Genomic DNA, 124,102 nt, shown 5'->3' with positions numbered 1-124,102 from the left:
GAAACCACTAGGTACAATTCTACACATAATTTAATCATTGCTAACACTTGTTTAAGAATCATGAAAGAAAATTGCGTTTGTGCAAGGTACCTGAGGGCACTGGATGGTATCAGACTGATTGCATAACAGCAAGACAAAGATTTGGGATTGGTTGGTTGGATTAAAAGGGAGAGAAAGGGACCAAACGATGAGGTCATCAGTTCCTTGTTACGAATAAAACAATGCCACAAGTGTGAGAATAAAATAAACGAGACTGACAACTCAAAATGGAATGAAAGGAAAAATCACAAGAACAATGAAGGGAAACAAACATGTAAATGGGCAAAAGGGGACAAGAAAACCACAGAAACGGGATGAAGAGATTAAAACAACAAAGCAGATTACCATGGCTGGCTGACCATGAGAATAATAAAAAAATAAATAAAAAAAAAAGAGAAGCCAGCCACTCTGCAACACATTAAAACCTCCACCCTAAAAGCACTAGGGTGGAGGACACAGATGGACAAACGACATGTGCTAAAACCCACTCTCATGAGTAAAACGTAAAACTAAATAAGCCGATGAGGCATTGAAAGATCAAAATGTGGCCAACGCGGAGCCAGCAGAGGACAACTGATTCCCTGCGCGAGGCCCGCATGGCAGACTTCCACACATTCGTCGTCTCCTTAATGATATGCAGTTTGTTGTGGGTACTGTTATGCCATTCCATATCCCAAAGTCACAAAACCCTAAGGCGTAAGTCAGAACGCAGGTCAGATTAAGAAATGTCCATCTGCAGAAGCGGTTTCTGTGTAGCCTGTTTGGCCAGCCTGTCAGCAATTTCATTGCCTGGGATGCCAACATGTCCTGGAGTCCACACAAACACCATTGAATGATGGGACCGGTCCAGGGCATAGATGGACTCCTGGATGGAAGCTACCAAAGGATGGCGCGGGTAGCACAGGTCAATAGCTTGTAGGCTGTTCAAGGAGTCAGTACACAGAAGAAATGATTCCCCGGGACTTGGACGGATATACTGAAGTGCACGAGAGATGGTCACCCACTCTGCTGTGAATACACTGTAACCAACGGGCAAGGAATGCTGTTCAAAATGGCCTCTGTGGACGTAGGGGAAGCCAACACAACCATCAGCCATCAAGCTGTTAGTGTAAACTACTTCAGAGCCCCAGAAAACGTCAAGAATCCTGAGGAAGTGACAGTGGAGAGTGGCAGGAGTAACTGAGTCCTTAGAGTCATGCGAAAGTTCCAGATGAATCTGCGGCCTAGAGGTACACCATGGAGGTGTATGTGGACGGATCTGGATGGGAGGTGGTAAACATGCCCGAGTTCAGACAGAAGGGATCACACACAAACTGCAATTGTTAGCCCTGACCTGTGCTACCGATGTCAAAGATGAACTGCCGCAGATGGAAAAAGGAGACGGTAATTCGGATGCTCAGGAGAACTATGAACGTGGCCAACATAACTGGCGAGCAGTTGTGCATGCCTAACCTTCAATGGAGGGATTCCGGCCTCCACCAGGACACTGGTCACCGGACTCGTTCTAAAAGCTCCCGTTGCTAGGCGAACGCCACAGTGGCGCACTGGGTCGAGTAAACGGAATGCTGAGGGCGCCGCAGAACCATAAACCAGACTCCCATAGTCAAGGCAGAATTGAACAAAGGCTTTGTAGAGCTGCAGCAGAGTAGAGTGATCTGCAACCCAGTTGGTGTTGCTCAGGCAGCAGAGGGCACTGAGGTGTTGCCAGCACTTACGTTTAAGCTGATGAATGTGAGGTAGCCAAGTCAAAAACCAGTCATAAGAATCGATATGTCTCCACTACAGTGAGTGGATCATCATAAAGGTAAAGTTCTGGTTCTGGATGAACAGTATTATGCCGATAGAAGTGCATGACACACGACTTAGCGGCTGAAAACTGGAAACCATGGGCAAGAGCCCATGCCTGCACCTTGTGGACACTTCCCTGTAGGTGCCGCTCAGCAACACCAGTACTGGTGGAGGAGTACAAAATGCAGAGGTCGTCTGCATACAGAGAGGGTGAGACAGATGACCCTACAGCTGCTGCTAGACCGTTAATGGCCACTAAAAATAGTGCTACATTCAATACAGAGCCCTGCAGGACCCCATTCTCTTGGATATGGGGGGGAACTATGAGAGGTACCAACTTGGACACTTTTAAGTATGGAGCGACAGGAAATTCTGGATAAAAATCGGGAGCGGGCCTCAGAGACCCCACCCGTATAATGTGGCAAGGATATGATGTTGCCAGGTGGTGTCACACACTTTTCATAGATCAAAAAAGATGTCAAAAAGGTGTTGGTGTCTGGAAAAGGCTGTTCGGATGGCAGACTCTAGGGACACAAGATTATCAGTGGTAGAGCGCCCTTGGTGGAAGCCGCCCTGACATGGAGCCAGAAGGCCATGTGACTCCAGGACTCAATCCAACCGCTGACACACCATACGTTCCAGCAGCTTACAAACAACATTGGTGAGGCTGATGGGCCGATAGCTATCCACATCAAATGGGTTTTTACCGGGTTTGTGCACCAGAATGATGGTGCTCTCCCGCCACTGAGAGGGAAAGACGCCATCGCACCAGATCCAGTTGAAGATGACGAGGAGAGGGTGCTTGTAGTCAGGTGAGAGACGTTTAATCATCTGATTGTGGATACAATCTGGCCCAGGAGCTGTGTTGGGGCAATGTGCAAGTGCACTGAGGAGCTCCCACTATGTAAACTCCATCTGACACTCGATTATAGTTGCTACGGCTCCTGTAATATCCCTTGTAGCTGCGGAGGGCAGGGGTCTGCATTGCCGGGAACCAGATTTCCTGGAGGGCAATGCAGAAAGCAGGTGTAAAGCTTAACAGTTGCCATAGCTCAGCCAGGCGATGGAAAACACCTGAAATTCCACTGGAGGATGACATCATTGTGAGACTGGGAAGGCAGGGAACATTCAATGAGGCAATTTACACCTCAGGGTCACCTGCTGCCACCAACTTTTTGCCAAAGCAGCCTATATCCATTGTGTGTGAGGGTCCAGCGAGATACAGGTCCTGAGCTGACCCCAGAATGTTCACCAGATCCTCAGACGCAGAGCTTGTAGGTAGTGGCGGTGTGGGTGCCACCGCAAGTTCCTTGTTCTTAGGGGTCTTCTTTTTCGATTTCTCATGCTGTTCCTTGGGTTTCCCTGGCTGGGAGGACTTCACTGAATCAGTCTCTGGGACTGAGGATGAGAATGAAGGCCTACGACCAACTGCTTTTTGTGAAGGGAGTGACTCAAGGGACCCGTCCTAGTGAAGGAGCCAAAGAAGCCTTACACTTCTCTGACTCAGAAGTGGGGACTGAAATACCCGACGGTTGGGGGGGTGTTGCTCCCGAAGTAGGTAGCGGGGGAGCAACAGGAAGGGAAGTGCCCCCCCCCCAGTGCCCCCCCCCCCCCCACCATCAAGGGGGCAGGTGTAGTCTCCCAGTTCTGAGAGGCAACAGGTATTTGAGGAACTGATGGGTGACAACTGTTCTTGTAGCAGCGGCATATGAGGGTCATAGCCACAGGATGTAGGTGCTCAAATTTCCTCTTAGCCTCAGTGTAGATCAGTCAGTCCAGGGACTTATAATCCATGATTTTCCTCTCTTTCTGCAAAATCCTGCAGTCTGGTGAGCAAGGCGAATGATGCTCTCCACAGTTGACACAGATGGGAGGCAGGGCACATGGAGTATTGGGATGCGATGGACGTCCACAATCTCGACAGGTGGGGCCTGGAAGTACAGCAGGAAGACATATGGCCAAACTTCTAGCATTTAAAGCACCGCATCAGCAGAGGGATATATGGCTTGATATCACAGCGGTAGACCGTCACCTTGACCTTCTCCGACAATGTGTCACCCTCGAAGGCCAAGATGAAGGCACCAGAGGCAACCTGGTTATCCCTTGGACTCCGATGGACGTGCCGGGCAAAACAAACACCTCTCCACTCTAAATTGGTGCGCAGCTCGTCGTCAGATTGCAAAAGAAGGTCCCTGTGGAATATAATACTCTGGACCATATTTAAGCTCTTATGAGATATGATGGTAACAGAAACATCCCCCAACTTGCCACAAGCGAGTAATGCCCATGACTGTGCAGAGGATGCTGTTTTTATCAAAACTGACCCAGTGCGCATTTTGGACAAGCCCTCCGCATCCCCAAACTTGTCCTCCAAATGCTCCACAAAAAACTGAGGCATCATGGACATGAAAGATTCCCCATCGAATCTCATACATACAAGGTAGTGGGGTGAATAAGCTTCACTGCCATCCTCAGCCTGGCGTTCCTCCCGTGGAGTGGCCAGGGAGGGGAATGACTTGCGGTCATATTTCTTAGCATTGAAGTTAAGACTTTGCCTTCTTAGAGACTGCTGGTGGCAGACCACCAGCAAGAGATGACATACTACGCTTCATGGCGTGTCATCCGCCCTGATGCCACCCACTCCGACCAGTGACTCTCCCCATGGGCGCCACGCAGCCGCAGCAAAGGCCACCTGGCAGGATGGCCATTGCCGGGAGTCCTGATGCCCCAGGGTGACGGGAATCTACTCCTTGGCATAAATGGGGAGTTAACGGCACAGGCATCAGCAGAACGATACCTGTGTTGTAAGGGGGCTACAACCAACAGGGTACATGGCGGCCTCATCACAACGGGCTGGCTAGTGTGCTGGATATGAGGTGAAAAATAGTCCATGGTCATTCGTCGGCACAGGAAGTGACACTGCATAGTGCACGGTGGAAAACGCACCCAGGAAAGTATCTTTGCCCAAGAGATGGAGAATGTGCGGGACTGCAATGTAACAACGAGAAAGTGGGCTAAAGATCTCAATGCATGATGGACATGATGCACCATGTAAGGCGCCCTTCCCCAATTGGCTAGCTCTTTGGGAAAACTTTGAAAAGTGGAGGTCAAACCCTACAGGGGACCATCACATAATGGCCAAAACTTGAGAGATTCCTTTTCGTTACCTCTTACGACAGGCAGGAATACCTCGGGCCTATTCTAACCCCCGGACGTGCAGGGGGTTGAGAGATTTTGGAACTGGATCTTAAACTGTAAGACATTTCCAGGGACTCTGACATAAATTATTGGTTCTGAATTTCAGGTTGAACCTGAAGAAATTGCAGAAGGAAATTATGAAGGTGGGACCTGGATAAAATGAAGGAACTAGAGGTTGCTGAGTGTTTCAGAGAGGGCACAGGCGATGGTGGACTGAAACAGGGGAAATAAATACAATAGAAGATAAATGGGTGGCTTCGAGAGGTGAACTAGGGAAGGCAGTAGAGGAGGACCCCCCCCCCCCCCCCCCCAAAAAAAAAAAGTAGTTAAAAGGCCTATTATAAATTCCTGGATAACACAGGAGACATCAAATTTAATTGAAAAAAAGAATAAAATATAAAAATGCAGCAGATGGAGCTGGCAAAAAGAAATGAAGACTTCTAAAAACGAAATTGTTAGAAAGTGCAAAATGGCTAAGCAGGAATGGTTAGAGGATGGATGGTAGGATGTAAAAGTATGTGTAATTAAGGGAAAGACTGATAGTGCCTACAGGAAAATTAAAGAGGCTGTAACAAAGCAGGTGGATTCCATCCAGCTGTTATGTTTTCTGCCCACCTCTCTTTTTTCAGATGTCTTCAACAGCGTTATTTTCATGACATGAGCACAGTATCTAAAAATCTCAAATACTGAGACACAGGATTTTTCTAACTTAACTTCACTACTTTTTACATTCCTTTGGCTATCAGGAGTTGGTGAGTTGGTAAGTTTGCCTGAAAACTGTGCTTATTACCAACACCAGTAATTTCAGAACTTTGTTATCATTGCTCAAATGTAATCATATACCAAATTACTAACTTTCGGATAAAGATGATAAAAGAGATATACAAGTTAAGTATCTATACAGCTGATGACGAAAGTATGTTAGGAAGATTTGTACTCATCTAATTTCAGAGTAATTAGCATACTTAGCTAAAACTCTGTTACTGAAAGAGAATACCATATTTTGGCAAACTAGACAGCATGATTCAATAACAATTACTGTTACATAAAAAGTTCACACTCAGAAGCAACTTCATTTAGTACTCAGTTATTATGAAATGTAAATTTTTAATTGTAACTTGTAAAACTCCAGCAAACAAATAGATAAATGAGTTCTGATTATTGTAATCTTTTAAATTATTGTAATCTTATCTTTAGTCAATCTGCAGAAGGTTATGATATGAGAAAGATCTGTGCCCAAAATTACTAGACAACGTAAATCGACAAGCTAGCACAAGTTACAAGTCAGGAACCGTAAGTCCTTTTAGCTAAACTGTGTCTGAGAGTTTATTCAGTGACTGTTTCTTCAATTATTGACTGTGAACTTGTAATTAGTTTCAAAATGTGTGTGTATCTTCAACATTGGTTTCTGTAAACTGCTACAATCATATTGGACTATGATTTGCTGTTATCTGAAAATAATACTTACTGTGCACATTATTTTTGTATAGATATAATTGTTATACTTCCATGGACAGTGCAATTGGCAATGTATTAATGTTTCACTTGCCACATATCAACTTTTGTGTCACTTCATTGTTAGGTTACTGCACATGAACAATCACGTTCCAGGATTTAAACAGAGTGTAGTATTTGGCTAACCATTTATCTGGCCATAAACCATTAGTTATACAACATCAAATTGTAATTAAAAATTTCTGAACTGCAAACCTCGTGTAGACCATATCATTTGATATAGCCTACTTTTGATGATCACTTTTCAGCCAGATTCGACAGAGGTGCAGCTACTGGAGGCATATTAGCACAGATACATATGGAGAAAAGAGAAACAGCAGTATAAATATCCAGAAGGAGAAGAGAAAGTTGAAAGGTGGAAAGGATATATAGAAGGGCTACTTAGGGAATGAAACTGAGGGCAACGTTATAGAATTGGACTAGACACATTCCCTCAGAATTTCTGAGATTGCTGGGAAAGCCAGCCGTGACAAAATTATTCCACATGGTGTGCAAGGTTTATAATACAGGCAAAGTACCCTCAGACATCAATAACAATGTAACAGTTCCAGTTCTAAAGAAGGCAGATGCTGACAGGTTTGAATATTTACTACTGAACTATCAGATTAATAAGCCACAGTTGCAAAATGCTGACACAAATTCTTTACAAAAGAAGCATGGAAAAACTGGTAGAAGCCAGCCTTGGTGAAAATCAGTTTTGGGACAACCTTAGTGAAGATCAGTTTTGGGTCCAGAGAAATGAATTTAGGGACATGCAAGGCAGTACTGACCACGTGAATTACGCTAGAAGATATGTTGAAGAAAGACAAGTGGATTTAGAGAAAGCTTCTGACAATGTCAACTGGACTACACTCTTTGAAATTCAGAAAACTGAAGGGATAAAATGCAGAAAGTGAAAGGTTATTTACAACTTGGACAGAAACCAGACTGCAGTTATAAGAGTCAAAGGACATAAAAGGGAAGCAGTGGTTGAGAAGGGAGTGAAGCAGGATGGTAGCCTCTCCCTAATACTATTTAGTCTGCGCACTGGGTAGGCTGTAAAGGAAATAAAGCAGAAATGTGGAAAGAGAATTGAATGGACAGTGTCTTGAAAAGAAATTATAAGATGAACATCAACAAAAGGAAACAAGAGCTTTGGAGTCCAATCGAATTAAACCAGGTGACGCTGAGGGAAGTAGATTAAAAATGAGAAACCAAAAGCAGTAGATGAAATTTGCTGTATGGGTAGCAAAATAATTGATGAGGACTAAAGTAGAGAGAATTGAAAAGCAGCCTGACAATTTCAAGAAAAGCATTTTTGAGAAAGAGAAATATGTTAACATCTGATGTCAACTGGATTGTTAAGAAGCCTTTTCTGCAGGTATTTGTCTGAAGTGTGTAGCCTTGTATGGAAGTGAAACGTGAGTGCTACGCAGTTCAGACTAGAAGAGAATTGAAGTTTTTGACATACGGTGCTACAGAAGAATACTGAAGATTAGATGGGTAGATCAAGTAACAGGTGAGGAGGTACTGAACCAAATAGGTGGAAAACGGAAATTTGTGGCATAACTTGATTTAAGGAAGGCAGCAATTGATAGGACACATGTTGAAGTATCAAAGAGCTGTCAGTTTCATAATGGAAGGAAGAGCATGCGAGTGTGTGTGTGTGTGTGTGTGTGTGTGTGTGTGTGTGTGTGTTGGGTATAAAAATTTTTAGAGGGAGACCAAGGCTTGAATACAATAAGCAAGTTCAAATGGATGTAGGTATGAAAAGTAGCTTGTATACCCTTAAACTGAAAGAGAAATAATAAATACAGTCTAAGAGAATACCAAAGTTTAATTAGTATCTATATTACAAACTGCGGGTACATCACTTATAAATGTTTTCCTTTACATTTGGGGAAAAAGGTAACTACAAAATGTACAGTTAAAACAGTTGAAAACTTTTGACTAATTTCATACTTAACTGGACGTAATAACTAAGTCAATTAGAAAATGCCTTTCTATTGACTCTGAAGTCATGATACGCTATTTTTAATCTTTAATCTTCTAAGCAGAGAGAGAGAGAATGTAAAGTGCACTTGCTGCCTCCCGCCACAGATACACAGAACATTAAATAATGTGAACTACACAAAATAATTAGTGTTTGGCATTTTTTTGCCTTTTTTCTCACTTTCACTTCCTCTCATCACTTGATATATTAAACTACATAAACATTAGAAATAATTATTCATTCTGTCTCTCCGAGTTCTAATCAGTTACTGGTTCTCTTGAATAGTAAATATTAGAAACAAACAGTTTACACCACCAACTGCAAAAGTACAACCAACAAAAATTGAAAACTCACAGCATACAAAAATGTTAATTTTATTTGAATACAGTCTGAGTACAGTCTTTAGAAAATGATAAATGCTGAAAATAATACACATATGTAACTCATAGTAGGAAAGACCTATTTGTGCTATTACAAACGATCTGATATTTACACAGTCACCAGGTACATAACAGCTTTAAATATTCAGGATGAACTGCGAGGTTTCAGTTCCTCATAACACGAGCGGAGAAATATGTAATTCTTTTTCATTGGGTTGTAGAACTCGTAGCCCTGTGGACCAATACAGAAACAATGACTTACTAAGTGGGTTTATGATGCACTGTGTGTTCACAAATCACAAAATATTTAGTTCCACATACAGATATGTTTAATCAATTTTGCTGAAGTCTTATTAAATTTTATACTTCACAAGAAACTGCCACCACCATCTGCCAGTATATTAGTACTTCTTATACCTAATATATAGTACACAACACTAGCAACTGTTCAGTGAATTTATCACTACTTATCCACAATCCACATTCCTTACAAAAGAATACCGCCTGTAATTCCCCTCTATGTTCTGGCTTGCACAGGCTTGCTCATATAAATGATCATATCCACTGTCGTGTATGCATATACTAGAATTATTGTTTCTTTAAACTTGGCCACAATGACAATGCAAGAAATTTCAGCAATTATCATAATATGTAACTGCAAGCGGAATATGATGGTTTACTATTAATGTTATATATTGAGGACAGAATAACATGCCTCGAACCATCAGTATACAACAGCAAGGACAAAATTTCTCCGACACGTATAAAAGACAGTGGCTTGTAGGTGTAAAATGAATTTATTTGTCAATCCAGTCCTCTTTAATGCCTAAGCAACTTGTCAAACATTTTTGCCATTTGTGAATTACATCCTCTGAAGTGCAGTTCTGGAGAGTTGACAAAATACATATCTGACTAAAATATTTTCCTCCAGCAAATTCTTTACGAATGGGAAAATGTGAAAATTATTGTTGGTGGTGGTCGTGAGGGGGAGGGGTGTGAAAAATTAGCTGAATAGGGTGGATATTCTAGCAATTCACATTTCAACTCCCTCAATTTTTTCCTTACCAACACATTTTTGTGGGCAGGTGCTTTATCATGATGAATGATAGTTTTGTCCCTTTTGCAATTTAGGCTGTCTCTCACAATTTTTCATCTAGTTGGTCCTAAAGATGTGCAGTATTCACACATGGTTTTATTACTGACTGAAAAGTATTAATTGTTCTGCGTTACACTGGCTATAATGTTTCCAGCTTTTTTTTCGACTCACTAATAAAATTTGTGTTTAATTTATAAGGTGCTTCACCCATAGCAACAGAAGGCTACACAAAGTCAGTTGGATTTTTAAAATAGAATTTTTTATACTGATTTTTCTGTGGCACCAGCTATTTCATATTAACTGTTTGTTGTTGAGTATCATATTGTGCTCTTTCTTCAAGTTTTCAACTTAAGTTCAAGATTTGGGACATCCTTGAGGCATATCATCTTCAAGAAATGTAGGCCCCACTTGAATTTTACCACCTGTTTCTTAATTATCCAAAGTGAAGGTTCAAGCTACTTATAAACCTTTACCAACATTACACGTATGTCAGTTCTCAGTTCTCAATGAACTACTCAGAACAATGAATTTCATATTAACTACTTATTCCATTATCACTTTAAATAAGAACTTGTCATTATATTCTGCCACCTAAATCTGATTTCACACATATTACTTTCTAAATTACCTTTGACCAATCATAGCTGACAGCGTATGCAAATATATGGCCACTGCTATTGAAGCAGCAGCGTGTAATTGATTGTTCCATAGTCTCTGAAGGTTTCAGTTTTGTGCGTGCATCCTTATCCCAGAAACTGAAACTACCATCAGAACCAACAGTTGCCAGTGTCCCATGCACAGGGTGGAAAGCAATATCATTCACCTATAAAGAAAAGAACATTGTTTTAGTTGTTCCTCACAGTTTATCAGTGACTAAAATTATACCACTGATACATCCAATGGTAATGAAAATTTTGATTTTAAGTGTAAGTGCAGTCTCTCATAAAAACCACAACTCTTTCTTTCTAACCTACACAAATGCATATCCTTTTGTAAGATAAGTCTGCATTACAGTTCTGAACACTGTAAGCATTGAAAAAGCTCACAACTATGTTTGGTGTGACAACTATTAAATAGAGCACTGTTCCTGTAGATGGATTCACTCTTACACCTTGCAGCATAAGAACATAAAGGATGTCCTCAACATTTAGCGTGAAAAAATTTGAAACAATTTGACATGGAATTGATCTTCAAACTCCAAAACCCTCTTCTTAAGAACATTACATTTGAATGCTATGTCGAGTGAAATGGAAGGAATACAGTTGCCCGAGTAAAGACATATAATCAATCACCATGCACAGGCACATTACTATAAAGTTGAGTGTGTGTGAGAGAGAGATATTCACAAGTTGGCAACACGCTTTTCTTAGTGGCTTCCTTCTATATTTTCCTCTTTTCTCAACCCTGTAACAATATGTGCAACATGAAGATCTCAAGTTTGGAAGGTGAATTACAATGTTTGACTTATTAGTCATGTGAGTTACTGCTCAATATTCCCTTAAATGGCTGTGTTTAAACCCAAAATTTTCCACAAATGTGCCACATGGAAGAGAAGATAAACATGGCAGTTGATGGATAGTGACATCGTCATAACACTGTATGAGGTAAGGTGTCCACCAGGACACACAAATGATGGAAGGCTTATACCACAGATGACAGGATACAAGGACAATTGTGAACTATGTCAAGTTTGACAAGACTGGGAGTCCAATCTTATATCTTTAAAAGTGGGTTTCTTCTCTGTCAACTAAGTGGACAGTATGTAATATACGCAAGTACTTTGTAGGAGAAATAAATTGATGCCAATGGTGTACATGCTCTGTAAAATTCATAAAAACATTATTTTCTGAATGAGCAGGGTTAACAACAATATGTTTCATATTTCAAAAATAGAAATAAATAAACTAGCACTTTTAGAAGCCACTAAAACATCTGAAGAACAAAACTGTGATAGCTAGGTTTATAGGGAGCCATTCTGTAGAGTGCAAGAACTTTGCTGATGATCACTGAATTGAAGTATCATGACTTTTCTCCATTATAAAGTCTAAAAAATGAAAAGAATGTTACCTCCGTGGGCAATGAATTGGTCACAACAAGTAAATACTAACTGTGAAACATCTTATTCATTTATGTTAAACCAACAAAGGAATGGTACTGTTCAAAAGAGCTATAAATTGTGGTCCAGTCTGATTATTCACAGAAAGTTTGCCTGAAGGACAGTGCAAAAGATCTACTGGCTAAGCATTATACATGAAAAATATAATTTATTCTCAAAGTTTTCCTACATTATGCTGAACACAGCTGATTAAAATGGGCACCGTTTGTGACATAGCAAATATCATTAATTGCATGCAGTTCAATGAAGATGCTGGTGTGGGAAGGCACAATGGAGTCAGCTTTATAAATCTGTTAACTGTATTGCCTATCTGCAGACATGAACGAATCCAATGCAAAAATGATTTGTCTTGATGTCCTGAACACTGGCCCACTAGTGGTGTGCTCTGCAACTACGTCACAATGCAATGTGAATCTAAACTTTGAGAGAATCTCTATTCACTGATATGTGTTACTGTTCTGTATGTCTTGTAATTTTCACACAGTCCTCTTATGAAACCCCATAGGTCTTATGAATATCTCTGTATTCTTTAAACAGAAAAGAGAATATTATTTAATACGAGAACTGAAACTGCATTACCAACTACTTAAAAGCTGTTCATTGTGTTGTCACAAAAGCAAACAGTATATACATGAAGAAAAAATAAAGAATAAAGCAAAATCCCTATGGATTGTTATTAAAGAAAAAACAAAAACTGTCACATAAACTATATTCATTTCCTTTGGAATGACATAGATATTAAAAAATTAAATCTGCAGCCATTGAATTCAATGACTTTTTCTTAAAACTGGTAAAAACATAGAGACTGGAAATAAACAATCGCATATAAATGCAATGGTTTTGCTGAGGCAGACATTGCAGGCAACAGTTTAGACTCAAACAGGATAGTGATTATAATAGTAATTCAACTGCTGAGAATAAAAGTCCTCCCTTGGTTACCAGGTATTTCCAGCAAATTACATACACTCTGTGATGACTCAGTTTTATCTGGCTAGAAGCTATTTCATCAAACCGTCAATGGAGCAGGGGTTAGTTTCTAAGTGATGGAAATATACAGTATAACTATTTAAAGAAGTGCAAATAAGTGATTAACTTCTCATTCTATCTCACTCCTCATTCAGTTTCTACATAATTTTTACAAAACAGCCTATCCCAGAATACATACTCACTTTTCTGGAAATTCTGTTAGAGATCTTTCAGTTTGGCTTCCGTACTAAAGACAGTCAAGTCAATGTCTGAACAGGCTCAGGACTGTTACCTAAGCCAGCCCACAATCCTGATTAGTGGTTTTCCCAAAGTTCCTAAAAACAGGCCATGGCCATTATCTTCCCATTCCTAGCCTATCATTAGTCACTCAAGAATGAGAATATCTATCATGAATATAACAGAGGGAAACATTCCACGTGGGAAAAATATATCTAAAAACAAAGGTGATGAGACTTACCAAACAAAAGCACTGGCAGGTCGATAGACACACAAACATACACACAAAATTCAAGCTTTCACAACAAACGGTTGCTTCATCAGGAAAGAGGGAAGGAGAGGGACAGACGAAAGGATGTGGGTTTTAAGGGAGAGGGTAAGGAGTCATTCCAATCCCGGGAGCAGAAAGACTTACCTTAGGGGGAAAAAGGGACAGGTATACACTCGCGCGCACACACACACACACACACACACACACACACACACACACACATCCATCCGCACATACACAGACACAAGCAGACATTTGTAAAGGCAAAGAGTTTGGCTAGAGATGTCAGTCGAGGTGGAAGTAAAGAGGCAATGATGTTGTTGAAAGACAGGTGAGGTATGAGTGGCGGCAACTTGAAATTAGCGGAGGTTGAGGCCTGGCGGATAACGAGAAGAGAGGATATACTGAAGGGCAAGTTCCCATCTCCAGAGTTCTGACAGGTTGGTGTTAGTGGGAAGTAACCAAATAACCCGGACGGTGTAACACTGTGCCAAGATGTGCTGGCCATGCACCAAGGCATGTTTAGCCACAGGGTGATCCTCATTACCAACAAACACTGTCTGCCTGTATCCATTCATGCGAATGGACAGTTTGTTGCTGGTCATTCCCACATAGAAAGCTTCACAGTGTAGGCAGGTCAGTTGGTAAATCACGTGGGTGCTTTCACACGTGGCTCTGCCTTTGATCGTGTACACCTTCCGGGTTACAGGACTGGAGTAGGTGGTGGTGGGAGGGTGCATGGGACAGGTTTTACACTGGGGGCGGTTACAAGGGTAGGAGCCAGATGGTAGGGAAGGTGGTTTGGAGACTTCATAGGGATGAACTAAGAGGTTACGAAGGTTAGGTGGACGGCGGAAAGACACTCTTGGTGAAGTGGGGAGGATTTAATGAAGGATGGATCTCATTTCAGGGCAGGATTTGAGGAAGTCGTATCCCTGCTGGAGAGCCACATTCAGAGTCTGATCCAGTCCCGGAAAGTATCCTGTCACAAGTGGGGCACTTCTGGGGTTCTTCTGTGGGAGGTTCTGGGTTTGAAGGGATGAGGAAGTGGCTCTGGTTATTTGCTTCTGTACCAGGTCGGGAAGGTAGTTGCGGGATGCGAAAGCTGTTTTCAGGTTGTTGGTGTAATGGTTCAGGGGTTCCGGACTGGAGCAGATTCGTTTGCCACGAAGATCCAGGCTGTAGGGAAGGGAACGTTTGATGTGGAATGGGTGGCAGCTGTCATAATGGAGGTACTGTTGTTTGTTGGTGGGTTTGATGTGGACGGACGTGTGAAGCTGGCCGTTGGACAGATGGAGGTCGACGTCAAGGAAAGTGGCATGGGATTTGGAGTAGGACCAGGTGAATCTGATGGAACCAAAGGAGTTGAGGTTGGAGAGGAAATTCTGGAGTTCTTCTTCACTGTGAGTCCAGATCATGAAGATGTCATCAATAAATCTGTACCAAACTTTGGGTTTGCAGGCCTGGGTAACCAAGGCGGCTTCCTCTAAGTGACCCATGAATAGGTTGGCGTACGAGGGGGCCATCCTGGTACCCATGGCTGTTCCCTTTAATTGTTGCTATGTCTGGCCTTCAAAAGTGAAGACGTTGTGGGTCAGGATGAAGCTGGCTAAGGTAATGAGGAAAGAGGTTTTAGGTAGGGTGGCAGGTGATGGGAGTGAAAGGAAGCGCTCCATCGCAGCGAGGCCCTGGACGTGCGGAATATTTGTGTATAAGGAAGTGGCATCAATGGTTACAAGGATGGTTTCCGGGGGTAACAGACTGGGTAAGGATTCCAGGCGTTCAAGAAAGTGGTTGGTGTCTTTGATGAAGGATGGGAGACTGCATGTAATGGGTTGAAGGTGTTGATCTACGTAGGCAGAGATACGTTCTGTGGGGGCTTGGTAACCAGCTACAATGGGGTGGCTGGGATGATTTTGTTTGTGAATTTTAGGAAGAAGGCAGAAGGTAGGGGTGCGGGGTGTCGGTGGGGTCAGCAGGTTGATGGAGTCAGGTGAAAGGTTTTGTAAGGGGCCTAAGGTTCTGAGGATTCCTTGAAGCTCCGCCTGGACATCAGGAATGGGATTACCTTGGCAAACTTTGTATGTGGTGTTGTCTGAAAGCTGACGCAGTCCCTCAGCCACATACTCCCGACGATCAAGTACCACTGTCGTGGAACCCTTGTCCGCCGGAAGAATGACGATGGAACGGTCAGCCTTTAGATCACGGATAGCTTGGGCTTCAGCAGTGGTGATGTTGAGAGTAGGAATAAGGTTTTTTATGAAGGATTGAGAGGCAAGGCTGGAAGTCAGAAATTCCTGGAAGGTTTGGAGGGGGTGATTTTGAGGAAGAGGAGGTGGGTCCCGCTGTGACGGAGGACGGAACTGTTCCAGGCAGGATTCAATTTGGATAGTGTCTTGGGGAGTTGGATCATTAGGAATAGGATTAGGATCATTTTTCTTTGTGGCACAGTGATATTTCCAGCAGAGAGTACGAGTGTAGGACAGTAAATCTTTGACGAGGGCTGTTTGGTTGAATCTGGGAGTGGGGCTGAAGGTGAGGCCTTTGGATAGGACAGAGGTTTCGGATTGGGAGAGAGGTTTGGAGGAAAGGTTAACTACTGAATTAGGGTGTTGTGGTTCCAGATTGTGTTGATTGGAATTTTGAGGTTTTGGGAGGAGTGGAGCTGGAAGTGGGCGATTGAGTAGATGGGAGAGACTGGGTTTGTGTGCAATGAGAGGAGGTTGAGGTTTGCTGGAAAGGTTGTGAAGGGTGAGTGAGTTGCCTTTCTGGAGGTGGGAAACCAGGAGATTGGATAGATTTTTAAGGTGGGGGGTGGCGTGCTGTTCTAATTTGCGGTTGGCCTGTTGGAGGATGCTCTGAACAGCCGGTGTGGATGTGGGAGAGGAAAGATTGAGGACTTTTATTAAGGATAGGAGTTGACGGGTGTGTTCATTGGCTGAGTTGATGTGTAGGTGAAGGATTAGGTGGGTGAGGGCAATGGATTATTCAGTTTGGAACTGGTATCGGGACTGATGGAAAGAAGGGTTGCAGCCAGAGATGGGAACTTCAAGTGTGAGGCCTTTGGGGGTAATGCCAAATGTCACACAAGCCGGAGAAAATAAAATATGGGAGTGTAATCTGGCTAGGGCGAAGGCATGTTTGCGGAGGGAATGTAAATAAACCTTAATGGGGTCGTTGTGGGGGTGTTGTGAGGGTGACATGGTATTAGAAGGTGGAAAGTGTAACATGAGGCTGAAATGAAAATGAAAATAAAAATATATGGGGAGAGATAGAGGTGAACTAGAAAGCAACTTTTTTCGCCTTTTTTCACACCAGATCTCTCATCACACTTGAAGTTCCCATCTCTGGCTGCAACCCTTCTTTCTATCAGTCCCTATACCAGTTCCAAACTGAACAATCCATTGCCCTCACCCACCTAATCCTTCGCCTACACATCAACTCAGCCAATGAACACACCCGTCAACTCCTATCCTTAATAAAAGTCCTCAATCTTTCCTCTCCCACATCCATACCGGCTGTTCAGAGCATCCTCCTACAGGCCAACTGCAAATTAGAACAGCATGACACCCTCCACCTTAAAAAACTATCCAATTTCCTGGTTTCCCACCTCCAGAAAGGCAACTCACTCACCCTTCACAACCTTTCCAGCAAACCTCAACCTCCTCTCATTGCACACAAACCCAGTCTCTCCCATCTACTCAATCTCCCACTTCCAGCTCCACTCCCTCCAAAACCTCAAAATTCCAATCAACACAATCTGGAACCACAACACCCTAATTCAGTAGTTAACCTTTCCTCCAAACCTCTCTCCCAATCCGAAACCTCAGTCCTATCCAAAGGCCTCACCTTCAGCCCCACTCCCAGATTCAACCAAACAGCCTTCGTCAAAGATTTACTGTCCTACACTCGTACTCTCTGCTGGAAATATCACTGTGCCACAAAGAAAAATGATCCTAATCCTACTCCTAATGATCCAACTCCCCAAGACACTATCCAAATTGAACCCTGCCTGGAACAGTTCCGTCCTCCGTCACAGCGGGACCCACCTCCTCTTCCTCAAAATCACCCCCTCCAAACCTTCCAGGAATCCTCAGAACCTTAGGCCCCCTACAAAACCTTTCACCTGACTCCATCAACCTGCTGACCCCACCAACACCCCGCACCCCTACCTTCTACCTTCTTCCTAAAATTCACAAACCCAATCATCCCAGCCGCCCCATTGTAGCTGGTTACCAAGCCCTCACAGAACGTATCTCTGCCTAGATCAACACCTTCAACCCATTACATGCAGTCTCCCATCCTTCATCAAAGACACCAACCACTTTCTTGAACGCCTGGAATCCTTACCCAGTCTGTTACCCCCGGAAACCATCCTTGTAACCACTGATGCCACTTCCTTATACACAAATATTCCGCACGTCCAGGGCCTCGCTGCGATGGAGCGCTTCCTTTCACACCCATCACCCTACCTAAAACCTCTTTCCTCATTACCTTAGCCAGCTTCATCCTGACCCACAACGTCTTCACTTTTGAAGGCCAGACATAGCAACAATTAAAGGGAACAGCCATGGGTACCAGGATGGCCCCCTCGTACGCCAACCTATTCATGGGTCGCTTAGAGGAAGCCTTCTTGGTTACCCAGGCCTGCCAACCCAAAGTTTGGTACAGATTTATTGATGACATCTTCATGATCTGGACTCACAGTGAAGAAGAACTCCAGAATTTCCTCTCCAACCTCAACTCCTTTGGTTCCATCAGATTCACCTGGTCCTACTCCAAATCCCATGCCACTTTCCTTGACGTCGACCTCCATCTGTCCAATGCCCAGCTTCACACGTCCGTCCACATCAAACCCACCAACAAGCAACAGTACCTCCATTATGACAGCTGCCACCCATTCCACATCAAACGTTCCCTTCCCTACAGCCTGGATCTTCGTGGGAAACGAATCTGCTCCAGTCCGGAATCCCTGAACCATTACACCAACAACCTGAAAACAGCTTTCGCATCCCGCAACTACCCTCCCGACCTGGTACAGAAGCAAATAACCAGAGCCACTTCCTCATCCCTTCAAACCCAGAACCTCCCACAGAAGAACCCCAGAAGTGCCCCACTTGTGACAGGATACTTTCCGGGACTGGATCAGACTCTGAATGTGGCTCTCCAGCAGGGATACGACTTCCTCAAATCCTGCCCTGAAATGAGATCCATCCTTCATTAAATCCTCCCCACTCCACCAAGAGTGTCTTTCCGCCGTCCACCTAACCTTCGTAACCTCTTAGTTCATCCCTATGAAATCTCCAAACCACCTTCCCTACCCTCTGGCTCCTACCCTTGTAACCGCCCCCAGTGTAAAACCTGTCCCATGCACCCTCCCACCACCACCTACTCCAGTCCTGTAACCCGGAAGGTGTACACGATCAAAGGCAGAGCCACGTGTGAAAGCACCCACGTGATTTACCAACTGACCTGCCTACACTGTGAAGCTTTCTATGTGGGAATGACCAGCAACAAACTGTCCATTCGCATGAATGGACACAGGCAGACAGTGTTTGTTGGTAATGAGGATCACCCTGTGGCTAAACATGCCTTGGTGCATGGCCAGCACATCTTGGCACAGTGTTACACCGTCCGGGTTATTTGGATACTTCCCACTAACACCAACCTGTCAGAACTCTGGAGATGAGAACTTGCCCTTCAGTATATCCTCTCTTCTCGTTATCCGCCAGGCCTCAACCTCCGCTAATTTCAAGTTGCCGCCACTCATACCTCACCTGTCTTTCAACAACATCTTTGCCTCTTTACTTCCGCCTCTACTGACATCTCTGCCCAAACTCTTTGCCTTTACAAATGTCTGCTTGTGTCTGTGTATGTGCGGATGGATGCGTGTGTGTGTGTGTGTGTGTGTGTGTGTGTGTGTGTGTGTGTGTGTGTGTGTGGGCGCGCGCACGCGAGTGTATACCCGTCCTTTTTTCCCCCTAAGGTAAGTCTTTCCGCTCCCGGGATTGGAATGACTCCTTACCCTCTCCCTTAAAACCCACATCCTTTCGTCTGTCCCTCTCCTTCCCTCTTTCCTGATGAAGCAACCGTTTGTTGCGAAATCTTGAATTTTGTGTGTATGTTTGTGTGTCTATCGACCTGCCAGTGCTTTTGTTTGGTAAGTCTCATCATCTTTGTTTTTAGATATAGAATATCTATTATTATTGATTAATAATTGAATATAGTGAATGACACACACATTTCATTTAGAGTCAATTTCCATGTGGCAATGCTACAATAATCTTCCGAAGTAATAATAATAATTATTTTACAGGAAAATAGCACATTTTAAATCTTAGAAAAGCTAAATTACACAATTTCAAACTATTAATGATTATTTACCAAACAGATAGATATGGTTGTTCATTCACTTTATGAATGTGCATATCTGCATTTGTAGAATTATACATACTACAATTATAGAAAGAGCAGTGCTCTCTCTCTCTCTCTCTCTCTCTCTCTGTCTGTCTGTCTGTCTGTCTGTCTGTGTGTGTGTGTGTGTGTGTGTGTGTGTGTGTGTGGGGTGGGGGGGGGGGGGGGGGGGCAGGCACACGGCACACACTGAATGCACTGAGCAACCCACCTTCTTGCCTGGAAAATATTCTGATACATTTTGCGAGACAATTTTGAGCTCAGAAAAATCTAATAAAAATTTATTTAGCATATACAAGAAATAAGAATATTGTATAGAATTTGTAACTAAGCCTCTTGCAGAAGTCTTTTCAAAGTCCTTAGGGTTCTTGTACAAACATGAGAAATATGAGTAAATTTTATGGATTCTGCGTCCATGTCTATGGTAGCAAGCATAATTCTTGATTGTCTGAGAATTTTCTTCTCTTTCTACAAAAATAAGAACATCTGGAATAATATACAGAATCAAAACTAATTTAAAAGTCATTATTACGTGCCACTTTTCTGCTAGTTAACTGAATATTTTGATTCTGTGTTTGCAAAATACTTCGACACTGTAAAAATCTGATTCATTTTAACAAGTATCTACCCCTACAATAAATAAAAACCTATTATTCTTCTACAGTATTCATTACTCGAATATAGCTATTACATGTGTCCAAGAATCTGAATGGTAGATGGATAATTTAATTTACCCTTAATTTGTGATGTGCATTTTTCCATACCAATCAATAATTCTGAAGTTTCCTGCTGGCACCTTATTTTGCATCTGCTTGCCCCACTTCTATCTACCTTATGCACTATGTCCTTGATCAATTCTGTGGTTACAGTTTACCTCCAATTGTTAATTGCATGAAAACTGTAGTGTTATTATTAACATGTACGGTCTGTGTGACACACCTCAAAAGCTACATTATGTTGAGTGGAGGTAAACCCATGTGTAGCAGTGTTCACTCATATGATCCAGACTTCAATTCTGTAATACAATCATGGCTAGATGATGCAAGTGATGTTGATGAGTGTGAGGTAAACTTCTGCATAGAGGTATGATGATAATTCAGATTCTGAAATTTCTGGCAATGAAAGGTAAGATATTGGAGTAAGTTATGTTCATAATAAGGTTTATTATGGAAAAAATGGGTTGAAGTGGTCTTGTCGACCTTTTATCCCAAGGAGAATGATGTAAAAATACAATATTGTTCTTCAATTGTCATGTATAAAGGGTCAAATGTGTACACTAGGAAATTCAGCCGAACCTGAGGTGGTTTGGAATCTGAATACCCCCACAAGAAAAGCAACAAGAAATAGTAGCTCGGACCAATGCGAAAATCGCAACTGAATGGCAACAATATAAAGTTCCACACTGCACTGAAATGCCTGACAGACATTACAGAGCTCCACGCTTTGTTAGGACTTTTACTGTATTCTGCAACATTTATTCAACTCAGACGACTAATAGCGCAATGTTTGCAACAGATGGTTCTGACAGTGACATTTTTCAGTGTGTCATGAGGGAACGTCGATTCAATATACTTCTTTCAATGCTACATTCTAACAATACTGCTACAAGAGAAGACAGCTGCAATTTCAGAATTATTTTTGAAATTCATGCATAATATTGCCAAGCTGTGTATACCATTGGCACCTCATAATGCATTGATGCAATATGGCATAAAAGTGATGTGTCTTTCAGATGCTAGAAATGAATATTCCCTGAATTGATATTTATATGCTGGCAAAGATTCTGATGGAGATAGGCTTACAGAAGAAGAATGAAAGCTCTCAAAACGAACAATCTTTAATATGCCTGTTGAAGCTTATACAAGTTACAAACAGCAATGTCACATGGGACAATTGGTTTTCCTCAGTAGAGCTTGTGGATATCATGAAGACCAATGGACTGGCTTACATTGGAACTGTGAGGCAAAACGAGAGAGAGTATAAGTGAATTCCTTCCCAGCAAATCCAAAGAAATAGGTTCCTGTCCATTTGGATTTACAAAAGACAAGACTGTAGCCTTGTATGTGGCATAAAAGAACAAGGCAGTAATTATGTAACATACACCCATCATGTGGTATTTATTGACACCATCACTCAGATGGCTAGAGGACAAATGTAAGGATGTAAAGGCTTATCTCACTTGGGGTAAGATACATACTGCCTACAGGAAAATTAAAGAGACCTTTAGAGAAAAGAGAACCACTTGTATGAATATCAAGAGCTCAAATGGAAACCCAGTTCTAAGCAAAGAAGGGAAGGCAGATAGGTGGAAGGAGTATATAGAGGGTCTATACAAGGGCGACGTACTTGAGGACAATATTCTGGAAATGGAAGAGAATGTAGATGAAGACGAAATGGGAGATAAAATCCTGCTTGAAGAGTTTGACAGAGCACTGAAAGACCTGAGTCGAAACAAGGCCCCGGGAGTAGACAACATTCCTTTAGAACTACTGATCGCCTTGAGAGAACCAGTCCTGACAAAACTCTACCATCTGGTGAGCAAGATGTATGAGACAGGCGAAATACCCTCAGACTTCAAGAAGAATATAATAATTCCAATCCCAAAGAAAGCAGGTGTTGACAGATGTGAAAATTACCAAACTATCAGTTTAATAAGCCACAGCTGCAAAATACTAATGCAAATTCTTTACAGACGAATGGAAAAACTAGTAGAAGCCAACCTTGGGGAAGATCAGTTTGGATTCCGTAGAAATATTGGAACATGTGAAGCAATACTGACATTATGACTTTTCTTAGAAGAAAGATGAAGCAAAGGCAAACCTATGTTTCTAGCATTTGTAGACTTAGAGAAAGCTTTTGACAATGTTGACTGGAATACTCTCTTTCAAATTCTGAAGGTGGCAGGGGTAAAATACAGGGAGCGAAAGGCAATTTACAATTTGTACAGAAACCAGATGGCTGTTATAAGAGTCGAGGGACATGAAAGGGAAGCAGTGGTTGGGAAGGGAGTGAGACAGGGTTGTCGCCTCTCCCCGATGTTATTCAATTTGTATATTGAGCAAGCAGTAAAGGAAACAAAAGAAAAATTCAGAGTAGGTATTAAAATTCATGGAGAAAAAGTAAAAACTTTGAGGTTCGTCGATGACATTGTAATTCTGTCAGAGACAGCAAAGGACTTGGAAGAGCAGTTGAACGGAATGGACAGTGTCTTGAAAGGAGGATATAAGTTGAACATCAACAAAAGCAAAACGAGGATAATGGAATGTAGTCAAATTAAGTCGGGTGATGCTGAGGGAATTAGATTAGGAAATGAGACACTTAAAGTAGTAAAGGAGTTTTGCTATTTGGGGAGCAAAATAACTGATGATGGTCGAAGAAGAGAGCATATAAAATGTTGACTGGCAATGGCAAGGAAAGCGTTTCTGAAGAAGAGAAATTTGTTAACATCGAGTATAGATTTAAGTGTCAGGAAGTCGTTTCTGAAAGTATTTGTATGGAGTGTAGCCATATATGGAAGTGAAACATAGATGATAAATAGTTTGGACAAGAAGAGAATAGAAGCTTTCGAAATGTGGTGCTACAGAAGAATGCTGAAGATTAGATGGTTAGATCACATAACTAATGAGGAGGTATTGTATAGGATTGGGGAGAAGAGGAGTTTGTGGCACAACTTGACAAGAAGAAGGGACTGGTTGGTAGGACATGTTCTGAGGCATCAAGGGATCACAAATTTAACACTGGAGGTCAGCGTGGAGGGTAAAAATCATAGAGGGAGACCAAGAAATGAATACACTAAGCAGATTCAGAAGGATGTAGGTTGCAGTAAGTACTGGGAGATGAAGAAACTTGCACAGGATAGGGTAGCATGGAGAGCTGCATCAAACCAGTCTCAGGACTGAAGACAACAACAACAACAACCACTCAGAAACTGAAGATACAGAATTTTATAACGTAACCAAGGGTATTTTACCAGATTCTGGACGTTAGTGCTGTCAATTCAGGTACAGTGCACAGAGATGACAAAAGCCATGGGATACTTCCTAATATCGTGTTGGACCTCCTTTTTCCTGGCACCATGCATTAACTAGACATGAGATGGACTCAACAATTCATTGCAGCTAGCAAGTCCCCTGCTGAAGTACCAAGCCATGCTGCCTCTATAGCCCTCCATAATAGCTACAGTGCTGCCAGTGCAGGATTTTGCACACGAAATGACCTCTCAAATACATCCCATAAATATTTAATAGGATTCACATTGGGTAATCTGGCTGGTCAGGTCATTTGCTAAAATTATCCATAAAGTTCTTCAAACCAATTGCGAATGACTGCAGCCCGGTGACATGGCGCATTGTCAACCAAAAATTCCATTGTTGTTTAGGAACATGAAGTCCATGAATGGGTACAAATGGTCTCCAAGTAGCCTAATATTACCATTTCCAGTCAATGGTCAGTTCAGCTGGAGCAGCAGACCCAGTCCAGTCCACACCATTGTGGAGCCACCACCTGTTTGCCCACTGCCTTGTTGACAACTTGGGTCCACGACTTAGTGGGGTCTGTACCACACACTAACCCTGCCAGCAGCTCCTACTAACTTAAACTGGGACTCATCTCACCAGGCCATGGTTTTCCAACCATCTAGGGTCCAACCGATATAGTCACAAACCACCAATAGGTGCTGCAGGCAATGTTGTGCTGTTAGCAAAGGCACGTGTGTCAATCATCTGCTGCCATAAAAGAACTTTCATGTCTTCTTTATAACAGAATGATAGCTGTGAATATTATGCGTGTATTTTCATTTTCTTCTTATTTATGAAACACTGCTGTTGAGCATCACTGGAAACAAATACTTGTAAAAAAAAAAAAAAAAAAAAAAAAAAAAACAGAATATATTATCATATATCCAGCTTTTAATGGTTCAACTGCACTCTTTCATCTACAAAAGTGCAGTAAATATGCAGTCAATTACTCAATATTTTCACTAATCCATTTAGCAAAAAAAGTTCGAATCAATATGGGTAGGGTTTTTATTCTTTTGTCTTTAAAAAAAGCTGTGTTAAAGCTGGTTGTATAAAGCATACATACATAGAGTTTTGTCAACACATAGTATTTTATTATTTGCTGTTAGTCACTAAATATTATTCTGTACAGTCATGATATCTGATTTGAGCTATCTAAAATCTGATGAAAAAATTAAGCAATGTGTCTGGATATTTATCCCAATGTGCCTTCTTTGGTAATGCTTTTTCTGGAAATCTGATGGTCCCTATTTTCACACATCTTCAGCACCAATTCAAATTACCTATGTAGTTCCTATATCTCCCACTAATTTCAGTGACCTTGAATGTCTACTTTCAACTCCAGCTGATTTGTTTGTTTTCAGATCATTTAGTGCTCTGTCACAAAGCACGACAGCATTACTTGATCACTAATTTCTTTCAAATCAACTTCCTCTTCCTTTCCTAACACTTTGGGACAGCTCCTCTTCATCTTACAAGTCCCAGACAGACTTGTGATCTGTCTGCTCTTCTATGTTGAATGAGGGTTTTCCATCTGCACTTCACAGATTTATATTTTGCTACTCCAAAGTTTCATTTAATCTTCTTGTTCCCAATAACAACATATTTAACCAATTCCCCCATTTCCCCACAGTTTCTTGATTTTCTCAGCATCAGCTTAAAAGATTCTAGCAGATGAATATGACACAGTGCAAAAAATTGTCATTGTTTATTCCAAAATCTGAAGGTAGTATCCCACTTTCTTCTGATAATTTATAGACTAATTAAGTGTAACTGTTGCTTTCCTAAGATATGAACATTTCTATATTTTATACTATGAAGACTGCAGAAATTCTCAGGTTGAAGGTTTCAAATGCCACATTGGTGAGAAGAATACTCAAAACAACCATCCAATGTTTTCAAATTCAATAATTTGTTTACTTTTACTTTAGCTGCAATCTTTTCAGTACTTATTGTAGCAGGTAACTTCATGAACCATAATCCATTGAGAAAGATATAAACCCCTTCCAAAAATGGCAATTATTGTACTGATGCTGCATCCAGGACAACATAGACTGTTCACCTCTTCCATTTCAGCCTTCAAAACGGAATAAGAAACTACATGATCTGAGCAAAGAAAAAAAAAAAAAATCCAACTACAGGTTGCTCAGTGAACAGTACAAAAGCATTACAGCAGGAATTTGTTTGGATGTCAGTGTGATGTGATACTTACAGCATAGATATCTTGGTAGCCATTAGGTGCCCCATTTGAACGGTGGCACTTGAATGTGAAATTATCTTTCGTAGTAGTTGAATTTACATACTGGATTGCTACGCGGCCTTCCACACTGCCCAAAGCATATCCTGCAATTTAAAAGCCAGTATAAAGAAAAAAAATATCCAAATCAAACAATGGCAAAATAAAACTTCTTACTATGGAGCAGCAGGCTTAATCATGAAAAAATAATTAACAAGCACACTACCCTCAGAAACTAGGAACAAGGAGCAAGAGTTAATGAAAGTTACTAAGGACTGCAGGAAAACAGAGAGACTGTAAGACAGGCTGAGAAACATAGTACATTTACTTAACACAATTGAAGCAGTGTTGTATAGCATTTATTCCAATATTTCCTAGCTTTTATCCTGTCTTCAAAAGGTGACACCCTAATCAGAAGTTGCAGAAATTAAGATAAATGCTCACAGTGAACCGCAATTATTATCTGATTGCTTTGAAGAGCCAGGTAGTAGAACCAGGCAGAAATTATGTAACAGTCATTGGAAAAGGGTAATTCAAAGCTCACAACAATTTGCAACAACACAATCACATTACGTAGATAACATCCCGCAATAACAATCAATAACCAAGATAAACATACACATATCAATTTACACAAAAAAGTGAAGCTGATAGCAAGAATGCCTGGACATGTATGAGGAATACACAGAGGCAAATAGAGCACCCAGTCGCAGAGCATGCTCAACAGCACAGAATTCACAGTGCTTGCTTCAGCATACAGGTAATTGGAATTTTTCTACCTAGCACCCACATCTCACGACTTTGCAGACAGGAACTTGTTCTGCACAGTGGAGCATAGCAGCATATCCTGCCACAAGTGATATAAACCAAATGAAATGAATGGAGGCAATAATGATTCACATTTCAGCATTTCCAAAGATATTTAATTTATTTCATGTAACTGATCTTTATTCATTTCATCCCCACTGGTACATTAATTTCATTTCAGCAAAAGTGTCTTCATGACTGTGAAGTCACATGCTTCCATGAAATCCATCAACCACCTTCATGGGGGTGCTACTCCTAAATAACCCACGGGACAATCTCTCGTTGCAGTATGCGGACATCGTACCAAAAAACATCAGTGACAATGGCAGTTTGAGTCAGACTTGAAGGTGTGCTCAGATAGCTGAATAGCTGAAGTTACTGGTAGTGAAAAGCAACGTATCCAGGTGTGTGTTCCAATCAAACGCAAATTTTCATTTGTCAGGACATATTCATTAAACACAAAATATGGCTATTGATAACAACAATAAGTATAATTTAACTCTGACAACAACATGAATGAAATTCCTGAATTGTAAATAGGTAAAGCAGCTGTATACAACTTGATATTGTAATGCCAAACAAATTGTTCATGTTTACATTCATGCTCCTGCTGCTAGCATGATCACAGGTAATGTGTGGCATTAATATTCTGTTAATTAAGATTTTAACTGTATTCCAAAGAATATGATTCTGGTTGTTCCTAAAAAATCACGTGGAGTGAACGAGCATAGCACCCAACTGGAGTTCATCCGCCACACAGTATTAACTGGCTGCTGTTGTACCTGCTACACTTGCCAAAGAGATTGATAGGACGAACTCCACGATGCCTCAGACATATAGTTTCTCTGTTACATTAAGGATCTGCAAATCATTCCTGGCACTCTTGAGAGGTGTTAGAGAAAGTTCAACTAGTGCCACTGAGCAATCTGTAGCTTTTATGAGAAAATATTTTCATATTAATAAACAAAACAATGTAATGGACTGTATTCTTTACATGTCAGTGATAAAAAAGATCAAAATTGAGATCAAAGTTATATTGATTCACAAATTAGCTGCCTTAATTCCAAACTGAATGAACCTGCTTTGAGAAGAAGTCCAAGAGGAAGTAACATTATATGTGGCAACTGTGACACTAAACAGAAGAAACAAGAAAGAAAGAAAAGTAATGTTTCATTAACAATAGCCTCCAAATCATGACAGCCGAAAGAATGATTGGAGCTGATGTAATTCGGGGACAACTGATAATTATAACAACATTGGGTGCTGAGAATTTAACATATGCTCCAGCATTATTTGTTGAAGTTTCAAGAACAAGAACACTACAGGTGTCATCAACTGGTGCTTGCACAGACGCTGTAATTGTTGAGTCTCGCCCCTATGGAAGCAGACACTGCCCCCGCTACAAATGTCGTCGGAAGAGTGAAAACTGCTTTTAAATGGTGAAAATTGATGCAGCCAACATCACTGCTACGGAAGCAGACCAAACACCAATGCTGATGACAAGCAGACACCAGATGATTGTAAAAATGAATAAAGTCAGACAGAATTACCGGTGAAACAAATACTAACAAAGAGATAGAGGGGCTGGCCAGTACTTACCTCAGCTCAGTACAGCCGATAGATACGCACAAAACAGAACCAAAAATTTACGTTCCTAGCTTTCGGAACAAATGTTCCTTCATCAGGGAGGAGAGAGGGGAAAGAAAGGGAAGAAGGGAAAGTAGAATCAGTAACTCACAACCGAGGTTATGTAGCAACAGGGAGGGTAGCAAGGATGGAGGCATGGTTGTCAGAGGGAAGCCAAGGGATCTTTGGCTTCCCTCTGACAACCATGCCTCCATCCTTGCTACCCTCCCTGTTTTCCTTTCCCTGTTGCTTTATAACTTGGGTTGTGAGTAACTGAATCTACTTTCCCTTCTTCCCTTTCTTTCCCCTCTCTTCTCCCTGATGAAGGAACATTTGTTCCAAAAGCTAGGAACGTAAATTTTTGGTTCTGTTTTGTGTGTATCTATCGGCTGTACTGAGCCTAGGTAAGTAATGGCCAGCCCCTCTATCTCTTTGTTAGTATTTGTTTCACATCTTTATATGAGATTTTCCATTAATCATTTAGAATTACCAGTGAGCATGTTTGTGAATTTTTATTAGTGAAAAAAGTAAAAAGACAGGACAAAAATTAACTATTTCTTTGTTAAAAAGTTTAATATCTTTTGTAAGATTAAAAATGACCAGTACCGTATTTACTCGAATCTAAGCCGCACTTTTTTTCCAGTTTTGTAATCCAAAAAACCGCCTGCGGCTTAGAATCGAGTGCAAAGCAAGCGGAAGTCATGAAAAATGTTGGTACGTGCCGCCACAACTAACTTCTGCCGTCAAATATATATAGCGCTACGCAGGCATGCTTTGTAGACACAAAGATAAATACTGGCGCCAAAACCTCTGCGTCAGTAAATAAATTAAAAAAAAAAAAGTAGAAGATGAGCTTTTTTTCTCTGCTGCGAGTTTTGACCACTGCATTTTCACAAATTATCCAACGAAGTAAATACAAATTCTGTATTGTTCATCTTCGAATGTAGCACAATTTCAGTGTACAACGAAAATCTGACTGGCAAGACTGTTTGGGATGTTTGTCAATATGGCCAACTCTACGTTCTGAATTTTTTCCTATCTGTGAGAAGAGATGGTTGCTAATAGGAACCTGATGAAATTTGAATCACATACAGTATTCTCTTCACCATAAGAATAATACGAATATAAACATTTTGCCATGTATTCTTTTGTGTTTGCTGCTATCTCATTTAAATCCTGTCTCCCTAATAAACTACGAAACTAGAGTGAGACAACAGCAAACTCGGAAAGATATACGTATCGTGTCATGTTTATATTCGTATTATTTCTATGCCTAATAGTGATACAGTCAGAAATGAAGCACGGCAAGTGACTAGATTTTTAAATCTAAGATGACTAATTTCTGTGCACAATTTGATGTAATAAAGAAGCGGCCGCAAAGATTTTCAAACAGAGAAAAATTTTCGCCTAACTCTCGTTCAGAACATGTTCTATCATACGCAGTCTATTATTTGATTCTTGTTGATCATTATCAAAGAAAGCAGCAGTGTGAGTAACAACAAATAGCAGTCTCTTGCCTTTTTTTTTTTTTTTTTTAATTGTACGCGGCGGTAGCGCGCACAAAAGCAAGCCATGCCACGAGCCGCGACAGGCCGTAAGCACGCACTATCAGAATGCGACAAACAATGCATGACACGGTGCAGTAATGCATTTTCAGCTTAAGAGTGACGCAAACACCTATAACAAATAAAACGGCACTTATCAGATCAAAGCAAAATAAGCAATCGATTCAAACTAGACGAAGCACGTGAAAAAGGAAGGGTACCCTTATAAATACGGACGGAGTGCCTGACGCCTAGCAATGGCTACGTGGTAAAGCTTAACTGCTAAGCTTATGACTCGAACCAAACTACTGTAGCTGTATCGTCATTCATTCGACCTAAATTGTGTCTCATATTACAATGGACCAACTTTGTTTCGATTTGGAGATGTGGCCTAAAACTTTTCTCTCCCCTTGAATTTAGAGTCTCAAATTTCAGGTGCGGCTTAGATTCGGGAAATTTTTTTTTCCTTTATTTCGAGTCTCATTTTTCAGGTGCGGCTTACATTCGAGTAAATACGGTAATGATTTTGACAAAATAAAAAAGATAAGTCATTTAAACAATTTCAACACATGATTATGGCTGTAGATATCAAGATCAAAATAGAGAGTTTAATCTTAGAATGGACAATTAAAATAAATAGTTAAATAATCAAAATAAAAAAAAATAGAGAAACTGTCAACTGCCTTTGAGGCTTCTAACCAACATAATATAGACAGATTGGCTGAATTAAATGGTTGTGTGACAAAACTTGACAAGCCTGAAAGATCTACATCTACATGATTACTCTGCAATTCACATTTAAGTGCTTGGCAGAGGGTTCATCGAACCACAATCATACTGTCTCTCTACCATTCCACTCCCAAACAGCGCGCGGGAAAAACCAACACCTAAACCTTTCTGTTCGAGCTCTGATTTCTCTTATTTTATTTTGATGATCATTCCTACCTATGTAGGTTGGGCTCAACAATATATTTTCGCTTTCGGAAGAGAAAGTTAGTGACTGAAATTTCGTAAATAGATCTTGCCGCGACGAAAAACGTCTTTGCTTTAATGACTTCCATCCCAACTCGCGTATGATATCTGCCACACTCTCTCCCCTATTATGTGATAATACAAAATGAGCTGCCCTTTTTTGCACCCTTTCGATGTCCTCCATCAATCCCACCTGGTAAGGATCCCACACCGCGCAGCAATATTCTAACAGAGGACGAACGAGTTTAGTGTAAGCTGTCTCTTTAGTGGACTTGTTGCATCTTCTAAGTGTCTTGTCAATGAAACGCAACCTTTGGCTCGCCTTCCCCACAACATTATCTATGTCGTCTTTCCAACTGAAGTTGTTAGCAATTTTAACACCCAGGTACTTAGTTTAATTGGCAGCCTTGAGAATTGTACTATTTATCGAGTAATCGAATTCCAACGGATTTCTTTTGGAACTCATGTGGATCACCTCACACGTTTCGTTACTTAGCATCAACTGCCACCTGCCACACCATACAGCAATCTTTTCTAAATCGCTTTGCAACTGATACTGGTCTTCGGATGACCTTACTAGCTTCATCTGCGAATAACCTAAGAGAACTGCTCAGATTGTCACCCAGGTCATTTATATAGATCAGGAACCGCAGAAGTCCCAGGACGCTTCCCTGGGGAACACCTGATATCACTTCAGTTTTACTCGATGATTTGCCATCTATTACTACGAACTGCGACCTTCCTGGCAGGAAATCACAAATCCAGTCGCACAACTGAGACGATACCCCATAGGCCCGCAGCCTGATTAGAAGTCGCTTGTGAGGAACGGTGTCAAAAGCTTTCCGGAAAACTAGAAATACGGAATCAACTTGAGATCCCCTGTCGATAGAGGCCATTACTTCGTGCGAATAAAGAGCTAGCTGTGCTGCACAAGAACGATGTTTTCTGAAACCATGCTGACTACATATCAATAGATCGTTCCCTTCGAGGTTATTCATAATGTTTGAATACAGTATATGCTCCAAAACCCTACTGCAAACCTACATCAATGATATAGGTCTGTAGTTCGATGGATTACTCCTACTACCCTTCTTAAACACTGGTGCAACCTGCGCAATTTTCCAATCTGTAGGTACAGATCTATCGGTGAGCGAGCAGTTGTATATGATTGCTAAGTAGGGAGCTATTGTATCAGCGTAATCTGAAAGGAACCTAATTGGTATACAATTTGGACCTGAAGACATGCCCGTATCAAGTGATTTGAGTTGCTTCGCAACCCCTAAGGTATCTACTTCTAAGAAACTCATGCTAGCAGCTGTTCGTGTTTCAAATTCTGGAATATTCCATTCATCTTCCCTGGTGAAGGAATTTCGGAAAACTGTGTTCAATAACTCCGCTTTAGCGGCACAGTCATCGGTAACAGTACCATCAGCACTGCGCAGCGAAGGTATTGACTGCCTCTTGCCACTTGTGTACTTTACATACGACCAGAATTTCTTCGGATTTTCTACTAAATTTCAAGACAATGTTTCGTTGTGGAACCTATTAAAGGCATCTCGCATTGAAGTCCGTGCCAAATTTCACGCATCTGTAAATTTTAGACAATCTCCAGGATTTCGTGTGCTTCTGAACTTCGCATGCTTTTTCCGTTGCCTCTGCAACAGCATTCGGACCTGTTTTGTGTACCATGGGGGATCAGTTCCATCTCTTACCAATTTATGAGGTATGAATCTCTTTGAATTTGAGCCCCATCTCGTCCACATTTGCATAGTCAGTTCGGAAGGAATGGAGATTGTCTCTTAGGAAGGCTTCTAGTGACACTTTATCCGCTTTTTTAAATAAAATTATTTTGCATTGGTTTCTGGTGGATTTGGAAGAAACGGTATTGAGCCTAGCTACAACGACCTTGTGATCACTAATCCCTGTATCAGTCATGATGCTCTCTATTAGCTCTGGATTGTTTGTGGCTAAGAGGTCAAGTGTGTTTTCGCAACCATTTACAATTCGCGTGGGTTCGTGGACTAACTGCTCGAAATAATTTTCGGAGAAATTATTTAGGACAATCTCGAAAGATGTTTTCTGCCTACCACCAGTTTTGAACAAGTATTTTTGCCAACATATTGAGGGAAGGTTGAAGTCCCCACCAACTATAACCGTATGAGTGGGGTATTTATTTGTTACGAGATTCAAATTTTCTCTGAACTGTTCAGCAACTATATCATCAGAGTCTGGGGGTCGGTAGAAGGAGCCAATTATTAACTTAGTTCGGCTGTTAAGTATAACCTCCACCCATACCAATTCGCACGGAGTATCTACTTCGACTTCACTACAAGATAAATCACTACTGACAGACACAAACACTCCACCACCAATTCTGCCTAATCTATCTTTCCTGAACACCGTCTGAGACTTCGTAAAAATTCCTGCAGAACTTATTTCAGGCTTTAGCCAGCTTTCTGTACCTATAACGATTTCAGCTTCTGTGCTTTCTATTAGCGCTTGAAGCTCAGGGACTTTCCCAGCAAAACTACAACAATTTACAACTACAATTCCGACTGTTCCTTGATCCAAGCATGTCCTGTATTTGCCACGCACCCTTTGAGATTGCAGCCCACCCCGTACTTTCCCGAGGCCTTCTAACCTAAAAAACTGCCCACTCCACGCCACACACCATTGGTGCAAGTCAAGGAATCTGCAGCCAACACGGTCGCAAAACCCTCTGAGCCTCTGATTCAGACCCTCCACCCAGCTCTGCACCAAAGGTCCGCAGTCGGTTCTGTCAATGATGCTGCAGGTGGTGAGCTCTGCCTTCATCTCGTAAGCAAGACCGGCAGCCTTCACCAAATCAGATAGCCGCTGGAATCCAGAGAGAATTTCCTCAGATCCAAAGCGACACACGTCATTAGTGCCGGCATGTGCCACCACCTGCAGCTGGCTCCACCCTGTGCTTTTCATGGCATCCGGAAGGACCCATTCCACATCAAGAATGACTCCACCCGGAATGCAGACGGAGTGCACACTGGATCTTCCCCTCCTTAGCCGCTATATCCCTAAGGGGCCCCATTATGCGCTTAACATTGGAGCTCCCAACTACCAATAAGCCACCCTCTGTGATTGCACGGACCTTGAAGACTGAGAATCATCCTCTGAAACAGGGCAGGCAGCTGCATCTGGCTCAGCCAGAGACAGTACCTGAAACCTGCTTGTCAGACGCACCGGGGAGGCTTTCTGATCAGCCTCCGGGGATGTCTTTCGCTGCCTGCCACGCCTTGGAACGACCTCCCAATCAACCACAGGGGAGGGCTCAGCCCCACTACGGGCAGCAACTGGGGCAACCACAGCAGCAGACTGATCTGGGGACAGATGGGATGAGGTTGACATCCCCGTGATACCCAAATCCGGCTCCCCACAGTGGTGCCCATTGGCAACAGCCTCAAGCTGCGCGATCTAAGTCAGCGCTGCCTGCAGCTGTGAGCGAAGGGATGCCAACTCAGCCCTCATCCGAACACAGCAATCACAGTCCCTGCCCATTCTAATCAATGTTGAACAACAGTCACTGAAACACGAGTCCGTGCCTAGATAACGCAAGGGAAACACGAAAAGAATGTATGAACTAAGCTGTACAAATGCCTAACGACTGCGCTACAATCTGCCTGAATTTACGATTACAGTAGCTAAAACTCAAAATTACACCTCCTATACGAAACTCACAAGCAATTTAAGTAAGAATCTACGAAGTAAACACAGAAAAGAAGCTATATACATATCTTTCTGCACTGTCGATGTGCACCAACTGGGAGCTCAGTAAAAGTAAAGTTTACAGCAGAAACCACAAAGTAAAAATCTGATGTCACCGTAATCAGTGATCAATTAAACAATTTAAAACTTATGTTATGAGAAGAACTGGTTAAAAAGAAAATGTTTGAAAGAGGAGTTTAATAATAATTTAGAAGTTCTCCGAACTGAAGTCGTGGCAACTGTGCAGGAAGTATCAACTGATGTAAATCTCCAAACTAAATTACAGAAAGAGGGTTTCTTGGATGTAGCAACTGACTTAAGGAAAAACAAACACGAATTCAAATCTTTCAAGAAGAAGGTGAACTGTAACAATCATTTGATTACCGAACTGAAAGAAACATTTCAACAAAATTAGATTTAAGAAGGGGAAACAGAATCAGTGCCAGCAGATTTTGTACCCAGAATAGAACTTTTTGAGAGTAGGTTACAGGAAATTACTAAGCAGATGGTGGAGATTGATAACCAAACATGTATCAAAAGTATTTTGATTTGAGAGCGAAATCAGAGGAACATGGAAACAGGGGAGAATTAAAAGAAAGTAATGTACGCTGACCACAAATGTCAGGAAATGCAAATGAGTGGTGGAAGGAATTTCGTCTAGAAGGCAGAAGAAATCTATCCAATACATCTCCATGTTTCCAGAATTGGAAAGATTTTGAGACACAATTGAAAGAGAAATAATGGACAGAGGGAGAACAGCAAAAACTAATCCTAGAACTGACGGACCCAAAACCATTCACCCTTTAAGGGGGTGGATTCTGGAAGTATTTTGAATGGCACCTTACAAGGGTAAAGTTCTTACATGAATCAATAAGTGACAGTCATCTAATGAAGGTAATAATCAGTAAGATGCCCACCTACATACATGAGAAAATGATTGGGAAGGATTCGTCAAGAGTCAGTTGAATATTAAGTTACTTGGAACTATTGGATAACCTTAATAAAGGTCACAAAGAGAGGTGGGGAAGGAATGGCAGATTTCATCAGGGAAAACTAAATCCCACCACGGGAAAATTAAACCCCACCATGGACTGACAATAGGTAAAATTAGTTGTTACTGTACAGTAAAGGAAGAAAGAACTAATGAGCCATACATGAGGTTCAGATATAAAGGGAGAAAAATACTGGGCACAGATCGAATGAAGAAGGAAACGGGATTGCTGAAACTGAAGATATCAAAAAGGAAGGAATGTTTTAAGAGTCCATGTAACCTAAAATAGATTGACAGGTATAATGGAGAAATGAGAATTGCAACAAGCGTCACAAAGTACCGCCAGCTGTAGATCGTAATGATTAAATTGATATTTTTTAGTTTTCTACACTGCACTGATTATAGTTTTGAGTAATAGGAAAGGAATTTTATAATTTTTGTACACCTTTAATTGACTATAGTTAAGAAAGTGGGATTCTTAGTTAGCAGTGAGTTCTTGTAACACAAACCTACTGCAATTATGAAAATATAACTTTGTTTTCTCCATTATTAACCAAATTAGACCCTTACCCGCCAGTTATTTACAGGTTTTTCCATTGTGATGGTAGGGTAAAGAGAAAATGCTCTGCAGGGCAAGTAATCATCAAACCAGGGAAGTATCATGTATCAGAATCGTCACGATCAGTGACTGCAAATCTTTGACTTGACTGACAATTAAGTCAAATTTTTGCAAATAGTAGTGCTTTGTAATTTCTGTACTGGGATGTTTTGTAGCAATGCAACTTGTAATGGGTTGAAATTATGTTATAATTTGTGTCTAGGTTAATGTCATTAAGCTATAATTTAATACGTTTTGTGGGCAGACTTCACTTTTAAGGATCTTAAAACAGCCAATGTACTTGGCTAAAAGTGGTCAGTGAAGAGCATTGTCTTGCTCAAATAAGAGGTGTTAAGGCTCTCAAGTACGTTTGTACTGGGACAATGGGGAGGGCAGGTACCTCGCACCCATGGACAGTTTATGCTTTTGTACTTTTCCCTGGAACCAGGCTCTGAGGATAAACATTTAAATAGGAATCTGGAACTACTCAGGAAAGAGATAATCTTTCCATAGTCTGGGGCCACAGTCATATAATACTGTTTAAATGTATGTTCCACCATTTAACTGTATAGACTGTTTATTTTATTGTACAGTCCTGATTTTAGTGAAACAAATACGAACAAAGAGATAGAGAGGCTGCCAGTACTTACCTCAGCTCAGTACAGCCGATAGATACACAAAACAGAACAGAAAATTTACATTCCTAGCTTTCGGACCTTTGTTCATTCATCAGGGAGGAGAGAGGGGAAAGAAAGGGAAGAAGGGAAAGTGGATTCAGTTACTCACAACCCAAGTTATAAAGCAACAGGCAAAGGAAAACAGGGAGGGTAGCAAGGATGGAGGCATGGTTGTCAGAGGGAAGCCAAAGATATTCTGTAAGTACTGTGCCAGCTTCAAACCAAAGAGGATGCATACAGAAGTAAAGAGGTATATAATATAAAGATAAACACAACTAAGTAGGATGAAAAGATGCGTGAATGGCTAAAGAGAAAAGGGAAAGAGGCGAAGACTGAAGAGTAAATGGGAGTGAGGTTGGTTAACGTAGGTTCAGTCCAGGGGGCTGGCGGGATGAATGGATGTGTTGGAGTGCAAGTTCCCATCTCCGCAGTTCCGAGGGACTGGTGTTGGGTGGGAGAAGCCAAATGGCACATACGGTGTAGCAGGTTCCTAGGTCCCTAGAATTATGCTGGAGGGCACACTCTGCTACTGGGTATTGGACATCTCCTAGGCGGACAGTTCGCCTGTGTCCGCTCATGCGCTCAGCCAGTTTAATTGTTGTCATACCGATGTAAAAGGCTGTGCAGTGCAGGTATGCCAGCTGATAAATGACGTGTTGTTTCACATGTGGCCCTGCCTTGAATTGTGTATGTTTTACCAGTAGCGGGGCTGGAGTAGGTGGTTGTGGGGGGATGCATGGGGCAGGTTTTGCAGCGGGGTTGGTTACAGGGGTAGGAACCACTGGGTAGAGAAGGTAGTCTGGGAATATTGTAGGGTTTGACATGAATGGACACAGACGAACTGCCCGCCTAGGAGATGTCCAATACCCAGTAGCAGAGCATGGCCCCCAGCATAATTCTAGGGACCTAGGAGCCTGCTACAGCGTATATGCCATTTGGCTTCTCCCACCCAACACCAGTCCCTCGGAACTGTGGAGATGGAAACTTGCACTCCAACACATCCTTTCATCCCACCATCCCCCTTGACTGAACCTACTTTAAACAACCTCACTCCCATTTACTCTTCAGTCTTCTCCTCTTTCCCTTTCCTCTCTAGCCATTCACGCTTTCTTTTCATCCTACGTAGTTGTGTTTGTCCTTATATTATATACCTCTTTACTTCTGTATGCATCCTCTTTGGTTTGAAGCTGGCACAGTACTTACAGTAGAATATCTTTGGCTTCCCTCTGACAACCATGCCTCCATCCTTGCTACCCTCCCTGTTTTCCTTTCCCTGTTGCTTCATAACCTGGGTTGTGAGTAACTGAATCCACTTTCCCTTCTTCCCTTTCTTTCCCCTCTCTCCTCCCTGATGAATGAACAAAGGTCCGAAAGCTAGGAATGTAAATTTTCTGTTCTGTTTTGTGTATCTATCGGCTGTACTGAGCTGAGGTAAGTACTGACCAGCCCCTCTATCTCATTGTTAGTATTTGTTTCACATCTTTATATGAGATTTTCCATTAATTATTTAAATCCTCATTTTAGCCCTTTTTTTCAGGTACTATGGTGTTAAGCATATCAGACTTCTGTAAACAACGTCATCATCACAATGGGTTAAACTTGATTATATACCTGCATTATAAAAGAAAGTTGAATATATTTTGATGATTTACTTCCTAATCAGGCAACTTTATAGATATGTGATAGTAAATACCGTCCATGGGAAAGAGACATAGCATAAACAATTCAAGGTGACAGTTCTGTTCAATATAACTTTTTTATAATGAATCAGCTGGAAGTTAATTACAGTTGTTAACAAAGATTAATTTGATGAAACAGTTGCTAAAGGACTATTCTTGTTGTACTTACTACATCTGAGGGATACAAACCTATATACGTATATAAAGCTAAAAGATCAATCTTGTTTGTGAAAAGAGTATTCAAACTGAAATTGTGTCATAAGTCACAGTTTCTCGATGTTTTGTTAATTAAACAGATATTTATGTGAAACCTGTGTTGTCAAAAATAGTAAATGCTTTCTCATGTGAGGTATAATGTGATCAGAGAAAATAAAAAAAATAAATGAAAGAGTGACAACCACTGCATAACGCCATAATCTCCTATTTAGTTATATTGGCTGGAGAACATAACTCATTGTGCACAGTGTCACTTACAAGCCAGAAGATTCATAAAATATGAGGGGGAATTGTTTGTGTATGTAAAAACAACTATACAGGGTGTTACAAAAAGGTACGGCCAAACTTTCAGGAAACATTCCTCACACACAAATAAAGAAAAGATGTTATGTGGACATGTGTCCGGAAACGCTTAATTTCCATGTTAGTGCTCATTTTACTTTCGTCAGTATGTACTGTACTTCTTCGATTCACCACCAGTTGGCCCAATTGAAGGAAGGTAATGTTGACTTCTGTGCTTGTGTTGACATGCAACTCATTGCTCTACAGTACTAGCATCAAGCACATCAGTACGTAGCATCAACAGGTTAGTGACATTATACTGAGTGCACTATCCGAAAATTACCTCGAGCAATTAAACAGAGAACCGACTCGTGGAGATAACATATTGGACCTACTGATAACAAACAGACCCGAACTTTTCGACTCTGTATGTACAGAACAGGGAATCAGTGATCATAAGGCCGTTGCAGCATCCCTGAATATGGAAGTTAATAGGAATATAAAAAAAGGAAGGAAGGTTTATCTGTTTAGCAAGAGTAATAGAAGGCAGATTTCAGACTACCTAACAGATCAAAACGAAAATTTCTGTTCCGACACTGACAATGTTGAGTGTTTATGGAAAAAGTTCAAGGCAATCGGAAAATGCGTTTTAGACAGGTACGTGCCGAGTAAAACTGTGAGGGACGGGAAAAACCCACCGTGGTACAACAACAAAGTTAGGAAACTACTGCGAAAGCAAAGAGAGCTCCACTCCAAGTTTAAACGCAGCCAAAACCTCTCAGACAAACAGAAGCTAAACGATGTCAAAGTTAGCGTAAGGAGGGCTATGCGTGAAGCGTTCAGTGAATTCGAAAGTAAAATTCTATGTACCGACTTGACAGAAAATCCTAGGAAGTTCTGGTCTTACATTAAATCAGTAAGTGGCTCGAAACAGCATATCCAGACACTACGGGATGATGATGGCATTGAAACAGAGGATGACACGCATAAAGCTGAAATACTAAACACCTTTTTCCAAAGCTGTTTCACAGAGGAAGACCGCACTGCAGTTCCTTCTCTAAATCCTCGCACAAACGAAAAAATGGCTGACATCGAAATAAGTGTCCAAGGAATAGAAAAGCAACTGGAATCACTCAATAGAGGAAAGTCCACTGGACCTGACGGGATACCAATTCGATTCTACACAGAGTACGCGAAAGAACTTGCCCCCCTTCTAACAGCCGTGTACCGCAAGTCTCTAGAGGAACGGAGGGTTCCAAATGATTGGAAAAGAGCACAGATAGTCCCAGTCTTCAAGAAGGGTCGTCGAGCAGATGCGCAAAACTATAGACCTATATCTCTTACGTCGATCTCTTGTAGAATTTTAGAACATGTTTTTTGCTCGCGTATCATGTCATTTCTGGAAACCCAGAATCTACTATGTAGGAATCAACATGGATTCCGGAAACAGCGATCGTGTGAGACCCAACTCGCCTTATTTGTTCATGAGACCCAGAAAATATTAGATACAGGCTCCCAGGTAGATGCTATTTTTCTTGACTTCCGGAAGGCGTTCGATACAGTTCCGCACTGTCGCCTGATAAACAAAGTAAGAGCCTACGGAATATCAGACCAGCTGTGTGGCTGGATTGAAGAGTTTTTAGCAAACAGAACACAGCATGTTGTTATCAATGGAGAGACGTCTACAGACGTTAAACTAACCTCTGGCGTGCCACAGGGGAGTGTTATGGGACCATTGCTTTTCACAATATATATAAATGACTTAGTAGATAGTGTCGGAAGTTCCATGTGGCTTTTCGCGGATGATGCTGTAGTATACAGAGAAGTTGCTGCATTAGAAAATTGTAGCGAAATACAGGAAGATCTGCAGCGGATAGGCACTTGGTGCAGGGAGTGGCAACTGACCCTTAACATAGACAAATGTAATGTATTGCGAATACATAGAAAGAAGGATCCCTTATTGTATGATAGCGGAACAAACACTGGTAGCAGTTACTTCTGTAAAATATCTGGGAGTATGCGTACGGAACGATTTGAAGTGGAATGATCATATAAAACTAATTGTTGGTAAGGCGGGTACCAGGTTGAGATTCATTGGGAGAGTGCTTAGAAAATGTAGTCCATCAACAAAGGAGGTGGCTTACAAAACACTCGTTCGACCTATACTTGAGTATTGCTCATCAGTGTGGGATCCGTACCAGGTCGGGTTGACGGAGGAGATAGAGAAGATCCAAAGAAGAGCGGCGCGTTTCGTCACTGGGTTGTTTGGTAACTGTGATAGCGTTACGGAGATGTTTAATAAACTCAAGTGGCAGACTCTGCAAGAGAGGTGCTCTGCATCGCGGTGTAGCTTGCTCGCCAGGTTTCGAGAGGGTGCGTTTCTGGATGAGGTATCGAATATATTGCTTCCCCCTACTTATACTTCCCGAGGAGATCACGAATGTAAAATTAGAGAGATTAGAGCGCGCACGGAGGCTTTCAGACAGTCGTTGTTCCCGCGAACCATACGCGACTGGAACAGGAAAGGGAGGTAATGACAGTGGCACGTAAAGTGCCCTCCGCCACACACCGTTGGGTGGCTTGCGGAGTATCGATGTAGATGTAGATGTAGACGAACGTGGTTTTGCAGTCAGTGCAATGTTTAAAAATGCGGAGTTGGCAGATACCCATTTGATGTATGGATTAGCACGGGGCAATAGCCATGGCGCGGTACATTTGTATTGAGACAGATTTCCAGAATGAAGGTGCCCCGACAGGAAGACGTTCAAAGCAATTGATCGGCATCTTAGGGAGCACGGAACATTCCAGCCTATGACTCGTGACTGGGGAAGACCTAGAACAATGAGGACGCCTGCAATGGACGAGGCAATTCTTCGTGCAGTTGACGATAACCCTAATGTCAGCGTCAGAGAAGATGATGCTGTACAAGGTAACGTTGACCATGTCACTGTATGGAGAGTGCTACGGGACAACCAGTTGTTTCCGTACCATGTACAGCGTGTGCAGGCATTATCAGCAGCTGATTGGCCTCCACGGGTACACTTCTGCGAATGGTTCATCCAACAATGTGTCAATCCTCATTTCAGTGCAAATGTTCTCTTTACGGATGAGGCTTCATTCGAACGTGATCAAATTGTAAATTTTCACAATCAACATGTATGGGATGACGAGAATCCGCACGCAATTGTGCAATCACGTCATCAACACAGATTTTCTGTGAACGTTTGGGCAGGCATTGTTGGTGATGTCTTGATTGGGCCCCATGTTCTTCCACCTACGCTCAATGGAGCACGTTTTCATGATTTCATACGGGATACTCTACCTGTGCTGCTAGAACATGTGCCTTTACAAGTACCACACAGCATGTGGTTCATGCGCGATGGAGCTCCCGCACATTTCAGTTGAAGTGTTCGTACGCTTCTCAACAACAGATTTGGTGACCGATGGATCGGTAGAGACGGACCAATTCCATGGCCTCCACGCTCTCCTGACCTCAACCCTCTTGACTTTCATTTATGGGGGCATTTGAAAGCTCTTGTCTACGCAACCCCGGTACCAAATGTAGAGACTCTCCGTGCTCGTACTGTGGACGGCTGTGATACAATACGCCATTCTCCAGGGCTGCATCAGCGCATCAGGGATTCCATGCGACAGAGAGTGGATGCATGTATTCTCGCTAACAGAGGACATTTTGAACATTTCCTGTAACAAAGTGTTTGAAGTCACGCTGGTACGTTCTGTTGCTGTGTGTGTTTCCATTCCATGATTAATGTGATTTGAAGAGAAGTAATAAAATGAGCTCTAACATCGAAAGTAAGTGTTTCCGGACACATATCCACATAACATATTTTCTTTCTTTGTGTGTGAGGAATGTTTCCTGAAAGTTTGGCCGTACCTTTTTGTAACACCCTATATACATACAGAACTTTGAATTTCCTTTTCATGTTTACACTGTTGAATACTATAGTTACTATCAGAAACAGACTTTCTTACCTTTGATTGGGCAGTTAGTAAGGAGGCTATGTAATGTCACAAAATTGCCCATGTTTACATTTGTACTCTTACTACTAGTGCAATCACGGGTGTTGCGTTCCACTAATATACTATTATTTAAGGTTTTAATTGTATTCTAAAAGAATTTAATTCTGTTAGTTCCTTTTTTTAAAACTGTTTTTTATTTTCACATGAGGAAAACGAGCATCATGACTGAATGAAGTTCGTTTGCCACATACCATTAAGTGGACTCTGTAGCGCCTGCTGTGCTCACCAACGAAACTGATTGGACAAACTCCATGATGCTTCAGATATTAAGCAATTTGTAGCTTTTATGAGGAAATATATTAATACTAGTATACAAAAAGAGGGTATATCAGCAATAAAAATAGATCAAAACTGATAACACATTTATATACTGAACCACGAATTAGCTGCATTTTCCCCAATCTGATTAAACCAGATTGTGAGAAGTAGTCCAAGGGGAAGAAACATTATAATATCCTAAAGCCTGACTAGCTGTTAAGTTTGCTTTAAGATTCCTCTATGTACACTATGGTTAGCAAAGTTTTTAACCTCTTCTGTGTTCTATCATCACAAAGTAATAAACAAAACTTCTTGAACTACATGGAAGGGATGATTTCATCTCCATTAGTTCGAGTCAAATGTTATCTTAATTTTATTCACCTGTAGGTGACTTCTTTTTGTCACGGAAAATTGCAACACATCGATGTTGATACTTGAGGGGTGATTCAATACGTTTGTACTCCTGGGGTTTCCCTTCCAATTGATACACTATGAGTCCTCGGCCGGCAGTACCTACCACTGCCATTGGAAAATCCTGAAACATAGTTGATGACACAGAAATATAAAAAAATTGGCCAATACCAAATCAGTTATTTTTTACTACTTACTATTTTTAAAATTAAGACACAAGAAATTTTATTATTATTACTGTCATTTTGTTTCAGTTTAGGGGTGTATGGCAGACTGATCATTTTTTGTCCTTATGAGGTTAGGTAATACAGCACTACACATACTTTAAATGCAAATAATACTATCACACGTTGTGGAACAACTGATGGAATATAATGGCAGTTCCAAAGATAGGAAGTGTAGTACTATAAAAATACCAATTAATACATGGAAAGAAACATATTCAGAGCATTACAAAAGGCAAACTCAGGAAATAAAGCTTTTCAATCAAGGCTGTATCTGTACCTAGAGATTGTGCCCTATTTAGACCCATCAGAGTATACTATAACATGGTTGTAGTTACTTTAGTACTCCTGCTGGACTTGCAAATGGAAGATATACATATGCTGATATGCATAACATTGCCCACATGTCGAGGGCACCTCCAACAGGGTATGCAATGACATTGCAGGCTGCTGCATGAAATTCTATAGTGGGACAACATAAGACTGCTTGTTGATAGCTTGCCCTCAATTTTTCTTTGCTAGCTGCTGGGTAACTAGTGATGGGACTGTAACATGCAATCCAAGAGCTGGTATAACATTTCTGTATAGTGCTATTTGATGAGCATGTTGTTTCCACCACTGTAAGACTTACTTGGAACTCTACTTAATATTATAATTGCCATACATTTGCACAACAAAGTAGTATGCTTGGACTTAACATAAATTGAATCAGGAACTATTAATGTTTGGTTTTTGTGAATTAATGTGCAATTCAGTCTGTTGTTACAGAGTGTTAATTTGGCCCCATAGTGAGGGTTACAAAAGTAACCATTTAAAATTTCTTTGAACACAGACTTAAAATCATGTTCTGAAATACTCTTAGAAACCAAAGGTTGTAAACAACTTCCCAATCTGATGAGCATTGTTTCAAATCATATTATATCCACCAACTGACAAAATTGAGGTTAATACACTTTCATATAGTTTCTGAAGCAATTTTCATGTTATGAAACTGTTGTTGTTGTTGTCGTCTTCAGTCCTGAGACTGGTTTGATGCAGCTCTCCATGCTACTCTATCCTGTGCAAGCTTCTTCATCTCCCAGTACCTACTGCAACATAGATCCTTCTGAATTTGCTTAGTGTATTCATCTCTTGGTCTCCCTCTACGATTTTTACCCTCCACGCTGCCCTCCAATGCTAAATTTGTGATCCCTTGATGCCTCAAAACGTGTCCTACCAACCAATCCCTTCTTCTAGTCAAGTTGTGCCACAAACTTCTCTTCTCCCCAATCCTATTCAATACCTCCTCATTAGTTATGTGATCTACCCACCTTATCTTCAGCATTCTTCTGTAGCACCACATTTCGAAAGCTTCTATTCTCTTCTTGTCCAAACTATTTATCGTCCATGTTTCACTTCCATACATGGCTACACTCCATACGAATACTTTCCGAAACAACTTCCTGACACTTAAATCTATACTCGATGTTAACAAATTTCTCTTCTTCAGAAACGATTTCCTTGCCATTGCCAGTCTACATTTTATATCCTCTCTACTTCGACCATCATCAGTTATTTTACTCCCTAAATAGCAAAACTCCTTAACTACTTTAAGTGTCTCATTTCCTAATCTAATTCCCTCAGCATCACCCGATTTAATTTGACTACATTCCATTATCCTCGTTTTTCTTTTGTTAATGTTCAACTTATATCCTCCTTTCAAGACACTGTCCATTCCGTTCAACTGCTCTTCCAAGTCCTTTGCTGTCTCTGACAGAATTACAATGTCATCGGCGAACCTCAAAGTTTTTACTTTTTCTCCATGAATTTTAATACCTACTCTGAATTTTTCTTTTGTTTCCTTTACTGCTTGCTCAATATACAGATTGAATAACATCGGGGAGAGGCTACAACCCTGTCTCACTCCTTTCCCAACCACTGCTTCCCTTTCATGCCCCTCGACTCTTATAACTGCCATCTGGTTTCTGTACAAATTGTAAATAGCCTTTCGCTCCCTGTATTTTACCCTTGCCACCTTCAGAATTTGAAAGAGAGTATTCCAGTTAACATTGTCAAAAGCTTTCTCTAAGTCTACAAATGCTAGAAACGTAGGTTTGCCTTTTCTTAATCTTTCTTCTAAGATAAGTCGTAAGGTTAGTATTGCCTCACATGTTCCAACATTTCTACGGAATCCAAACTGATCTTCCCCGAGGTCCGCTTCTACCAGTTTTTCCATTCGTCTGTAAAGAATTCGCGTTAGTAATTTGCAGTTGTGACTTATTAAACTGATAGTTCGGTAATTTTCACATCTGTCAACACCTACTTTCTTTGGGATTGGAATTATTATATTCTTCTTGAAGTCTGAGGGTATTTCGCCTGTCTCATACATCTTGCTCACCAGATGGTAGAGTTTTGTCATGACTGGCTCTCCCAAGGCCACCAGTAGTGCTAATGGAATGTTGTCTACTCCCGGGGCCTTGTTTCGACTCAGGTCTTTCAGTGCTCTGTCAAACTCTTCACGCAGTATCTTATCTCCCATTTCGTCTTCATCTACATTCTCTTCCATTTCCATAATATTGTCCTCAAGTACATCGCCCTTGTATAGACCCTCTATATACTCCTTCCACCTTTCTGCCTTCCCTTTTTTGCTTAGAACTGGGTTGCCATCTGAACTCTTGATATTCATACAAGTGGTTCTCTTCTCTCCAAAGGACTCTTTAATTTTCCTGTAGGCAGTATCTATCTTACCCCTAGAGAGACAAGCCTCTACATCCTTACATTTGTCCTCTAGCCATCCCTGCTTAGCCATTTTGCACTTCCTGTTGATCTCATTTTTGAGACGTTTGTATTCCTTTTTGCCTTCTTCATTTACTGCATTTTTATATTTTCTCCTTTCATCAATTAAATTCAGTAATTCTTCTGTTACCCAAGGATTTCTACTAGCCTTCGTCTTTTTACCTACTTGATCGTCTGCTGCCTTCACTACTTCATCCCTCAGAGCTACCCATTCTTCTTCTACTGTATTTCTATCCCCCATTCCTGTCAATTGTTCCCTTATGCTCTCCCTGAAACTCTCTACAACCTCTGGTTCTTTCAGTTTATCTAGGTCCCATCTCCTTAAATTCCCACCTTTTTGCAGCTTCTTCAGTTTCAATCTGCAGTTCATAACCAATAGATTGTGGTCAGAATCCACATCTGCCCCTGGAAATGTCCTACAATTTAAAACCTGGTTCCTAAATCTCTGTCTTACCATTATATAATCTATCTGATACCTTTTAGTATCTCCAGGATTCTTCCATGTATACAACCTTCTTTTATGATTCTTGAACCAAGTGTTAGCTATGATTAAGTTATGCTCTGTGCAAAATTCTACCAGACGGCTTCCTCTTTCATTTCTTCCCCCCAATCCATATTCACCTACTATGTTTCCTTCTCTCCCTTTTCCTACTGACGAATTCCAGTCACCCATGACTATTAAATTTTCATCTCCCTTCACTACCTGAATAATTTCTTTTATCTCGTCATACATTTCATCTATTTCTTCATCATCTGCAGAGCTAGTTGGCATATAAACTTGTACTACTGTAGTAGGCATGGGCTTTGTGTCTATGTTGGCCACAATAATGCGTTCACTATGCTGTTTGTAGTAGCTAACCCGCACTCCTATTTTTTTATTCATTATTAAACCTACTCCTGCATTACCCCTATTTGATTTTGTATTTATAACCCTGTAATCACCTGACCAAAAGTCTTGTTCCTCCTGCCACCGAACTTCACTAATTCCCACTATATCTAACTTTAACCTATCCATTTCCCTTTTTAAATTTTCTAACCTACCTGCCCGATTAAGTGATCTGACATTCCACGCTCCGATCCGTAGAACGCCAGTTTTCTTTCTCCTGGTAACGACATCCTCTTGAGTAGTCCCCGCCCGGAGATCCGAATGGGGGACTATTTTACCTCCGGAATATTTTACCCAAGAGGACGCCATCATCATTTAACCATACAGTAAAGCTGCATGTCCTCGGGAAAAATTACGGCTGTAGTTTCCCCTTGCTTTCAGCCGTTCGCAGTACCAGCACAGCAAGGCCGTTTTGGTTAATGTTACAAGGCCAGATCAGTCAATCACCCAGACTGTTGCCCCTGCAACTACTGAAAAGGCTGCTGCCCCTCTTCAGGAACCACATGTTTGTCTGGCCTCTCAACAGATACCCCTCTGTTGTGGTTGCACCTACGGTACGGCCATCTGTATCGCTGAGGCACGCAAGCCTCCCCACCAACGGCAAGGTCCATGGTTCATGGGGAAGTATGAAACTGTAACAAATCTTATTCACTAACACTGTAAATAGCTGCTGAAAACTAGCTGTTGTTTCAAATCATATCAATCCTCTATAGAGTGTGTTTCAAACTGTATTGTGGCCAATATTAACACTACATGAAGCTGTTACTTTGCTCAGCTGATTATGCTGACAAGTATACTTTTCTCTGCAATGCTAAATCTAAATCTTCAACAACAGCTGCTGTCTGTAAAGGAAGAGATTTTTCATTTATGAAGGAAAAAATTTCTGCAAGTGATAATTCAAGAGGTGGCCAAAAGCGGTAAAAGAAAATTTGTCCATCAGTAGAGTGAGTGAAACGAGGAGGAAGATTAGTGTTTAATGTCCCGTTGACAGCGAGGTCATAAGAGACAGAGGACAAGCTCAGATTATGTAAGGATGGGGAAGAAAATCAGTCGTGCCTTTTCAAAGGAATCATCCTGGTATTTGCCTGAAGCAATTTAAGGAAATCATGGAAAACCTACATCAGGATGGCCGGGCGCAGTTTGAACTGTCCTCCCAAATGCGAGTCCAGTATGCTAAGTCCTGTGCCACCTCGTTCGATGTGAAGCAAAGAAGGCTGATGTGAATAATGTTTTCGGGATAACTGGAGCAGCATAGGAGATTTATATTTCAATGCTAACATTTAATATTAAATTGCTACGGTAAATGGCAATGAGGAAAAAGTAAGTACTGTATGTCAGTTTGTGGTTGCTTGGAAGAAGGAGAACTGAACCAAATTTGAAGAGAAACGAATAGGATGGTCATTATGAACATACTATAAATCAAAACATTTAACCATAAGATTTAGATTTTGGATTGACTATTTCAATAATAACACAAACAAGTATTTACATAACACTGTATATCATTAAAGAATTAGAGCAGAAACAGGTTGTTAATTATATATCAGAATGATTAATGTGAATATTTTTATTGCATAATAACATGGTTTTCAATAACAACATGTTGGTTTGATACAAATCCTATTAAAGTCAATTGACAAATATACATTAGAATGTATATTGCGAAAAACTTAATTTTGCATTAAAAGACAATGCTCTTCTACAGTAATAACAAAAATAATTGGTTAGCTATGTATTTACTTTATTATGATTTTTGTTTATATATTTTACAGATTACTGGATCAATGGATATTAAATCCAAATCATTTTCCTTGAACCTGAAGAACCCAGCTGCAAATAGATTCCACTTTTTCATGTTTTTAGAAGTAAGCCTCAATCACAATACCTTCATATTTCACAACAGTAAAATTTTGCTTCCTGAACATAAAAGATTTGAAATGATGCTCCTCATCTGTTAAGGATAGCATTTTTACCTCCACATCTATGGTTAACATGAAACCAGAATGGTTTTGTTGTCTGAAGAGCCACTTCACTGTAGAGTGTACACCATTTTGGAAAGCTGGTAAGTATGAAAGTGACAAAGTGCTGTATGTTTGTTGCAGCAGGAAGAGATGCAATATGATGGCAAGTGGTGTCCCACCAGCCTCAACACCCCACAAGCTTTTCCTTTTGTTACATGTCTCATTCTCTTGAATGAAAAGGCTGTAATTTTCAGATATGGACGTTGAAATGAAGCATATCTTGTGCAGCAGTAAACCAGCCAGCATCACAGAAAAGCCTTACAGAATTTCAGAATGTGTGTTCAGTCTGGTTCTCATGGTTTGTGGCTCAGGTGTGTAAGATGATGGGTGACTTATGGATTTGAGATATTTTAGATGTGAGAAAACATGAAATTTCTTGGTGGAAAGTTATGCTTATATTTTGAGCGCCCATCATCCATAATCATGAATGTGAACATATACTGTTCTTCCCGAAGATAACTTAAAACATGAGTGGACAACCGGCAGCACGCAGCCCAGACCCAGCCTCCACTGGTTTCAATTTGGCCTGCGGTAGAAATTCGTACTCTGTCTATGACACATTTTCAGATGTTCACCATTCTATTGTTCGCATTATTCCAGTTTGGTTTCTGCATAATACTGCTGATACAGGTTGTTTCAAAAATGACCAGTATATTTGAAACGGCAATAAAAACTAAACGAGCAGCGATAGAAATACACCGTTTGTTGCAATATGCTTGGGACAACAGTACATTTTCAGGCGGACAAACTTTCGAAATTACTGTAGTTACAATTTTCAACAACCGATGGCGCTGCAAGTGATGTGAAAGATATAGAAGACAACGCAGTCTGTGGATGCGCCATTCTTTACGTCGTCTTTCTGCTGTAGGCGTGTGCTGTTCACAACGTGCCAGTGTGCTGTGGACAACATGGTTTATTCCTTAGAACAGAGGATTTTTCTGGTGTTGGAATTCCACCACCTAGAACACAGTGTTGTTGCAACAAGACGAAGTTTTCAACGGAGGTTTAATGTAACCAAAGGACCGAAAAGCGATACAATAAAGGATCTCTTTGAAAAATTTCAACGGACTGGGAACGTGACGGATGAACGTGCTGGAAAGGTAGGGCGACCGCGTACGGCAACCACAGAGGGCAACGCGCAGCTAGTGTAGCAGGTGATCCGACAGCGGCCTCAGGTTTCCGTTCGCCGTGTTGCAGCTGCGGTCCAAATGACGCCAACGTCCACGTATTGTCTCGTGCGCCAGAGTTTACACCTCTATCCATACAAAATTCAAGCGCGGCAACCCCTCAGCGCCGCTACCATTGCTGCACGAGAGACATTCGCTAACGATATAGTGCATAGGATTGATGACGGCGATAGGCATGTGGGCAGCATTTGGCTTACTGACGAAGCTTATTTTTACCTGGACGGCTTCGTCAATAAACAGAACTGGCGCATATGGGGAACCGAAAAGCCCCATGTTGCAGTCCCATCGTCCCTGCATCCTCAAAAAGTACTGGTCTGGGCCACCATTTCTTCCAAAGGAATCATTGGCCCATTTTTCAGATCCGAAACGATTACTGCATCATGCTATCTGGACATTCTTCGTGAATTTGTGGCGGTACAAACTGCCTTAGACAACACTGCGAACACCTCGTGGTTTATGCAAGATGGTGCCCGGCGGTACAAACTGCCTTAGACAACACTGCGAACACCTCGTGGTTTATGCAAGATGGTGCCCGGCCACATCGCACGGCCGACGTCTTTAATTTCCTGAATGAATATTTCGATGATCGTGTGATTGCTTTGGGCTATCTGAAACATACAGGAGGCGGCGTGGATTGGCCTCCCTATTCGCCAGACATGAACCCCTGTCACTTCTTTCTGTGGGGACACTTGAAAGACCAGGTGTACCGCCAGAATCCAGAAACAATTGAACAGCTGAAGCAGTACATCTCATCTGCATGTGAAGCCATTCCGCCAGACACGTTGTCAAAGGTTTCGGGTAATTTCATTCAGAGACTACGCCATATTATTGCTACACATGGTGGATATGTGGAAAATATCGTACTATAGTGTTTCCCAGACTGCAGCGCCATCTGTTGTTGAAAATTGTAACTACTGTAATTTCGAAAGTTTGTCTGCCTGAAAATGTACTGTTGTCCCAAGCATATTGCAACAAACGGTGTATTTCTATCGCTGCTCGTTTAGTTTTTATTGCCGTTTCAAATATACCGGTCATTTTTTAAACACCCTGTATATGCCAAGTGATTTATACTTTTAAACTCTTTAAAATAAATAAAAAAGTGATGTTCCTTTTGTGTTACAGTAACAATCCATGCCTATGCAACCAGTCATTGAAAGTATTTTTGGACAAATATTTAAAAAAATGCCTGCTAATAAAGTTTGGTGATATTAGTACATTTATGTTTAAAACTCTGTAATGACCTGCTTGTGGCCATATATCATGAATTTATTCCTAATCACTTTTCAACTAGGATTGCTTGTTTCATTGCCATATTTTGCTTTTCTGTTCTTTCACACACTAACATCAGTAAATACTTCTTGTCGACTGTGAACATATTAGATCACTGCAACTGTTGAAACTGAAGGTAATTTATAAATAATTAGGTGCAACCAGCTGCTTTTTTTATTGACATTTATTTTTCCATGATATTTATTTATATGCCATGAACGTTGTTTCTTACGAACAACATTGCATAATTTTGTAATGGAAGATTTTATGGCAGCTACTGTAAAACACTGTAAGTAAAGAAACAATGTTGACTAAATGTAAATAAATGCAAACATCTGAAAATGGAATGAACAGATAATGAATTTACTCTCAAAAACATTTGTTCTGAGGTACAATTTATTGACATGGCACATCGGGAAAGGGGTGCCATTCATACCAGTGTGTTGTGTTATACACATTAACATCATGGGAACTACAGTTTTAATTCATGTGCTAGGAGTGTTGCTGTCACGTCATGTGACAAGCCAGCCCGCAAGTTTAAGTAAGAATTTGAATCAGGCCCGTGGGTCACCAAAGGGTGCCCATGTGCCTCATCATTCAGCACATGCCTCCAACCTATTATCTGACAACTGAAGGTGATTGATTGATTGATTGATTGATTGATTGATTGATTGAGGGGGAGGGGGGTTATGGGACTAAACGGCAAGGTCATCAGACCTGCAATTGGAAATCATGGCTATTAGGAAAACTACAAGGTAACAAAAGCATCCACATAAAGAATCACTGAATAGGGCTTTACACTGTGTACAATACACTATTAATAACTATAGCAAACATGGCTACATTTAAAATAAGTTACTGGTAGATGCTACTGCTCTGACCAAAACAGTTAAGGGTACATTGTATGTGAAATTCGTTGAAATTTGACATTTTCTGTTTTCTACTCCAGAATGTACTTTGGACTTCCTGAACATTTTGGTATACATTAAAAACAGACAATTGAGAGACCTTCAAATGATATTTTGAATATTGACATGTGACTGTCAAATTTCACAGCTACGCTTATACTGCCACAGTTGAGAAGTCACATCTTGGGAACTACACAGTCTAGAAGGCTGTGAATTGCTTTGTTTTGTGCCTACTGCTACGTCTCAGAAGTTGGCATTACAAATAAACAAATCAGTCCTTAGTTTATTTACGTATAAAAAGAAATAGAAGTTAGCTTACTCCAAAAATAGCCGATAATCACACTACTTTCAATGAAAACTAGTATCAGAAAAGTAATTGATGAATTACAGGAAAATTTTGGGAAGGCCATTAGAGATAACTGTGACAATTTAGAGAAGATGAAAAGAGCTGTGTGGAGCACTTTCTTTCATCGAATATCAACCAATGAAAAGTCATGTCATGCTTTGTGTCCACCTTCACCAAACACTTGGTGTAAATATAGGCAAGCTGAATTTTCTAGCACCCTGCATGAATTTACACATAAACATTCTCCTCCTTTGACAGTAATGGAGGCAATCAAACCTATTTACAGAGATTTGGCAAATCCTGAGCTACTAAAGAAGTGTTTACATGGGAAGACCCAGAATGTTAATGAATCCTTCAATAATGTTGTAGGGTGTCGTGTGCCTGAAAAAGTATTTCTTGGCCTTATGACTCTTAAAGTTAGCAGTGCCTGATGCTGTAATAACTTTTAATGGTGGGAACTATGGAAGACTTAAGGTTCTGGAGAAGTTAGGGTAAGATTTGGACAGAACACAGCTAAATGACTGCGGGAACTGGATGAGCTTCATGCACGTGAAGCAGAGTTAGCTGCCAAATGACAAAACAACCAAGAAAGAAAAAGAGGAGGCAAGCACTGGGCTGTTGTGACACTGAAGAAGACACAGACTATGGGCCAGGGCAATTCTAGTGGACAAAAGACGCACAAATGTAAGCCTGTCTAAGTACTTGTAATAAAAAAAGTTTTAAACCTCAATACCCCGAACTACATTTTTTGCAATAAATGACCCGTTTTCTAAAATTGTACTGATGGTAGAGACACGAAATTTTCACTGCATGCCAAGTGTGAGATTCAACACATATGGAACTAGAATAATTAAAATATCTGGAGTTGTTTTGGTTTTATGTTCTTTTATTTACAAAATTTTGCCAAAAAATTTGAGTGTTTGGAAAAAAAACATAACATGCCTCACAATACAATTTAGTAATAATTCTAGTTCGGTGTATCTAGAAAGACACATTCAATAATTATAGAAAATTATAAGTTGGTGTTTCAAAAAGTTTCCAAGATAATGGGCCACAGAATTCAATAATTGAACTTTGGCGGCATAGGGCATACAATGTCCCAGTAAGTAAGGCATGGCCCACAAAAGTCTAAAGAAATTTTTGTAGAGAAACGATCACAAGAAGATGAGAGTCATCACTAGAAGCCACATCACTGGAAATGTACCAATGACACTGTGCCTCAAGTTGTCTGAGAAGGATATACTTCTCTACAGCCACCTCCAGTAGGTAAGTTATCAATGGTGTATAACTATGAATTCACAATAGATGTGACTTCAGAGTTTCTTAGTTTCTAGAGCCTATTTTAACCAGTTGCTCACTATATCCTGCAAAGTCTCACCTACACAGCTTGAAATAACAATACTGTGTTAACTATTTTGACACATACAGCCCTTCCTTGGATTGAAGAGAGGAACTACAATTGCCTCCCTCCAGGAATCAGTACATTGTTGTATACAAGATTTGGTCAAATGAAATAAGTTTCCTTTTCCTGTCCATTAAAACGCTGCAACATTTTATTCTGCACAGGGGGCCAATATTTAAATCCAATGTTGATAGGGGACATAATATTTTTCACATGGATTAGAGGCAGTTGTGTTGTTTTTTGATGATGGCAATCAGATCCCATCTCTTCCTTTTTAGAGGTGACAGAAAGCTTCGTTTTAGCTAGCTACAGCTGCAATGCTAGTATAATGCTCTGACTTTCTCTGGTCGGTACTCTAGTGACTGTCTAGGAGCTGTTAGGAGACTGCCTGGACTCTATAAGTACAGATACGTAATCTTCTTGACTGTACAAGGGTGTACCCAAAGAAAAAAAAAATTATTTTTCAGCTTATTTAGTCACTTTTAAGCACAAACCTTCAATCCCCTTAACAGTACTCTCCACTTGCACTAACACACTCATCTACTCTTTTATTCCATATTTCAAAACATTGTTTAAATTCACCTTTACTGATGCTTGACAGCACCTCCGTCTTTTTTCCTTCACCTCGGCAACATCAACAAAACATTTTCCTTTCATGTCTGTTTTCATTCTAGGAAACAAAAAAAGATTACATGGGGAAATGTCTGGTGACAGTGGGGGTGGGGGTGGGTATGGGGGGATGGAGGTTGAGGAACAGGGGTCATAGCAGTTTTGGTCATGAATTGTCATACAGACAGAACTGTGGGAGCAGGAACATTGTCGTGATGAAAAAACCAGTCACCCAATTGCCACAAATGAGGCCACTTCCACTGCACATTTTTGCACAGTCTTTTCAAAATTTCCAAGAAGAAAGCCCGTTAACTGTCTTACCCTGAAGAACAAATTCTGAATAGATGACTCCTCTCACATCGTAAAAGCAAATTGGCAGTGTTATAATGTTTGACTTCATCTGATGAGCTTCCTTGGGGCGAGGTGAACTAGAAGTATTCCACTGCTTGACTGTTGCTGTGATTCACAATTGTTGCTATGACTGTTGCTGTGATTCACAATTGTTGCTACAGCATCTAGCTTTGCCACCTGTACCAATTTTTGAAAAAAGTTTGGATCATTTCAGAACTCTTCTTTCAAAACACAGCATGCTTCCTCCTCCTTATTGTTCAACATTTAACAGTCGTGGCACGAATTTCGCAGTCACACTTTTCGTTTCCAAACCTCCTGTCCCAACTCAATGACCTCAAGTCATTCCCAACAGCTCCACAATTTCTTTAATAGCCCATGTTTATCTCTGTTGATGAGTACATGAATGTTTTCAACACTTTTGTGTGTTTGGGCCATTGAAGGATACCAAAACAAGATTTGTCAATAACTGACATTTCACCATTTCTGAAACAGGAACAACCACTCAAACACTTGAAATTTCCCCATAGCATCATCCTTGTACACCATTTTGAACATTTCAAGAGTTTCTGTTCCACTTTTTCCAAGCAAAAGTGAAATTTCACCATGGCATGTAGTTCATGAAAATCAGCCATTGCAAAAACAACTATCTCACGAAGCAGTTGTCACTATAAACTCTGCCAAAACTAGTTGTGACCTCCTTAAGTGAGTGTACTCGGCTTAATGATTGGAATGTTTACTCTATGTGATCCTAGCATTAAAATTCAGTACTAGAAAATCTCTGCCCACCAGAAAATTAGTTCATTTCTTTTGGGTACCCCCTCATACATGTCCAGCCTAGGGATCTTGTGGTAAATCACATGCATGAAAACCGAGAGCGCACAGGACTGAATCTGTTGGACCACAGATTTTTCATTGTTTTAACCTAGCCTTTACCCCTCAACGATGCAAGGAGTTGGTAGAAATGACGTGACTTGCAATCCATGTTAAACTGGAGATCCCTCGTCCCCTGTTGGATAACTGGGGTAAGTTAGGTATATGCAAGTCACCGAAGTTGCAGCCAATTTAATGACTTGCACTAAGCCACTGAGCCAAACAAAATAATAATAATAATAATAATAATAATAATAATAATAATCGTTTCACATATACAGTAATCATTCATATAGTTTTCAACTGTTCAGTACTGTGCTGTTATTGATTTAGCACATAATTTTGTGGTACTAAGAAGCTCTTCGCAGTAGCACTCACAAAGATAGTGAATTAATACTGCTTTTGGTTTCAACAGTAGCTGTTAATTCGTATTCACCACTCTTGTCATAGATAGATCAGTTGGTTCCAGACCACCAGACATAATGGGAAGTGGTGAGGGTGCCAGACGTATCTTAGTTCTTGCCATTTGCTGAAGGCCAGATTCCACATTCTACCCAGTGCACTATTTCTTTAGTATATCTTTTCTCTCTACTGAAACTGTTGGGACAGATCTGCAGTTCAAAAGCTTCAGTAATTGCCGAATGAAATACTTTGAGATCATAGCTAACATTTGGTAAGTTTTTACACATAACACAAGCTACAGTACAGAGCATGATGCTGGGAAATTAATAGCAATACGGTATTAATCATTACTTATAGTGTCCCATCAGGGTCTATGAGTGGGAGGCAAATGACTGTGACTGTACACACACAAATCTCTCATGTTCCCTAAATAAGTAATAATTCAAGCAGCAGAATTGTGCAGTGTACCTTGAGTACTGGTTCTCTAAATTTACCAAACAAGTTTCCACAAAGACACTGAACGTATCTGCGAGTGATCCGCATTCAGGTTTCCTGTTACATATGACATTTACTACTTATCTATGTTGCACTTATGCACATTGGTGAGGACAAGGTCTTTAACAGCAGATTCATCACTTCCCCTTGTTATATTAGCTCTGAGCGACAATGGGAGCTTCAGCTTAAGCTTAAATACTTTAAGTAACAAAATTTACTAACAAGAGAAAATGAAAATTATTCACAAAAGATAATTAAAATTATTTAGATCCACATACAATTATATTCACAAAATATAAAGGCTCAGTTTATTTGAAAATTTTTTCTGCCCCAAAAATGTATGTTAGACTAATAAACAGCTGGTACATAACCAAGATAAACTGTAATAATTTGCCAGTTAGGTTACTAACTAAACTGAGCATTCAACTAATAGTTATGTTAATATACAAAGAAAGCAATTGTTCAAATGTATGAAAGGAAAATATGAAACACAACCTACAGGCGCATCGCACTATTTTAACAAGAGTAGTAAGGATGATATGAAGGTGTACTGTGACTGCTTTAATGACTTTGGCTTTGAATTTTGCATGCACCCAGGTTGGATACAAGGCAAATGTGTAGGCTGTGAGCAGTGAAGTATCCCAGTTGAATAAAGACCTGCAGCAAATAATGACAACACAAAGAACTGTCAGGTCTATAAAACAAAATCTTTGGACTTATCTCAATTCCAGTTTTCCTTTTTTATTATTTCCATTAGCTGCTCTCATGACTGTTTATAACTTCATCTACTGTCAATGTTTAAAATTACAACTACTGGGAACACTCTGTAATGAATACGTCCTGGCATTAGGGAACTGTCCGATTCCGCCTGCCTGCTTTGGCCTATGACATCACCAGTACAGCTGAAACACTCACTTCCACCTAATGCAATATAGTGATTATAATGTCACTACATACATATGCGAACAAAAAAGTAACACAATTTTTTTCGCTCCAACAGTAAAATGAAGTTAATTGGAAAACTGCTGGTAATAGAGAGTTTAGGGTGGTGAAAAGCTAAATATACGATAATACAAGAAATGGCACCAACCCAAAATAAATATTATCCAAAAAAAAATCTCAACATACAATACAGTGTTATAAGCACAAAACCACAGGAATCTTATATTTCAATTGACCTATAAAGTTTAAACAAAGCCCTCAATGCCAAAAAAACAACATATGCATTTCCTAAATGGGGTATCACAAAATTCCCTATACCTATATAGCTCAAGCAAAGCCCTAGATACCTGCAACCCAAACATAAGTAAAAAAAACTACTTCAACAAACTGCACAAGAGCTAAATAGCACACAAACATCCGACAATATTAAAAGCACAACTCGAAAACCCAACAACCCCCAAATTCCCTAAATCAACTGAACTATAACAAAATTACCATAAACCCAAACCAGACAAAGCATCAACATTACATTAAAATAAAACTAAAGCAAGCCTGCAACAGAAACAAAATTACCGTTTTAGTTTATTACATTTATCTTTCTGATCTGTTCGTTCTATCCCGTGAGATTTTTTCTTTTTTAAAAAAAAGACAAAAAACACTAATCAGCTACTGAAGCATCTTTATCTTCTATGGGTTGCAGGGGTTACGACCCCTGGGGAGGTGGGTGGGTATTCATGCATGGCTGTCTTCACTTACACGTTGTAGCTACGCAAGGCATCTAAATTTGTTTATATTTAGTTTGCCCCCACCCAAAACACCCCATTTCCAGCGCTTGTCCCGTTAGTGTCATTAGGCTTCTTGTGGAAAGTGTGTGTGTTTGTTTTTGTTTCCGCCATATTTGTGACCTCATGGGTCAAAGCAGACGGGCGGGATCGGACGCTTCCGTATTTCCCGCGAGTGTATAGCCGTCCTTTTTTTCCCCCTAAGGTAAGTCTTTCCGCTCCCGGGATTGGAATGACTCCTTACCCTCTCCCTTAAAACCCACATCCTTTCGTCTTTCCCTCTCCTTCCCTCTTTCCTGATGAGGCAACAGTTTGTTGCGAAAGCTTGAATTTTGTGTGTATGTTTGTGTTTGTTTGTGTGTCTGTCGACCTGCCAGCACTTTCATTTGGTAAGTCACATCATCTTTGTTTTTAGATATATTTTTCCTACGTGGAATGTTTCCCTCTATTATAATCATATATATATATATATATATATATATATATATATATATATATATATAAAAAATACAAAGATGTAGTGACCTACCAAATGAAAGCGCTGGCAGGTCGACAGACACACAAACAAACACAAACACACACACAAAATCCAAGCCCTCGCAACAAACTGCCGCCCCAACAGGAAAGAAGGAAGGAGAGGGAAAGACGAAAGGATGTGGCCTCCAAGGGAGAGGGCAAGGAGTCGTTCCAATCCCGGGAGCGGAAAGACTCACCTTAGGGGGAAAAAAGGACGGGTATACACTCGCGCGCGCACACATATCCATCCACACATATACAGACACAAGCAGACATATTTGAAGACAAAGAGTTTGGCCAGAGATGTCAGTCGAGGCAGAAGTGCAGAGGCAAAGATGTTGTTGAATGACAGGTGAGGTATGAGTGGCGGCAACTTGAAATTAGCGGAGATTGAGGTCTGGTGGATAACGGGAAGAGCGGATATATTGAAGAGCAAGTTCCCATCTCCAGAGTTCGGATAGGTTGGTGTTAGTGGGAAGTATCCAGATAACCCGGACGGTGTAACACTGTGCCAAGATGTGCTGGCCGTGCACCAAGGCATGTTTAGCCACAGGGTGATCCTCATTACCAACAAACACTGTCTGCCTGTGTCCATTCATGCGAATGGACGGTTTGTTGCTGGTCATTCCCACATAGAATGCGTCACAGTGTAGGCAGGTCAGTTGGTAGATCACGTGGGTGCTTTCACACGTGGCTCTGCCTTTGTCGTGTACACCTTCCGGGTTACAGGACTGGAGTAGGTGGTGGTGGGAGGGTGCATGGGACAGGTTTTACACCGGGGGCAGTTACAAGGGTAGGAGCCAGAGGGTAGGGAAGGTGGTTTGGGGATTTCATAGGGATGAACTAACAGGTTACGAAGGTTAGGTGGACGGCGGAAAGACACTCTTGGTGGAGTAGGGAGGATTTCATGAAGGATGGATCTCATTTCAGGGCAGGATTTGAGGAAGTCGTATCCCTGCTGGAGAGCCACATTCAGAATCTGATCCAGTCCCGGAAAGTATCCTGTCATAAGTGGGGCACTTTTGTGGTTCTTCTGTGGGAGGTTCTGGGTTTGAAGGGATGAGGAAGTGGCTCTGGTTATTTGCTTCTGTACCAGGTCGGGAGGGTAGTTGCGGGATGCGAAAGCTGTTGTCAGGTTGTTGGTGTAATGCTTCAGGGATTCCGGACTGGAGCAGATTCGTTTGCCACGAAGACCTAGGCTGTAGGGAAGGGACTGTTTGATGTGGAATGGGTGGCAGCTGTCGTAATGGAGGTACTGTTGCTTGTTGGTGGGTTTGATGTGGACGGACGTGTGAAGCTGGCCATTGGACAGGTGGAGGTCAACATCAAGGAAAGTGGCATGGGATTTGGAGTAGGACCAGGTGAATCTGATGGAACCAAAGGAGTTGAGGTTGGAGAGGAAATTCTAGAGTTCTTCTTCACTGTGAGTCCAGATCATGAAGATGTCATCAATAAATCTGTACCAAAGTTTGGGTTGGCAGGCCTGGGTAACCAAGAAGGCTTCCTCTAAGCGACCCATGAAAAGGTTGGCGTACGAAGGGGCCATCCTGGTACCCATGGCTGTTCCCTTTAATTGTTGGTATGTCTGGCCTTCAAAAGTGAAGACGTTGTGGGTCAGGATGAAGCTGGCTAAGGTGATGAGGAAAGAGGTTTTGGGTAGGGTGGCAGGTGATCGGCGTGAAAGGAAGTGCTCCATCGCAGCGAGGCCCTGGACGTGTGGAATATTTGTGTATAAGGAAGTGGCATCAATGGTTACCCCCGGAAACCATCCTTGTAACCATTGATGCCACTTCCTTATACACAAATATTTGTGTATAAGGAAGTGGCATCAATGGTTACCCCCGGAAACCATCCTTGTAACCATTGATGCCACTTCCTTATACACAAATATTCCACACGTCCAGGGCCTCGCTGCGATGGAGCACTTCCTTTCACGTCGATCACCTGCCACCCTACCCAAAACCCCTTTCCTCATCACCTTAGCCAGCTTCATCCTGACCCACAACTTCTTCACTTTTGAAGGCCAGACATACCAACAATTAAAGGGAACAGCCATGGGTACCAGGATGGCCGCCTCGTACGCCAACCTATTCATGGGTCGCTTAGAGGAAGCCTTCTTGGTTACCCAGGCCTGCCAACCCAAAGTTTGGTACAGATTTATTGATGACATCTTCATGATCTGGACTCACAGTGAAGAAGAACTTCAGAATTTCCTCTCCAACCTCAACTCCTTTGGTTCCATCAGATTCACCTGGTCCTACTCCAAATCCCATGACACTTTCCTTGACGTTGACCTCCACCTGTCCAATGGCCAGCTTCACACGTCCGTCCACATCAAACCCACCAGCAAGCAACAGTACCTCCATTATGACAGCTGCCACCCATTCCACATCAAACGGTCCCTTCCCTACAGCCTAGGTCTTCGTGGCAAACGAATCTGCTCCAGTCCGGAATCCCTGAACCATTACACCAACAACCTGACAACAGCTTTCGCCATCTCGCAACTACCCTCCCGACCTGGTACAGAAGCAAATAACCAGAGCCACTTCCTCATCCCCTCGAACCCAGAATCCCCCACAGAAGAACCACAAAAGTGCCCCACTTGTGACAGGATACTTTCCAGGACTGGACCAGACTCTGAATGTGGCTCTCCAGCAGGGATACGACTTCCTCAAATCCTGCCCAGAAATGAGATCCATCCTTCATGAAATCCTCCCCACTCCACCAAGAGTGTCTTTCCGCCGTCCACCTAACCTTCGCAACCTGTTAGTTCATCCCTATGAAATCCCCAAACCACTCTCCCTACCGTCTGGCTCCTATCCTTGTAACCGCCCCCGGTGTAAAACCTGTCCCATGCACCCTCCCACCACCACCTACTCCAGTCCTGTAACCCGGAAGGTGTACACGATCAAAGGCAGAGCCACGTGTGAGAGCACCCACGTGATCTACCAACTGACCTGCCTACACTGTGACGCATTCTATGTGGGAATGACCAGTAACAAACTGTCCATTCGCATGAATGGACACAGGCAGACAGTGTTTGTTGGTAATGAGGATCACCCTGTGGCTAAACATGCCTTGGTGCACGGCCAGCACATCTTGGCACAGTGTTACACCGTCCGGGTTATCTGGATACTTCCCACTAACACCAACCTATCCGAACTCCGGAGATGGGAACTTGCTCTTCAATATATCCGCTCTTCCCGTTATCCACCAGACCTCAATCTCCGCTAATTTCAAGTTGCCGCCACTCATACCTCACCTGTCATTCAACAACATCTTTGCCTCTGCACTTCTGCCTCGACTGACATCTCTGGCCAAACTCTTTGTCTTCAAATATGTCTGCTTGTGTCTGTATATGTGTGGATGGATATGTGTGTGTGTGCGCGAGTGTATACCCGTCCTTTTTTCCCCCTAAGGTAAGTCTTTCCGCTCCCGGGATTGGAATGACTCCTTACCCTCTCCCTTAAAACCCACATCCTTTCGTCTTTCCCTCTCCTTCCCTCTTTCCTGATGAGGCAACAGTTTGTTGCGAAAGCTTGAATTTTGTGTGTATGTTTGTGTGTCTGTCGACCTGCCAGCACTTTCATTTGGTAAGTCACATCATCTTTGTTTTTAGATATATTTTTCCTACATGGAATGTTTCCCTCTATTATATATATATATATATAAACAAAGATGATGTGACTTACCATACGAAAGCGCTGGCAGGTCGATAGAAACACAGACACATACCATACATACACACAAAATTCAAGCTTTCGCAACAAACTCTTGCCTCATCAGGAAAGAGGGAAGGAGAGAGAAAGACGAAAGGAAGTGGGTTTTAAGGAAGAGGGTAAGGAGTCATTCCAATCCCGGGAGCGGAAAGACTTACCTTAGGGGGAAAAAAGGATGGATATACATTCGCACATACACACATATCCATCCACACGTATACAGACACACACACACACACACACACACACAAAGATGATGTGACTTACCAAACGAAAGCGCTGGCAGGTTGATAGACACACAAACGTACACACAGAAATTCAAGCTTTCGCAATCAACGGTTGCTTCATCAGGAAAGAGGGAAGGAGAGGGAAAGACGAAAGGATGTGGGTTTTAAGGGAGAGGGTAAGGAGTCATTCCAATCCCGGGAGCGGAAAGACTTACCTTAGGGGGAAAAAGGATGTGTGTGTGTGTGTGTGTGTGTGTGTGTGTGTGTGTACCTTCTTCCAAAATCACCCCATCCCCCTACAACCTCTCCTACCCATATACCAACCCCAATCCACCTGATACCGCTCCCAATAAAATTACTCACACCTTACATAAAAATAAAGCCAACCAAATCAGTCCTCAAAACAAAACAAAATAACCTCTAAATACAACCCAACCATCCACAATCTGCCCCATCAACCCCACAAACCATAGCCACAACCTCTCACCCCCCCCCCCCCCCCCAAAAAAAAATCACAAACCCAACTCCTCAACTCGGAATCCTCAGCCTATACAGCCTCTCCACGAACCTCAAGAAAAACATGAACACCAAAAAAATTCTCAGGGATACTCTTCTGCCAGCAATAGTCATCTAAATAGAGCTACATGTTGGAAGAGTACTTCTTCCCTCCTCCTATTACAAATTTAACTGCCCCCTCATCTCCAAACCCCTATAAAGTATTAGTGCAAGCCCTAGTATCATAACCCTTAAACTGAATGCTATGGTTAACCACTAAGTGCTCATAACCCCTTTTCCCCATACCCCTACAACACGAAAATGCATTTGACATCAAAGTACTACCCTTGTCAATAAGCCCCACAAATTCCCTATTCGTACAACTATGCAAAACCTCGAAAATAGAATCAGAATACCCCCCTCCCCCTGAAATAACAGCCGCCCACACCAACAAACCAATCCATGAACTCCCCTCCCATACTACCACTTTCTGACATGGAAGTCATCAATTTCAAATGTGATTCTTGGTCCACTCAACTTCCCCCTTTACTTAACATATTCTGAACGCACCTCCTTACAAAAAGAGAATCAATCAACCCAGCTCTCACATTCACTCCAGTGTCATGCACACAAAACCTTAAAGAGAGCCTGTAACCAAAATAATAAATAAGCAACACAATCTCCCCATGGCCAACCTAGGTTTCTCATGCCAGGTACCACACAGAATAAATTGCCAGATGTTATCACAACACCACTTCAACATACACAGGTTCCTAGTATGGGCCACCGGAACTCTGGTCGACTTCATACACTGCCTACAAGGATGAGACCTAACATACTCCACTACCAGTCCAAAAAACTGCAAACCTTAATGGTCAACAACATGTCTCCATCCAAATCCAAACCCAATGAATGGGTCTAGCTTGTAACTTATCAGTCATGCCCATGCCTAATAAAAAACCATTAAAAATATTAAGTTTCATTCTACATGCAATACACAAAGCTAATCACACCTAACAAAAATGCCAAATACATAAACCACATAAACCAATAAATCATAATACCTCAATGGAAACAAAGCACACACTTTCAAGTTCACAGATTATCAAGACTCAAATCAACCCAATACCACAAGTTACAAGAACAACTTTACATGTCAACATCCACCACCAGAGTATAACACCTACTATAACATGAAATCTACAAAAACAAACCCGCTCAAAAACACCGCACCACAGTGACGTCACACACTGTAACACCAATACATCAATGGATCAATGAAGACAGATGGAATCCTGAGACTTCTGTAGACCTGTGTCTTGTAGTTTTGGTGACAGCATCAGTAGATTGTATATGACAACACATATAATACCAAACATCCTCATTAAATATTTGATGTCGCTACGAAGTTAAGAGGATAGAGTAGCATGGAGAGCTGCATCAAACCAGTCTCAGGACTGAAGACCACAACAACAACAACGAAGTTAATGAAATATAAAGGCAAGTCTCATGCACATAATGTTAATCTTCCAACAAAAAGAGAAGTTAACCACAGGATAATCCAAAACTATACTTACAACATCTGCACAATATACCCTTTCCGGAAGAGTGATACTTAGCATGGGGGTTGCACTTCGCGTGTCCCAGAACTGAAAAAAACATACATATAATTTTATCATACATATGCATCCATTAGCTTTCAAATGTTTCAAAACTAACAAATACTCTTGCTATTCCACAAACCTTGAGAGTTTTGTCCCATGATCCAGTCATTAAACAAGAATACATGTTTCCTTTTATCCAGTGGCATGTTTTCACCGGTGCATCATGCTGGGCAACTTGCACTGTCTGGTTGCTATTCAGATCCCAACATTTTACCATCTTATCGCAAGAAGCCATAAAGACTTTAGTCCCGTCCTGTAATAAAATAATAGTTTCAAATTTAAATTTCGTACATCTTGGTAAATGACAATGTAATGTTTTCCTACATGAAACATATTCACAGATTTCAGCAAAATGTTCATTCGAAATGTAATGTTAACACTTACATCGCTCCAACACACGTCCAGTACTGGACCCTGCATGGTCTGCATTGACTTGGGAATTGTTTTTCCGGTCTGTTCAACTTCCCAGCAGCGGACCTTTGTGAAAAATCTCAACATTATTCAAACTACAAAATATATGTCATATTGCACAATACATCGATTTAAAGGAAATTAATTATACGATTTCCACAATATTTCTCTCGTCTTATGCACTTACGTTGTTGTCCCAGCTTCCAGCTATCAAAAAATTTTGTGGAATTGTGGCGGGACTGAACGCTAAAGACGACACTGAATCGTCAGGAGGGGACGTAACTTCAAAATCTTTCATTGGGTTAGCTGACGATGGAGTAGTCGTTGTGCCATACCCCGACGTATTACCCAATGTACTTTGATTAAACATTCTGAGTTCTAAAACTTCCTGCAACTAAATACTGTCAACAACCTTACTAACACTTCCAGAGAATACACTGCACGTGCACATTCAAAACAAAAACATGACGCATAGGGGTCAAAGACTTTACAGGAAGAGATCCCGCAGCATAGAGGAAAAATAATACAAAGGACCCCCTTCGCCACATTTAGTTTTCTATTGTAATTATATTTCTTTCCTTAGCTATTGAATCTCCATACTGTTGTTCATGATAATCCAGACTAATAAGCAATGCTTAAGTAAATTAAAAACACGAGACACTACTGACGCCATGTAATTTAAATTCCATGGTTACCAGAGTCCTTCACAACTTAGTTTACATCATGTTTATCTGATGACTACAGTGTTCTGGAACTGATAAGATATTACATGAGTATTTTTTTTTCTTATATAAGTGACGTTAACTGAGTTGTGTTGTAAAAACATTGAAGGCAAAAAGTAACAGATTTAACAACACTGGTTTTGTTTACAGACTCTATTTGCTACTACTTGGATTAACGGAACTTTAGCGTTTGTGTTTGATATTTGTGTTCAATTTTTAAGCAGAGTAGCTTTAGAAATCGTGGAGCTAATTGTAAAGTAACTGTGTGGACGTTCTTCTTGTATTTCAAACGTGGGTCAGAGAAGAAGATTTTATTTAATCCTTCCCTTATCATTGACGTGACATGCATTTTTTACGGTTCTGTACAATTCCAGGATTAGTAATACAAAGACGGTTTGGCACCAGCAGACTTTGCTTATCAGCTATGCCTGCAGTGAAGCTGGAATTCCAGGATGGTTTAACGCCAAGCGATCCGCAAAAGAAACCAGTATTAATTGTAGGCCAGTTAAAAAATCTGGCAAAAGTGAAATATAACGATATAAAAATAAAGTTAGAACCTAGAGTGACAGAAGAGGTAAATAGCTTGGTTTGACTGTATTATATTAATTCTTTTATTTTGGTTTTACGATCTGTTTGTGATTTTTTTTTTTCTTTCAGGTGTACAAGACAGCCTTAGCAAGTTTGCATCCGTCACCAACAGACAGCTGTTCGTTGTATCTCAACCTAGCAACACTTGCGGCTCTTCCTCTCAAATGTAGCCGTCATAACACTTCGTCGAGATCACATGCCCTTACCAAGCTAATTCGTAGCTCGACGGCAGGAGTTGAAGAATCGATTGTGGTGAATACTTCTTATTTGTTTTATAGTTGGTCCTATTTCCTGATTGTTCATTAAGCCCTCGGACACTTTAAAAATTGCTCGAGAATGGAAATGTCAAGTTCAAACTTCCTTTCGAACAAAAATCCGTCTAAGGCCCTGTATTTTCCGTGTTTGACAGTATGGGACTAAAACTCAGTTGGAAAAATCGTTGATTACCAAGGTATGTAAGTTCGAGTATTTGAAACTATTAATTTCTGTTGCGCCTGGACACCTCTATTTCTACATGTTTCTGATAAAAATTAGGGAATCAGAGCATGTTTAATGCTCTACTGAAAGCAACTACTATGTCCTACTCTCCTCTTTTTTTCTGGCAGTGCTCTTTTGTACACTTGTAAAAAAAATATAGATCATTAGAGGAATTAATGTATCCTGTGGGAAGAAAAGGGAAATGTATCTTTTGGCAAGAATAAGAGGAGATCGTGCAGTATCTGCATGATTCAAAAACTACTCAAAATTACTAAGAAAAGCTATTAAAAATCAAGGAATATGCACATTATGTCAGTAATTCTGCCAACAGACTTACAGCTATATGGAATTTAATGAAATGAGAGACAGTACAACAAGCTACAGATCAAGGATAACATGGAATGGAAGTGCTACAAGTGATGAGTCACAAGCAGCAAATGTGTTTAATAATCACTTCTGAAATATAGTAGAAAATAAAAGGATTAACAGTTCAAAAGAACAACCACAGCAGTATGTTGAGAAAGCAACTCTCATAGTATTCAGTCATAAAATATACTACTGATTTCTCCCGAGGGGGGAAAAAAAACCATACACATTCTCTTCATACAATGTAACCTTTTACAGTTGCTACTGACATCACTTCATAAATAAAAGCTTGTCTGGCTTTGATGGTGTTTCCAATAGAGTACAAAAGATTTGTACCCTTATAGTATGCCCATTCTTAACCGATACATGTAATGCATCACTAACTTTGTGTATTTTTCCAGAAAGACAGAAAACTGCCATTGTTAAACCCCTTTATCATAAAGATTGTAGGAGCAATGTCAACAACTACCAACCTGTTTCACTACTGACATCATTTTCTAAAATTTTGAGGTGATTTATTCTAGAATATTCTCTCATTGTAGCAACAACAACATCCTCAGCAAATCATGGTTTGGGTTTCAGAAGAGTTGCACTACCGAGAATGTCATCTACATGTTCACTCAGCAAATTTTACAAGTGCTAAATAATAAAATAGTGCCAGTTGGTATTTTCTATGACCTGTCAAAGGCATTTGATTGTGTGGATCACAGTATTCTCATAGATAAATGGAAGTTTTTTTTTTTTATGGTGTAGCCAACCAATGGATAATATCATATCTAACCAAAAGAATGCAAGGAGCTGTACTTAGTAATTCAAGCCATATAGTCAGAGGACATAATTCTGAATGGGGAGAAGCCACATATGAGCTTCCCCAAAGTTCAATCGTAGGTTCACTATTGTTCCTCATATATGTAACCATGCATACTTACAGGAACAGAAGAATGGTAAACAAAGTTCTTAAAAGTATCATTGGTTTTTTGTGAATGGTCTCACCCTGAGTTATATAAAACAAGTTCTGCACACATATGGGTGACACAGCAATGATAAGTGTAATATGACGAGGAAACAATAAATAGGTTGACAATTTCAAAACTCATAGGTGTCGTATTAATGAGAATTTAAACTGGAAAAAGCAAATCTTTTAACTCCTACAAGAACTTAGTTCTGCCACACTTGCACTTAGAATCATTGCAAATGTTAAGGGAGAGAAAATCAGTATGTTGACATATTTTGCAATTTTTCATTCAGTAATATCATACAGAATAATGTTCTGTTCAGAAACATGCTGTATGAATAATATGTGGGACTCCCCCACGATCATCTTGTAGACATCTGTTTAAGGATTTGAGCATTCTTACAATGTTTCACAGTATACTTATTTCCTCATGGAGTGTGTTGCAAATAATCCACTGCAGTTCAAAAGGAATAATGATGTTCATAATGACTATACATGAAGAAAAAATGACATTCATTATGCCACATTAAGGTTGCATTTAGCACTAAAAGGATCGATTGACTGCAGGAAGCAGCACTCCCCTGAAAAGTATTCACTGAATTTGCTATTATGGAACAAGGTTTTTGAATTGGATATTTTAGAATTGGACCTACTCCCATTGTCTGTACTAAAGGCAGTCATAATTTATCATGAAGTGTCTGTTGTCGATAAATTGTGTTTGTGAGTCGTCCATTATCAACAGAGTCCTTATTGTAGTGACTTGCACTGAACATGACTTCAGGACACGAAGTTTGGGTAAAATAATTATTGCCCTGGTTGTTTAGGCTGCAACTTAACTTATGATCAGTTGTTATAAACAGTACATCAGAATATTTCTTTGTCTGCATTTTACAAATTTTAAGTGATAACAACTGTGTGGCAGTGCATACTAATTGCTTTAAATAGGACGACTTTTCTGGCTTGATGGAGTTATGTAAGTGTCCAATTCCACTCATCTGCTTTGACCCATGACATCATCAATATGGTGGAAATGGCTATTCTAAGCGTCTCCAGTATGGTGCCAATGATGTGCTCTACATACACACAGCAACAAACATGAAAACACCTATAAATAAATAAGACAACAACATCTCCCTCCTAAAATACAATCAAACTAACGGGACAACTGCGGGAAACTGGCAGTTTTAGTGAGGGGACAAGCTAAGTAAAAAAAAAAAAAAAAAAACCCTCCACACTCCCAAAACACACAAAATGACGAACAAAAAAATAATTACAAAATTTACAGGAATCGGACACTTCCCTTGACCTGTATAGGCAACTGCAGCTGACAATACCAAAACACCAATGCCTACAGCAAACACTATGGAAATTGGAATCAGACATTTCCCTTGACCACAGCTGATGATACCAAAACACCAATACCTACACATAAAACTACAAAAATGAGAATTGGTCATTTTCCTTGACCTCTATAGGTCAACCATAGCTATTAATAGAAAAAAAAGCAACACCTACAACTACAAAAAACAAAACCACACACACACGGCACCATCAAACACAACAAGACAACATCTACAAACATAGCTAACTCATAAACTCTGCGCCTTAATGACGTCGCATACCATAACGTCCTTACGCCATGGGTCAAAGTAGACAAGTGGAATCGGACGCTTCTGTTGACCCAGCTTGACTACTCATCAATATGCACTCTTTGTGTCCATAGGATTTGCATGCTGAAGGTTTTTACTGTCTTAAATCTAGAGTTATGTACCCACAGTCACTAAGTGCATTGCCACTTAATTTATTATGTAAAAGAGGCAAATTGGGAAGTAAAATACTATCATAATGTGGGAGTTGTTTGTCAGGAACAGAAAATCAGCACAATATGATTTTCTAATGACAGCAGTAGTTGCCAGGAGTGAACAGCAACTGAATCGGGTTCTTAATGAATTGGAATGTATGTTGGCTGATGGCTGTAAGTGCAAACTGGGACAAGAGACTAGAAAAGGTGGACAAATTTTTCTGTTTCAGGACTAGAATAATAAAGATTGAAGATACATGAAAGACATATCACCAAGTACTGCATAGAGCAAAAGGGCTGTCTTTGAAAATTAACAGTCACTAACATCCAAATATTTAAGCTTTATTACCAGGAAAAATTTCATAAAAAACGTGTTTTTAGAGAACAGCTCTATAAGGCAAGAAACATGGGCAAAAGGGAAGTTAGAAATGAAATGATTAGTAGAAGATTTTGAAAGGTGATTTTACAGGAGACTGTTCAAACAGTGGGTGGAGTGATCAAGTAAAGAAAGAAGATATTTTGGATTGAGTCAAAGAGAAAAAATGTCAGAACAGGAAATAAAAAGAGCAAATGCGGAAGCACGTATTATGACATGAGTCACTGTTGAAATCTGTTGTTAGAGATGTGAAAGATGGAAAGAATTGCAGAAGCAGCCCTAGATATGAGTGCATTAAGGCAAATCATCAGTGCTGTGGGATGCAACACTTGTGCTGAAATAAAGACGATAGCTGCCAACTGACAGGAATTTATATTTTGTGTCAACCCAACTTTACTGTTTATGACTGAAACTAAAAGGTAGAAAGATTAGAGTTTTATGTCCCATCAACATCTTGGTAATTTCTGATGCAGCACAAGCTCGGATTACAGAAGGATGGAGAAGGAAATCACCTATGCCCTGTTCTAAAGAGCCATCCCAGCATTTCCTGGAGTAGTTTAGGGAAATCACAGAAAACCTAAATCTGGATGGCCGCATGGGAATTTGAACCACCTTCCTCCTGAATAAGAGTCGAACATGCTGATCACTGCACCATCTCACTCGGGCCAAAACAAAAACTCTCTCCAAGTTATATTGTGTAGCTTGAGAACACACTTCATAAATAATGAAGAATTTGATAAAAATCAAAATAGTGAACAAAAGGAGGAAATGTGAAATTAACTGATAAGACATGCTCAAGAATAATAAAATTTAATAATGAAAAAAGCATAAGGGAAAGAGATGTTTTGTGATGTATCTTTTAAAGTTTTAATAAAAAGAAGGGAGCATATGAGCAGATAGTGGAAGATGTAAATCTTTTATTAATAATTTAGGAGTAAAGGTGACAACCTGCAGAATAGTTGAGATGTTGAGGCATCAATGGGCACATAAAAAAGACTGAAGACTTTGCTAGCTTTCAGATGAATCTTTTTTGATTTACAACGCACACGCATACCTGCAAGGCTATGTTGTGCCAGCTGAATACATTGTACCCAGTCTGCAGTCCTGCAGTTTGGCTAAGTTGAGGAATTGTGTCAGTTGATGGCCGAGGGGAGAAAGGAGGTGGCAATGGGAGGGAGGGTTGAGAAGGTGTGGCTGACACCCAGGGAGAGAGGGAGCAGGTGCACAGGATAGAAATGCAATTTCTTACCAGTGCGGATTACCTCATCCAGCAGGCAATGACAATGATACATACTAGTGGGTAAAAGTGCACTTATGGTGTCTGCAGCTTTTTCTATTGCATGCTGCTCTTCATAACAATTTATGTGATGAATCATGGGGAGTCGACACAATGAATTATGAGTCAGGTGTAGATAGCCATTGAGATTCTCATTTGTAATGCCCTATCATTTGTCAGTAAAGTTAGCTAGTATTTTATTCTTTTAGGTTATAATTTAACCATATTGTCAGAATTTCTGTCAAAACCGTGGATCAGACATACAGGTAGGTTATATCTTGGGCTACACTATCAGTTTATTACAGCAGTGATATTTTTGGGTTGATACTTGTTGGATTCGCCAACCAACAAGCAGCTTAGAAAACTATAACCTAACCTAGGCTTCATGTTATGTTACAGGTCAGTCAGTCAGCCCATGTAGTTTTTTGAGTCACCAAAGAAATGCAAAAATCAGTAATCAACCTTAATATTAATATAACCAGGTCATTAACATTATTCTAGCACTTTCAATATCTGAAACAAATGTAATCAATTTGTATCTTTCGCTGAAAGAAGCCATTATACTCAGTGATTATCATTGGCTTTGACCAATGTCAGTGTATTACCAGTACCAACAAGCAACACAAGACCTGACATTAGTGTATTTTAGCCAATGAGTGAACTGGGAGGAAGTAAGACAATAGAGAAAGAGGAAACTGTGGGGAAGATGGCTTGGGGTGCAGGTTGAACGATATTAGGGCCCTCGTGTCAAACATCCACACACTTACTGTATGGGTCATATCCTTTGGAAGACCTGTCTGATACACCCATCCAGCACACCTCCAGTTCCGTCATAGGCTTCTCCTATCCCATCGGAGGCAGGGCCACCTGAGAATGCAGTCATGTTGTATACAGGTATGGTGCAGTTTCTGCACAGCATTTTATGTGGACATGACCACCATTCAACTGTGTACTTGAATGGATGGCAACCAACCAAATTGTGACCAAGAAAAGAGCTGAATGCTCAGTGGCAGAATACATCACTGAGCACAACATGCTCTATTCCAGTGGCTGCTTCACAGCCCATGCCATCTGGATCCCCACCACCATCACCCCCACCCTCACCACCTCTCAGATACATAGATGGGGGTGATCCTTGCAACATTTTCTTTGTTCTCATAATGCTCCTGGCACAATGCCTGCTAGCCTCCTGCCCCTCACCTTCACCCACTTACACTGTGCCCCAGAACCCTAATTCTGCTCATGCTGCATGCTCACCCACATCCCCATGGTGTCTCCTTCTTCTCTATAGCCCCCTCAAATTCACTCATTGTCATTGTGTACTACAAGAACTCACCACTGGCGTGTTGCATTCCTGTACTTTACACTCTCTGTCGCATTCCTATCCTAGGCACCTGCTGCCTGCCTCCAAACTCCCAACTGTCCTTCCTACACCCCACCTTATCTCTTCCATCATCCCCTCCACCTCACACCATACCTCATGTGTGTGTGTGTGTGTGTGTGTGTGTGTGTGTGTGTGTGTGTGAGTGAGTGAGTGTGAGAGAGCGAGCGAGATCGAGATATATCCGCACAAAGAGTATTATGGAGACCTGTAACTATTCTGCATTGAAATTAAATGTCAAATGCAGAAGTACGTTAGTGTGTTATTGTCTTGCATGCTGTATCTAACATTGATTACATTATTGTATCCAGACCTTCTAGATAAGAATTTTAAATGTGCACTATGTCATTTATGTATGCAGATCGTATGTGAGCGGAAGGATGTATTTGCATCAGCGTGTGCCGTGGCGCGTGCCTATCCACTGTATTCTGCAAAGTCGCCAGGTTCATCACAGGACTGTAAAACACCAACTGTAGTAAATGTTGAATTCCTCTTGGTTCCTGAGTCAATTGCTGATGGGGCGAATGGTGCTGAAGATGAGAGTGAGTCTGAAGATCTGCATTTAAGCCAAGAAGATTTGCGTTGCCTTGAAAGTGCAGCATCTGGTGTTCGACTTGCAGCCAAAATTGTTGATATGCCTTGCAATGTAATGAATGTGGATCACTTCCTCAAGGTATGTAACATATGTAAGGTAGTTAGTTCTGTTTGTTTTTTCTCTAATGTCACTTCTGTTTAAGAGGCATACATTCTTAAAGCTTGTTCTCTAATGCCATTTCTGTTGAAGAGACGTTCATCCTTAAAACAACAAACGAAGAGAGAATTGATTGTTCGTATCTCCTGTATTAGTAAACACACACACACACACACACACACACACACACACACACACACACACACACTGTATTGATCTTTGAAAGTGTATATCACTTTTTTTTGTGATTACATGTACTTCCATATTGTACAAAAACTATAAAGTGCATGGCAGATTGTATGACCCACAGAACTGTGTGTTAGTGTTTCTATTCCGTATGCATTTGGAGTACAGGAAGATTTGCTGCTTAAAATACCAATATTTATGGGCTAATTAGACTAATCTTGTCATCACAGTTCTTTTGAGAATGATATATAGAAGGCCTTGTTCAATTTAGCCTTTCGTTTAGTTGCATAGGTGGACCACGTCTCCAAGTAGGTAGTGGTGGTGGAGGCGGCAGCGTCACTTACATAGAAGAAATAGGGGAACGACAGAAAACATAAAGAATTGCATTGTGTTACTTCCCTTCTTTACCTTATTTTTGGAGTTTGTCTGTTATTTGTAGGTGGTTGGGTGCATTACAAAAATGGTTAACACCTTTTAAACATAGTATAATTTACCTGATCATATTGCCTGAAGCAAACATGCCTAATATCTTATAATTTTAAACTTCTACTCCAAGTAAGTAAGAATTATTTGAATAAAATGGTTCAGGAAAGGAAGCCTCTGGTGCTTTATTAATCAAAGTGAGCAGTGCACTTTCCTAACTTGTCTGTTTCAGGGTTCACGTAATCAAAAAGTAATACTTTCTCCATTCATATTAAAGTTTGGCATTGCTCATATTGTTTAAAGTTTCAATTAAATAGGCTAGATTGTTACTTTGTGTTGCCATAATTTTTAAACTTGTATGCGTAGCCACTTCCTTGATATCTGGATTGTTAAACACAAATTTGTTCTGTCACAGTTCACTGAAAATTAATCACCCTAACCTACACACGTTGACATATGAGTCTACCTATTTTTACCTGACTGTTTGGTGAATTGCCTTTCTGTAAGAATTTGTAATTAATTAGCAAACTATCACAGCTCTCACATACATGTCTGTATGTGATTACAGCACTTAGTTGTCTCTTCTTGGTCTCAGTATTGAAACTCAAACCACAGTGGAGACATAGCTGTCAGCAGAATTCCCTGTACTCGGAAGGCACACTAGCATACAAGATGTAGAAAATGTTGCAAAACCTGCTGTATATTCAAGAAAGTACTCCCCTAATTTCTCTACTACATTCATTCCTGTGATACCAGCTGCTGTTGTGCACAATGCTTTACCACCCTTGAACATACAGAAATCCTTGACTTTCTCATAGTGGTCAAATATGATCATATTTTGATGTAAACATAATAAAGTGAAAGAAAAAACTCACACTCATGTAAAAATGTTACGGACCATTTATCTGTGTAAGCAAATGTTAATCTTATTTAATGATAAACAAAAGACCATTGTATGAATATTTCATGTAAGCTGTCTCAGGGCAAGACTTTCTGCTCAAGCTATATCTTTCTAATGTGTACTCTGCACATACAGACACCATGTTCTGTGAAAATCTGCCAAAAGCATGTGTGTAGAAAGTTTTGCAAATTGCTTTTGTTCAGGAAGTGGGAGCTGTAGCTGCTGCATACCCGGGAGTGCGACTAACTGTCATTCGAGGCAAAGAGCTGGAGGCCCGCGGTTTTGGTGGAATCTACGGAGTCGGAAAGGCAGCAGCTGTTGGGCCAGCTCTTGCAGTGCTGTCCCATGAACCGCAGGGTGCGACTGAGACAGTTGCCTGGGTAGGCAAGGGCATCGTTTATGACACCGGTGGACTCAGCATCAAGGGAAAAGTGAGTGATCCAGAACTGACGTCAAAAGGGTAAGGTGAGAAGAACTCAGTAACAGAACACCGACTAGAAAAAGTTGAGGAGACAGGCACATCACATTATTTTTAAATACTGGCCAGCCCCTCTATCTCTTTGTTAGTATTTATTTTTAAATTATGTCTTTTTGGTGTTATCTTGGGGCATCCAAATGTACTGTGTAAAATTTGTTTTTTAATGCTTTAAAAGTGGGCACATTTGAGATGAAGTAACTAGCATGGGTGAATTTTCGAGGGATGGCTTTAGTACTGAAAATTCACACAGAAGTCTGTGTAGTGTTTGATATGGACAGGAGGTCTCATTTCAGTCAGTATATAGAATTCTTGTTTGAAACTTCTATCACATCCAATTATGTGTTTGGTATGGATATTATTAAAATGCAAGTAGAGAACCTTGTGCTGTCTAGCAATGGAGGGAGGGGGGGGGGGGGTGGAAAAGCTCACCATCCATTTTATAAAGAAGACACCATTAGCATATATGTCAAGGATTTCTTTTTAGAGGCAGACACATTTTTTCAATAATTCTCTCTCATTGTCCAAATCTAAGTTCCATCCATAACAGAATAAATTCAGCATAACCGATTGTTGAACAATGTTACAATATTCCAGCATGTAAACTTTAGTTGTGATGGGTATTCATCATTTTGCAAAAGGAAGAAACTGGCAGGCAACTGTGTAACTGTAGATGAATGGTGAAAATGAAAAGGCACACTTAATAAGATCATTTTACTGTCTCAACGTAGAATACTGACCATTTTTTATTGATAGGTGCAGGTATTGAAGACAAAAAATACTTCATCATGTGGCTAGAGGTTTCTGGGAGAGTACACTAGTATTCTTCATTGCATCATAGATAGGGAATCCCAACTCAAAAGAGCACATAAGCCAGGGTAAAACCATGAATTAAGATTAAATGTGTTTTATTTAAATTTCAGAAATATTTTATCTTTCCTGACACTCATAGAAATTGGAAGTTGGTTAACTAATGGTGTATGGAAGAGGTTTAGCTTACACAATTGGCAGTAAATGCTAACCAAACATCAGCCCATATAGTCAGTAACAGTCAGCTCTACATTTCTGAGTGACTGACCTTATATCTTCATGACTGTCAAAATATAATGCAAAGATAAAGATAGATAATAATTTCTGCTTTGCTAAGTTTAATGGGACTGAAATATATTTAGTGTAGATGAAGTACTGTCTACAATACGTTAGCTTTAGTGACACTGATTTCACATTCACGATGAGCTGAATGTACAATATTTGTATGAATATGTTAATTCTTTGATTCCAGACTACTATGCCAGGCATGAAGCGTGACTGTGGTGGAGCAGCTGCCATACTTGGTGCGTTCATGGCAGCAGTTGAGAGGGGCTTTGCACAGAATTTACATGCTGTTTTCTGTCTAGCAGAAAATGCTGTGGGTCCTGATGCAACACGTCCAGATGATGTCCACACTCTTTATTCTGGCAGGTGAGCATCATTTCTCCATGTAAAATAACTTAAAATTTTCTATTTGTATTTCCTCAGAAAGAAGTTATTATTATGTATTTGCATTTCAGTGTTTAGTGGAAAAATAGGCCGTTTTAGTATATCTGTACTCTTGAGAATATACATTTGAATGTAAATAAGTTAGGGATACAGAAAATCACTCAATGCTTCTCCTCTTCAGTGTGTGGTCCTTTACTCCTAAATTATTTACATTCTGCCAGGACTTTTCCTTGTTATAAATTTGAAATATTCTTCTTTCACTATAGTATGATACTACCCTGCAAATATAGACAAAAATAAAATAATAAAAACCTAACTTTTCAGCACAAAAATTTAAAAGAAAAAAATAAGGAAAATTAAAAATCAGTTCTCTGAAGCAGAGATCCACAGTGAATTAAATGTTATTAACAGTGCTCACAGTATTGGCATTGCACATGTAGTTGATAGATAATATTGAGCAACAAATCAGTATCTTGTATAACTTTCTCTAGTTACAGTGCAACCCTGCAGTTGAGCTTAGACACAATCATAGGCTTGTTACAAAATTCTACTCGGTATACTAAAATGTTATGGTATTAATAAAATCCCACTTGCATAGAAGAGCAGATTGTCTTTCTGACAGACTGTCATGGGCATGAAACTAATCTTGGAATGAATTGTGTAACCCAGGGGATTTAGAAGTGTATATCACTAGGCAGAAGACAGTTACTACCCACAGGAAAATTAAAGCGGCCTTTGGAGAAAAGAGAAGCTGCAGTATGAATATCAAGAGCTTCGATGAAAAACCAGTCCTACGCAAAGAGTGGGAAGCTAAATGATGGAGTATATAGATGACCTACTGAAGGGAAATATACTTGAAGACAATATTATGGAAATGGGAGAGGAGATGGGAGATATGATACTGCAAGAATAATTTGCCAGAGCACTGAAACACCTAAGCCGAAACCAGACCCCAGGAGCTAAGACATTCTGTCGAAACTACTGATAGCCAGGGGAGAGCCAGCCATGACAAAGAAAGGTTTGGAGTAGGAATTATAGTTGAGAGAGAAGACATAAAATCTTTGAAGTTTGGCAGTGAGATTGTAATTCTGTCAGAGACAGCAAAGGACTTCGAAGAACAGCTGGGTAGAATGAGCAGTGCCTTGAAAGCAGGATAAAGACTAACATCACCAAAAGCAAAACAAAGGTAATGGAATGTAATCAAATTGAATTAGGTGTGCTCAAGGAATTAGATTAAGAAATGAGGCACTGACAGCAGTAGATGAGTTTAGCTTTTTGGGCAGCAAAATAACTGATGATGGCTGAAGTTGAGTGGATATATAAAGTGTAGACTGGCAGTGGCAAGAAAAGTGTTTCTGAAGAAGAGAAATTTTTTAACATTGGATACAGATTTAAGCATTGGGAAGTCTTTTCTGAAAGTATTTGTATGGGCTGTAGCCGTGTATGAAGTGTTTTGTATAGGTATGTGATCAGAGGCTTTGTATAGGGTTTAGCCTTATATGGAAGTGAAACAGCTACAATAAACAGTTTAGACAAGGAGCAAATAGAAGCTTTTGAAATATGGTGCTACAGAAGAATACTGAAGATTAGCTGGGTATATCACAAAACTGATGAGGAGGTACCGATTTGAATTGAGGAGAAGAGAAATTCGTGGCACTAATCGTATCGGTCAATAGGACCCATGGTGAGACATAAAGGTATCACCAATTTAGTACTTGAGGGAAGTGTGGAGGTAAAAATCACAGAATGGGGTCAAGAGATGAATACAGTAAGCAGATTCAAAAGGATGTGTTTGCAGTAGTCATTTAGAGATGGAGGCATGCACAGGATAGAGTAACAGGGAGAGCAGCAGCAAATCTATTATCACACTGAAGACCACAGTAACAACCACTATGGAACCCCCACAAAAAATCTTGACCTACATAAATGATCTTCGAATGACTTTACAGAGTAGTTCAAAAACTGCTATATTTGCTCATAAATCAGGCATACTAATCAAGGGTCCAGACTGAACCTTGGCGAACAAAGTTCAGGTGATGACTGAACGGGCATGTAGCTGGTTATCAGCATACAATTTCAAACTAGCAAAAATGACCTGCTAGCACCAGAAGTAGGCATTAATAGTCATTCATTAAATGAAATGCCGTGTTTAAAATTTCGTAGGGTCCAGCTGGATTACAAATTAAAATGGAATCAACACACACACAAACAAACAAATTAAGACGCTGAGTTACATGTGTTACACCCTTGGATCTCTCATTACATTGAGCTAAGGACAAGGAGACTGTGTTAGCTTTATTTACATATTTTCACTCCTTATTGTCTTGCGGAATTAGCTTCAGGGAGAGGGCACTTAATGTAAATAAACTATTCATTCACCTGGCACTAGCAGTAAGGATATTGTGTAAAGCAGATAACCAAACATTTTGCAGAACTCGATTTAAGGATTTATGAATTTTTATAGTTCCTTCCCGCTACATCTATTCTTTAATACATCGTGCTGGTAAAAATCAGCTTCACCTGAAAGTGGGTTGTGTAATCACAATGGAAGACAAAAATTATTTGCACTTTGACTTTGCCTTCTTTTGTAGGGTTCAGAGTGTAGTTGTGTGCATGACGGTCTCCCATCTCACACAAAGCAATACACTTAGAATCCTTACAAGTTCAGATGAATATTAATAATATATATCATTAACACTTTTTCTATAAATTATCTGAATATTGAGACTCAAAGAGTGAACATTTCTGTTAGTACAGGGCAAATACCAGTGTTCACTGTAATGCAGCATGACAAATAGTAAGGTACTGTAAACAGGACTCAGTATTTACAGATGTAGGTAACTATTCACCGTGAAAAACACTAATGTAATAAAGTAAATATTAAGGTATGAGATAACCTGCAGCTCTTTAATATAAATGGGGAAACAGCAGACGTAAGAGTGAATGTTATCAAGCAGGATAGTGATAATTCTTTTGTTAATATACTGATCAGACAAAGTTACTAAGTATTCGTGTGATGAAAATGCATGCTACAAGGTACGGGAAACCTGTTAAGTGAAACAGTAGAAGTTTATTTTACCTGTGAATAAAGAAAACAATAGTTTCTTGTTTCGCTATGAATAACAAAACAAAGCATCTTGGATATGTGGCTTGGTACCAGCCTATTGTCTGTTACTTTAGTAAAATGTCCTTGATCTGGTTGTAGTTGTTGTGTAAGGTTGGGAGCTTGACATCGAAGTTGGTGGTGATGTCTCGCGATGTGGTCCGGAGGCAGCACTTGGTGAGGATCAACAGCTTGGAAGCAGCAGGCGAGGTGCTCTTTGGACTTTTGATGCAGGCAGATGTCAGTCAGGCGAGTTTGGTGCACTCCTCGATAGGAACTCCATGCTTAAGGAACTGTGGCAAGGTGGACACTGAGTTGTGGCTGTGCTTGGTGAGGAGAGGTCCGTACTGAAAACTGCAGATGTTTGGCGCCTGGCCACAGTGCTGCTCCAGTGTACAACTGCCATAGATTGGCTGAGCCGCAGCCTTCATAGCTAGGTCACAGAAGGATACAACGACCAGCACTTGGAGGCACGTGACTTCCTGCAGCGAGATAGTGCCAGTGCTGGTAGCGACACCTGCATGAGAGACTTGCACCCCCAGGACTTGGGGCTACTGCTGGAGATGTGGAGGAAAACAGTCCTGAAGATGGCAAACAGCAGGATTGCCAAAGTATTGAATCTAATTTACTTTAGTATCTGGCTGCAAACGTGAAGAGACTTTCAATCCCGCAGCTTTAGATTTACATTGGATTGTTTCCTTGTGATTGCGGGAGTCCTTATAGCGAGCAAGCGAGGAATGCAGATGAGCAAGCAAGGAATGCAGATCACTTCTACTATACAGCTGTCTGAAGGCTAGTAGAATCATAGGCACTAGCTATACAATACTACAGTACTATGATTTGCTTGTCTTTTACTATGTGTACCTTGACGCATTCCACTTACCTGAATATTTTCATTCTTTATGTTATCTGCAGCACATGCTGAATTAATGAATAATTGTAGGTTGTATTATTATGTTTTGCTTCCATGTGTTTTGTCACAGTTTGTGGGGTGTTGCCAGTATTACACATTGTTGGACAAATTTCCAGTTCATTGTCGTTACATATGATAAATGGTGCTGCTGAAAATCTTTGAGAGTGTGTGAAGTAATAAGGCAAATCTGAAAACTGATCCTGAGAAAGAGTGCATTTCCCAGATTTAGTAGCAACAACAGAAGGGGGTGGATGATTCTGTGCTATTGTGTTCCCTCAGCAAACACCAGAAGTGGACAGTCACTGATCCCCATACCGTGATGCCCAAGAGCTGTCCCCATACATGACTTCTTGATACAGTCTACTAGTTTTTGCTCTATTAGCTTGGCACCATGCCTACAAATGCCAGTCACCGACACCAAAGAGAGCCAGGTCTCTTCATTAAGTACAACTTTGTACTTTCTAACCTTCCGTTCCTCTCTTCTGCTACACATCGTGATGTGGGATGCGTGGGGTTGAGAGGAAGCATGTTAGTGATCCACATTCTCATTGCCCTGTTTTCAGTCAACAATTTCTGATGCTCCTAGCTGACACTATTGAGGCAACAATAGCACTGTAGTAAATGTACATTCCAACTATGGCTGTTCATCTGATACCGCAACCAAGGTGTGTTCTGTATGCTGCTGCTGTTCAGAATCAAATCTGCGAGGATCCTTGAATTACCAGCACTGATATTAATACACCACTGACAACTACATGCAACATTTCTTTGATGGGCCACCTGGTCTTTGGCAGTTCCACAATATAACCTTGCCGAAATTCCATTAACTACATGAACTGGGTTCACTGAAATCAATTTGGCATATCCACCATTGCACTAAGGTGCTCAAAATAAGACAATTTCTTCAGAAAGTATTACATAGTTAAGAGCTCAGAACTATACCATCCACAGCCTATTGCTTTAAATCCTTGCTGTTACTGCCCTCGATCAGAGCCTATGCACATTTTACATTTCTACATCAAATCTTTAGAGGTATTACTTTTCTGTTTTCCACTAGGCATTTTAGGGCAAGGCCCCTCTGGTACCCACTGAGGTGCCGCCTTCCCCTCCTCCAGCCAATGAACCAACAGTGTCTCACCCCACCTATATGGACATTACCCCATCCTTCTCGGTGACAGATGGTGACCCTGCGGTGTGACTGGCTCCGATCCGTTCCCTTCCCATTTGGACTCCAACTTGAGAATCCTCCAGTGGAATTGTAATGGTTATTTGCATCACCTCCTGGAGTTGCGGCCCCTTTTTTCCTCCTACTCTACTGCTTGCATTACTCTCCAGGAGACTCATTTTGTCAATTCTTACTCACCCATCCTTCGTGGGTTCCATGCTTTCTGTTGGAACTGTATTGGCCCCTTGCGGGCTTCTGGTGGTGTTTACATCTTGGTCCACAAGGACATTGTTAGTAAATGGGTTCCCCTCCGTGCCACTCTGGGTACATCTGGCCACTCCAATCACAATCTATAATCTCTACCTCCCATCTGATAGGCCGCCCACATCCCTTGCCCTAACCACCCTTCTTCAACAACTCCCTTCTCCCTTCCTGCTTCTAGGGGACTTAAATGCCCACAACCCTCTTTGGGGTAGTCACACAAATACTGCCCTGGGCAGGACAGTTGAAGCTGTTCTGGCAGGACTTGACCTCTGTCTACTAAACACCGGCAAAACCACACACTTTAATGTGGTACATGACACTTTCTCTGCCCTTGACCTCTCATCTGCAGTCCCGGCCTTCTTCCCTCCATTCAGTCGGGTGTCCACGACAACTTATGTGACAGTGATCATTACCCGATTTTTTTGCCTTCCTTCAGTGTATCTCGCTCCATCACCCTCCCAGGTGGGCCTTCTCTAAAGCTGATTTGGGTGCGTTCTCTGCTACCATCTCCCCTCTACTACCACACAGCGGTATTGATGAGTCTACACAGACTTTGACTGCCGCTATCCTTTCCGCAGCTGTTTCAGCCATCCCTTTTTCCTTGGGTTGCCCCCTGTCGGAAGATGGTCCTTTGGTGGTCTCCGGAAATTGCTGTGGCCATAAAAGACCGCTGTCATGCTCTTCAACACTCCTACTGCTCTCCTTCTGGTCTTTAAACGATTCCACACCCGCACCCATTACCTAATCAGATTTCGGAAACGGATTTGCTGGGAACGATATGTGGCTGCCGTAGGGTCGCACACCCCCTCTTCACAAGTCTGGGTGAAACTCAGGCGAATTTTTGGCCATCATCCTCCCACCGGTGTTGCAGGAATTTCTGTGCATAGTGTTGTCCTTACCCATCCAGACTTTGTCGCAGAGCATTTCTCTCAACACTTTGCCCAAGCCTCTGCATCGACTCAGTATCCGCCCAAGTTCCTCCTCCTGAAAGAGTGCTTGGAATGCCTGCCTTTGTCTTTCGTTTCTCACTGCTTGGAGCCGTACAATGCCCCATTTAGCGAGTGGGAATTCGCCAGTGCCCTTGCCCTTTGTCCCAACACGACTCCTGGCCAGATTGGATACATAATCAAATTCTCCAACACTTATCGGTGGCTGGCCACCGTCGTATACTGACCCTTTCCAACCGTGTGTGGAGTGAAGGGGTATTTCCTACCCAGTAGCAAGAAAACATTGTTATTCCGGTGTTGAAGTCTAGGAAGCCACCTCTTCAGTTGGATAGCTACCATCCAATTAACCTTACCAACACCCTCTGCAAGCTCCTTGAAAGCCTGGTGAGTCAGCTGACTCACTTATCTCCTCCGTGATGAGGAACCCCCTCTCTGTCGTGATGGATCGATGTTGACTGTGGCTCATCTCTTACTGGACTGTCCCAACTTAGCCGCCCTGCAACGGACTTTTAGCTTTCCTGACCCGCTACCCCTTGCGTTAACTGACAGTGCCTCAGCAGCTGATCTAGTTTTATGATTTCTTCATGATGGGGGTTTTTATCGCTTTATTTAATGGTAGGACCTGCAACGTTATCACTGGGTGGAGGGGGTTGGCAGGCCGTCTTGCTCCCCCCTTCGCCCCAACTTGACTAGCTTCGACTGGGCTTGGTGGTTCACCCCTGCCCTCTGCCTTCCCACTCCTTTCCTTATGGGGTCTGTTTTATCTTGAGTGTCTGTCTTGGCTACCTGTGCTTTTTCCTTCATGCTCCTGTCATTAATCACTTTCTGTCCCTCCTCTCTTTCTGCCTTCTTCCTTCCTTCTCTGTTTTTGTAGTTTGTAATTTTTGTGGCCATTGTAGTTCCCTCTTATAGTGTGAGGTTTTATTGGTTTTAGTTATTCCCGGGTCGAGGGGCTGATGACCTCGTAGTTTGGTCCCTTCTCCAGTCTAACCAACCAACTATCCACTAGGCATTTTTATTAGAAAATGCTTTTTACAGACAAATTAAGGTTCAGTTTATGAAACTGAGGAAAATGGAGGAAAATTTTGTATAGAATATAAGCAATGTTACAAGGAAAGACATCTCTATACCATATAGAACGGATGTTGGGCAGTTACCATACACACAAACAATTTAAAAACAATTTCTGGATTACAGCAGCTCAATTACAATTTGCACTGTATTGTATGTTGGCATGATCACTACAGACCTATTTTTTAGAATGAATGGCTGCACTTAATCTCTTTCTGTTGGTAGCATCCAACAGTCTGTTGCTGGGCATGTCTTGGAACATTTTGGGCAGGGTCGTGGGCCTGGATACTTTATTGACCCCAAAGGCTGGTGGTCCAATCCCACTTAAGAAAATTAGAGATGGTGACTTGGCACTTGCCAGTTGTGTGGTCTAAATTTATGTTGACAGTAATATTAGCTGTCAGTTCACCTGTTGGATCTGCAGATCTTGTAAAATTTGGTTTGTAAGAGAATGTGGGGAGAGCTTAATGAAATATGATAGTGGATGTCAGAGAGGAAATTAACAGTCTGAGTAGCTAAAGAATATTGGAAAATGTTAAAACGGCAGTCAGAAAGTGAATGTGATTTGATGTCATGTATACACATGGTCAGGGTGTGATGAAAATTAACTTCACACAGCTTATAGAGTGGGAAAAATAGTGAATCAGTGACAGATAATGAAATTGAAAATTTTGTTGCTTGTTAAAAACTGTGAGCGAGCTCAGGGATAATAATGTGGAAATTGCTGATGCTGAAGTACTGCAGTGACATCATTTAAATCTCTCCATGACCTCCGTCTCAGTATGTAAGCCTAACATCTGAAAGTGGCTGGGAAGGGACATTTTCTAAGTAATATTTTGGTGTAAAAGTGCCAGGTAACTGTAAACAAAATTACTGTCTTATCTAATAAGAGGGAAAATCCTTATTTACAGTGAAAATAGGTCACAGCTATCTCTGTTGCTGAAAGTTTTCTCTGGCAATAAGCATACCTTCATTAAATAGGCAGACTCTATGGAGGTATGAGTTAGCCCATTATTATGTGATGTTCTGCAGATTTTGTGATTATGGCAAGATCTTTAACATATATCTTAGTGTGGTAAGTTCTATTTGTAAACAAGATTTGAAGGTTATACTATGGGTGGGAGGGGTCGGGGAGATTATTAACTTTCTAAAACAGTTTCTCTTGTAAAAGTACATATCCAGCAACTCTTATTATCTGCATTGCCAGAGGCATTTGATGAATCATTGTATAAGCAGTACTCATATGTAAGTGTTGGTTTCTGGGAGGCAGTGAGAAGGCTTCAGAAATTGTAAACAGTTTCTGGTTACTTGATTTAATTAAGGCATTTGGCTGTCTCAATAGCAGCGTATTATGTTTCCCCTGTGAACATCTAACTGAAAATCAAATTGCATTGAATTGTTTTCTGTCAGCAGTGAAAAATTAACAATGGAAAGTAAAGATTGGAATATCAACAGCACATGCACGTGTGCGCGCGCGCACACACACACACACACACACACACACACACACACACACACACACACACAACCTCTGTCTCCAGCTGCTCCAGCTGTCACATTCAATGGGAGCAACAATCCAGAGTGGAGCAGGGAAGGGTAAGGGATAGCAAAGCTTGACTTGGATCCAGGGGGTGTGGAGAGGTCAGCATTGCCTGGTGGAGCATGAAGAAGCTAGATGGTAGCAAGACAAGGCTACCAGGTACAGCTTCAGGAAGCTGTGAGGGAGGGAATGAGATACAGAGAGTGGAAAAAGAGAGGACAAGAGAAGGGGAAAGTCTGATGGATGTGTTGGAAGAGAGCAGCACAGAGGGAGAGTGAGGAGACATAAATTGGGAAGAGGTATAGGACAGAGAGGGCGGAAACGATTGGATGAGGGTGTGGGGAGAGAGTACATAACCGCAGATTGAGGCAGGGTTGATTTCGGGAACAGAGACCATGTTGTAAGGTTAACTCTCATCTGTGCAGTTCAGAAAAGCTGGTGGTGGAGGGGAGGATCCATATGGCCCTGGTTGTGAAGCAATCTGTGAAATCAAGCATGTTACATTCAGCTGCATGTTGTGCCGCAGGGTGGTCCACTTTTCTTTTATCCACAGCCATTGGGACATTTGTCCTATGTACTCATACCAGTACAAAAAGCTGTGCAACAATTGCACTAAGGCTGGTGGTATATGACATGGCTGGTTTTATAGGTGGCAAGCAACAGTCTGCTGAACATAGGATTAAATAGAAAAATGGTAAAAAAAATTGGCTGTCTGATCTCCTTAGGGAGTATTTGCAGCAGCTGAGTTGTTTTAATTCTAAGATATATTACAAATACCTGCTGTTTCAACACCAATCATTAATTTATTTCTCTTCAAGGAGGAAATGAACATCATTTCCAGGTTTTTTTTTTTTAAGTTAATAGCAACTTTTTACAATGCTGAACTGTAGACCTAGTGTGATAATGACACGTTAAAAACAAATTTACTTTCTGAACTGTATCCTACTCTTGCGTATCCCGATAGCTTATATCTCCAACTTGAACAACCAAAAGTAACCACTAATAGCTCTCCCCCCCACCTTATCCTCAGTGCTGCATGCATTCTGTTTGGCATATTTGCTCCTATATGATGCGTTTTCATTTTAGATTATACAAGCTGTTGATTCCATTAAATGTTATTACTTAGCCATAAAAAGGGTTCCAATGCACAGTTTTTAGCAATATTTATTACTTTATCAGCTGGTGATTCTTATTCATTGCAGAAGCTTAATATAAGTCACTACAGACTTTAATTTCTTTTGTGAATCATGCAACAAAATTTCTCTGCTTCTCCAATGTAATGTTTTGCACATGAAGACTGTTTCCCCTTTTATGCATATTTACAGTTAGAGTTCATTACTGCATATTTCTAATGAGAAAGAATGGTACCAGAAAACTTTAAATAGTTGTTAGCATGAGATTTAGTAGTGTACCATTATGATGATACAGGTGACCTGTGTCCATAATTGTCAGGACTCATTACACAAGCTTCCTGTCAGTGTCCGTAATCACGTTTCTCATGCTACATTGCGCATGGGTGGTGATGTAATGTTAAACTAAATACACTCCTGGAAATGGAAAAAAGAACACATTGACACCGGTGTGTCAGACCCACCATACTTGCTCCGGACACTGCGAGAGGGCTGTACAAGCAATGATCACACGCACGGCACAGCGGACACACCAGGAACCGCGGTGTTGGCCGTCGAATGGCGCTAGTTGCGCAGCATTTGTGCACCGCCGCCGTCAGTGTCAGCCAGTTTGCCGTGGCATACGGAGCTCCATCGCAGTCTTTAACACTGGTAGCATGCCACGACAGCGTGGACGTGAACCGTATGTGCAGTTGACGGACTTTGAGCGAGGGCGTATAGTGGGCATGCGGGAGGCCGGGTGGACGTACCGCCGAATTGCTCAACACGTGGGGCGTGAGGTCTCCACAGTACATCGATGTTGTCGCCAGTGGTCAGCGGAAGGTGCACGTGCCCGTCGACCTGGGACCGGACCGCAGCGACGCACGGATGCACGCCAAGACCGTAGGATCCTACACAGTGCCGTAGGGGACCACACCGCCACTTCCCAGCAAATTAGGGACACTGTTGCTCCTGGGGTATCGGCGAGGACCATTCGCAACCGTCTCCATGAAGCTGGGCTACGGTCCCGCACACCGTTAGGCCGTCTTCCGCTCACGCCCCAACATCGTGCAGCCCGCCTCCAGTGGTGTCATGACAGGCGTGAATGGAGGGACGAATGGAGACGTGTCGTCTTCAGCGATGAGAGTCGCTTCTGCCTTGGTGCCAATGGTGGTCGTATGCGTGTTTGACGCCGTGCAGGTGAGCGCCACAATCAGGACTGCATACGACCGAGGCACACAGGGCCAACACCCGGCATAATGGTGTGGGGAGCGATCTCCTACACTGGCCGTACGCCACTGGTGATCGTCGAGGGGACACTGAATAGTGCACGGTACATCCAAACCGTCATCGAACCCATCGTTCTACCATTCCTAGACCGGCAAGGGAACTTGCTGTTCCAACAGGACAATGCACGTCCGCATGTATCCCGTGCCACCCAACGTGCTCTAGAAGGTGTAAGTCAACTACCCTGGCCAGCAAGATCTCTGGATCTGTCCCCCATTGAGCATGTTTGGGACTGGATGAAGCGTCGTCTCACGCTGTCTGCACGTCCAGCACGAACGCTGGTCCAACTGAGGCGCCAGGTGGAAATGGCATGGCAAGCCGTTCCACAGGACTACATCCAGCATCTCTACGATCGTCTCCATGGGAGAATAGCAGCCTGCATTGCTGCGAAAGGTGGATATACACTGTACTAGTGCCGACATTGTGCATGCTCTGTTGCCTGTGTCTATGTGCCTGTGGTTCTGTCAGTGTGATCATGTGATGTATCTGACCCCAGGAATGTGTCAATAAAGTTTCCTCTTCCTGGGACAATGAATTCACGGTGTTCTTATTTCAATTTCCAGGAGTGTAGATATGTTTGTTTTTGTATTTACACTTAGTACTGCTGTTGTGTCTATAACTTTCTGTAGAATTTTTACCTGGAAATATACTGGATACTGTGGTTCTAATTAAGAATTTAGCCAGAGTACATGTATTTTATGTCATATTTTAGGACAGTGGAAATAAACAACACTGATGCTGAGGGGCGGTTGGTGCTTTCAGATGGTGTTTCCTACGCCCATAAGGATCTAAAAGCAAATATTATTCTTGATATGGCTACACTCACAGGTGCTCAGGTAATGTTAACTATTAAAAAATCCTCAACTTTCAATGTCAGTATCATGACAGTGTGGTCATTTTCTTGGATTGTGCTGACTATATATACTATTTTACACTAATCATAAAACCTACTGCAAAGTCACAATAGCTGTCATGAGGGAATCAGTTATTATTGGCACTATTATAGCTATATCAGAATGATTTTACACACAGAATTTGTGTGGACCACAATGTGTTTATGATTTCTTCTGATACATTTTCAGTCATTGCCATCATCAGATCAAAATAGAATCTGAAGCATAAATACAATGTGTCACATCAGCAGTTCTACCATATATTACAGTGACCAGTGCATTAACAGTTGTCATAAGGAATAAGCCGGCCGCGGTGGTCTCGCGGTTCTAGGCGCGCAGTCCGGAACCGTGCGATTGCTACGGTCGCAGGTTCGAATCCTGCCTCGGGCATGGATGTGTGTGATGTCCTTAGGTTAGTTAGGTTTAAGTAGTTCTAAGTTCTAGGGGACTAATGACCACAGCAGTTGAGTCCCATAGTGCTCAGAGCCATAAGGAATAATAAACACATTGTGATCTAGACAAAGTTTGTATGTAAGTGCTAAGAATGATCATAGACTTCTATAAGGTCGTGTCCTATATACTGTGAACTAATTTAATTGACATTTTTGTAGTAATTTTAAAAGTTGTTTTTAGTGTACATCATAGTAAATAAAATTTTCGCTACATTAACAGGGTATAATTTTTCATAAGTGCTGACTCCAACTTCACTACTTTGTAACAGGCTACATTGTCCATTCTTCTATTCAGAATTGCATTGCTGAAGCTGTTAATGAAATGAAAACTATTTTTTAGGACCCTGTTCATCATAATGATGAATTTGGAATCGGATCGTCTGACTGATATTTTTGTAACTATTTTTACGGTAGAATATCTTCAGTGGTGGCTGTTTAGAGGTATTTGTATGAAAAATTCAGAAACCACTTTATTACTTTGTTTCTTCACTTTTTAAGATTCATTATTTTATCTGAATTTGCTGCCTGCACATTTTGCAATAAATAGTTTCTGAAATTTCAATAAAAAATTCTTAGCAGCTACAGCTTGGCTGTAGTGTACCTGTAACAATTCCCTACAAAGTGAAACGAACTGTATTATTGTTGTGCTCCACTCATGAGCTTTATAACAAAGACATCAGAGTATGGGCTAAACTGTCATCCTGTCATATGTTTTCAAATCTAGACAACTCCTTAGTTGTTTCAGATTTGGGTTACAAGGTACCATTCCACCATTCATAACTTGCTCCTGCTAGAAATGGCCATACTAAAAATATTTTTACCTACTCAACGCCTCATACATGTTTCTTTCAATATCACTGCATTGAGGAGGACTACAGTATCACCTACAGTCATGAAGTCCTAAGAGACACTTTTGAATGGAAGAATGGTAACCCCCAAGTGCCACTGTTTTGCCAATGCCATCAATAGTACAACATCCACAAAAAGGAAGCCAGTAATCCTTATTTCTGAACTGTTTTGTTCTTTTCTGTAAAAATGTGATGACAAAACACTAAATCAGTTTGTGGAATTGACTGTACATATGCAGGATTCAATTTATGTGTTTAGTCCATCAGCATTTTGAATGAACAACATTCTGAGTGTGAAAGAGTCTGAAACATTTCAGGTATTCTTGTTCCATTTGAAACTGATATTGTTACTGTATGTGAAGAACTTAAAAACTATAATAATAATGGAAATTTGTGGATGGGTGGAACAATATGTAACAGAAAGAAAGGCAACCATTCACTTTCAGCAGACAGAAAAACTTTATGCATCCCTCCCTTATGTAACACAATATTAACTAGGTTTTGAGCTCTGGCTCTTCTGGCAGAAAGTACGCACAGGCACCCAAATGCGCACTACTGCAGCCACAGAGACACTGAATATTAGAGAGCAATTGCCTGATCTGATTGATGTACAGAAGGGGTAGGGAAGGTTGCACAAGGTGAGGAGGGGATACCAGGAAGTACCAGGAAAGACAGATGACTTGGGAGTTGCAGAACAAGACAATAGGACTTCTGAGGAAGTAGAGCATGTAAGAGATATAAAGGTACAGAGGGAGTACATTGGAGACAGACAGATAGACAGAGAGAAGGGGAGAGGGATGGGAAGAGGGAAAGGGGGGGGGGGGGGGTATAGAGAGACAGAGAGAGGGAGAGAGAGAGAGAGAGCCAGCCCACGTGCGGACAGGATGGGGAGGGGGGGCCAGGAAGAATAATGGTGGGGACAAGACAGTACACGAACAGAATGGGGGAGGGGTGGTATGGATAATGAAAAGAGAGAAAAGGGAAAAGGCAAGATGAGGCAGTGGGAAACAGGTTAGCAGAAGTGTAGGCTGGGGGATCATCAATATGCAGGGATAGAATTGCCATCTGCATAGCTCAGAAAAGCTTGTGCTGGAAAGGAGTATCCAAATGGCAAGCGTAGTGAAGCAGCTGCTGATCATTTGAGTTTTGATGCATAACATGTTTGGCTGTTGTATAGTCAATTTTCACTGTGGCCATTCTTGGAAGTAGACAGTTGGTTATGTGTCATGCCCACAGAGAATGTTGTGCACAGTAATTGGAGTGTAATTGGTATATGAGATCATGAATCAAGCGCATGTTTTCAGCCGGTGTGGCTGAGCGGTTCTAGGCGCTTCAGTCTGGAACCGCATGACCTCTACGGTCACAGGTTCGAATCCTGCCTCGGGCATGGATGTGTGTGATGTCCTTAGATTAGTTATGTTTATGTACTTCTAAGTTCTAGGGGACTGATGACCTCAGATGTTAAGTCCCATAGTGCTCAGAGCCATTTGAACCAATTAAGGCTGCAGGCATATTCCAAGGTTTTTTTCATCTCCTTTGTTTAAAACAACTAGGCTAGGTGATGGTATTCTGATGGATACCAGACAGGTAGAAATTTGGAGGAATTAGTGATGGATTTAGCAACTAAGGAGGAATGGAGGATACACACTGCATCACACTCCGAAGTCTTTGACTCCTCTGAAATGCATCAGTGGTAAGAGTGACTCAAAACAAATGACAAGAAGCTGCGTAGTAAAACCTTCTACTGGGCCCTGGTGGTTCCAGCCATTTATGTAAGAAGAAGTGCCTCCAAAAAGGATACTTTATCATGAAGCACAGATTTTGTTTCCAATAGGGGGATTCTCTAGTGTCTGTGATTGTGGTTTGGTATTCCACGAATTACAACTCTACTGGAAAAATTCACACACACACACACACACACACACACACACACACACACACACAGTTCAAACTCTGATAGTCGCTGATTGGTCCAGAAATAACAGTCAGTGATACACACACAGTCCACAAACCAAAATCCACAGAAAATCCAAGCATTCATCTCATGAGAGTCCTGGTGTGAAGCCGAGTCATTATTAATCTATCCATAAGTGATGTGCTGGCATCCGTGGAGTGAGCTGAACTTCTGGCCTATGGAAGGGCTGTGCTATTTATCTCAAGAGTCAGGACTTCTGGAGGCATGGCTGCTGAGAGTGTGGTGGAGGTACTTTTAATGTTTCCTGGTGCCAGCTCCCGTACACTGCCCTCAGAGCTGCTGTCAATTTACTGTTAAATATTTTCCGATTTGTGATATAACATGCATTGTATGAACATTACTGCACCATATTTTGGAAGATTGCACCCAGTTTGCACATGAGATGATTGCCCATGGATTTTATAAGGATTCAATTTCGAATTTATGCTCATTAAAATATTGCATCTCTTGTCAGATCTCCAACAAAGAAAAGGAGTAATTAACTTGTATCTTAGCCTGGCACTAACTTCAAAATTTTGAAGTATTCCAGTTGGCAGAAATCAGTAAATTGCTAAATAAAATTCAGTTAGCTGGGTTATTTCTGACATGCTTTAAAATCAGAATGTAGCATTGCTCTCACAGACTGTCTGGGAAACACCCAGAAACTCTCGTTCGACCAGCATCTGATTTGAGCCCTCCAAAACAGGAATTTAGTTAATTGCTTCCATTGTGGCCTCTGGAAGTAGCTGCCTACTCTTGATAAGCTGGTGGTACTTGTAATGGCAATATAGAAGTTCCTATGCAAACAACTCTTCTCATAATAATTACGCCTGTTGAGGCATCCAGAGATACCCTCCCATTTCCCCTCTTCAAATAAATGATATTGTTTTATACAGAAGATTGTATTAAGAGAAAATTGTCTTTCTGGATGTTTTTTAAAGTTAGATGGTCATTCAATAATTCCTTAGGGGGAAAAAATAACAATTATTTCGGGATTCCCCCGCCCTCCCCACTCTCAACAAAATTTAACTCCATACATTTTTCCAAGTGCTGCTCCAACTTATTTTAGCCATGAAAAAGTAGGATTCCAGAACATCTGCAAAACAGGTATCTGCTTAAGTGGTGACCACTTTGTTTGATGTGAACTGCCGTAACATTTTTTTCAAGTTAGGAAATTAAATAAACAGTCACTGGGGCCAGATCCAGTGAATACGGTGGACGTTGCAGTAATTCAAACTTTAATTCCATTATTTTGGCCATTGAAACTGCATGCATGCATTGCTGTGATGGAAGAAAATGATTTTTCTTTTTCAAATGAGGACTTTTCCTTTATTTATTTGGACAGCTGGTACAATAACGGTGTATAACTCTCTCCAGTTACTGTTTGTCACTTTTTCAATTAATTGACATAGATGTTTCCACAAGCATCCCAAAAAGCAGTGCCCATCACCTTGCTAGAAGGTATCACCATCTTTGCCTTCTTTGGAGCTCATTTGCCTTCAAAAATCCACTGTTTTGATTGATTATTAGTCTCCGGAGTATAGTAGTGTACCCATGTTTTGACCACAGTTACGTACTGACTTAGAAATCCGATAGAATTTCGATGGAAAAGTGCAAAAACAGCCTCAACATCAATCACAATGTTGCATTTATTCTCTACTGAGAGCCAATGCAGGACCCATCTTGCCATGATTTTTTTCCACACTCAGATATTCATTCAAAATTGAAAATACCTTCGAATATGCCTGCGGCCTTAATATTTCATGCACTTTGATTCATCAATCGCTCAGAACCATATTTTGGAGTTTGTCGATCATTCCTGGGATGGTCATTTTCACTGGACATCCTGAACACAGTTGATCTTTTGTGGATGTATGGCCACATTGAAACTCATTTATCCAATTGTAAACACAGAAGCAGGTGTGATGTGAACTTCATCTACCTCGGATTTGATCTGTTTTGGTGTTATCCCTTTTAAACCGAAGTGTTTATTCACTGCTCGAAACTAACTTTTTTCCATGTTGCTTCAGTGAAATGGGACAGTGAAACCAAGTGATGGATACGATTGCAACTTTACCTATTCTCTAGCGACATATAATCCTTACTACCAGCAAATTGTTTCAGTAGTACATGTCATCCCTTGGGTTTTCTAAGGGCTTAATAAACAACCTTGTATGTTTCCTATACTGTGAATGATATCATTATGTGACCACAATAAGCAGGAGATCTGGGTTAATCCCAGTCCAGCATAAATTTTTGTATGTTACTAACAGGTAGTACAACTATAACTATAGAGTTGATGCAAGCATATTCGTATTCAGTGAATATATTTCAGCTGCCTGTCAGTTGTCATTAATGTCTGTTCACACAGACAAGAAAATAAATACAAAATGCCATAGTGGGCACAAGGCAGTAATATAATGTGTCTCAGTTCCTATAGTCTTGTTTGCACTGGTGTGGCAATACAGAGTAAAGCTACAAGCATTAGGTAATGACTGTAGGAGTCTATGTTATAAAGATGTAGACAGTATGACGAGTGGAAGTTTTGGATCTGTCTGAGAGGTGGTCAAGGATAGCCAAAGTGGCTAAGGCGACTGCTCGTGATAGTGAGAAATCCGAGTTTGAGAGCCAGTCTGGCAAAAATTTTCATATGTCACTTATAGATTGTGCATCTGTGCCTAACACAGCTGATGCCAAGATATTAGCATGCAGCAAATTTACTTCATTTTAAAGTTTGTCGGATGTCTAGCCTTGTACATAAATTAATTTAACTGGATAGATAAAAAACATACTCACCAAGTGGTGGCAGAACACACACGTAAAAGACGGTTGTAATTGGCAAGCTTTTGGAGCCAGCGGCTCCTTCTTCAGGCAGAAGGGTTGAAGGGGAAGCAAGAGGGATGAAGGAAAAGGACTGGAGAGGTCTAGGAAAAGGGGCAGATTTTGGGAAAGTCACTCAGAACTGTGGGTCAGGGAGACTTACCACATGGGATGAGAAGGAAAAACTCAGTTCCCAACAATCAGTCTTTCCTTCTCATCCCACGCGGTAAGTCACCTCTGACACTCGGTTCTGGATGACTTTCCCGAAATCTACCCCTTTTCCTAGACCTCTCCAGTCCTTTACCTTCACCCCTCTTGCTTCCCCTTCTACCTAAAGAAGGAGCCACTGGCTCTGAAAGCTTGCCAATTACAACCATCTTTTATGTGTGTGTTCTGCTGCCGCTTGGTGAGTAGATTTTTTGCCTATCTAGTTAAAGTTTTTTGTCAATAATTGATTGTTTTCATTCTTATACCTAAATTGTTGGATAAAAAAGATTAGTATCTTTTGAAGATGTCTGGTATATTCATTTTTTACAATACTGGTATTCTGGAATATAACTATAGCTTTTGTTCTGCTGTAGTTGCATTTTAGAAATATGATTTAAAAGTAAATGAAAATAGATAAATTGTAATTTAGTGTTATTCCTCAAGAGATGGGAATGGGGATGAGAATAAAAATTTAAATTACTGTCTATATTATCAGTATTTGAATTTTCAGTATTGTAACATTTGTCTCCCAAAAATTTTGTCAAAGGTGGAAAAAACTGCACTGTTAGGTAACTTGACACTTAAATTGTGACAATACTTTGTATAATCAATGGAGTAATATCATATTTTCACTGTGCAGGGTATATCAACTGGAAAGTACCATGCTGCTGTTTTAACTAACAGTGGACAATGGGAGACAGCTACTGTGACTGCAGGCCGCATCTCAGGTGACCTTGTCTTCCCTATACCATATTGTCCTGAACTACATTTTAGTGAATTTGCATCTGCAGTGGCTGACATGAAGAATTCAGTGGCCGTAAGTTTTATCCATAATATAGTTTAGTTGTCAATAGATCTGAAGCTGTGCGTGGCAGTTAGCAGATTAGAGTTGCATTATTATTATATTAGTTGTAAACACAGTGTATATTTAAGCATTATTATTAGATTAGTTCTAAAAACACTGTATATTTTAGAAGACAGTTGATTGCGTACATAATTTTACTGAATGCCCCATTTTCTCTGTATCTTTCTAAATCTACTTGCATGTGGCAGTCTGTGAGACAACCATTGTACAGTAATCAAGCCTGTAGAAGTTCTAAGACTCTTGTTAACATTAGTAAAAAAAGGCACTTATATACCAAGTTTCCATAAAATGATAGCTCATTTTTCTTACTTCAACATATATTTACAAATTTATAATTTCTTTGGACTGGTCAGAGGGCAAACAGTTGAATCACCAAGTATTTTGCTCACCAGAGGGCTCGTGGCTCTTTTGTGTGTGGTGCACATTGGGCCCCAAGCTATTGCAGCCCTTTTTTCCTTCCTGGGCTGCATTCCCTTCCCCAACGTGCCTCTCCCTTCCTGCCCTTGCTCCTTCCCCTCTCTCTGTGTCCTTGCTTACATCAGCCTGGTTATCCTCATGGATCTTCTATCCCATGTGCTTTGGGATCTCTTCTCTCCCCCTCCCTGCTTTGGGGTTTGACTTCCCCTTCTGAATTTTCTCTCTGTAGTGTGAGCCAACTGGGGAAGAACACTTTACTTAGCGTATTCGGCATTTAGCCTTACTGCGTTTTCCATCTTATAATCAATGCAGTTGTCCTTTTCATGCTATATTGCCAGAAAGGTAGCCATTCCGTGTGGTGGGGTCTTACGTACCCTTTTGGCTGAGGTCCCCCCCACCACGCTCGCTGCATTTCCTGGTTAACAAGAAAATACAGTAGTGTTTCATCCTAGACTGAGTCTCATCAGAAATATGACTGTCTTCACCCTGTGTCTATGACATCTAACTTTGCCTCTGTTAAGTCCTTTGCACCTTCTCCTTATCCCAGTCCTGACCCCCTCCCCTGTATGTGCCACCCACCCCACCCGGCCAGAGAAGTGTCCTGTACTTCAGCGTTTGCTGGTGATGGGGCCTTCTCATGGAACCCCTTCTCCTGGCGTCTTCCAGGTTAGAGGTCTGTTGGTACATGTCAGCCATGGGACCCACATTACATGCGCCCCAAGACCACCTGCTCTTTGTCAGTTCTAGGTCTCATTGAAGCCTGCTTTCTTTCTCCTGTGAAATAAAAAAAGAAGAAACAAGTGTCAGGACAAGGCCCCACCGCTACCTCTAAAGGTGCCAACTCCCTCCTTGCGACCTGACCCCCCTTTTTTTGAATGCTGCCCTGTCCTAGTTGGTGACTCGTGGTGACCTGGCGGTGTGACCAGACCCAGCCCATTCACCTCACATTTAGACCCTTGTTCCATGATTATTCAATGAAATTTTAATGAAAACTGCCATCACCTTCTGGAGTTGCAGTCCCTTATTTCCTTTTACTCTGCAGCTTGTGTCATTTTATAGGAATCTCATTTTACCAATGCTCACTCGCTGACGCGTCATGGGTTCTGTGCTTTGTCAGAACAGGGTTGTCCTTTTGAAGGCTTCGAGTGGTATTTGCACATTGGTGCATACAGATGTTGTTAGTACATGGACTCCCCTTTGCACCACATTGGAAGCGGTTACCATCAGGGTCCATTGGGACTCTGTGGTCACAGTTTGCAATTTCTGTCTCTCTCCTGACATGAACCTCATCCACTGCCCTCCTTCAGCAACTCCCCCCTCCCTTCCTCCTCCTCGGGGATTTTAATGCCCATCATCTCTTTTGGGCAGTGCTTCTGTCTAGTCTGGGGTCTCTTCATAGACCAGTTTTTTGCAGATCACGAGTTGTGCTTTCTTAATGATGATTCCTACCCGTTTTAGTGCTGCTTATGGCACTTTCTCTGCCATTGATCTTTGCTCACCTCCCCTCCTCTTCTCCCTTCATTACACTGGTCGCTGCTGCAATAGCAACCACTTCCTGTTGATTCTTTCATTCCCTCTTGCCGCAGGACTTTCCATTACATTGATTGGCATCCATATACCTCCTAGATTGTGTTTACTCCCTCTTTGTCAGGTTGTATTGATAAAGTCATCCATGACTTACAATTATTTATGCCGATGAATTGCCATTCCTCACATGACGGGCCTCTTTAGCCCCAAGCAGCCCCATGGTGGAGCACGGCCATTGCCATCACCATCCATGATTGCTGTCGAGCCTTGCAACACCTTGAGTGGCACCTGTCCTCCTCTCATCTTTTTTTAAACATCTTTGCACCAAAACCCATTACTTCTTAATCAAATAGAGCAAACCGGTGTAATGGGAACTCTTTGTCTCTTCCATAGATTCTTCTGTCATGAGTGTGGGCTACACTCTGCATCCTCCAGGGTTGTTGGAGGCCATCTTCCATGTAAGGATCAGTGAGAACACCTTGCGATCTATTTCAGCGCCAGCCTCCTATCTGCCCACCTTCCTCCTCTGGAAACAGTGAACTGAAGCTTCCCATTTACATTTTACCCCATGTCAGGAAGAATCCTACAATGAACCTTTCACTGAATGGGAACTGGCCCTCTCCTCTTCCCCCCTATTCAGCCCCAGACCCTGATTCCATCCAAAACCAATTGTTTCAACAGCTCAGTCCTCCACAACGATGATACCTCCTGCAGGTGTTTAACCTTATTTGGCTGCAAGGCATTTTCCCGTCAGTGGAGGAACAGCACTGTGGATCCCTCCTTAAGCTGGGTAAGGATAAGTCATCCATCAATAGTTACCAAGCAATCAGTCTGACCAACATCCCCTGCAAGTTATTGAAGGGATGGTGGCTCATCAGCTCTGTCAGATCCTCGAATCTCATGACCTTTTCTCTTGCTACCATTGGGGCTTTCTGGAGGGATGGTCTCTGACTGATCATCTGCTTTGGTTGGAAACTGCAGTTTGGCTGGCTCTTTCTCAGCGTAACCATCTTTTCACAGTTTTCTTCAATCTTTGTAAGGCATACAAAACGGCTTGGTACCATCACATCTTTCTTACACTTCATGAGATACTACTCCATGAGTAGCATCTTTGGGACCCCTGCCCCATTTTTATTCACCTGTTCTTGTCCCACAGGTTGCTCTGAGTTCAGGTTGGCACTGTTCTCAGCTCTTCGCAGACTGAGGAGAATGGCAGTCCACAGGGTTCTATATTAAGTGTCCTTATTTTCTTTGTTACTATTAATGGACTCGTGGGCTTTGTCGGACAGTTGATTACCCTGCTTTGTATGGTTTATTTGGGCTAGATCCAACTTTGGTGGCCCCCGCAGAGTGACAGCTCCAGTGCACCATCCACATACTGTTTTGTGGACTCTCTCACATGGTTTTCAATTCTTTCCCCAAACCATGAGTGGTGCATTTCTGTCGCCATACTACAGTCCATCTCGATCTGGAGCTCTATCTCATTTATCAATGCCTGACTGTGGTCCCCAGCAAACTTACTTAATTGCCCCATATCCACCTTCTGAAGATTTGGTGTTTCCGTAAACTCAGTGTGCTTCTCTTCCTTGGCCGCACATCTTGGGGTGCGGATTGTTGGGACTTTTCTGCTTTTATTGGGCTTTAGTTCTGTTCCATCTGGACTATGGTTGTCAAGTTTGTGGCTCAGCTGCCCCTTCCACACTGTTCCTCTTGGACCCAGTCTACCACAGTAGTATCCATTTGGCAACTGGTGCCTTTTATTCTAGCACTGTCAGTCTTCTGATTGGCACTGGGATTCCGTCCTGCACCACGACCCCCCCCCCTCCCCCACCCCCCCCCCCCCCCCGGGTCCCTTTTTTTGGTTCAGCAGTCCCATCGCATGGTTTCCTGAGCAAGTTCTATCAGCTCTTTCCATGCTTACTCCTCCTATTCTATTCTTTTCGTGGCTCCAGGAAGTTGCCTGACCTCGGTTGAGTTTACTAGTTGGGCTCTGCCACACTTCTATCACAAATTCCATCTTCCCTCTTGTTCCCTTCCCAAGGCCACTTTCTCTCCTGGAACCCCCCCCCCCCCCTTCCTGTCCACCCTCCACCCCTCCCAGCTAGTTCCACAGACCTAGATTCAGATGGATCTCTCTTGTGATCCAAAAGCCTCCATCACTCTGATGGTGTTCAGTCATTTGTTCTGCCCCCTTTTACGGGAGTTTCGGGGTCCTATAGTTTTTTTACGCTGTGGCTCTAAATCCTCCAAATCCACCAATATACTTTCACATCTTGTGTTGGCATGGCACACCATCTCCTACTTTCCATGTGTATGATGTTTACTGCCAAACTAGTGGCCATTTACTGAGCCCTTTGCTTTATTAAACGGTCCTCCCTTGTCCAACTTTGTTGTGTATGTACTCAATGAGTTCCCTTCAGGCTATTGCTCAGTGTTTTTCCCACCACCCCTTGGTCTCTGCCATTGACGACGCTGTTGCTGATCTTGACCATGCTGCTTGTTTGGTTGATTTCCTTTGGGTTCCCAACCACTTGGGTAACACAGATAATGAGCTTGCCGATTATCTGGCTGGGAGGGCAACCACCTACCACCTCTGTGACTCCTCCAGGGGTGGATTTGCAGCTTCTTGTCAAATTCCATTTTTGCTCATTGGTGGGCTGGCACTTGTTCCCGTCCAACAAATTTTGTTAAATTAAGGGCCCACCTCTATGTGGTGTTCTTCCTTCTGCCTCTCCCAGCGGGAATCTACCATCATCTGCTATCTTCGTATCGGCCATACCAGGTTGACCTACAGTTCTTTTACTCTGTAATGGGGCCACTCCCCTCCCCTCTTTGTAGTTGCAGGGTCCCCCTCACAGTGATCCATATTTTGCTGTACTGCCTCCACCTTTCGGCCCATTGAACTAAATATGTCCTACCACTCTCCACGTCATGGGTGCTAGTGGATGACCTTCACTTGGTCATGTCTGTCCTTGGTTTTCTTTGCAGAAGTGTTTGTCCTCCCAGATTTCAGTTCCTGCATTGCCGTCTGGAACTAGAGTCTCCCAGTTTAGGAGGCCTTTGACCTTGCCTGCACGACAACCAGGTCCCCCCCCCCCCCCTTCTCCTTTCCCTGTATTTTGTCTAGTCTATTGTGCCATTTTGTTGTCCTTTTTTTGTGTTGTCTCCCTGTGGTGTCATGGTAATGGTATAGTATGGTATGGTATGAGATGGGGATTGGGATTTGTCTGCAGCAGTGGTGGTGGTGCCTGCACCCCAGCATGCATAGTGCTTCTGGGATGCATCCTGCTCTCGCCCCTGCCCACCTCACCTCCTTTCCTGTTCCTTACTCTTCCTGCCACTCCAATGTTCCTTCTGCGTCTTTGTTTGCCCAGTTCCCTATCTCATCAACTGGACTATGCTGTTAGCATTGTTCCTCCTGTTGTTTCTGCCACCTGGAATTGTGGGACCGATGACCTCGTTCTTTGGTCTCCTCCCCCCCTCCCAATCAACCAATCGAGTATCTCTCTCTTTCTGTGTCATGTTAATATGGCAGTTCTCGAGTCAGAGTTGTAAGGAGCAAAAAAATAAAATTAAAAGCAATAAATCAAAAAGAAAAATTGAATTAACAGAAAACAATAGAAGTCACAATATATAGGAAGGGGTGTGGAGCAACAGATGTCACTTGTCAATCAGAAACAATCTTTGTTTTTTATGGTTTCATTAAAAAACTCTTCTTAAGAGGAATGTCTATGATTCAAGGTGGTGGTAGTGTAATCTCTTCCAAACAAGACTAAATTACCAGTTACAACTTTTTGTAGCTGTGTGTTCATTGTGTACATGCACAGTGGTGTGTACTGCAGTGAAATGTCAAACAACATTTTGACAAAGTTGCTTACAATTTTTTTTAGGTGTTCTGCAATAATCCATAGTAACTTAAAAGAAGATGGCAAGTACCAACAAACTGAATAACTTTTACTTCTCACTTTTATTTTATTTCTATTTCTGTTTCAATGTTCAGAAAAATTCTTTCCTCTTTTCAGGATCGGAGCAATGCCCAGTCTTCATGTGCAGGACTGTTTGTTGGTGCGCACCTTGGCTTTGATTATCCTGGAGCCTGGATACATGTCGACATGGCGTATCCTGTGCATAGTGTGAGTACTTTTTTCCTCAACCCGAGTAAAGTTACATAATCTTTAAGCAGTGTGCCATATGTTAGGACTTGTCAGCAAATATCAGAATAATTGTTAATGTATGCCTTCAAATATCAGAATAATTGTTAACATACACGTTCAAGAGATAATGTTACTAACACCACCACTTGACTACATAGTCACTTGCTTGCTGAGAAAGACTTGATTTCAATAGCATTATCACAAGTAAGGAATGAGTACAGAAACAGTGCCAATGCTGTGAACTGTGTGGCACAAAGTAAGAATATTCTAAAGTTCTGTCTTGTTAGGGCAAGCAGTCGTGTTGATCTTAATTATATTGTAAATATTGTCTAATGGAAAAACAGGAATTTGACTCATTTACAAATATTTTTATTCAGTCACAACCACAAAATGTAATACACAGTACTGGTTTCAGTTATTTCTAGCAATATTTTGATGTTAGATATAGTATGCAACAGCAATTCACTATGCTCTGCTGTAGCTAATTATCTCAGATATACCACCATAATGCTGCTGAAGATAGGGAAGGAAAAAGAAAAGAATGGGACAGGCACAGCACATTCATTTTGAGTATATACAATGTGTCCAGAAATGTCATGACGGACTTCTAGGGAGGTGTGGCACATCACAAGGATTGAGAATTGCATAACAGCTCAGAACACAAACATCATGTGTAACTGGTACCGGAAGTTTATTTATTTATCCATCTATCCATCCATAGATATTCGAATCCTGCTTCGGGCATGGATGTGTGTGATGTCCTTAGGTTAGTCAGCTTTAATTAGTTCTAAGTTCTGGGCAACTGATGACCTCAGAAGCTAAGTCGCATAGTGCTCAGAGCCATTTGAACCATCCATAGACAATGTAAATTCTATGGATATGTCAACACATAAATACATAAAATACAGACACAGAGATACATAAACATACACAATTACACACATAAATAGATACAGACATGTCTTGCTTTACTGAGTTACCCATTTTGACATTGTATTTCACTGTTCTATTGAACATGTTGTAAAATGCCTCTTAATTTCAGTAATTAATTATTAGAATTATTGTCAACAAAATTTACACATTGTTTTAGGTAGTCTAATATAAATACACTTTTCTAACAAATAATTTTTAGGTCATTCCTGAAGGCATGTTTAATTCCATTATATAGCACACACTTTTGTGTGTGTGTGTGTGTGTGTGTGTGTGTGTGTGTGTGTGTGTGTGTTTGAGATGTGTGATGTCTGTAACTGGTTCCGTGTTCATGTAGAGACCTGTTCATTGTGTACTGATCAGTGTTTGGTTTTTTTTTATCGCTGTTTGCAGAATGTACTCACATCAAAGAGTCAAGATTCCCATAGATTTAAACAGCTCAGTGCAGCAAGTTATGCTACATTTTGTCATAATTTGTACAGCCCTTTTTTGTAGCTTAAAGAGTGTTTGTCTGTTCTGCTCATTTGTTCCCCAGAACATTATCCCATAACTCATCACAGAATGAATATATGCAAAGTAAGTTGTTCTAGTGCATGAGCTACTTCAATCAGAATTTATTAGTCTTAAGTCCAAAGCATGCTGAAGCTATTCGTTTCCCGAGGACAGTAACATACTCAGTCCATTTTAGTTGTGCGTCAACCTGCACCCCTAGAAATTTGGTTTGTGATAGACATTCTGTGAGCTCATCTTTCACTTTTAAAGAGTTATTTTTGGGTTTTCTGCTTATGTGGAAACTAATACTTTTTTTTAGAAGAATGTTAATGTCATCAGCAAACAATACCGTTCCATCGTGTTTGACGCTGTTGAAGATCGGAAAGGAAACGAGTATGTGATTCATTTGAAACATTTATTGGACATAATGAGTACACATTGTGTACAACATGAATACAGCTCTAATGCTACAATAAATGCTTGAAGCTTGCACTATCAGAGGCCATGCATACTGATACCAACAGAGCATCAAGTGCCTGACATGCTCAAACACACTGGGAGTTTATTTGATTGTAGCAGCTGCCCAGACGATGATGTGATGAGATCCATTTCAGACTCATTAGGATAACAATACAAGAGAGAAGCATTCATTTTTATTGGCTCTTCATAGGTACCTGAACAAGTCATTCCCACATTCGTTGATTGGGCATAATGGACTGGTTCCGTGGCACTCACAAAACCTCTCATGTATCATGATCCTGTGGAGTCTGAAATTGATCTCGTCGCAAGAATTATTTGCACAGCTGCTCCAATCAAAAAGAAACTCCCGGTATGTTCAAGCTTGGCTGGCAGTTAATACTCCATCGGTGTCAGACATGCGTGGCATCTGACAGTGCAAAATTGGAGCATTAGAGCTCTATTCATGTCATACACTATGTGTACTCATATGTCCAATAAAGTTTCAAAAAAATCAGTCTCTTGTTTCCTTTCCGATCATCGACATCTGCTACCACTCACCTTTGATGTTTGTGGCCATAGCTTGCTATGCAGTTACCAATCCTAACAATGTGCCCAACCTCCCCTAGAAGTTAGCGGCAACATTTCTGTGGTACCCTGTAAAATTGGGTTATATGGAGCTGATTGTGTTAAAACAATGAACTGAACATCTCAATGGAGATTTTATATTCTAAAACAAACCAGAAAAACATGCTGGTGTAATGGAATATTAAAATTATAGCTCATTGTTTTATAATGTTGGCAGTTACACAAAACATTTACTAAAATATTAACCCATTGTTTAAAAGAATGTCAAAGTACAATCACATAGGCACAAAAAATTAGTAATTGGTAGTTTCATACAAAATATAAATGATGCAGCACTGTACATTGCTGCTGCTGGATCATGTGCCTTGTAGTGGTGGTTGATTTCCTGTAATGTTGTGAGCCACTTGCAGGTGTTTTGACATCGTGGACACCAGCCATTTACAACACTCCACAAGTAGCTCCAATTGAATATACCATTACCAATCAGTTCCAAGCTGACCAATCTCAAAGTACAGTTCATAAATAATATTGCTTGGTATAATTACCTGGTTTGTTGATAAACTTCTTTGGAATCTGTTCACAATGAGCATAAATGTCCAATTCTTTAAGAATGGTAATCAGTTTTCCCTTTATAGTGCTATGCAAGACTTCATATTATATGTAGGCTTGTGACAATGTGTTTTCTTATTATTATTTATTATTGTTATGTACACCCAAAAAATGTGTTGTTTTCTATACAGATCTACTCTTTTAAATATTGCAGTGACTCATCTTGTTTGTCCAGTACAGATCTTATTCCAATAAATATGTGCTCAAATTTTTGACTGTTCTACTAAACAAATTGTAATGGACAATTTGTAGTTTGGAGATTCATATAAAAACATAGAGCTAGCAGAGGATAGTTGCCAAACATCATACAGAATCTGTCATTTACCTTCACAATAAATAGAATCCTGAGCAGAGTCCTGACAAACATGATGAACTATACAGTAAATATATCAGTTTCATTAATAGCTAATTGAAAGGCCTTTCTCACCTGAACAAGAATGTGTATCCATTGGGGAGAGGTCAACAAAAACCATGTGATAGTGGTGAGTTCCTGTGGCCTTAGTCCAAAAGGTTTTCGCTGTTCTACCCTAGGTTGTATAAGAGCTGTTGTCATGTATGTTGCTGTTATGCTGCTTCTTGAGGAATGATACTGTAATTCTACTGTGTGTGAAGATGGCTATAATAGGCAAAAACTGGTAATATTTGTATTACCTTTTGGGACTATGACTGAATAAAATCTGTTGTAAAAGTGTAGTGCTTTAACACACACACACACACACACACACACACACACACACACACACACAGATATGGCTACATTGTGCTGTAGGAATACACAGTGTCGTGACTGCAGTTTGGCTAGGGAAAAGGGAGAAAGGACACTTCAGTTTTTCCACATTATCATCCATTCTTGAAGTTAATGGTCTACCTACACACACTTTGCCTCGCACTATTTGTTGACCTCCTAAAAAGAACTGGTGCATCCAAATACCCATGTCCCTTGCAATTTTTTGTAACTGCCAGTAACGGCTTCAAACAGAATTTGATAGTGCAATGTTGGTCGTATTTCTATTGGTCTATTTTTGTAAAACATTATTTCAGAAGCTCTCAACATAATGTTAAGCAACTGCAGCAAGTTCAACCAGGTATGGAGTTCAGGGCACAATTCAGCATAACTGATGCGGAGAGGAAGTAGCAGTGTTACCAGTCTCACTTACCTTTATAATACATTTTGTGTATTAGTGTTTGCTTTTCTGTGTAAGAAGTGCAGGAACACAGATATCGGTATTGATTAACAAGTTTCACTGTGCATCTGGTTTTAATGTTATAGATAAGATTGCATGTTTAAGATACAGCAGTCAATTTTGACTCCAGTTTTACTCTTATTATTGGTAAACAAATCCCACTGTCTGCACATGAAGCTGAAATGGTCATCTTTGCTGAAAATACAATCAGTGTAAAGTTTAGTGGAGAAACTTTTAGCCCAGGAAAGTTAAATTATGTATTTAAAATAATCAAAAGTTTGTTGGTAGAGGGACTCACTGAAGTTGGATGAAACATAGTAAATTATTTTTGGTTTTCACGAGAGAGAACCATAGCACCACTGGATTGTTGGAAATAAAATAAAAATTAAATTTTGATGTGCATCGTACATCAGATGGCAGATCTTGCTTTGCAGGCTTGTTCTAGAATCCTTACATCAATAGTAATAGCTGACTCATGCTTGCTTCATTTCATCTCAGACACCTAAAGGCAAATTCTTCTGCTTTTCCTTCACTTCTCTTCCTCTCCCTTCAACTTTTCTGCCAGAAGGAGCCACTGGCTCTGAAAGCTTGTAAAAGTTAAGTTCTGCTTAGACTTTCTTTGTTACATCACTAATTTTGGGTTAAAAATTAAATGGGAATACCATAGTACAAACAAAACTTAATGAAAAATTAAACAATGGAAAATCTGGAATGGAATAATGGCAGTATTATGAAAAGGATAGATTGCTGCTCACCATACAGCACAGATGTTGAGTCACAGACAGGCACAGCCAAAAGACTACTAAACACACTAGCTTTTGGAGCCCCAGCAACCAGACAGTGTTCATGGGTGTGTGAGCTGCGTTTGTGTGAATGTGTATGTATGTTGTCTATTTCAGAAAAAGGCCTTCTGGCCGAAAGCTTGCGTGTTTAGTAGTCTTTTTGTTGCACTGTCTGCATCTCAACATCTCTGCTATATGGTGAATAAAAATCTATCCTTTTCATAATTTTATGTAAATGGATAGATAAAAAATCTACTCACCAAGTGGTGGCAGGAGGACATGCACACAAAAGGGTTTAACCTTTACAAGCTTTCAGAGCCAGTGGCTCCTTCTGGCAGAAAAGTTGAAGGGAGAGGAAGAGGAGTGAAGGAAAAGGACTGGAGAGGTTTAGGGAAAGGGGTATAGTTCAGAAAAGTCACCCAGAACCCTGGGTCAGGGGAGGTTTACCAGAGGGGTTGAGAAGGAAGGATTAATTGTTGGGGACTGCAACAGACTAGATTTGAAAACATGAGAGCTTAAATGTGGAAGACAGGATAAATATGCAAGACAGAGATTACTACTACAGCACCATGCACAAGAGTGAAAAGCTAAGTGCATTGTATGTAACAGAGGTGGGAGGGGAAATGGCGAAAAGTAGACAGGTCAGAAAATGAAAGATGTAAAAAACTATAGTGGAGTGAAGAAAGGAGTAGTTACTCAAAAAAAAAAAAAAACTGAGACGGAAGGAATTAACATAAGTTACAGCCAGGTGGGTGATGAGAACCAAAGACATGTTGTAGTGCTAGTTCCCACCTGTGAAGCTCAGAGAAACAGGTATCTGGAGGAAGAATCCAGACGACGCCTGTGGTGGAACAGGCACCAAGGTCATGACTGTCATGTTGTAGAGCATGCTCTGCAACAGGATATTCTGTGTTGCCTGTATACACTTTCTGCCTATTTTTCACTCTTATTAACTCATGCACAATGTTTTAGTAGTAATCTGTGTCTTGCATATTTACCCTGTTTTCCACCTTTAAGCTCTCAGGTTTTCAAATCCTATCCATTACAGTCCCCAACAATCAGTCTTTCCTTCTCATCCTATCTGGTAAGTATCCCCTGACCCGGGGTTCTGGGTGACTTTTCTGAACTGTACCCCTTTCCCTAAACCTCTCCATCCTTCTCCTGTACCCCTCTTCCTTCTCCTTCTCCTTCAACTCTTCTACCAGAAGAAGAAGAAGAATCCACTGGTTCTAAAAGCTTGAAAAAGTTAAACCATCGTGTGTGTGTTCCCTGCCGCCACATGGTGAACAGATTTTTTTATCTATCCATTTACATTATATTGTCAGTAATTGATCTTTTCATAATGTTGTTGTATCTGAATGGAAAGAGTTATATGGTACAAGCTGTCATATGCATGAAAATGGCAGTGTATTCACACAAGATGCTACTATTCAAGTGATTTATAAATTATACTGTTTGTGCACATAAAATAGGAAAAATGTACAAAGATATAATGCTGACCAAAGAATAAAGCTGGGGACAGAGTCATACTGCTTGGATGTCAAACTGCTCGCCACTCTTTGGCGGGCTTGTGCTTAGCTACCACAGGGCCCCAGCCTTTGCAGCATCTTTTTGCTTCCATGCTGCATGTCTATCCTCTTCCTATTTGTTTTCTCTCCCTTGGGGAACATGTCAGGAGCGTTTTTGGGAATGTTGCACATTGTCTGTAGCTGACGTAAGAAGTCTCACCACTGTTTTTCGTTCCCTTTTCCTTTCTTCGTTCACCTTCTCCTATCCTTCCTCTGCTTCGGTATTTGAGGCTCCTCTTTTTCTTCTTCCTCCCTGTGTGGTCCTGAAGGCCTGCCCACATGTATAATGTGTAACTGGTGACTGGATAACGCATAATTTCCAGCCCCAGTTCAACAGGTAGGGTTCACACGGCTGCTACCTTCCCAAATTGCTGATAGGTCCCTCTTATCAGGTGTTCGGGAGGTGTGGCCTGGGGTGTGAACAGTCACCTGAGGCGGGTCTGCCCCCTTGTGAAGGGGGCGTTCCGGTTGGTAGGAGCACACCATCGGAGACGCTGGCAGTCGTGGGGGATTTATTGGCAATCAGCCAGTCATCATCTTTGCAGTCCTCATCTACCAAATGTAAATGGAATGAAGTTCCCGATTCAAAGACCCTCCCATCTGCATCACAGTTCCTCGTGGTTTCACATACTGAAGACGGTCAGTCTTTCGCAATGGTAAATCCGTTTATTGTTCAGAAAGGTGTTGATGCAGTTGCCAGCTCTGAGCAATCCTGCTTTCATTTTTGGAATGTCAGTTTGCTTTTAGAGACTACTTCTGATTCTCAAGCAGAACTACTGCTTGCCGCTTCGCTTCTCCACAGCTATCCTGTTCATGTTGAGGCCCATAGAACTCTGAATTCTTCCCGTGGTGTTATTTACACTAAGCTGCTCTACAGTCTGACCGAGGCTGAAATCCAAACATACCTCTCTGATTGGGGTATCATTGCCGTCCATCGGGTAATGAAAAAGGTAGATGCCTCCTTAGTGCCCACACCCACTCTTTTACTCGCCTGTGATAGGGTGGTGCTTCCGTCCTAGATCAAAGCAGGCTATGAAGTTATCACAGTCCGACCATACATTCCGAACCTGATGTGCTGATACCAGTGTCATCATTTCAGCCACACTCAAATGTCTTGTCAACACCCAGCCAAATGTGTAATCTGTGGTAGGGATACGCATGAGGACGATTTTCCGCCTCCTTCTCCCCACTGTATCAACTGCAATGGCAACCACGTACCTTCTCTCAAGATTGTCCTATTATCTTGATGAGTGGGCTGTCCAACAGATCTGGGTAAAGGAAAATGTGCCTTACCCAGTCAGTCGCGAGATGCTGGCTAGTCCGAAACCCTGCATTATACTGTCTGGCACTTTCAGTACTGTTCTTCCTACATCTTGCTCCATGAAGAATATGGCCACGCAGACGTGACCTCAAATTCAGCTCCGAGGTGGCGAAATTGCCCAGTATCACGGTAGCATCGCCGTCCCCTCATCCAGCTGTGCAACAAGCTATCAAATGCTTGCTTCATGGGTCAGAGTCACCAGCTACACAATCAGCAGGCCAGAAAGGATGGAAGGAATATTCCCATGAAGAGATCCTATGTCCCACCAGCCAGCTGACAACCAAGTCTTCCTCTGCTAACTGGAAAGGCTTGAAGAAGTCCAACAAAGCCAAACAGTCTTCTCCTTCACCAACTCGAAGATCATCTTTGACAGTGTCGCCACGTAATACCTTCACCTCCATGTCGCCGGTGCACACCTCCAACCGTTTTTCTGCATTGGACTCTGCAGGCCGACAGCACAAGAAAGCTGACACTTGTGTGGACCTCCAGGGAGCAGGATCCTCCTGCCTCTGTACCCTGTAGCAGCAAGTCTTCGTAGGCTGGCTCTCGGCAGCTGCTGAGGTGACACCCCTTCATTTTTTCCTCATCATGACTCTCCTCCAGTGGAACCTTCATGGCCTTCGATCCAAAAAAGAGGATTTATGGTTGCTTTTAGAATTGCAGCGTCCACCTGTACTCCGCCTTCAGGAAACAAAATTGTATCCTCATGACCACTTTGAGCTTTCACATTTCTTCCCAGTCCGTTTTGACCTTACCCCCTGAGGTCGGTCCATCTCATTGGGGGTGTCATGCTGCTCATATGGGATGACATTCGTAGTCAGCCCATCTCCCTGACTACTCGCCTTCAAGCTTTTGCAGTTCACCTTTTCCTTCCTCGGTTGACCTTTTCCCTTTGTACCATTTACATCCCTCCATCTTTTGATGTCACCAGGGCACACTTCCTCCAGTTTACTGGGCAGCTACCTTACCCATTTCTGCTGCTCAGTCACTGTAATGCGCACCATTCCCTTTGAGGTTCCCCCTGAACCTGTCGGAGAGGTGCCCTCTTGGCTGGCCTTAATCAACTTAAACTCTTCTGCCTTAACATAGGAGCAAAACATCGTCTCGAGTGGTCTGTTTTCTCTGACACCTATTCAAGTGACCATTTTCCGTATGCTATCTGTTTCCTGACTCCTACCCCACCTTAATGCGCACCCAAATGGCAGCTTGCTAAGGCCAACAAGTAAGTGGCTTTACTCCTCCCTGGTGACCATCGATGAACAAAATTTCCCCAGTTGTGATGACCAGGTGGAATATCTTACAGACATATCCTTACCGCTGCAGAATATTCCATTCCTCTCACTTGCTCTTTACGACGCCATGTCCCAGTCCCTTGTTGGACTGAGGCATGCCGTGATGCAATTCGCATGCAGAGACACACACTTTGTGTTTTTAAATATCATCCTACGATTCCAAACTTCATTTGTTATAATGAGATGCTTGCGCAGTGTCATCGCGTTCTTCAGGATAGCTGGATTTCATTCACTAGTTCCAGCCCTTCCTCTGATGTGTGGGCCAACCTCCGCCAACAGCTCTCTGGGACCAAAACACATTCGCTAATTTCTGGCCCGACAGTACCAGACAACGTCATTGTAAACCGTATTGCAATCTGCAACACCTTGAGCTGCCATTTTGTGGAAATTTCAAGCTCCTTCTACTATCATTTTGCCTTCCTCCATTGGAAACGAGCGGTGGGGGCTCGGGCGATACCCGTCTGTTCTCAGAATCGTGAGTGCTACTATGCCGCCTTTGCTATGAGGGAGCTAGATCATGCTCTCACTTCATCCCAATCCTCCTCCGCAGGGCCAGACACTGTTCACATTCAGGTGTTACAGCACCTGTCTCTTGTGTACAAGTATTTCTGCTTAATATATTCAAACGCATCTGGGCACAGGGCACATCTCCCAGATGCGGGCATGAAGCCACTTCCATACCCATATCTAAGCCCAGTAAGGACAAACACTTTCCCTCTAGCTACCACCGCATCTCTTTCACCAGTTGTGTTTGCAAGGTGATGGAATGTATGACTCATGCCCTGCTGGTATGGTGGCTCCAGTCTTGCAATCTACTCACCGCTGCACAATGTGGATTTCGAGTGCACTGTTCTGCAGTTGACCATCTTGTCACTTCGTCCACCCTTGTCATGAAGGGTTTTCTTCAGAAATCCCAGACTGTGGCCGTGTTCTTCGATTTGGAGAAAGCCTACAATACCTGCTGGAGGACTGGTGTAATCCATACTCTCTGCATGTGGGGCTTCCATGGTCGCCTGCCCTGTTTCCTTGAGGAATTTTTAAAAGATCGAGTTGTCAAGGTCCATGTGGGTTCTGCCTTGTCGGACACCTTTATCCAGGAAAATGGTGTGTCTCAGAGTTCCGTCTTGAGTGTAATCCTCTTTGCATCGCTATTAACCCTAAAATGGCCTTTCTCCCACTGGGTATATCCGGCTCCCTTTCTGTTAACAATTTTGCCATATATTGCAGTTCTCCACATACCTGTCTCATTGAGTGGCATCTTCAGTGATGTCTCAGTTGTCTTTAATCATGGAGCATCAACAATGGCTTTCGTTTTTCCACTGACAAAACCGTTTGTATGAATTTCTGGCAGTGTAATTGGTTTCCCCCACCATGTTTACATCTTGGGCCTGTTGCTCTTTCATTCATTGAAACAACGAAATTCCTGTGGCTCATGCTCGACAGGAAACTTTCTTGATCCTCCCACGTGTCTTACCTGGCAGCCTGCTGTACACGTTTCCTCAGTGTCCTATGTGTCTTCAACGGTACTTCCTGGGGTGCAAATCAAACCATCCTCCTCTGTTTGTACTGGTCCCTTGTCCATGCGAAACTAGACTATGGGTGCTTGTTTATGCATCTGCTCGTCCGTCCCTCTTACACCATCTCAATACTATCCACCATCGTGGCGTACATTTGGCCACTGGCGCCTTTCGCACTAGCCCAGTTGAGAGTCGGTACACAGAAGCTGCTGAACTACCACTGTCCTACTGCCATGACTTTCTCCCCAGCAGGCATGCATGCCGTTTGTCTGCCATCCATGGCCACCCATCCTATGCCTCCTTCTTTGATAGCTTCTTTGATCGCCAGTATGGGTTGCGTCCCTCTTCTGTTACCTCCTGGAATTCGCTTTCAGCTCTTGCTCTGGTAGCTTAACTTCACGCTACCTGCAAGTTTCCCGGTGGGTGTGAACCCTTCACCACCTTGGCTTCATGCGGTGGCCTGTGTTCACCTTGGCCTTCATTCACTTCCTAGGGACACTACTCCAGCCTCACTCTATCACCTTCAGTTTCATGACCTTCACATGCACCTTCGCGATAGTACCATTGTGTACACTGATAGCTCTCAGAGTGACCTTGGTGTTGGGTGTGCCTTCGTCATTGGCGCTGACATTTTTCGGTATAGGCTTCCGTCACACTGCTCAGTATTTACAGCAGAGCTCTTCGCCCAATATCAGGCCACAGAGTACACCCAGCAACACAGGCTTTTCTATTGTGACCTTTGCTCAGACTCTCAGTGCCCTTCAAAGCCTCTGTGCGCTGCACACACTTTGGCTATTTGTGTTGAACACTACACAGAAAGCGTTTGTCTGAAATTGGCCACCTTGTAGAGTTCTGTCCTTCTACAACATTCTCTGTCATGAAAATATGCAGTTATAAAAATCAGCTACCAGCCACTTTTAAGATGCAAATAGAATAAAAAACAGGAACATAGCGTGGGGAGGTCATGTTAGTTATACAACTTGCTGGTGAAATAGCACAGGCAGTAAGAGAGGACATGAATGAGTCAGCTATCTACAAATATTTGGGTGCAACAAATACCTAGAGAACATACTTTACTTGATTACTCTAGAAACATACTACAACAGCCTATGTATTGCTCACATGGGGATCATGAGGATAAGATTAGAATAATTACTGCATGCACAGAGGCAATCAGACAATTATTCTTCCCACATTCCATATGCGAGTAACAGGAAGAAACCTTAATAGCTGGTACAGTGGGATGTACTCTCTGCCATGCACTTCAGAGGTTTGCAGATTAAGGAAGTGGATGTAGATATGAAGCAGAATAATCACATGGACTGTCTTGTAAATAAGAAAACCTACATCATTTCCGACCAACAGAGCACGTCAGGTATGTGCACAGAAGATAGCAGTGTAATAGTAATGTTGAAAAATCTTAATTGGCAGACACTTAAAGATAATGTACACCTTCTTAAAAGACTTTCTTTTAGGTCCAAAAGAACAAATCATCCTCAGCCAGTTTCACATCTAGCCCATATATACGTTGCAGGCAAATAATGGCATGCACAGAACCGTACAAGCTGTCAATCTTGCCATTTTTCATTCATGAATGGAGTGGAAAGAAAAATTAAATTATGCAACTAACGCATATATGTAGGTGTATAACCTAACAAAACAATTAGAGGAAATACCAAATGTGCAAATATTGCTGTAAATTTATTCAAATCAAGATGATTATTTGGAAATCAGAATTACTCTTATCATAATATTGGTATAGGAAATATGTCCTAATTGCATAATGTCAAAATACAAAGAACCTTCAGCCTCAGAAATTCTTGAAACTGGTTTGTAAAGCTCCATTTGTCTTTCAGGGTGAACGTGCCACTGGTTATGGAGTTGCCCTCTTGCTTACATTGTTTGGTGGATTTTCAGAAGATGCGCTGCTGCGTCAGCTTGCACCATCAAAAGCCTTTTCAGATGATGTTTGTGGTACAAAGAAGATAAGAAGAAATTAAATGAATACTGATGGATGGTCCTCTGTATTAATTCTTTTCTATGATGTCACTGCCTGTTTTGTTAACATGTGTAAAGAGCTGGCTGTATTGTGTTAATCACTATTTTCACAATCAGTGTGTACTGTATGTGGCAGATGGCATTGACTAATATAGCACGACCTTTGTATTTTTGCTTACAAATGAGCCAAAATTTGTGTATTGCATGTGCTCCTCTAATTTTGGGTTTTACTTAACAAGGAATTAAAAGTTTCTCTCCAAAGTCTTTGGCATTATTTGTTTCTCCATGTTCTCCTCACTCCTTGTATACCAGGCTATTTGCGATGTCTGATTACTCAGCAGAAATACTTAGGATATTATTAGGAGTGATTTTCAGGTACAGCACATGCCTGTGTTCAGAATATGCAAGTTAGTTTTATCCTTCGAACAGTAATCAACAAAAAAAAGGACGTTTCACACTCTAAAAAACAGTGGTTGCACTTTTGGCCAATATCCCACAAATACAAACAACTATTTGCACAAAACTCTCACATAGTTAATTCTTTATGTAAAATATACTGTAGTCATTGGGATATAGCAACAATGTCACCTATTCCATACACCTTGAAATCAGTTGATCGCCCAAGGTTTTCAACTGGGGTTGAAGAGGAAAACTGCATTTGAATTCAGCAGCTGTTTCTTAACTGTTAAAAATGAAGGTACAAACTCCTAAATCACCACCAACTTTCAATGGTTTCATTGGTACTAAACCAATCAAAATGAAGAATTCCATTATTAGAGGGAATTGCTGCTTTCTGCGTGAAAGAAGACTAAATTAATTACCACACCTTTTTAAATAGAAATATTCGGCAGATGTAGCAGACATTTAAGTTATTCTTCTAATAATTTCCGGGTATGCAGCCGGATCCCGTCGACATTCTGCCACGATATTTCGGCCCAGAGACGTCCGGCCATCATCAGGTGAGTACACAACTACTGAAGAGCCCAGGTGCAGTCGCGGTATTTATGCCGAATCTCGCGCATGCGAAATGTACTGGCATCCTACAGCGCATGCGTCAGGTGTCGACATGCGCAGCATAGCCGAGTTGTACGTGCTGCCCTCGGTGGTGAAAATAAAGGTTCATCTAGTCATTGAGTATCGAATGACGCTGTCGATTCCGTTGTGATTGTATAATTTTAATAACAGGATTCCAATTTTTATCCAGCTGAAAGCCGTTGTCACGATTTATAAGATTATTGGCAAGACCTATTTCCACTGATTCCTTGATTACGGAATCCCAAAAACCGGAAACCGGGGCTAAAATTTTTGTTCCATTGTATTCCATTGAATGTCCCAATGAAATACAGTGCTCTGCTACTGCCGATTTTGACGGTTGCCGCAGACGGGTGTATCTTTCATGTTCTATACATCGTTCATGGACAGTTCTTGTCGTCTGGCCAATATATGCAGAGCCACATTCACAGGGAATTTTGTAGACGCCTGCTTTCTTCAGTTGTACTTTTTATTCAATGATGAATTCTTTGAACAAACAGACGGCGTCGCTATGGGGAGCCCTTTGTCACCTGTGGTAGCTAATCTCTTTATGGAGGACTTTGAGGAGAAAGCACTTGAGTCTGCTGTTTTAAAGCCTACGGTCTTCTGGCGGTACGTAGATGATACTTTTGCTGTATGGCCTCATGGCAGACAGGAACTGGAGAAATTCCTTCATCACTTAAACTCATTACATGAGAACATCAAATTTATGATGGAGATTGAAAAAGAGGGCACTTTACCATTTCTAGACGTGCTAGTGCGCCGTAAAATTGATGGGTCATTAGGACATTCTGTGTACAGGAAACCGACTCACACAGATCTGTATCTCCAGGCGTCAAGCTGCCATCACCCAGCACAAACAGCCGGTGTTCTCAGTACCTTAATACATCGAGCGCATATAATATCGGATGATGAAAACCTCCACGCAGAATTAGAACACTTGGAGAAGGTTTTCAAAGAGAATGGCTACACTTCTCGCCAAATAAGGAAGGCCATGCGCAACTATCATAACAAGAAGCAACGCACTGAGGACGCAGATGACGACTTTAAATCAACTGCGTTCCTTCCATACGCCGGGAATGTGTCTTCGAAAATAGGCCGATTACTGAAGAAAAATAAAATCAAGGTTATCTTCCGTCCACCAGCAAAGAACCGGGCCCTGGTTGGATCCGTTAAAGACGATTTACAACTGAAGAAAGCAGGCGTCTACAAAATTCCCTGTGAATTTGGCTCTGCATATATTGGCCAGACGACAAGAACTGTCCATGAACGATGTATAGAACATGAAAGATACACCCGTCTGCGGCAACCGTCAAAATCGGCAGTAGCAGAGCACTGTATTTCATTGGGACATTCAATGGAATACAATGGAACAAAAATTTTAGCCCAGGTTTCCGGTTTTTGGGATTCCGTAATCAAGGAATCAGTGGAAATACGTCTTGCCAATAATCTTATAAATCGTGACAACGGCTTTCAGCTGGATAAAAATTGGAATCCTGTTATTAAAATTATACAATCACAACGGAATCGACAGTGGCATTCGATACTCAATGACTAGATGAACCTTTATTTTCACCACCGAGGGCAGCACGTACAACTCGGCTATGCTGCGCATGTCGACACCTGACGCATGCGCTGTAGGATGCCAGTACATTTCGCATGCGCGAGATTCGGCATAAATACCGCGACTGCACCTGGGCTCTTCAGTAGTTGTGTACTCACCTGATGATGGCCGGACGTCTCTGGGCCGAAATATCGTGGCAGAATGTCGACAGGATCCGGCTGCATACCCGGAAATTATTAGAAGAAGAAATACGCTGGGAAAATTTCAGAAGTCACATTTAAGTTATTGCCCAACACACATAAACAAAATTTTATTGATACCAGAGTAGGAAAGTTGCTACTCACCATATAGCGGAGATGCTGAGTCGCGATAGGTACAATAAAAGGATTCACACAATTAAAGCTTTCGGCCATTTAAGGCCTGAGTGTGGTCTCTGCTCTCTGAGACTGCAGATGTGTGTGCAAGTTGCGTTTGTGTGTGTGTGTGTGTGTGTGTGTGTGTGTGTGTGTGTGTGTGTCTACTGCTGACAAAGGCCTTAATGCCCGAAAGCTTTAAATGTGTGAATCTTTTTATTGTGCTAAATGATTAATGGAAAATATCATATAAAGATGTGAAACAAATACTAACAAAGAGATAGAGGGGCTGGTCAGTACTTACCTCAGTTCAGTAGATACACAAAATAGAACAGAAAATTTATGTATCCTAGCTTTCGGAACTTTGTTCCTTCGTCAGGGAGGAGAGAGGGGAAAAAAGGGGAAGAAGGGAAAATGGATTCAGTTACTCACAACCCAGGTTATGAAGCAACAGGGGAAAGGTAAACAGGGAGGGTAGCAAAGGTGGAGGCATGGGTGTCAGAGGGAAGCCAAAGGTATTCTGTAGGTACTGTGCCAGCTTCAAACCAAAGAGGATACATACAGAAGTAAAGAGGTATATAGTTCAAAGATGAACACAACTATGTAGGATGAAAAGATGCTTCAATGGCTAAAGAGGAAAGGGAAAGAGGAGAAGACTGAAGAGTAAATGGGAGTGAAGTTGATTAATGTAGGTTCAGTCCAGGGGGATGGCGGGATGAAAGGATGTGTTGGAGTGCAAGTTCCCATCTCCGCAGTTCCAAGGGACTGGTGTTGGGTGGGAGAAGCCAAATGGCACGTACAGTGTAGCAGGTTCCTAGGTCCCTAGAATTATGCTGGAGGGCATGCTCTGCTACTGGGTATTGGACATCTCCTAGGCGGACAGTTCTTCTGTGCCCGTTCGTGCGCTCAGCCAGTTTAGTTGTCATCATGCCAATGTAAAAGGCTGTGCAGTGCAAGCATGTCAGTTGATAAATGACGTGTTGTTTCACATGTGGCCCTGCCTTGAATTGTGTATATTTTACCAGTAGTGGTTGTAGGAGGATGCATGGGACAGGTTTTGCAGCGAGGTCGGTTACAGGGGTAGGAACCGCTGGGTAGAAAAGGTGGTCTGGGAATATTGTAGGGTTTGACAAGGATGTTACGGAGGTTAGGGGGGTGACGAAAGGCAACTCTGGGTGGTGTGGGGAGAATATTGTCAAGGGATGATCTCATCAAGGGATGATCTCATTTCAGGGCTTGACTTGAGAAAGTCACATCCCTGGCAGAGTAATTTGTTGATGTATTTGAGGCCAGGATAATATTGGGTGACAAGGGGGATGCTTCTGTGTGGTCTGGGGGTAGGATTATTGTTGTTGCACGGGGAGGAATGTATTGCTTGGGAGATCTGTTTGTGGACGAGGTCTGCAGGATAGTTGCAGTGGAGGAAAGCACTGGTCAGGTTATTGGTGTAATTGTTGAGGGATTTGTCACTGGAACAGATACGTTTGCCACGAATACCTAGGCTGTATGGAAGGGAGTGTTTGATGTGGAATGGATGGCAGCTATCAAAGTGAAGGTACTGTTGTTAGTTTGTGGGTTTGATGTGGACAGAGGTGTGGATGTGAGCTTCAACAAGATGAAGGTCAACATCCAAGAAGGTGGCTTGTGTTTTGGAGAAGGACCAGGTGAAATTCAGATTTGAAAATGAGTTGAGGTTATGGAGGAAATTAAGGAGTGTTTCTTCACCATGAGTCCAGACCACAAAGATGTCATCTACAAACCTATACCATTCCAGGGGAAGCAGCTGTTGGGCCTTCAGGAAAGCCTCTTCCATGTGGCCCATGAAGAGGTTGGCACAGGACGGAGTCATCCTGGTTCCCATGGCCATTTCCCTGATTTGTTTGTAGGTCTGGCCTTCAAAAGTGAAGTAATTATGGGTGAGGATGAAGTTGGTAAGTGTGATAAGGAACGAGGTTTTTGGAAGATCTTCAGGTGGGCGTTGGGAGAGGTAGTGTTCAAGGGCAGAGAGACCATGGGTATGTGGGATGTTTGTGTAAAGGGATGTAGCATCTATGGTGACAAGAAAGGTTTCAGGTGGGAGGGGAGTGGGAATGGATTTGAGGCGTTCTAGGAAGTGGTTTGTGTCTTTGATGTAGGATGGGAGTCTGCGGGTGATAGGTTGGAGGTGTTGGTCTACCAGAGCTGAGATACATTCTGTTGGGGCTTTTGAAGCCTGCCACAATGGGACAGCCAGGATTGTTCTCTTTGTGGATTTTGGGTAATGGGTAGAAGGGAGGGGTACGTGGCTCAGGTGGAGTGAGTAGGTCTATGGAAGCCATTTTGAGGCCTTGTGAGGTACCTTAGATTTTTAGGATTTTCTGCAGCTCAGTCTGTATGGAGGGAATGGGATCCTGGGTAACAGCTTTGTAGGTTGAGGTGTCGGAGAGTTGACACAGTCCTTCTGCCACATACTCCACACAGTCAAGTACCACAGTTGTGGAGCCTTTATCCGCTGGGAGGATGACAATAGAGCGGTGTGTTTTCAGCTCCTTAATGGGACGGGATTCACCTGGGGTGATGTTGAGGGTTATTGGGATGTTCTTCAAGAAGGACTGGGAGGCAACACTTGGATGTGAGGATTGTGTCTATCACGACTCAGCATCTCCGCTATATGGTGAGTAGCAACTTTCTTTCTCTGGTATTGTTACATTTCCATTGTTTGATTCAAAATTTTATTGACTTAATTACCACCTGTGTGCCTTGGTAAGAATTTTTCCACCTCTGTTTTTTTATCACTCTCAAAAGTATATTGATATAAAAATTCCCAGTAAGTTAAAAATTAAAGCAGGGCGTACAACAGAGAACACCAAATAGATGCATGTGGTCTGTGAGTTAGGCTAAGCAAACATCTAAGACATTAATAGCTTACTGTGGTCTCAAAGAAGAGTTAAGTGTCTTAACACACATTTAACAATAAGTCACATCCTGTTGGACAGTAAGTAAATCAGAATGAACAAGTGTTAGAATAGAATACAACATGGCAAGTGAACTGAGGACAGTGTTGCGAAATGTGAGACGGCAGATTGAGTAGCAGCAAATTATTAATTAACAATTAAAATAATCAGTGTTTGACGATTCCTTCTCATCTCTTCCAGTAAGTCTCCCTTGATCCAGGGTTCTGGGTGACTTTTCCAAATTCCACCCCTTTTCCTAAACCTCTACCCCTCTTCCTTCCTCTTCAACCCTTCTGCCGGCAGAAGGAGCCACTGGCTCCGAAGGCTAGGATAAGTAAAACCTTTTTTCAAATGTCTGTGTTCTCTTGTCAGCACTTGGTGTGTAAATTATGAATTAAGATCATCACTGTCAGTAGCACCTAGTGCTCAAACCACAAGTATTAAAATGTGTACATGAAGTAGAAGAATAATCTCATTCTATGGCTCCTGTTCAATGAGTGAGCTTGAACAAGAGCAAAATCGGTTTTTTGTTAAGTGTACTAAGTATGTTTCACAGTAGTTGTGGCACTTGATTTTCTTTCAGCAGAGTTCAAATCACTCTCCAACTACTTGGATTTAAGTTTTCTGTGTTTTTCCCAAAATCATGTTAACAATTAATCCCTTCCCTGTCACTCTTCAAACACTGCTCTCTCCAATGACCTCATTATTGAGATGTCAAACTCCAAGCTTCCTTCTTGTCTTCCCTCAACACAAAATGATAGTTTGTGATCAGATTTTGTCTCTTTCCCAAGGCATAACTGGTACTGTGTTATCTAATCTATCTATGTATCTTGAAACCATTTTATGAAAAAGGATGGGCTGCTGCTCTCTGTAAAGATGACATGGGCCATCTGGAGCCTCCACACCTGATTTATTGTGCTATGCAAATGGGAGTTACTCTGTACAACATATTCTCCACTCCTGAAATCATCCCAGCCTCAGCCAGCACTAACCCATGGTTTCCACACTCCCCCCCCAACCAACTGTTGCTGCCCCATCTGTCGTGTTACTTCCTTACAAGTCACCTTCCTTCATTCTCATTACGTACTGTTACCTGCCGGCACGCACCCATCAGTCTTTTCCCCTTCTCTGCCTCTCTTCTATATGCTCCCCATTTTCCCCTGTTCTCCCTCCTCCACAGCCTCTTGATGCTGTGCCTGGCAGCCCTGCCCTGCCACTTGTAGTCCCTGTACACTCCACCAAACACTGCCAGTTCTTGTTTCCCC

The 124,102-nt window shown here is 41.5% G+C and overlaps 2 protein-coding genes across 4 annotated transcripts; one reads left to right on the top strand and one right to left on the bottom strand.

The window, feature by feature from the left end:
• Positions 1-8,870: 8,870 nt before the first annotated feature.
• On the bottom strand, positions 8,871-67,040 carry LOC124802745 (protein Rae1). Its single transcript, XM_047263728.1, has 8 exons — positions 66,773-67,040; positions 66,559-66,651; positions 66,254-66,427; positions 66,088-66,159; positions 44,055-44,208; positions 26,221-26,351; positions 10,617-10,811; positions 8,871-9,124 (listed from the first exon to the last, which is right to left on the bottom strand). The coding sequence occupies exons 1-8, from the start codon at positions 66,953-66,955 to the stop codon at positions 9,038-9,040; spliced, it is 1,089 nt and encodes a 362-aa protein (XP_047119684.1). The 5' UTR covers positions 66,956-67,040; the 3' UTR covers positions 8,871-9,037.
• A 299-nt stretch (positions 67,041-67,339) lies between these two features.
• On the top strand, positions 67,340-117,216 carry LOC124802567 (probable aminopeptidase NPEPL1). Of its 3 annotated transcripts, none has more exons than XM_047263436.1 (10): positions 67,340-67,358; positions 67,682-67,881; positions 67,965-68,147; positions 74,889-75,200; positions 76,932-77,159; positions 78,486-78,664; positions 90,794-90,917; positions 97,896-98,072; positions 104,087-104,197; positions 116,814-117,216. In XM_047263436.1, exons 1-10 carry the CDS (start codon positions 67,355-67,357, stop codon positions 116,955-116,957), a joined length of 1,662 nt encoding a protein of 553 aa, XP_047119392.1. In that variant the 5' UTR covers positions 67,340-67,354; the 3' UTR covers positions 116,958-117,216. The 3 variants fall into 3 exon arrangements, with proteins under 3 accessions (XP_047119392.1, XP_047119394.1, XP_047119393.1); XM_047263438.1 differs by lacking the exon at positions 67,340-67,358 and adding an exon at positions 67,376-67,602; XM_047263437.1 differs by lacking the exon at positions 67,340-67,358 and adding an exon at positions 67,377-67,598.
• The last annotated feature ends 6,886 nt before the right edge of the window (positions 117,217-124,102 follow it).

This window comes from Schistocerca piceifrons, chromosome 6 (assembly GCF_021461385.2).
Source record: "Schistocerca piceifrons isolate TAMUIC-IGC-003096 chromosome 6, iqSchPice1.1, whole genome shotgun sequence".
NCBI classification, from domain to species: Eukaryota; Metazoa; Arthropoda; class Insecta; order Orthoptera; family Acrididae; genus Schistocerca; species Schistocerca piceifrons.
Note: the sequence above shows the minus strand (reverse complement) of the source record. Positions and strands in the feature narration are given on the sequence as shown.

Coding starts and splice junctions, on each gene's coding strand:
- LOC124802745 (XM_047263728.1), bottom strand. CDS start 66,955: ATGTTTAATCAAAGTACATTGGGTAATACGTCGGGGTATGGCACAACG. Junction 66,652..66,772: donor CTGGAAGCTGGGACAACAAC/GTAAGTGCATAA, acceptor TTTTTCACAAAG/GTCCGCTGCTGGGAAGTTGA. Junction 66,428..66,558: donor TGGACGTGTGTTGGAGCGAT/GTAAGTGTTAAC, acceptor ATTTTATTACAG/GACGGGACTAAAGTCTTTAT.
- LOC124802567 (XM_047263436.1), top strand. Junction 68,148..74,888: donor GAGTTGAAGAATCGATTGTG/GTGAATACTTCT, acceptor TTATGTATGCAG/ATCGTATGTGAGCGGAAGGA. Junction 77,160..78,485: donor GACTCAGCATCAAGGGAAAA/GTGAGTGATCCA, acceptor CTTTGATTCCAG/ACTACTATGCCAGGCATGAA.